This window comes from Centroberyx gerrardi, chromosome 11 (genome assembly GCF_048128805.1).
Source record: "Centroberyx gerrardi isolate f3 chromosome 11, fCenGer3.hap1.cur.20231027, whole genome shotgun sequence".
NCBI lineage: Eukaryota > Metazoa > Chordata > Actinopteri > Beryciformes > Berycidae > Centroberyx > Centroberyx gerrardi.
The window spans coordinates 9,849,505-9,984,879 of NC_136007.1; the positions used below are offsets into that span (position 1 = coordinate 9,849,505).

The window sequence follows — 135,375 nt, forward strand, 5'->3', positions numbered from 1 at the left end:
CACACACACACACACACACACACACACAGCCTCAGGACCTGAGGTCAGGCCTCATTGAGAGCCAGTGGGAGCCATTAGCCGTCTCAAGGTGCTGTGATAAACTGATCTCCAGCTGTGTGCTCACATGGAGGAGAGAGAAGACGAGATGAGAACAAAGAGGAGGAGGCGAGGGGAGAGGAAGAGAGAGAGAGAGGAAGGGAGCAAGGACGCTTCTTTTTAAAAAAAATGTTCCTGGATTCTCGTTGCATGCATGGTCATCCAAACTATTTAGATTTATAGATTTTTTGAAAGCAGCCAGCCCCTAACTCTTGTCTTCCAAGCTGACATTCTCCAGCTGACATCTCTGTCTCCTCTGTTTCCAGAATGCTGCCTGCTCCTCTCATGACTTACCAGTATCAGAGGAGCTTCATCAAGGCTGCCAGTGAGTATTTATTTATTTTTTTTTCTTTTATGGCTCATATTTCCCTTTCAAATGCGGTCCTGTGTAGTTTAGTCGGCAGAGCATTAGACCAGCTCTCCCGGGGTTTGATTCCCACCGAGGCCACCCGAATAAAAATTACAGGCACAGTTCATCTAAGGCTTCTTTGGATAAAAACATATTCCAAACACCAGATGGTTTACAGTGAGTCCACAAAATATTGAGACCAACTGCTAACCAGGGGAATCTAAAAAATATATATATATACTGTATATATATATATATTTATATATATAGTGTATATAATCCCTTATAGGACTGCAACTAACAATTATTTTCATATATATCGATTTTTCTGTTGATTATTTTTTCAATTAATCCATTAATCATTTAGTCTATAAAATGTCAAAAATAATAACAAATGCCCGTCACAAGTTACCAGAGCTCAAAGTGATTCTTAAAATTTCTTACTTATTCTGACCAGCAGCCAAAAAAACCCCCAAAGTATTCATCTTATAATGATGTGAAAAGCATTTGTGAAGCTGTAACCAGCAAATGTTTGGTATTTTTACTTGATAAAAATGGCTAAAACTATTATCAAATGATATCAAAATTATAATTGATTACTTTTCTGTCTAATCGATTAATCAACTAATCGTTTCAACACTAATCCCTTAATGATTTAAGCTATTAAATCCACTTCACTCGTGGAAATGAACAGTTCATGTATGGGAGGAGATGGGTTAAAGATAGATTTGTAATCCTTGTTCAGAAGAACGTGCAACTCAATTATAGTAAAGTGTCCTTGGTATTTTGAATATTCTTTGCAGGTTACTCCTCTTCTTTCTATTCCCACTTGAGTATGGCCTCTATATCTGTTTCAAGATATAAAGGATAATACAAGATCCGATTAAGAGATTCATTTAAAGCATTTCTCCTTTATTGGATAGTTTACGGTGGAGAATGAGAATGGCGTGTGACTAAGGACATGATTCAGTATCAAACCAGTGAAGTTGCAAATACACGGGCCACCCGCTGAGATACCAGGTGGCCCGCTGTGCCACCGGGACGCCGCTGTCTGTCCATTTGCTCTGGCAGTCCGGCCCTCCTGCTGTGCCGCTTCGTGTTACGTGTCACACACAGTATGTTGCTGACCTGGTCTGTCCAGGGCAACCAGAATATTTATACAATATTTATATGATTTTTAAAACTCCTCACAGAGATGAAAAGCCTGGTGACTCGCTCTGAGAGTGAGCACCTAATAAAAGGTTTGCATGTTGAGGTTTGCTTGAACCGTGACTCGGGTCAAATAGTTGCAAATAATTGTTAGCATTTGTTTTACCAGTACCAGATGGGTGGAGTGTATTGAATTAGGACGATTGATTTAATTTACAAAAAAGTGTACTCAGTTGAGTTTAAAGATACATTCTTGTGTTTGCCTGAAGTCACCAAACACTCACTGCATTGCTGTGTGTTTCAAATCCCACACTGGCACCTAAATAGGTAAAAACTAGGGCTGGGCGATATTGACAAAATCAAATATCACAATATTTTAGACCGAATACCTCAATATTGATAATGTGCTGATTTTTCATATCAAGCACCCCTAATTTAGTCCACCTTAGGGCCACAGACCCCCATTTGATGAGATTTTACTATCTGTATTGTAAGTAGATAACAGTGAAGCTATGATCAAAACAGTCATTCTTCTACATTCTGTAATTCTGTTAAGTTTAACAATTCATCAATTTGCTGGGGACCCCCTGGAACCCCCTCAAGGACCCCTGGTGGTCCCCAGACGCCACGTTGAGAAACGCTGGTCTATATTTGGTCTGGTCTGGCCTGGTCCAGTTTAGTCTGGTCTTATCTCGTCTGGTCTGGCTTTGTCTGGCCTAGTTTGATCTGGCCTTGTATTGTCTCGTCCAGTCTATTCTTTTCTTACCTGAACAGCCCTGTTTCCTCTCGTTACACTCTTTATGTTCAGATTTTATTGCAGCTATATTTCTGTTGTCGTCTAGTCTGATCGAGTTTAGTCTAGTCTAGTCTAGTCTGGTCCAGTCTGGCCTGGTGTCTCACAGTTTGTGTCAGTGACCTGCTTTCTGTCTATCGGTAGCTAAGCCTCCTGAAAGCTGAGCTGACAGGGGAAGGAACTCCAGGAAATGACCGTGTGTCTCTGGCAACCCCACCAGGAAATGGCTCTATAGTGAGGCCAACTGGAGAGAAAATGGGATGAAGTGTGTGTGTGTGTGTGTGTGTGTGTGTGTGTGTGTGTGTGTGTGTATGTGTGTGTGTGTGTGTGTGTGTGTATTGGGAGAGTGGAAAAGAGCGTGGCACTAACAATGCCAGGGTTACTGGTTTGATCCCCACATGGACCACCCATGCTAAAAATGCAGGTATTCAAGGCGACAGCCAATAATAAAATATAAAAGCAACCGCTAAATAGCATTTATATAAATTTGCAGATTTATATCTCTGTTCTCTCTAGTTCTTTCCTTCTTCTGCTAAACTCCTTCCATTCTCTCTCTCTTTCCGCTGCCATTCATCTCAGGTTCTCATTAGATTTGTGCGGGTGTCTGTACATCCTTGTGTCAGTGTGAGTGTGTGTCCATACATGCATGGATGTGTGTGTGTGTGTGTGTGTGTGTGTGTGTGTGTGTGTGTGTGTGTGTGTGTGTGTGTGTGTGTGTGAGTGTAGTTCTGTATTTTATCCAAAGCAGGCATTAGCAGCAGCAGTGGGGTGTTATGAGGACAGCGTCCTCAGCTGAACTCTCCTTTCACCAGCTCCTCCCTTTCTCCTCCTCTCCTCCTTCTCCTTCATGTCTCCCCTCCGACTCCTCCCACCACCCTGCCCATGATCCTCCTCTTCCTCCTCCTCCTTCTGTCGCTTCTTCTCAGCTTACTCTTCCCATCCCATGCGGCTCCTATCTGGTTTTGGCAGAAAGCGATGGGAGAGGGGAGGGGAGTAGAGAGAAGGAGGAAATGGAGGGAAAGAAAGGGAGAGAGAGGAGGAGGAGGAGAAGGAGGAGGAGGAGGAGGAGGAGGAGGGAGGGTGGAGTGCCACCTGGATTTTGGATACAGCTTGAGGCATGCACCAGCAGGAAAAAACACACACTCTCACCCTGGTTACCATCGTTTTCTTGCCCGCAATCTCTCAGTCTCTCGGTGTCATCACTCTATCCTTTTTTACCTTCGTCTCCCTAATTTTCTTCCCTCACTCCGTCTCCCCTCTTACCTTTCCCTCGTTCCCTTCATTTTCTCCTGTATGAATTGGCTGCATTCCTTCAACTCTCTTCATCTGGCTTCGTTTTTCAGCTCTGCTATGTGAACCTTTGAAAGTTGCTGAAATGCTAGGCCAAACATTATTGATTTCAGAGGTTACTTTCAAGGCATTTCTGCTTTATTAGCTAGTATATAATAGAGAGAGACGGAAAGATGATGGAAAGACAGAGAGAGAGAGAGCATGACATGTGACAAAGACCATGAGCTGGATTCAAACTGCTGACATTGAGAGTGTAACATGCGTGGCAAATGGTTTTACAGACTCAATAGTGTCTCAGTCACAGATTAAAGGTCTCCCTCGGCGGCCTCATCTCCCAGTTCAACTAACTAAGCTACCAGGGCTTCTTTTTAAAACAGTCTGTCTCAAAACGTGATGTTTGATGATCCCCATCAGTCACAGTCCCAGTCCAGATGAGATGCAGCAAGGAAGTCAGGAGAGGATGAGAGGACATCTGGGCCGGTTTTATCCAGCTTGAATCAGCTGTTACTCCCACTGTATCTTGTTAACTAAGGACAGAGGTGGGAGTCAATTCATGAATAAACTCATCAATTCCAATTCAACTGAGGAATTGGAATTGGAATTTGAAAAAACCCTACAGGAAACAGAATCGGAATTTCAGGTTTCAAGTTTAATTTAATTCAGTGGAATTCTGTGAAACCTGTGATGGGTCAAGACAACCTCATCCTGCTTTTCGTCATTCAGAAATGTTCAAATTGTTGAACTTTGAATGTTTTATATATTTATATAGGCCCAGTAGATTCGGATTCATATGCAATGTATCCTAGACTATTTAGTCTGAGTCTGAGATTATAACACAGTGAAACCTATCTGGCAGCAAGCATCACTGTGTTCTCCTAACCAAGAACCACTGGGAGCTTGAGTGAGTTTGGGAGGGAATAGAAATGCACTTATTATATTACTATTATATTTTTTATAATAATTTCACCTGTCCATTATGTCTACATCTCCACCCCTCTCTCTCCTCCCTGCAGCGCTTCTGTCTTTTCCTTTTCACCTGTCCTGAAGGGTTGAAACAGTTAAAAGTCAGGTAAAGTTGAATATACAACCTGCTGTTAGAAGTGAAGATAGAGGAGGAGGTTCCCTCTTTGAAACTTTTCCTCTTGTCTCCATCTACCTGTCCTCCTTTTTGTCCGATTTACTAAATGACAAGTGACGGTTGATGATCCATCACCGTGGCGTTATCCTGCCCTACCTGCCCTGGCCAACAGGTGGAGCTCTGCTTGTGCTGTAAGGCTTGGTGTGCTCTTGGCGGGAGAGGAGAAGTGAGAGAGTGTTAGACTCTAAATTTACCTTTACCAGCCTCAACGACACTTAACCAAATCTTCACTTCTTCCCGGAGATGTATGTGCATGTGTGTGTGTGTGTGTGTGTGTGTGTGTGTGTGTGCATGTGTGGGTGGGTGGTGGGAACTTGGTTGATGGGTGGGTGAGTGTGTGTTTTCATGTGGATAAAAGGATATATTAATAAAATGGATTCTGAGGAAGAGAGGCTCTTTGAACTACCCAGAAGGATACAGCTTATTTAAGATGTAAGCTGCAAAATATATTGAAAATCAAATTTCTAGGAGCTATCATTCAGTTGCATCATTCAAGAAATAGAAGAAGTCTGACTGGTTATCCCTGTTTCGCACCAAATTTATCAGCAAATTATCAATGGAGAATATTTCAGTGAGATATTAGTGAAAGCAATAATGATATTGGTGCATTATAGTGAGTACCGGTGGTGAAAAAGAGTATAATTTATCAGATTTAGAGCAGATCTGAGTAACAGTTCTCTATTTTGTAATGTTAGTTTACTATTGTCAGCTTTGTCTTACATTTTATCAGAAAGTCGTGTAAAATAATCTGGTGCTGTGTTCAGAATTTGCATGCATCAGCAAAATATGTTTTACTGTATGTGAAACACTTGTAGTAGTTTCCCCCTCTTTAAATGGGCTATCAATGGCTATTTGATTTGTAAAACAAGTTTACTTATGTAATAACTGCATGGTAAACAACTTCTTAATTTGCCATGGTATCCGGGCTGGTATTGGCAACAAAGTCAAAGTGTTGGTATCATTAACAACCGTAGTGTGCTCGCTCTGATGTGTGTGTGTGCATAATACATACTGAATGTGGGTGGATGTGTGGTTTTGCTAACATGACTTTGATTGCAAAAGCATGTACTGCATATAGTGAAGACACGATTAAAAAGAAATGCACGATTAAGAAATGCTGAGATGAATTTTTGATGAAGTGAGAACCCTGACTCTTTACTTTCACGTTGGTCACCGCATTATAAAGTGTTACAGCTAACTCCACAGTTTGTGTGTGTGGGTGTGTGTGTGTGTGTGTGTGTGTGCATGCAAGCAGGCATGCGTGGCAAAGGGTGAAAGGATGTTTATTTGTGCTTGGGTACATGCATGTGTGTGACTTCGTTTTCTCATGTTGAGAAATAGTGGAAAAAACAAGAATGAATAGTGAGAATAAAATTGTTTCTCTGATGAAGTGAGAAATGAAATCCAAGGTGAGAGAGGAAAAGTGACTTTTAAAGGTCGATGTGTTTCCAGTGATGGACGAGGTGGAGACTGTGATGGTAAATGACTTCAGCTTGTTGGAAGCGCTTGCTGTGTCTCGGCACCATAGCTACCGACTGCGGTGTTGCTTTAATGTACGAGCTGTGGTTTGCGTGTGTGTGTGTGTTTGTGTGCGTGTGTGTTTTGACTTAACACACGGGCTGGTGTGTGTGTCAGTGTATCTGCGGGTCCTTAAAGTCTGGAAAAATAAATTAGCTAAATTTGAGGTCATAAAAAGTATTAAAAACAGTTACTTAAATACAGTTATTAGAAGTCTTAATTTTCTCACCATGAAACAACAGGTTTATTTTTTAATTTTCATTTTGATACAAATTAGACAGAGGTTTCGCACAGAACAGGGTTAATGCAGTATGCCAAACTTTAATTTCCTCTTCCTTATACTGCCCATTTACAGTTTCAGGACTTTGATTAGCTATGTTAATTGATACAATTGATCGGAAATTGTCTATTTTGGCTTGATTTTTGTTTCTTTAGTTTGTTAAATTGGTCTTAAAGCATAACTCCATCCATAATTGACCTGGACCCTATTTTCCCATCTTTGTCCACCATATCAATTGATTCTGACCAAAATCACAACAGTTGCTTCACTATAAAACTACTTCTGTCTTGCTTGCCTGGGCATGCGGCTCTCCAATACAGTCTCCAAAACAAATTCACCCCAAAAGCATCCAAAACATGTCTTTTTCAACACATCGATCGCTCCCTGGTATGATGGAAAAAAATGGGAAAATAAGGTCCAGGTCTAAAATGGCCAGCATGCTTTAAATTCAATCCCAGGTAGCATTAAAAGGAAACCTGCAGATACCCTGATGTTTGTGTGTGTATGCATACGTGTGTGTGTGTGTGTGTGTGTGTGTGTGTGCGTATGTGTGTTCTGTCTTAACTTTTGAGTCGAGGTGCAGGTAGAGGAGTGTGTGTGCTTTAGCATAATGTGTGTGATGTGCTGGACACCAGAGAATGCATCAGTGGCAGTGATGAGTGTGATTGTTTTCATGTGCATGCATCTGCGTGGAAGGCTGCATGATCGAGTGTAACGGACGTGAACATGCATGTGGATGTGATGTGTGTGTGTGTGTGTGTGTGTGTGTGTGTGTGTGTGTGGTTGGTTGGTTGTATGTTTCTGTTCTCACAGCGTGCCATGTGTGTATCCACTAAATATGTGCAATGAGCATGTTTGTGATGGTTGTTCTGTGTGTGTGTGTGTGTGTGTGTGTGTGTGTGTGTGCGTTTCGGTGCTTTTTCTTGTGTTCACTCTGTGATTGCTGTGTGTTTTTTGCAAGTTTGTTCATGTGATTGTGTGTTTTGGAAGTAACATTCTGTATTTATGCGTGTTTTGGTGTGTGTGTGTGTGTGTGTATTCATGTATATCCTAGCTTATCAGCCTGATTGTTGATAAGAAAAAATGCATTTTTGTTTTCCTGTGTGTGTGTGTGTGTGTGTGTGTGTGTGTGTGATCTGACAGTGGGAGTGTATTCCCCGGCACTGACAGCCAGGGCCAAAGGGGTTGATCTAGAGTCTGTCTGCTGTCGTCTCTCTATCGACTGGCTCTGTGCCGCTGACTTATAGAGTCATTCATCACCAGCATGTCTCTCTGCCTGACTGACTGCCTGTCTGACTGCCTGTCTGCCTGTCTGTCTGTCTGCCTGTCTGTCTGACTGCCTGTCTGTCTGTCTGTCTGTCTGTCTGCCTGTCTACCTGTTTGTCACCAGAAAATACTGCAGTGCCACTTTGCAGTAGAGTTAAACACCCAAACTGACGAAAACCTGTCTGTCTCCTTCCTTCTCCTCTACTTTTAATTTCCTACTCTGTGTCTGACTCTCTCTCCCTCTCTCTCTCCCTCTCTCTCTCTCTCTCTCTCTCTCTCTCTCTGTCTGTCTCTCTGTCCAGAGCTAGACAACCCGGAGGCCAGGGTGACAGAGATCCATGCTATCGTGCATCGGCTGCCTGAGAAGAACAGACAGATGCTGGAGCTGCTGACCAAACACCTGGCCAAGTAGGTCGAAATATGAGGCTCACACACACACACACACACACACACACATACACGTAGGGTTCGAATCACAGTGGAGCCAGGGGCAGCTGAGCTCCTCTGAAAGCAATTCAAGTTAAAATTTTGGAAAAGGTCAATGTCCTCAGTGAGTAATATTGCAGCAAGTTGAATAAAATCTAACGGCAACAGGAACACGGCAGCCCAGTCTCCTAGCTGGGAAGATTTAATGCAAGAGAATAAAATGAGAGAAAATGCAAAAGAACAAAAACAGTTTCTTAGGAGGAAGGTATCATTGAAAAGGAGGAAATAACATTCTTATCATTCGTATCATATCGTTGGCGTTGAGTTAGAATACCTTACAAACCAATTTCAGTGTTTTTAATTCAGTATTTATAGAGGAATACCACTCAAATGGAGATTTGTCATAGACCAAGGTTAATTTTGGAGGCCAACAACACAATAGTCTCATCCAAATAAATAGCCTTTTATTTTTATTTAGAGGCTCAGGTGGATTGAATTATTGAATTATTGTACTGTGTTATTATGTAGATCCCAGGAAGAATAGCTGTTGCTATCAGCTAATAGCTAATGGGGATCCAAATCACCTTAACTTTAAACAGACAGATCTATAGTCTACAGAATTATACACAGGTATAAATACTTACTAATGCTGTATACTATGTAGCATTCTATAGCTGGTTAAATGGAATATCTGTTCTATTGATTCATCATTCAATACTGTCCACTAATAAACCCGTCCATTCAAATGTTATTGATTTAAATGCATGTAATACACTGGCTGTAATTCTGTATTCTGTGGTATTTCAGTAGTGCAGTGTTGCCCTTTGTTACTTTGCTACAACTCTTCTCTTCTCCCTGATCTATCTCTTCTCCTCCCCTCCTTACTTTTCTGCCTCTCTTCTGTCTTCTCTCCTCTCTTCTCTTTCCCTTTCCTCTCTCCTCCTCTTCTTTCCTCCTCCACTCTCCTTACCTTTCTTCATCCTCTCCTCTCCTCTCTTTCCTTTCCTCTCCTCTCCTTACCGTTCTTCCTCCTCTCTTCTCTCCATTTCCTCTGCTCTCCTCTCCTTATTTTTCTTCCTCTTTTATCCTCTCCTCTCCTTACCTTTCTTCCCCTCCGCTCCTCTCCTCACCTTCCTTCCTTTCCTTTCCTCTCCTCTCCTCTCCTTACCTTCCTCTCCTCTCCTCTCCTCTTCTCTCCTTGCCTTATCGTTCTTCCTCCTCTCTTCTCTCCTCTCCTCTCCTCTCATTTCCTCTGCTCTCCTCTCCTTATTTTTCTTCCTTGTTTATCCCCTCCTCTCCTTACCTTTCTTCCTCTCCTCTCCTCTCCTCTCATCTCCCCTCCTCTCCTTACCTTTCTTCCTCTCCTCTCCTCTCCTCTCCTCTCCTTACCTTTCTTCCTCTCCTCTCCTCTCCTCTCCTCTCCTCTCCTTACCTTTCCTCCTCTCCTCTCCTCTCCTCTCCTCTCCTTACCTTTCTTCCTCTCCTCTCCTCTCCTCTCCTCTCCTCTCCTCTCCTCTCCTCTCCTTACCTTTCTTCCTCTCCTCTCTTCTCCTCTCCTCTCTTCTTCTCTCCTCTGGTATGGAGGGAGGAACAGGTTTTGCTCTCTTTCCCCACCAGAAGGATTACAACCTCATATGTTCTGCAGGGGTTGAGTATTCCACATCTACATTGCTGGAAAACTCTTTAGCCTGATTGCTGTTGTCCTGCATCCCCCGAGGAGGATTAGCGCTCTGTGTGTAATCTCTTGACCACATGCATTAAGGCAGCGTGTAAATAGAAACCCATCCAGCCGCATTCAAGTCAAATCTATTTCCTGACTTGGCCCTTGAAGGGAAAGAGAGGATAATAGTAATAATAAATGTATTACTTTATTGATTTCATCTTGCCCCTATAGAGAGCAGCACCACTGGAGCTGGTAGGGATTCAGTGTTTTTGATGTCATAAGACTCTTTAAAGTGCAACTAATCAGTTGTAATCATTTGCAACGTTTTTTTTCTTTGCCTCGGCGTTGTGGGTGTTTGTGCACATAGACAGCAATGCATAGACAAGGCCATAGCAGGTGGCCTGGCCTGTCTGTTGCTTAGATAACCACAAGCTGCTGCAGCCTATAAGGAAAAAGCAGGGCATGACACTGTTGGCTTTTCTGTAATTATTCTTCTAATGCGGTCGAGTGGCATTGTGTTTCACTCTAAAGCCTCTTCTAAGCCCCCTGGCTTTACCAGGCTTTCTTAGGCAGCGGCGACATGATATAATGTGTGACAAATGGGATAGTAGCCAGGTTCACACTTCCGTTTCAGCCAGTCGCAGCATGTAGTTGAGGGCGTATGCAGGTATACAGAGTGCAACCTCTTTACCTGCATAGATAATACCTATCTGCTATAAAGTCTTCATCACTGGCTTAGGTGGAATGTCTGGATCACAGTCTCTCAATTCAATTCAATTCAATTCAATTCAATTCAATTCAATTCAATTCAATTCTTAACACATTATGACTAATGACAAAAAATAATACTAAGCTACAAAACATGTGACATGAAAAGACAAACAACAACAACAAAAAAAGAGCAACAACAACAAACAAAAACATAGCTAGCTAGGCTATAAGTCCCTTGTTGGAAAAGAAAGAGAGAGAGGAGGGAAAAAAAAAAAGCTAAATAATAAGAATGGATAATAATGAATTGGGAAACAATAATGGAAACAATTCAATTAAATTCAACATGCTTTATTGGCATGAATGTCATAAGAACAATACTGCCAAAGCATAAGAACAATGAAGTAAAAAAGACACAATTCATCGAACAGCAGAGTAAATAGTGAATACATTACTAATAAGACAAAATCAATTCAAGCAAGAGCATTCAGATAATACAATAAACAGATGAATATTACAAATTGGTAATTGTCTCTCATTGTCTCTCTCTCTCTCTCTCTCTCTCTCTCTCTCTCTCTCTCTCTCTCTCTCTCTCTCTCTCAGTGTGGCCAGTCACCACCAGCAGAACCTGATGACCGTGGCCAACCTGGGCGTGGTGTTCGGGCCGACGCTGCTGCGCCCGCAGGAGGAGACGGTGGCGGCCATCATGGACATCAAGTTCCAAAACATCGTGGTGGAGATCCTCATAGAGAACCATGAGAGGGTAAGCGGGGCATGTGTGTGTGTGTATCATCATGCATAAATGAACACATACACGCGCACTCACACACACACACACACAGGAGTGAAGTGGGATGGAAGAGGATTTTTGAGGAAAATATATGAAATGCCTCCCCCGGTTTTGTTTTGCATAATTGTTCATGAAAACAACAATTAACCCACCCACCATTATGAGTGAACCATGACCTGCTGAACACACACACACACACACACACACACATATACAGTATATATACACTTCAAAGCCCTCAGGCCCCTTTCCCCTTTCGATCCAAGAAGCTTATTGGCTGGTCAAGCTGCTTACAGAGGTCACTATGGCAACGGACAAATTAGCCCAACTGTTTGAGACCCCAGCATCACACACACACACACACACACAGTCTGCTTGGCCTGTCCAGGGAGCACACACACACACACACACACAGCAGCTCGCAACACACCAGGTACACACAGTGAATCCTCAGTGATCCTCAGCAGATTCTGCCCAGCAGCCTGGTAGACAGACAGTTACACACACACACACACACACACACACACATAGTAAGCACAGTCGGCTTTCTGCCTCCTCCAGACTTCCTAGAGAACTGCTGGAGTTCTTTTGATTGACGGTGTCTCCGGTGCAGGGGGCAAAACAAAGCAAATGGATTATAAAAATTTTGCTAAAGCGGCTATCTGTTCTTATAGAAAACCCATCACACTCCACATCACACTGTCTCCTGAAGATATAGAACAGTGACAGTCTGCACGTGTAATTGAGAAACACTAATCCTTTACACATCTGCCCTTTTCCTACGTACGAAAAGATGATTAGTGTCCTTTTTCAGACATTTCTTTCATTTCCTATGCTAATTTTGGCACGAAGCCTTCGGAAAGCGTTTTTTTTCCTCTTCCTCTTGAATTTGCTACCACCATTTACTACAACGAAAACATTTTAGTTTGGTGTACACGGTATTGAAGCAAACATTCATAAACACTTTACTGGAGCTTCATGATAGCTGCATGCATTCAGGAGTCTGCGGGTTTCATTTGATCCTGGTTATGACAGGTTAGCGCACTTTTCTGCAGTCGAAAGCCACAAATCCGGTGTGACAGTCGGTAAGGGATTTCCCAGATCTCCAGTTTGCTTCTGTTTCTTCTCTTTTCCTTCCTGGATGGAGCTAAGGGTGTGGAGCTGGCTGAAAAGGAGAAAGAGGCGATGACAGACGAACGGATGAGGAGATGATGACACTTGACTTTTCAGGCTGAAATAACAGGCTAATAAAAACATAAGGTTTTCAGTTGTGGGGGGAAAAAAATCTGTTCGAAAAATGGAGAGAGAATTGGTGAGGGAAAAATTACAAACATGAAACAAAATACAGAGCTGCAGAGCATGTGATTGTCACTCTCTCCTCTTCCCCGAATGCAATTACAGTACTTTAAGTTGGTGTTATGTATTTTGCTGCATCTTGCTTCAAGGAATAGCACAGAAATGAATTTTAGGGTTAGAAATTGTAAATTGTAGACTGTGGGCCGCTGTCTACCCTGCTGTCCATTTTGCTTTTCTGCATCTGTAATTATTTATACTTAAAAAAGCATTAGACGGGGCAGCAGCAAGCAGTTAGGATGCTGACTTCGGCAATAGTGAGTGAATGGTGCAATGCATTGGTGGAATATAGAAAAGAATGAAATTGATGTGTTTTGTTTATCAGCTCACAAAATGGCAAGCATTATTAACTTTGCAAACAGGCATAGAGACTGGTTGGATCACTAGTGAGTTAGCAGAAATGTTTATTTCATCATGTTGCTATTTTAATACTGTGTTTTTGCTTGTTTTTTATACTGAATCATAATGTAGGACATATTAGGACCAGCATGTATGTTTTTACATTCAAACACCACATTGGAAATAAGTCTCTGATTAAATGAGATAAGATAAACTAAACTACCCTGCATGGTAAAAATGTTGTACCTTCATGTGACTGAAAGGAATTTAGAGCATACCGTATACCTGTTAATTGTTTTTGTGAAGAAAACAAAACAAAAAAACAGTGTTTCCGTATGTTTTCTATGTTACTTCCATTTTGTTATCTCCATCTTGTAAATTTGACCTCTCGATGTAGATTGTTTTGCTGGCTGAGCTAAATCCACTCACACCTCATCTGTCTCCCTCATGTGTGCAGATATTCAAGGACATGCCGAGTTCGACCGGTTCGACCAACCTGCAGCTCAACCTGTCCAGGAGGAGGAGCACGGAGAGCAAAGCCCCGTCCTGCAGCGAGAGGCCGCTCACTCTCTTCCCCACTCCCACACATTCCCTGAAAGGTGAGTTGGACACTGGCAGTATAGCGTTTCCCTTACAGGGTTAATATTGTGGCGGCTCGCCCAGGTAAATGAACGCCCTGCCAAGCAGATTTTTTGTTTTGGATTCATTTTGGCGCAATGATGCATGAAGCTGGCAGTTCTCACTGATATAGTTTTCAAACAATCACGATTTAAGTGCCTAAAGAGTGTTAGTGAACTACAATGACCATAATTCCTTGCACCTAGTTTGAAACGTAGCCTCGATAATCAGACGGAAGTGTTGCAATGCCATTAGTTTATACTAGATTGAGAGACTTTAGTGCCTGAATAACAAGTCATCAATAACCCTCCCTAAGTCATCAATAACCCTCCCTAAGTCATCAATAACCCTCCCTAAGTCATCAATAACCCTCCCTAAGTCATCAATAACCCTCCCTAAGTCATCAATAACCCTCCCTCCCTACGCTGCTGTAGTAAACTGACAACCTGAGGAAAACACAAAAACACTCAAATATACAACAAATGCTAACAAACACTCAAAAATATGTAGACAAAGAGACAGGGAAACAACACACACACACACACACAGACGAAAACAGATGCAGATCTGCAAGTAGGCACATTCAACACACTCCACTGCCTCAAACACTCAAACACACAAGTGCACAAACACGTTCACATACACTGACAAGCGCACACAAAACATCCAAGCAATGAGACACAAAACATTCAACATGCACATGTGCGCACACAAACACAAATATACACATGCAGAAACGGACACAGCACGTGCGCAGACACAAACAGGCAGTGTCACAGTGGACAGAGTCAGAAATGAACTTTCTGGCCTCACCTACCAAGAGCTGATATTAGTTAATACATTTTTCATAGAGGTATGCCACCCTGTCTATTTTCAGTGCTATTGTGTGTACAGAATCAGGTAGTGTGTGACTATATTTCGAGTTTTTAGAGTTTCAATTAATTAAAAACTTGCCCACGGACTTACACAATGGATATTTTTTGTCTTCATTATTTTCTTTTTAGAACAACGCCACAATCCTTGACTGTCTCTATTTCTCTGAATTACTACATCAGTACAAACAAGGCTACAGTGGAATGGAAGGAATGTGTTGAGTGTCTTTCTAGACTAGATATCTGATGCAGAAATGGACGATATACCCTGTTACTAGTCCTAATCGAACCGGTCTGTCAAAGTGGCCGCCGAGTTACATCGCTTCCTACCGCAGACAAAGAGACAATTTGCTGGTCGACGACACCAAAGAGTTTCTGAATCCGTCTCGACTCCCTGCAGGTGAGAAGAGGAACAGCGTGGTGAACTCGGCCGCTGAGCTGCAGCAGCCCGTCTCCTCCAGCGCCAACTGTAACAGCAGCAGCAGCAGCAGCAACAGCAGCCAGGGACGAACCCCGAGACACAGCCTGACCAGCAACGACGGGGAGCAGGAGAGCAGGCAGAGCCGGCCCAGCTCGCTGTGAGTAGGACCGAGAACATGATCAGAACATAGAGATCGACTTTTATTCATGTAGCGGCTTTCGTAAGTAGAATGCAGCTGCGCTCGGACAGATATGAAAGTACAGACGAAACGGAGAGAAGCAGCAGGGAAGCAATGCTAAGAGTGATGACTGTCGGGAGAAATAAAAATAAATACGAGCAGCTGCTTTAGAGCGCGCGCGTGTGTGTGTGTGTGTGTGTGCGTGTGAGTGGGTGAAGGGCGAGGAATGTGAGTGGGGAAGCGAACCCCGGTAAGAGTATATACATTCAAAAATATATGTACATGTCTCTTGTATATAGAAAGAGACATGTATGCACACACACACGTACACATGCAAGAATGCACATACGCACACCTGTTCACTAAACACATGCGCATATGCACAGAAATGCACATGCACACACAAAAACACACACACATACAGATGCACACGTCAGACATACCAACAGTAATGCACAAACACATACACACACTTGAGCACACACACACACACACACAGCAACCTAGAGGCACGAGACGCAGGCGTGTGACCAGAAAGTCATCGGTTCGAATCCCCATACCTGGTTACATAAAGTCAAATACATTTTTAATACTATCAAAACCATAAAGACCGCTCCATGTATTTAATCTCGGATTGATTTTAGAGGTTTTATTTTAGGGATTTTGAGGCTTTTTTTCAGTGTCTGTCCAGATAAATCAGTCGCACCTCAAGCAGTTTACATAATTGAAACCGTAAACCATTTACAAAGATATTTTTAGCGGGTCGGAACAAGCCCCTCCCCCTGTGAGAAGTGCTGTAGATCTTAATGTAAACACCGGACACACCCATGCTGTCGACATTGACAGGTGTAAACAAACGCAGACGCTTATGGAATTCACAGAGACATACAGCTGGAACACACACACACACACACACACACACACACACACACACACACACACACACATCCCTCATCTGTCCGTCCATCATCGTGCGGTCGTCTGTTCCGTCTTGTTGTTTCCACACGCTACTTTGGTGTTGACGCACGCCTTGTTAGACTGGGAAGAGATCCAAGCTGGCAGAGCCTCCTCAGGGGAAACTAGCTACCAATCATCTCATTTACTGTCACAGGCGAGACGGGGTTTCAAACACAGCCTGTCACTGAGACGGCTGCACGTCTCCACTTATTACTTTCCTCCCGCTGTCTTCCCATTTGTACCTTCTGCCTTCCCCCTCCTCTGCTTCACTCTCCTCTTCATCTGTATTCTTTTAATCTCTCACTCACACATGGCTCTTATATCTAGCCTTGTTTATTAAGTTGCCTCTCAGTGTGAATTCAGTCTCATCGTTATTTATTACATTTCCTCTGATGCATCTCCTTGTATGTCCGCTAATTCATACATGGGATTCGATATTCTGATTGATGTGATCAATTGAAGCACCGTATTTGAACAGCCGCCATATTTGTGATCCAAATTATATGAAGTGTGAAAGTTACATATTGTGTGAAATGCACATGTACTGTTTACAGTGGGAGCATTTATCCTGCATCTATCCTGCATTAGTGCTACAAACAATTCTCCTTTTAACATTACACAACACAAAAAAATCTAATTGCGATTATTTGACAGAATACTGCAATTGAGATTTACTGCGATACTACTACTACTAATACTGCCATTGCGATTCATATCATATCATATAAGTTTTTCTTGTCATACATATTTTTAGAATTTTAGAATTGTTTAATGAAAAGTGATTTTGTTTAAAAAATATATATATATATATATCTGTCAGTGTGCAGGATTTACTGAGTTGATGAAAGGTTGTGATTCTTGGGTGAAATATTACCTGGAGCTCTAAAACACCTTGTTCAGAAATCCAGTTTGGACGCTCCTCTCTGTCTTAAGCAATTAATTGCAGCTGCGATTTGGAAATTGCAGAAGTTCATATTAGGATTTTGATTTTTTTTTTTTTCGATTAATTGTTCAGCTCTATTATACAGTAGAACCAAATTAGAATATTGCTTAAATAATACTCTCGTCATGACTGATGCATCAGTTGTTTCCTTCATTCCATCAGGTTTCCTAGAAGTAGAAGTAGAGCCTGAAGCATGGTGTTTTGTTATTCCAGTAGAGACAGGCCTATGGCTGTGATGAACAACAAGTTGTGGTAGGGAAGAATCACGGGTGTAGTTGTTTTGGTAAATATTTGATATTGGCAGGCAAGGAAACAAGTTACTTTATAGCAAAAAAACATTAAAAAAAACACCTCACAATTCTTTTTGGATAATCAAAATAAGTACATGTACTGTATGTAATGGGAATATTATGGGGAGTTGTCAGTTTATGCAATCAGAAACAGCTAAATCGGACTTGTGTCTTATTTGCAGTATTGGCAATAGTCGTGTGACAGTGTAAGCATCTCTCTCAGGGAAAGGAAGAGAGAGTAGTAGAAGTGAGACGTGGACTGCCAGCTACAGTCACTGAGGCTAACCAGTAGAGACAGAGCAACAGGGAGAAAGAAAAAGAAGTGGCAGAGAGAGGAGGAGGAAGAGTCAGTAAGGGAAATTGAGGGAGAGATCAATGGACTGAAAGAGTGATTCAGACAGATAGAGGCAGAGCAGTGTTTTCAGACCGTCTTTTCATTATGAGTCATATTAAAGAGGCATTTAATGGCAGAAATGGCCGACCCATGGGTCATAACAGTGGACCTAATGGGACATGAAATGGTATGTTCTCAGATTCTCTTCCAAATGTTCAGCCGCCCCTCCTCCTCCTCTTAGGGAGAAGGAATGTATGGAATAGAGTGCTATCAGGAGTTTTATACAAGTGTGTGTGTGTGTGTGTGTGGGGATCACATGGCGTATGTATGTACGTATACATTTGTGTCATGAAAGTGGAGAGATTCCTCTTCATTGGTTCTGTCACGGCTAATTTAGCCGTTTTCCAGCATCTCCTTGCATCTACTCACTAAACGTTTGAAATCGCTGTGAGATGGAAAGAATTATGCTCTTTGCGCTTCGCTTGCGGCTACATCTTATTTTCATGCGTGAGAAAGCGCTGTGTGGTCAAAAAACCCTACCAGCGCTCCGTGTGTATTTAGCACGCTGACACACAGTGGAGGTTTTTATTTTGGTTGAGCAAACACAGACCTGTTGAGTGATTTTCAGCTATTCAGCAAGCGACCACAAAAAGAAAGCCGGACAGCGGCGGAATGAGAAAGTGTTTATTGTATTTCCAAAGCTGCTCTTTGGCTAGAGTGTCGGTGGACTGCAGTACGGTCGGTCACAGAGGTGCAAATCGCCAGAGAGTTCCCAAGGTAATATTATTACAATACTTGGGCTACAGTGCAATTATACTGAGATTCTTAAGATCAGACCAGGTTGGCCTTGTAAGTAAGAATTTATCCTTGCATATAAAAATTAGCTCTAATGTGACTTGCTGCCTGGTTAATGAAATAATCCGCAACATTTCATACAAATAAATGTCAGTTTTGCAGCTCTGTATCACCGATTGATATAACGCAATATTTATTCAACCTATACCTAGTTTATGAAAGCTTTTACATTTGCTGTTCTAAACACCCGGTGTCAGGTAGGTGCTTCCACAACAGGATGAAAAAAATAAAATAAAATACAACAGGATAGGTGTACAGGAAGTGATGCGCTTTATGTTTCCAGAAGCAGCCACAGCAATTTGTTTGGAATAAATAGAAGAACTTGATAGCAGGAGCAGCGACAAGGAACAGAAACTCAAGCTTCATCAACTTCATCAATGATAAATGACTACATCCCATCCATCAAACCTCCTAGAGTCATAACATTGGTCAAGTGCCACGTTTTGCCTTTCAGAAAATATTTTGATCAAGATCAAAGGTAGTAGGACTTAGCTCCGATGAAACTCAAGAACTGAAATGTAATGAAAGTATAGGACTGAAACCTTATATTAGATTGAGCTGCAACACTTTATTTGGACAGTCCAGTGTTGATACTCAACTATCAGGTGACAAAATGTTGCTGTCCAACAAAATGTCATTTTCCTGTTTGCTGCATCTCTACAGAATATGTAACTCTAACCCTATCGCTGACTCCAACCCTAACATTGTGAACATCACCTGAAACTCAGTAGACTTTCCGTGACACGCTATAATCGCCTGATAGAGTATCAGCACTGGACTATCCAAATAAAGTGTGATGGATTTAAGCCTTAGGAACAAAACATCTGTTCTCTGGAATATGTAGGTAAGGAGTATTGCCTGGAGTTTTTTTCTCTTTTCTACAAATTAGCTTTTCAGATAACAGAAGGAGTGATTGAGCGAGGGGATCCCGGTCAGCAATATTTAAATCATCTAGTCTCCAAGGCTTGGGAGGTCCCAGCTAGCATTTCATATGGCCATGATCTGGTTTAATTAAGCCCATTTACAGTGTAGCAAGTATCAGTTTTGCTGATTAAATCAGTGATCAGAGTCTGTCTGGTTTCTTCGACTCTGGATGTCTGGACAGATCCCAGCCCAGACCATGTTTCTCTCTCTGTGTGTCTCTCTCTCTCTTTCTCTCTCTCTCTCTCTCTCTCTCTCTGGACATCCTGGTGAGTCATTCCATTAGTTTCTAAGAAAAGCCTGGCCTGTGCCCTCATCAGAGAGGAGAGGGGTGCAGAGGTCAGAGGTTAACAACTGAGCCTTCAAAAGTGCAGCGTCCCCCTGCAGGAGGGTTATTTTCGACCTCAACACCTTGATTCCTGCTTGGGTTTTTTTTTTTTTTTTTTTTCGTGGCATCCTGTTTTTGTCGTTCGCTTTCGGGAGGGGAATGCCTTGAGGTCTCTCCACACCTGTATGAAAATGTCTCTTTCTAGGAATGCAATAAAAAAGGCTAATAAAGTTAGTTGAATTGGAATGCGAGGCGAGACTAAAAAAGTGAGTAAAAAGTGAGTAAAAGAAAGGAAAAGGAGAGAGTGAAAGTTCACAGTCTGGTTTCTAGTAAACTTCAGTCTGTGATTGATTCGAATGTCGACCTCGCAGACTTGGCCTCGGACCTGAGGTACGGAGGCGAAAGGTCAAATGTCAAGATGTCTCTTCCTCTCCTCCTTTTGTCCCTCGGGGGAAATCCGTCGAGTCCTCTTTTCTGTTTGACAGCAAGAAGACGAGAGAGAGATAGCGAGACATAGAGAAAGACAGGGAGAGAGAGAGAGAGAGAGAGAGAGAGAGAGAGCTGTAAAACTGAATTACAGCACCAAAAATACACTCCAGGCGAGAAAAAAAAATTTCCCTGGTGACTAAAACATTTTTCTAGGAAATCTGTCATAGAAATATTTCCTCTCTCCCTCCCCCAACAGCATTACACACATGTGTACACACACACACACACACACCCATACATACACACACACACACACACACACACACACACCTCATTGACAGGCCACGTGTGTCTGCTGCTGCTGCTGCAGTTACTGAGGAACTCTAGCTTTCTCTGATATTTTTTTTTTCTCATTCCCTCTTTCATTTCTTTTTGCCTTTAACACACTACAGACATATGATAGTGCGTCTCCACCTCTCTGCCTCTTTAAGTCTCTTCTTATCTATCCACTGTGCACATTCACACTCCTTCACTCTCTCATTCCCTCTAGTTCATCCCAGTCTCCAGATATAGAGTGAGTATTGGCAATCGGTTATCAAATCTTAACAAGTCATTTAGTCTATTATTGATTCCTAAAATTGTAATTTTCTTAAAATAAGTGAAGAAATATGCCAATGGAGTTAGATAATTTCACTTCAAATCAATTTGTTTCAATAATTTTGTTGAAGTGTCATTTTCTGCCTTATTCTGACTTGTCTCAAGATACTGACACTAGACAATTCCTGAAACAAGTGAAGGTTATCTCAACTTTATGTCTATTATTACATTATTAATACAGCCGTTTTAGAGTGTCAGAGAACCGGTGCTTTCCATGCTGTACAGTACATTTCTTGTTGCTTATTTTGGTTATCGCCACAGGCAGTGAGAATAGAGAAAAATACTCAAAATACTTCTTCTCTCTGATATTCCCCCCCTTCTCTCTCCCTTTCCCTGCTCTCTGCATCGCTGTAAATACACTGCGATTTATGCTTTCCTACAGGCTGCACAGTCACGAGTGTGGCTGGGCGTTAAAGCTAGCTTTGTGTGGATGATGATGATGATGATGATGATGACGACGACAGCGACCATGCTGATGACATTAACACTCAAAGGGCACATTAGCATTCATAATGCATAATCAAACTAATGGATAACCAGGGACTGAATCGACAAGTGAATAAACTATAATTCTTATCTAATTAATATTCAGAACAACCGCTGTTACTCTGTTTATTTCAATCCAAGTGTTTGGCTTTACTGCACATAATCTGTGTTGTAAAAACATTTTGAGATGAGTGTCGGTGCTTATAATCAGGGATTAACAGGCTAAATTCATCCGACCCTTTGTGAAGCCAGAGGCGCACACAAAGGGAAGCGCAAACACGATTTAATAACCGTCATGACAAAAATATTCCTCTGGGTTAAGGAGAAACCACATCATTTTACTTCATCACAATGCAATTCAGCTCGTTTCAAGACTTTTCTTGACTCAAGGGAAAAATGGGCAGATCATTCTACTTGTTTTAAGTCGTTTTTTTTTACATGTGGGACTCACTACACCGAGTCCAACCGTAGAGTTACATGTGAGGATACGCAGCCTTCTGCAAGATGAGCTCTACAGGTGATGAATATGGAAAACAAGGCATGTCCTCCTTCACATTACGATGAACAGATTCTGATTTTGACGTATGTCCATTGGTACAGCGCTATCCCTATGCACCCATGTAAAATAAGACATTTGCATACTATCTAAATGTTAAATAGAGTTAAACTAAATCCTTCAATGAATGCTTGGAATGTGCTCTTGCGCACGGCCTGTCTCTTCTCTCGTCTTATTCCCACACTCATACACTCATACACTCATACACCACTTCATCTCACAAACAAGATTGAATTTTTAAGGAAACATCGAAACACTCGTGGCACTGCCGGGCCACACAGAGAGTGCCAAGAAATCATTTAAATGCGCCGAGTTTATCAGACCATGGACAGCTAGGGCTTGGATCAGTGGGCTGTGCTGTCTTTTGATTTGTCTTGTGATTTGCAGAGCCGGATCGCTCAGCTGCAGGTAGCATGGCCTTTCCATCCTGACAGGCGCTGCAGCAGACCGGGTGTCCAGAGATTTCATATCTCGGGTCTTTGTCTCCCACTGCCTGCAACAATGTTAATATTTAATTTTATGTACTGATATGATGCACAGCCAAGGACAGTTCCATCACGTTGTAGGCTTTCAAACAGTCACTACATACATTTAGTCCTGTTACTGTAATTGAGTAGCTTTTTTGTGTAGTTGTGATTTTTCGAGTATTTTTTTTAAAGTCATTAATTTTACTTTTACTTATGTACATTTTTGCTGAGGTACTTTGCTACATTTTAAATCACATCCATTACAGAGGACAAATTTTGTCTGGCTTTACTTTGTACATTTTATGGAATATACACTTTACTTAATGCATTTGTAATGTATACTTTTTCCTATCTCAATCCAGAAAAATAATCTAGTTTAAAGGCATACTGAGTAGGATTTTGCAACTTTCAAATTTGACCCCTCCTCCCTGCTCAACAAGACATGAAGCGCACACCCCCAGTTGACAGAATGGTACAAAATAGTAAAAAATAACAAAAATATAATAATAATACAGCGAGGCAAAATGGCTAGCAGGCGACGCTTGTTCCAAAACAAGAGTGAATCTGGGGTCGGCTTTCACATTGGTTCACATTCACATTGGTTGGCGAGTATTGAAGGAGAGGATGGGAATGAAGAGCGACGCAGAGTTTCTGTTGGGCAGGCAAGTGCCGGCTAGCTGATATAGCTAGCTAGCTAGCTATATCAGCTTTTCTACTTCAAAGCAGCTACGGTAACAACGGTAGCTTGGTAACGCTTGGTAACAGTAACGGTAACGGTGACACACACTTGCTCCAGTTACTCTGTGTTAGAGTTCAGCCCGCTACCACAGCCAACAAGGCTTTTAGATATAAAACGGTTCAGCAGTGGTTTTGGTTGCAGGATACACCTGCTGCCAAAAGGTCGACGCCCAGAAACGTCCCGAACATTCAGAAATAAGAAAATCCAGGCAGAAGGCAGAGTCTCTGCAGACACGCACTCTGTCACAGACTACCAGAAGTAGATGCTGACAGAATTAATGATTGATTAGGATAATATTTAGATGAGTTTATGCTATTTCAAGGGGGAAAATCCTGCTCAGTATGCCTTTAAACTCTGTCCTCTCGTCCTTTTAGAACTGAATGGAGAAGATCAGATGTAGCAACGTTCTCTTTCCTAAAAAGTAACTCCGTAGGGATGGAGAGTCGACTCCAAAAGAGTCGATTCTCGATTCCATCACAATTCTACTAATATACAGAATCTGAGTCGACTCCTGTTGCAATCTCGACTCCAAACTCTGGAATTGTAGAAACTCATTTAAGATGATGTGACTTGATTCATGCAAATTTACTTAAAAAACTTAAAAAACAACTTTAGCTGGATTGGAAACAAGTGAAATAATGTGACTACACTGAAGGTTTTTCACTTTACTTCACATAAAAAAACAAAACAAAACAAAACTTTTTCCATCAATAAAAGTTGTGGTTAAAAATATTTTAGAGCGTTTAAATATTATCATTATTTAATTGTTATTGATTACAAAATAAAACATTTATTGGATGTTTTGGGGATTTTTTTATGTTTACAATGCCATGCTAGCTCCACTTTATAAAAGCAACAAGCCTTCAACACCTCCTGCCTGTTCATCGCTGTAAAGCCCAGCATCTTGTAGTTTATTGCTCAAATGCAGAGATACTGGATGTTACACACTATTACACTTGATGAATGACATCAGCAGCAACATGAATGTATGAGGCTCATTATTCATGTGTTAAGCACCGCTGTTGTCTGTGAGCTTATTGCACCTTTGCATTTTTTTTAGAGCCCAAACACAATATTTGCAGGTCATGCTGGTTTATTATCGTTAGGGCCTTTGAGCGATGGATGAGACATTCCTTCTTAAAGCTGCAGTAGGTAAGTTTGAAGGAAACCAGGAAGACAGACACACTCTCTCCCCTCCCTCCACCACCCACCCAGCCAATAGCAATCGCCATGCAGCTGATTGACAACTCGGAGTGAAGCCCTCCTGCTCCATGCCCCGAACCTCAAAATTTACTTTGACATCAAATAGCAGAGCAATACTGCAGAGATTCCGACATATTATCTTACTCATTTATGTTCACCCAAGTTTTTGTCAAATTCAGACAAACTGTCAGCTAATAAAACCTGCCTGTGATGGCTTTAATTGATCGTTGCAGGGTTGTAATCCTTTACTGTATCAAATGCCACAGTAAATAGAGATTTGACAGACAGGAGGACTTCCAAACTGTCTCACTGCCAGAGGTGAAAACCGATATACAGACTGCTGTTGCAATGCAGCACCATTTAATAATTCAACTTATGCTTTGGTTCATTTGGGTCTTGCAGTAAATAGAGACATAAGTTGACATATTGGTGTGTTTCACTTTACTTTGAGCTTGTTGTTCTTGGTACCGAGGCTGTAAAAAGAGTGCTGATTAATGCCTCATATGCATAACCTGTAAATTGGGATACATGCTGTCATTGTAGTCAATTTGCAAATACCCTTCCATTTTCTTGTGATGAGATGGAAGAGATGGTGTGTGTGTGGGTGTGAGCGGGTGTGTTGTAATGGAACGATGTTGTGCAGATTGATGGTCTATCTGGCAGGGGGATGCGACGACAAGAGATCAATTTAATTAAGTCAGCTGTCAAGTGTGCTGCAAGTATGGAGGGGAGAGGCAGCAGCGACATGATGAAGAGTAAACTCACCTGAACTCACTTTACCTCAGTTTACACTTTTTCCCCCCCTGTGAAATACAGTGATCGCACTTTTTTAAACCATCACAAACCATAAAATCTCAGTTTTTAGGATACATTATGTCAGCTAATAAAAACAAATCAGTCTTTTCAAAATAAAAGAAAGATAAATGCTATTGTAAATATTGTCTTTTGTTGTATTAGTCGTTCAAAATACCTTGATTGACAACTGGAAATCATCCCACCTTTTATTTTATCACTTCATCTCCTGGATGGAGGGAGGGAGGGGTAGAAAGGGATGGAGGGAGGGAGGAAATGAGACAGAGAAAGCAGATGAGAGAGAGCGTCTTGACAAGCAGGACGCGCCAAACAGAGAGAAGGTGAAGTGTTGAGAGAATCAGTCAGACTGTCAATTTCATGAAGTAAAAGCACACAAACACAACTTATTTAGCAATTATCAGCATTTTTTGTCTTCACTCACGGGGGTAAAAGACAACAAGAAGTACAGTAAAATGTTGGGAAAGGAGGGAACTTTACTCTCCCATCACACAGTATGTCTTATCTGCACTATACAGAGATCCTGTTAGGGTTTTGTCCTGCAGCTAGTTTAACAGCATCATGTCAGCACCAAAAACCAGGTCAAATTCCTTGTGCACCAGTTATTCTTGCTGAATCAAAGCGATTTCAGTTGCTGTTCCATTTCCAGTTTATTGCAAGAATCTCCTCCAATTTAGAGCTCGATCCACCTCAAGTATCGCTTCTACATTTTTGGGTTCAATTTGTTGGTAATTTCAAAGCAAAGACTGCGCTGGGGTTGTAAAGGTTTGGATGCATTCTGATACAAAGTCAAGTGGTATACAGTTGATAATTTATTCCAGAATCGCAACATATCGTCAGGTCAAACATCCATCATTTCATCTATATTCGTTATTGGGCATTATGCGCTTCCGCCGGCAAGTTAAAAACCGTAACTTCCTGCTGGAGTGCATCGCTGGCGGACAGTAGATGGACTCCCAACAGTATGCACAGAAAGCACGCGGCTCTTATCACCTATTCCCTATCTGTTATCGGCGGAGTAACAATAATAACAGTGGTTATATGCCTCTCAAGAAAGACGGAACGTGATTATCCCATATTATCCAAAACCTTGCCATAGGAGTGACGTTGGGGATTTAACAGAGTCGCTATGGCAACCTGCGCGTCATCAGAAAAGGGAAATACATCCATGCTACAGACACACTGCAGAGCGCGTCATACTTCGAAAGCCACGCCCACCGTGGGGGGAAAACAATAACAAACCGGCAAATAGGCGATCGGGAGGAAATCTTAACAGATATGGACAGCCTGACAAGGTTTTTCCTGTTTTCGAGTAGACAAGTCTGTCAAAGAATTATTTCAGCACACTGCCTCCAACAGAGAGGAGAAGGTACACTGAAAAAATGAACTTAATTGGCCTCCATCAATGTCCTTTTTCAATAAAGCTGGATAAATGATCCCACACAAGTGGCCTGAAGTGAAATACTAAGACATTTACCACTACTTAATTTAATCACCAGGTAAGATAATAAGTTGACTTTGAATAATTTCACTTCATATTTAAAAATTGGAAATACAGCTATGCTTTTCAGACTATAAGTTTGAGCGACGCTGACATGACATTGGTTATTAAAGTGGATTGTTGTTAACTATCTTATGTTAGCTAACAAGTCAGTGAGATTTCTCATTACTTTTGCACCCTGGACTGACAGTCAATACAGAGCAAACTATCCTGAGACCCACACATGAACACAACTCATCTGTTGTATAGAGAGGAACTGGCTCAGTAATGTTAGCTTAGTAGCAGCCTAATGTTAGGACAGCATGCAGCTTTTAAACACATTTTAACATTCAGGTTATCTTACAAGAATATAACTAGATAATTACTGGTAAGTTACTGACCAGTGACAAAATACTGGCCACATTATAAGTGTACTTAGTCTCAGGGTCCCAAAGTTTCCCCCTCCTTACCATGAACCACTGCCTCTCTCCTTACGGCCTAGATCCCCATTTTTCTTCTCCCTTGTTTTACTCGGGAGCCCAAAAAACTGTAATTCACGGTTTTTAAGTTTGTTGGCTGTGAAGCCCACCACACAACAGCTTTTAGGCATGTTTAATTTGGGGAATAATGACTGATGTACATTCAGTCACACAAAGTGAATGGAAAGCGGTGCAGCGGTTTCCCCCACGATGGGCGTGGCCTATTTTATGCACCGTCTCTATAGAAATGGCTCTGCTGTGAAGGAGTTGTTAGGTGCAGTAAGGTATATAAAAACACTAACGTCCTGATTCAACAAAAGGGCCTGAGCTGCGTAAAACACACTGAGTGGGGAGTGAACTCAATGACACTGGCAGAAATACAATACAATACAGAATTGTGCCTTGCTGATCACATGTATCTCTTGTCCAATAATGATGCACTTGCAACTGGTGAGTAAAACAGAACCTCGGCTCTATTGGCCTCAGCGAATGAGGAGCAAAGATGTGCACAATTTCCCATGCAACAAAATCTTGGTGAATGGGAGTGCTAAATGGTAAGACGGCCTAGTCCCAGTTTTCCATAAAATAGAGTGTCCAGCTGAATCTATTCAAAAGCCATGATCCCTGTTGGTTTCTTCACATTAAATCCACTTTGATCATGAAGCAGAGGAGAAAGGTTAAAGAAGGCGTTTTTAAGCCTTGAGACAATGTGAATGCTTGTGTATGTCTGCCATTCAGTGGGTGAACAGGCAAATCTAAAGATAAGACTTCATGCAGAAAATTATTTGTGAAGCTGACTCCCATTAGAGCCTATTGATATGCGTATTATGCATATTGAGCGATGTCTCGTGTTAAAGAGCAGTCCAGCCTTTTAAGGTTTATCTCTCTCTTATTGTTCATGTGTTGCAGACCAATGAAGCAACAGAATATCAGATTATAAACTGAAACACATGCAGTCATGATGCACAGCAGCGTGGCTGAGTCTTGTCACAGTGCTGCAACGTGAATGCAAAGTGGTGGGCGTTTTGTTACCTAATGACTTTCTACAGTGCAAGTTTATAGCGGCCTTGTTTATGACCAAATCTTCTCTGGCGGCCATGTAATACTTTATATTAATCACTGTTACTTGAACTGCCCTCATTTTTTTTCTGTCTCAATAACATAATAAAAAAAAAGACCAGGCAGGGAAAATGATCTTGAAGATAGTTACAAAACCTGGCCTTGCCCGGCTATAATTTAATTTGCTATGGACAGTGTGTGTTCCCTTCACTCCATTCATCTTTCTCTATGTTTTTCCATTCCTCCCCTTGCCAGCATATTCTGCCTCCCTCCCTTCCTCCCTCCCTCCTTCCCTCCCTCTCTCCTTCCTTCCTCACTCCAGTCCTCCATACTTACTCTTCTGTCTTTGTCTTTTTCACCTTCCCTCCTTCTCCATCACCCATTATCCATAAGGGGAGCCAGTGATGGATAGCAGCCTGTGTGTCGCTTCTGAGTGAGAGAAACTGAGAGAGGGACTTGAATGACAAGCATGATTGAAGATTGCACTTGCGCGTGCGCGCGCGCGCGTGTGTGTGTGTGTGTGTGTGTGTGTGTGTGTGTGTGTGCATGAACCTGGCATCCTTGCAGCACCAGCTGGATTGGAAAGATAAAGAGTTTAGATGGATGGAAGGACAAATAGATTGATGAAGGGATGGGTGGAGGAACATCTTGGTTAGATGGATGGATGGATGGAGTTTTATTCTAATACAGTGCCATGTAGACTGATCATAGTTGGGTAAAGGGAAAAAAAAACAAAAAAAAATACATTAGTTGGGTACCGCTTGGAGAGACTCCCACTCCAGCTATGTGTAAGTAGATCAAAGAACCAAATGTAAACATGTATTTTTCATATTTGCAGCCTGTGACGATGTTAGCCATGTCGACTTGAACACACTCGGCTGTCTCCGCTATCAGCAGCCTGTAAATGGCAGTAACTGATTTATAACCTGATGACTGTTAGCATCACCGGTGTGTTACCGTACCTCGCCCGCACCAGGTTTGGCCCGTGTGTATCCATAGCGAAGTCTGCTGACTCCTTTGTTTGTTTTGACTTTGGCGTCACACCAGAGCGTACCATTTTCCCCGTCACGACTATTAGCCTTCATTTAAGGTTGTTATTTCGGTCGAGGCTGGAGCGCATTAAGCGACTCACATAACCCTTTGAGAGCTATTAGGGAGTCAGTCTCTCCTCACAGCTAAATGATGTGGGTTTTATTTTGGCTGGGCTTGCCAAGCAAGTTGGGAGGTCCACTCTACGGACTTGTCATTGGTTCCTGTTTGTCTGGCAAGCGAAGGCAAACATGACAAGACGTACAGTACATGGGAAGGGGGGAAACTCCTCTGTAAAATAATTTCTCCAGGCTCACGTCTAAAGTGATATTAGGTAAAAGAAGCAGTCTTTTCTCCGGGTTTAGACGTGCGAAAACAGTTTAGCGCTTTTTCTCTCTCTCAATGATTAGGATGGATTACCTCATTTTTTTGTTTTTTGTTTCATGTTCTTGTGATTTCAGGCTGAACCCAAAGAACCGCGCCAGCATCCCAGCCAGGTGAGAAAAACTTGTCTTTCACCTACTAAACACATTTACCACAGGTTACCATGACCTGAACCGATGCATGTGGTGTAACACTTAACATTTTAATCACTTCGTTATCACTATCACAATACCTAATGCTATGAATCACTCACTGTGTGTGTGTGTGTGTGTGTGTGTGTGTCAGCGCGGCCTCCCCCAGCCCCACCTCACCTCGTTCTCCCTCCTGGCCGATGTTCTCGGCCCCCTCCAGCCCCCAGCCGACCTCCTCCACCTCCAGCGACTCCTCCCCCGTCAGGTCGGTCCACACTGTTTCTGTTACGGTTTCATCTGAACTTGTAGAAAACTGTACTGGGAAACTCCCAGCTGAGGATGTGTGTAACTGTATGAACATGAGGGCAGGGCAGGGCATTGCTGAGACAAGCTTTTTTTTTTTTTTTTTGGTGAAGTCATCTTACTGCATTGGCACTAGTTTCAACAAATTTGACTGTTTTTCAGGATAATGTAACTTGTTATTTACTTGGTAAAAGTGACATTTTCTTGGAGAAAGTTTCTTATTTCAAAATGTTCTTCATTGTTTTATGATGATTTCTTTAAAGAAATCATATTGACATGCATCAAGTGAAATATATTGAAACCAGCAAGATTATCTGCCAGTGCAGTGAGATAATTTGACTAAAAATATGACAAAATAAGCTTGACAGGTCTGGAAACAAGTTAAAATCACTGGACAGCTTGTCATTTTTTGCAGTGTAAAGGTTAAAAAATAGATTTGTGATGTTTATTCACTTTATTTTCATGTAATAGTTCCACTTCTGAAGCTGTTGTACTAATACTAAGTACTAATTTGGGGAAAAAAAATAAAAATACACCCAGTTCTGCATGTTTTTCTTTGCTACACAGCTATGGCAGCTTCCTATGAAATCTTAAATTAGCTTAATAATGGTGTGCTCATGGGCATCTTGCTAATGTTTACTAAAATAGCACTTCATCATGCTATATGTCAGAGTTGCTGCCAGTAAATATGTAAAAACCATATTCCACTATTTAACTCGTACAGAAGATCCACCTCCTGAACTGAATGCATTTAAAGTGGGCTGACCTCAGCCCTGACAGACATGCAGTGACTGTCGCTCCGTTACTGTGAGCTGCAAGCCTCCTGGTGCTGCCACAGATGTCGTTAACATTTCGTCCGCTTTGCTATCCCAGCCTCCCCTCCTCCCGCTCGACACTCTGCATGGCGACTGACCGATTCTGCGGCTCACCCTGGTTTTATATACGTTGCAGGGACGCGATAAGGGACCTGGAAGAGGGAGGAAAACTGTAATTTTCTCTTCAAAATGAGTGGCAGTTGTGCATCCAAAAAAATAAATCATACAAACAAACGAAAAATAGAACCTGAAATCCATAACGGTCCTGAAATATCGCGTCTCTGAGGTTGACTTTTGCTAGACGCACAGCCTGTATCTTGCATTTTTGTAGCCACTTGGTACTTGTAAAACACTTTGTATAAAATAATAACCTTTCTGTGGTTTGAGTAACTTGGTGTTACTTGAAGTGTCTGAATGATGCATTGTTTCAAACTGTAAGCCTTCTGTGCTGTCTTTTCCTTGAATCGACCTACAACTCTCTCTCTCTCTCTCTCTCTCTCTCTCTCTCTCTCTCTCTCTCTCTCTCTGTGCATGTGTTTGTGCAAGTGTGTGTTCACGCGCATGCACTGTATCTATGGGTGTGTGAGTTTTTAAGGTGTTTCTGGTCATCTCTTCCTCTATCTTGTGAGACGTTTCACTAAAGAACATCAAAAGTCAAAGTCTCTCTCTCCCTCTTTCTCTCTCTCTCTCTCTCTCTCTCTCTCTCTCTCTCTCTCTCTCTCTCTCTCTTCTCTCTCTCCAGTATTGCGGGCAGGAAGGCTCGAGCGCTGTACGCCTGCAAGGCAGAGCATGACTCTGAGCTGTCCTTCATCGCTGGGACCGTCTTTGAGAACGGTGAGTCAGGCTCTGGACTCGCCAGCAGGGAGGGAAAAAAAATTGTGGGTTGGTGGTTGTGCAGAAACAAACAATTACTGTCAGGATGAAAAATCAGCCTCGGGGATTCGCTGGACCTCACTAGCCTCCTTGCGGGGGGATGTATTACAGCCGGAGTAGGGGTCGAAATTCTGTTCGAATTAATCAAAACAGTCATTGGATTTTGCCCTAATTTGGATAATTAATTTGAGGCTTTTGCCACCATTTTTCCTGGACTGCCCCTTCTATAATTAAATACATTGATTACGCATTCATCCCCCTCTCATTTCTCGCCTTTGGTAAGGTGTTGATCACATTGGAGGCTTTGAAAATGCAAAGTGCACTGGAGACGTCCCACAGAAATATATCCACACTCTGGATATGGCAACGTTTCTACCAACAAGGCCTTCCTCAAACACTCAGGATTGCACAATGCAGCTAATTATTAGGAGCTTGGATATATTTATTTTTTTCCATTTGTTTTCCAAGTATATTTTTATCCAACACCTGGCCTAAGAAAAAGCTTGGATGTGCACTTGCTCTTTTTGTACGCTGCTGAGGAAAATATCAGAGTGGAGTGTAATAGATGCTCCTGTAGAAAGTCCAGTTAAGTGAAAACACTCAACACCTTTGAGGTTTGATGAGATTTACTTTGACTTGTTTTGGGGGAAAAAGAAGTACACACGTTAAAATATTCCACCCACAGGATGACACACGAAGGTATTAAAAACACTTATTTCCAACTTTTCCGTTGCACATTGTTTAATGGTCTGTAACCATATATAGTAGCAGAGGAGGGCTTGTGCTTCCACTTGTTACTCAACGGTCTCTCCCCCTAGCACCAGTGTCTTGTATCTCCTTTCCTTTCCTTTCCTTTCCTTTCCTTTCCTCTCCTCCTCTCCTCTCCTCTCCTTTCCTTTCCTTTCCTTTCCTTTCCTTTCCTTTCCTTTCCTTTCCTTTCCTTTCCTTTCCTTTCCTTTCCTTTCCTCTCCTCTCCTCTCCTCTCCTCTCCTCTCCTCCTATAGACTCAGGTTCCCCACTCTGCCTTCTCTCCGTCTGTAACCTGAGCTCCCTGAACTGTAAATCACATTCATCCCTCTCATTCAGCAGCTCCCTTTCGCCCAACTCTCTTAATGAAGCCCAGATTGATACCAATTGAAAGACAATTAAGCTATTTAAGCAGTAGTTAAGCTTCTTTACTGATTATCAGGCAGAAAAGCACAATTGAATTGACCTTAGTTAATGTGATACTTTCATTAATCCACGCGGGGAAATTGGGACATATGGTCTCTCGAACCCCCCGCTCCCCTAAATGGAGCTATCCTGGGCTAAGTGACAGTACCGCAGGTTGTTTAGCGCAGAGCCGTGCCATGAGGGTGTCACCAGAGCCCCGGGGGTCAATAGGTCACTTTGGGAACATTTAATCCCCGCGGCGGCGTCTCAACACCCCAACACCGAGGCGGTGGGTGTTACTAGCGGCCCGCCAAGGACGGAGCATCCCAGCTGTCCCTCCATAGCTCTTCTCCCCTTCCACATGTCCTCCCAGCCGCATAATGCGGACCCTTTTTAGCATTCTTAAGAGTAGAGTTACAGAACAGTGTGTAAATCTGCTTTTCTTAGCCATTAAACACAGTGTTGTCATAATTTTGATTAATATGCCGTTGCAGAAATACTGAGCATCCAAAGGAAAAGCGTTTTCTCAGACGCTTAAATCAGGCGGATCGGAGAAGAAGATCGAAGGAGACAAAAACCTCACGCGTGGTCTCGTGTGTTTTCGTGCAAGTTTTTGTTTTGTCTCTTTGTTTGATGCAACTCTGCGGCAGCGTGGCCTGCGAACAGGGTTTATTTGTGAGCTGGATTCTGTCAGAGAGGACAAAATCCTCCGCTGTGGTAAAGCACACAATTTACTTCTGCCGCGACTTTGTGTTGACTTCCTGTTTTTTAAGACACATGTTGCCAGAAGGACTTTCTTGGTTTTGGATCTTTTTATCAGGACGTTACAGTGTGCAGCACGTGAGTGTTCCACAGAAACACATAATTAATCTAATTATGTTACTTCCTCCGAAGCACAGTATTGTTGCAGTTCATACATGTCGGGCTCCGCACTATTAGTCACATTATTAGAGAGTTGTTTGGACATGTTTGCCCCAAATCCAAGGCAGCCTTTCTGTTGGAGCTTTCATTAGCTGACAAGCTCAACTTCAACTTCAACTTGTTTATACTGACATTATAATATAATAATATAGTGCCTGTGTTTACAGCTTGAGGGAACGTTACATTACATGAACATACAGTGGAGCAAAATGACTGCAGTTTACAGCAGCAGAGGAATAATTGCTGTTGTTTTCCACAACCACTGTAACGCATTCAAGTCAGTGTTATCGCATAGGGATGGGTGTTTCAATATTTACATTTTTTTCTCACCACAACCACCTGATTAAATGATTCTAACGGGAATAATAATAATGATGAAGTATTTTGAGATACCTAAAAACAAAAACAACTGATTTTAATGATACTTTTAATGACGTTCTCACAGTCAGAACAATTTTATCGTCATAACACCGTCTGGCAGCAGTAGTGAACGCAGGCAAAGCAGTTTCTAACCTCTGACTGTATATGAGGCCTTCACAGTGCTGTACGTCACGCGGTTCCTTCATTTACCTGCAGTCAGTTGGTTTTCTGCTCCATCTACGGTAGACGTACGTAACGGTAGATTTGCAGGAGTCAGGTGAGGTGAGGTCATGTGATCCCAGCCTGTCTGGAGTCTGACAGCTGGTTTAATGTCAAGCATCAGGAGCTGCTGGTGTGACTTTGCTGCTCGAGACGCCTGCTCCCCTTACAAAATATCCAGAAATGAAATGAGGAACATCTGAAATCGTTAACCGTCCTGTTCTCAGTTATGTGCATCTGTCTCTTACCCCACCGCCCCCTCTCTCTGTCTCTCTCACACTCCTCTCTCTCTTTCTCTCTCTGTCTCCCCCACTCTTCTCTCTCTCTCTCTCTCTCTCTCTCCCACTCCTCTGTGTGCATGTGTGTTTGTGCAGGTGTGTGTTTACTGTATGTACGGGTGTTGGAGTTTTTAAGGTGTTTTTGGTCATCTTTTCCTGTGTTGTGAGATGTTTCAGTAAAGAACATCAAAAGTCAAAGTCTCTCTCTCTCCCTCTTTCTCTCCCTCCCTCTCTCTCTCTCTCTCCCTCTCTCTCTGTAGTTCATCCCTCCAGGGAGCCCGGCTGGCTAGAAGGGACTCTGGATGGTCGAACGGGGCTGATACCAGAGAACTACGTGGAGTTTATGTAGCCCGAACTGAACCTCACAGGACCGGAGTGGACCAAACTGGACTGCATGGGACTGGAGCGGACTAGATCTGACTGGACTGGACTGGACTGTTGTTGATTAGACCGGACTCGGCTGAACGGGACTCGACCGGACTGGGAATTGAAACTGGAGCGATGTGACGTAGCGGAGCGGAGCGGAGTGGGGCGAGACCACTGAGTTGCACTGGAAAAAAAAAAAAAAGAAAAAGACGAGACCCCCTGTGGTTCCGGCTGTTATTGGATTAGTATGGAGCTGAAAGGAAAGGCTTCCTGGTCGGGGAGAGGATGATGTGGTAATGAATCTGGAATGTGTGTGTGTGTGTGTGTGTGTGTGTGTGTGGGTGAGAGAGACCCAGACATAGAGAGAGACCAGTGGAGAGGGAGAGAGACAAAAATGACTTGTAGAAATGAGTTAATATTGCTGAGCTGTGAGGCTCAGGATTTTTCAGTCCTTGCTTTTTTTTTTTAAATGCACTGCCACTGCTTTGAGCATCTCCTCTTACTACAACTGTTAAAAAAAAAAAAAAAAAAAAAAAGATGTTCCTGTGGTTTTTGGAAGGGGATGTGAGGACAGGAAACACAAAAAAAAAAGCAAGTGGCCTTAATCTTTGGACTACGAGCTCGCCCGTTCGCCTCCCGGCTGAATGATCGTCGGTCGCATCGGGGGCCGGCCGGAGCTTTTTAACGCCGACTGGCTGTAAATGTGTTTGTGAAATACTTGCTGCTGTACTGCGGCGGCCCGGTGAGTCGCTGGGACAAGACTCAACCTGGCTAATGTTTCAGAGCTACAGTGCAGCAGCAGCAGCGGCCCCGGGGCAGATCAGCACAGAGCGAGGTCGCCTCAGAACAGTTCTCCGAAAGGTCAGCGTTGGGTTTCTCCGTTTTAAAATCCCCCCACCTCTTCAGAGACCTCTCAAATTTTTTTTTTTAAACATTTCAAACAAGCTCTGCAAGCAAATCAGCGGTTTACAACGCAACGTAGGAGGAACAGACGATTCCTGCTGGTTAAAACAGGCCCAGCTGTGATTCCCTGCCCCGCTTCCCCGGCTCAACCACATTTTGACTGGGACTGTCAGCGGTGGAAATAACCAGACATCGACTTTAGAGTCTATTTTACGCTATTTCAGTCCGGTCCTCCCTCATCCTCGCTCGTGCCCCCCTGGGGAAACCCCCATTAAGCCTGCATGCTGTATTTTCCACATCGGTCCGATCCCTAAATGTTCCACTACAGCAAGACCCTTAAAGGAACATTCCACTTATTTTCAATCTGGGTCTTATTTCCCTAGCTTTTGCCGTCATGCTGATCGATTCTGATCAGAATTGCATCATTTGCTTCCATCAGTTACTTCGCTGTAGAGATCCTTTAATCTTCAACGGGACGGAGCGAGCGATCAAGTGAAGTCATTTGAAAACCAAATATGACCCATAATTCTTTGCACTGTGTACGTCATCACCGGGAACTCAGCATCGTTATCTTGCTATCTAGCTGTTTCTTCCTGCTTGCCTCTAACCGACTCCCTCACGAAATGACTAAAAGGCCACTCAGCGATGACGCTAATAACCTAATTATCTGGACCGGAGCCACATTTACGTTTGGGTCCGGGATTCAGACCAAAACACAACAAGTCGTTTCCGGTGTTTCATAAAATAAAACCTTGAGGAGTGATTGATTACACATGTAAATTGACAGGCACTTTGATGACATGAAACGTGAAAAACGCCACCATTAAGGCAAAAGTTCACTCCAGATTTTTGTAATTACCGAGTACTGAATTTCAAAGATGGATCTGTACGCTGGTCTGCTTCGGGGCTCCGATGAATGTCCTCATTTCCTCCGAGTCAAAGCTGAATATCATTAATTTGTTTGTTTTTTTTTCCTCTGAACTACTTGGTGAACATCTATCAGCTATCCTGGAAAAAGAGTTTCCCTTGATCTTCATGCTTTCATTTAGGACAGAATATTTAATGACCATTTTAGCATTGTAACAGGTATATCAAATGGGAGAAAAAAAAAATCTTTTAAATGTGAAACTAGACTACTTTGTTCATATGTAAACCTCTTTATTTATGAGACTTTCTCAAAGGCGCAATTCTGAACTGTATTCTTTTTGGGAGTGTATTATTGACATTGTAAATAAATACACAAGCATTTGATAAGGTATAATTTTTTTTTTAAGTATGAAATTTTATATTTTGTATTTTTAGCATACTAACTTAATTCCTTAGCATCTCAGTTGCCCAAATTTTTGTATCATTTAAGTCAATCTACAGCCTTAAATATTCAGAAGTCTCTGTGAATTGAAAGGTTGTGCAGAATTAAAGATCATCGTTGAACAGCTACAGCTGGTCTCGCTGGTTTCTTCTTTGATGCAGCGCCTGGCTCAGTATTTATACTGTGGCGATATTCACACGCTACACATCGCACTGTTCGCTCTGTAATTTAATGTAGCTGTGGTGCCGGAGGGTAATTTTAGTTTTGATTCCTTGTTTTGGTCCCAGTCGTGGATCCAGTGGAGGTTACAGCGCTGAAAACATTTTTCTTTGGATACTTTATCATAATAAAAATGTAACTGTAAACATAAGGACTACGCTTCTTGTGTGCTTGAGAGGGAAATTTGGCTCAAATGTATTTAGGAGAGTTACAGACTTTTAGAGCCAAAACAACGCTGATGCAAACTTGAACTTGAAAGCTTTATGGAAGTAACGACAATAAAATGTTTTCAGCATCTGATCTCTGTTGGCTACAGATCTTGTTCCTGCCTTGTCTTCTGTATTTTTGACCTTCACTATTTTTAGTCTGTCTGGCCTTCATTTCTTTCCCTAGCACTTCTCTATTATAAACAATAATCCCAGGCCCAGATGTGTATTTCATCTCTCGTCTTGTCACTGTGGCTTTAACACTTGCACTCCTTACTAATGGTGACACATAATGTCAGCAGTCCAGGAATTCAAGCTTATTGAAGTATTAAATACTAGCAAAATGCCTGAAATGTAACTTTCCAGGTAGTTTTCAATATGTGAGAGAAAACCAAGCCGTCGGAGGCGAGTGTTGTGATTTGAAAAACAGGAAAACTTTATTGTGTGAGGTGACGGAACCGAAGAGAAATCACATCACCCAGGTTGTTACCGTGACGACCCCCGTCCAATGCCAAAGAACAACACAGACAGTTAAATTCAACATTTAATCAAATAGGTGAAAATATCGACAATGACTACAGAAGAAGGTGTAATACAGAAGTAATACAAACTATTCTTTTTTTTTTTTAAACAAATAGACATTTTATATTTTTTTGTTTGTTTTTACATCGGATTACATTTACATAACTGAAATACGAACAAAACAGACTTCAATGAAAGCCATATATACCAGTGAAACATGATCTGCCCTTAATCTTTAAAGATAATATTTGCATGTATTTTATACAAAATAGACTTTATCGACCAGTATAGGGTAGTGCAATTTGTCAGGCTCTGGTAGATTTACTTTCACGCGCAGATTCAACTTTTTTTTTTTTCTTTTCTTTTTATCCTCTTTTAAAGTGACCAGTAAATCCTCACAGCAATGTACATCGGGTCCAAAGCCTAGACCTTTACAAAAGATACCTTTCAAATAAAATAAGAAGTACTAGAAGTTGGATAATCGTAAGTGCTACTTAATATGTAACTGCTTGAATACTTCTTTTGTTTGTTAAATCTTTTTTTATTTTTTTTCTTCTTCTCTGCTTTGGTCACTCTGATATAATACAAAACATCCTCCAGTCCGTCTCTCTCTCTCCCTCCCTCCCTCCCTCTCCCCCCTGTTTTCTCATAACTTTAAAACACAGTGATTCATTCATATAGACTTTCCCATTGATTCATAGAATTTACATTTACTTTACAAGACAAACATGTTTAACACTTTCTAACGTATTCAACACATCTACCTTTATCAAACACAAACCAACAAACAGAAAAATATTTACTTTCTTTACTCGTTCAATGTACAAAAAGGATTGATTATTCATATCAAAGAGGATCAAGCTGATGTATTCAAAATCGCAGAAAATATTGTCTTTTTTTTTTTTTTTTTTACAAGAAATCAATCTTCAAAAGCATTGATAGTTGTTAAGGGTTTATCTATTTCCTGATTTGAAATCCTATTTCTATGGCTCTCTGTCTCCCTTTCGCAAGGCCTTTAGTCGAACACTTAGTTGAAAAGAAAAGAGAAAAATGTATAGGAGTATACAGGCTATGTCCATGTAAAAATATTCTGTAATAATAGACACTGTTTACACTGCACTGGATATGTTGGCGCTGTTATATACACCTATGGCCGTTCAGAAATGAGCAGGGATATGGTTACATCTGCAGGTTAAAGCTGGTTTTCTGAAGCACCGCCACCTGAAAACACCTCGCGCTGTAATACTGAATGCAAAAGTATAGACATCTGAGTCAAATCTTCCCCCAAAAAATAATCCGCATCAAACCTCCTTTACAGCACAAGGCCACAAAACCGCGTTAGCCGGCGACGCTTAAAACCCGCCGCTGTACTGTACATGATTCCTCCGGGAGGGAAACGCACGCCGCTGACAAAAATGGCTGAATAAAAACATTATGGCTCTTATTGAATAGTGGCTCCTATGCGTCCAGAGCCTGCTGTGCCGTTAGCTGTTAAGTAACACACAAATGACCGGTCGCTATGGCAACCCACTACCTGCTCTGTTAACTGCCATTCAGAGTTATGCGCTGCGGAGGGACGAGTACCGTTAAGAGTAAACAGATGAAAATCTATACGGTCGCCATCTTAGGTAGAGAGGCTCGGCAGAACAACAAAACACTGAGGAAAATAGAGTGGGGTTTTCTATTGGGGGGGGGAGGGGGGGGGGGGGTATATTGTGTTTGCCCTTCCAGCTGAAGCCTGCCCTGTCACTGTGTGTTCACTTGGCCACCACACAAGCTGGTGCGAACACCTTGGATCGCTTACAGAGAGAACCAGGAAACAACTTTTTCGCACGACTTTCACATGTGCCGGTCGCCGCCTTTCTGACAGCGATAGAAAATACCGTTCGCAAAAAAAAAAATTACCGCTTTGCAATTTCAAAAGTATAACATTTTTTTTTGTACATCTCCAAATAAAAGTGTATCTTTTTAAAAAAATATCTAGCGTGCAGAACTTGCAGAACAATCAGTACTTCTTTTTTTTTTTTTTTTTACAGGTAAGCTGGTGTAGGAGACCGAACCGAGATCCTTCTCATAAAATGAGAACCCTGAAGCAAAGTGATGACGGCCACATCGTGTCGAATCATGTGCAAACGAAGTCATAAATGAATAATCACTGTAAAAAAGAAAAAGAGCATACCTCCATGAATAAAAACAAATTGGGAACCTGCTGTTACTTTTGGCACTAGTAAAATACATCCAGGTGACGTGCAAACTCATCTGAGCTGCGATTCACGCTCAACCAAACCGCCAACGGCAGCAAAACCTTTTCCCCCGACAATATTTAACCGATTAATGACAAACTGTGGAGGTCAAATCATGAGCTTAGAACTGTGAGGTCCCATCTATGTTCAGAGCAGTTTGGAGACAACGGGTGTCTAAGTTTTCACATCCCATATACAGTAGCAAAACAAACATTACCTATTTAATTTAGCTTTTCCAAAGTCTAACTTCTGCCATGTGTGTAAAACCTGTAGAGCACAACTTCTTTTTGACCAAAATGCCAGATAAAACGTTATATTTCTAACTGTAAAAAAAAATAATAATAATAATGTTTTGGGTGAAAAATGCTTTTTTTTTTTTTTAAATAAAGATTTAACTTCAATGAATAACTCCAGGAGAGTTCAAGTTTTTGTTTTCATGTAGGATGGTATTATGAGTGAAACAGGGCTGGGCGATAATTCAATATTATCATTTATCGTCTTTCAGTGGAATCATATCGTGATGATCTGGAGATTTTGGGATATCGTGACACACAATTCTGCTGTCTAATGATGATAACAATCAAATTTTGTTTAAAAACTCTTTACCATTCACTTCAATGGAATGAACATTAATTTGATTATTTAATGTGATTTTGCATACGTGAGCCATATTGTGAGATATATATATATCGATATATAAAAAAAATCCTCATCAATATCGTCATATAGATTTCAACCATATCGCCCAGCCCTACTGAATCATAATACTTAATCTTTAATGTCACATACAGTATACTGCACTTTCTCTTTACCAGATCTTTGCAAATAATTCTTAGTGTTTGTTTTAACCGGCTGGAGCAGCAGATGGGTGGAGCTGCTCATGTCAGGACAGTTCAGATGAAGTCAGTTAAGCTGTCAATCACAAAAAAGTCAATTCACACTGACTTTCAAATACCTGGTTGTGACTGTCTAAGCTTTCTGGCTCTCATTGTACTCACTGTATTGTCTTATCAAACCCACCTATCAAGTAGTCCAGTCAGGTTAAAACAAAAGCTAGAATTATTTCCATTCTTATTTAACCCAGGTGTGATTTTTTTTCGTGGTAGAAACAGGCAGAGTTTGGCTTTGGGCCATTTTCTGTGCAGGTGGAGCTCCTTGAAACCAGATACAAAACTGGAACCTAAGACTGAATATAGCTGGTGATGAATGGACGGTTTTCACTTGAAGTCAAGTTTGCTTGAATCATTATGGCTATTTACCCACACCCAACACCCAACCCTGACATCTGACACCGTGGATGAGTTTCCCAAATGCAACGTAGTCCTCAAAACCCCCTTTGTGCAACTGCAACTGAGCGAATTGCAAAAGGTGATAAGGGCTGATTAGTGTTTCCAGGGTTCCTGCACATAGTTCACTCCAATTCAAAACACTTTTTCCAGACTTTGGATGCGTATTCAACATATTAACCGGGTGCTATGACTTTCAATATAATGTATACTTATATTTGCTGGGCGATATGTCAAATGGAGAAAATCAGTCTACAGCTGAACATTACTGTATTCCTCACAACAACAGCTGTTACAATATGTGAGAAGACAGTGGATCTACAAACACATAGTCATTATGTGTTTTGGGACTAAACAACATTTTTCTGTATTTTTCGAGATTTGTTTCTATGACTCCCAAACGTTTAAAGACCTGAAAATGATCAAATTAATTTTCCATACAGCTGCAGACGTTCCCTTCCTGCGTAGGAACCCTGTCTTGTGAGGAGCCGTCGGGATCTGGCTCTCTTACGTTCACGTCTGGGGATCAGAACACAGAAAGCTGCCCACATTAAAAAAAAAAAACACCAACACGGCGGCTTGGAAACAGAACAGAAATTGCCGGCGCGGAAAAACCAAAACAGACAAAATATGTGGAAGGGTGTCAAGGTTAGATTCCTATGCAAAATACGCAACAGTTTAGAGAGAATGGCTATGAAGAGCCTTAAAAGCTAAAAAAAGGCACAAGTTTTTGTTTTTTTTTCCCTTCTCAGATAAATCCTGTGTAAACATTTTGGTGAGTGAATGTGTGTCTGTGTATAGTTTGTGTTGCGTGTGTTGCGCGTGTGTGTGTGTGTGTGTGCATGACTTTGTGCGTATGTGTTCACAAACGCATGTATGCATAAAATCAATAGAAGCTATTCCTCTTGCTGTTTTCTTTTTTTCCTCCATTGGCCGGGTAGATAAATCGGATTCGTCTCATTTCAGGATAGATAACTGATTCACAGCTGAAACACGATTTGTCCTCAGAAGTCCTTTGTTCCAGACGAAGAAAAAGAGAAAAAAAAAAATGTTGTCATCTCAGAGTGTGTTTCTAATTTTAAAGAATTGTGTCTTTCTTTTCGGTTCCCCCCCTCCCCCCTCCTCCGCCGGCGGGAACCCTCTGAACACTCACTACATTTTTCTGTACGGTGGAGCTGGAAAGGGCAAAGCGGAGGAAGGCAGGCCGGGCGGGTGAGGAGGAGAGGAAGAGCAGCAGGCGTGATCTGAGCTTGAGGAGGAGGAGGAGGAGGAGGCTGCTGATCCGGCGAGTCGGAGAGTGTGTTAGGTGTCGGGGTGAGAAGAAGAAGAAGAAGAAGAAGAAGAAGAAGGAGGGCGGTCTAAGGTGCCGGCTGGTCAGTGAGGTCGGGCTGAGACTGAGGCGTAAAAAAAACATCGGAGGCAGGAGAGAGTGGTAGAGGCAGATGAGGCCGAAGCAAACGGCATTAGAAACTCTATATCCAAGGACGGAGCCATGGACGGAGGAGGGAGGAGGGAGGGGGGGGGGGTGGGAGGAGGGAGGGGGGGTGGGGGGGCTTGGTGTCACTGAGAGAGGCTGTGGCCGAATGGAAAAATATGGATCGCCCAACGCAGCAGCAGAGTCACCCCGCCTGAGACATTCAGAGCCAACATTTGTCCCCTGGAGGCCAAATTCTGCTTGCTTGGCCAAGAGGGGGGGCTACAGGTCGGTGGTGGTGGAGGGGGAGTTTCAGATTGAGGCCAAAAGCTGGGGGCCAGGATTAGGCTGAATGGGGCAGGGTCGGGGGCGGGTGGAGGGGAGGGGGGGTGCAGGTATTGTGCTCCTTGATGAGGTCAAATGGCTGCAGCCGAGGAACAGAATGAGACTGAGGGTAGAAACGTTTTTTGTTTTGTTTTTTCGGGGGGGGGGGGGGGCAGAGAGGCGAAGGCTTACGGCTCGGGGGGGGGGCGAAAGCTTGGGGCAGGGGGGCGGGACTTAAGGCATCGTTTCACAGTTTAAGGCAGTCATTTCTGATGAAACAGCAGAGGCTTGACGCTCCCGTCTTTGAATTTTGGTATCTGGTTGGTGATGATCTCCGCCAGCATCTCGGGGAATTCCACACTGAGGGTTTTATTCACGAAGGTGTAGAAGCAGATCTGGAGAAGACCCTCCACCATCTGGAGGAGACACCCAGGCGGGCAGAGACACAGTCAGTGACACTTATAGACCCTTTATGTTGTTTTTTTGTTGAAATTAGCTATATACTTCTTTACTTGTGCATTAAAGAGATTGGAGGGAGATGGAGGAGAAGAAAAGTGCCTAAGAAAGCTGCGATCAGAGCAAAATACATTGAATACATTACTTTTCTTGCCAGAAAGCTTTAAAAAGTTTTTTATTTGTGATTCTCAAGTTCATTTTCATACAACTAGACAAATCAATAACCTTTACCTACCAATGTATGGTACATCTCGAGGACAGTACTCGTTAAAATACCGTGGAGTCCAATTATGGAATACAAACTTGTACTTATTGACTGATTCTTTGTCTTTGTCTATATACAAAATGAGACTCAAAAGTGCTTTGATGTCAAAAAAATGTTGTATTGAATAATCTTGATTTTTGTTTTTAACCTTTTTTGCCGTTATTTATAGCAGCCTATATTATTTTAATTTTTACAATGTGATTAGGCATGTAAAAGATATGCATGTTAATTGATATTTTATTTTGTATCGTTATTTTTTTAAAATTTAATTTATATATATATATTTTCTTTCTTTTAGGTGAGGTTTTTAGATAAGCCCGTAGTGGGTTTCTACCTCAACTGCACATGTAACTTTATTTCTATTTACTTTTTCTCTGTCTGACTTTTCTTTTAAAAAAAATGTGCAAATAAACTAAACTAAACTAAACTAAACTAAACTAATAAGATCTGAGATTGTAGAGTCTTCTGGGTTTTATGTGACTCAGCTGGTCTAGGGAGCAGCTTTAATGCACCTGAACCAATAACATATGGAAAAAATAGCCTGGCTGGTACAGAAAAGCCTTAAAAAAAAAAGCCATGACGCATCTCTAAAATGCTCTTGATACTTTTCAATTCATAACGTAGAGCAAATCCCATATAGAACATACAAGAGGAAAAACAGGTGTGTGTATCTCGGTGTGTGTGTGTGTGTGTGTGTGTGTGTGTGTGTGTGTGTGTGTTTTCCTCACCTCCTGCATTGAGTCCAGTAGCTTGGTTAGCTGGTAGAAGCGTTGCCAGTTCTGGCTGGAGTTCTCCTCTCTCTTGACGATGGCCTTCCCCAGCTCCTTGATGTACGTCATCCTGATCTCGTCAAACACCGCCTGGCTCTTCAGACCGTCTTTTGGTACTGCACACACACACACACACACACACACACACACACACACAAACACAGACAAAATAATTAACGTTAGCTGTCTTACACAGTTAGATTCAACCTTGTATCTGCAATGGAAGCCCTTAAACTCATCAGCGGATCCTTGGTGATGTCAGACAAACTAGTTAAAAAACCCTTATCAGGATCATGTGCTCCTAGTTTTTCATGATAAGGACCCTCAAAATAGATTCATATTAGACCATGGATGCCAGCTTGATTTTGTCCCAGGAACCCCCCATTTACAAGGATCATTGTTATAAGATATGATTTAATCCAGAAATCTATAACAGGGAGTTAACAGTGGAGGGAGTGAAAACGCTGTTAGAGATTATTTTATTGGGCTATCTTCAAGAGAATGAAATAACAGTAAAATTAAATTGTTCTTCTACCTCCTTACAATGCACCCAATGCAACCCATTTGTGAGTTAGGACACAGTTTGCTCTCCCATCTGGACACCTCCTAATGTAAATAGCTGGTGATGCACGCTTACACATCTGTTTCAACCTGTACCTATTATAGTCTATTTATACTCTGCTGCACACACACACACACACACACACAACACACACACACACACACACACACACACACACAGGTCGTAGGTATGGCTGCAATTCTAAACATGTTTCCGGAAACATAAATCTAACTGGACACTTTCACCTGCAAAACAAGAACAAGAAGAGTGTGTACCCTGGTGTGCACACAGACACACACATAGACAGACACACACAGACACACACACACACCCTAACCAGCAAGCTGAAGCCAATGGAAAATATGCAAAACCACAGGTAACATCAATGGCTGCTGCGGAGTGTGTTTCCTGTCTGATGAGGCGTAGGAGGAGCAGAGGGGTGGACGCAGACCGCACACAAATCAGAAACTTGGCATGTATATCATAAAGCATGAGAATTTTCACTGTAGCTGTCACTGCCTTCCATGCAAACCGTCTAAAACAACACCCGTGTGCAGTTGTCATAATGCCCAAGTCGGACGCCAAGGACTCCTCCCTCTGTGTCCCTCCTCCACCTGGGCCGGGCCCAGCAGCCTGGCCTCCGGCTCCGGGCCAGACCGCGCTCGCTGGACCAGAGATTATGCAAAGCCACACGGGGCAGGAGCGGGGTGAAATACTGTCCCATTTACATAATCAGATAAACGGGCGATACCGCAGTGCGAGCGCTAACTGGCCTCTGCGCTGTGCTTTTGCTGGTTTGGCTGGGAGACAGTGATTTCTGTAAAGAGTGAAACCAGATTTCCTTTTCAATCTGCCTTCTGCCCTTGGATTATTTAGTATGAAATAACTGAGAAAGTGTTATTTTGATTTAACACAGCTTTGGGTGTTATTGGAAGAGCAAGCCCAGTTTCTTGTGTTTTTATAATTATTCAAATTTTGTAGTGCAGATGTTGAATCCATTTGAAAATATAGTCTGGTTTCTGAAGTTAAGAAGTAGCTAATAAATCAAACTGTCCCCTAGGTGACTGTAATTTGTGCGTGTGTGTGTGTGTGTGTGTGTGCACGCGTACGTGTACGTGTACACACACACTTTAACACCTTTATTAAGCCAGCTCAAACCAAAGTTGTCCTGATAGTATTCTCTTCCCCGACAGGAACCAGCTGGAAATTGCTCCCAGGCATAAAAATACAACCCACTGCTCGGTATGGAAATGCCATTTCCTCTGCGTAACAATCAAATCACCCTTAAAGTGCATCCTTTCCTCAACCAGTAATCAGTAGATCAGAAGGAATAATGCTTTTGTGAATCCAATTTTCAATCACCAAAGCTGAAATAAACAGAAATGGGCAAAAAGTTGGATTTGGTAATGGTTTTTCGTGCTGTTTAGTGTTATTCTCGGGGCTTTAATGGTGATGATTACAGAGCTGGAATAGTAGCCCGCTGCTTCTGTAACTCTTTTCTTTTACAAGAGAGCAAGTGAGGGGTTACTTTTTCCTGACCAGTTAAAACTCCGCCCTCCAACGACCTTAACTGATTTGAGACAAGTCATGCAAGAAATCACTGGTCGCAAATCACCCTGTAAGTGCATCCTTTCCTCAACAATTCATTTGGAGTAAAACAGAAAGAATAATTCTCTGCTAAATCCAATCTTCAGTCGGCAAAACTGAAATTAACAAAATTGGGCAAGACGTTTGGTTTTGTAATGGCTTTTCATGCTTTTCAGGGCAATTTAAGATGGTGATAATTATATAGCAAGCCAAATGGCAAGCTGTCTTTTATTGTCCCTGAGCCTGAGACTGACTTGTTGCTGTTGTACTTATTTAACTTTTTGTTGAACAGTTTCAAACAAGCTTTGCAAGCAAATCTTTGGTTACAAGACACAGTGGGAGTAACAACTGCTTCCTGCTGATTGGAAAAGCCCCAGCTGTCCGCCAAGATTTGTGTTGTAATTTACTTTTGTTGTACCCACTACCCCTCAACCTGCCTCGTCTACTTCTATTTCAGTTTTCCTTCATTTCCCAGGATGCCTTTCAACAACAAACCCCCAGAGAACGGGCCTGGACTTGTTGCATCCAGCTGGGTTTTACGTGAAGGTGGAGAGAGAGATAACAACAGATAGACAGCAAGAGTTTCCAGTCGAGAAAAAGTGAAAGTCGCCCCTTACTCAAACACAACATGTCTTGTGTCTGTGTTGCATTCTGGTCTATAGACGCTACTGTCAGTGGAGAATTGCCATTTCTTCTCTTCTTCTGTGTGATTGTTGAACGTAAGTGCAAAATGGTGAGTAAAAAAAGCAAGACTGACACCAAAACTTGAAGTTTACCGTTAATATTTTAGATCAATGAAAACTTTCCTCCTATTAAATTTCACTGTAGCTGTGCTAGAAATATCTAGATGTGACGTCACACCCTATGTTTGGTCAGTTATCCACAAAAATAACAGAAATACGGCAGCAAACAACAAAATGAACCCAAAGTACATCGTCAAAAGCTGTTGTTTTTCTTTTAAACAATTTTAGGGTGGATTTTTCCTTTGAGGACACACTATATGAAACTATAACTCTTCATTGATTTTCTGCAGTACTCACACAACTCAAACAGCCACCCGGCACCACACACACAAGATAAAGTAATACTAAGTTTACAAATGCTGTTCCTAACTGCAGATCTAGACTCTCTGATACATCTATTTATAAATCTCTTTTTTTCTTCCAGCATCTCAGCAGTATGTACACAGAACACAGGATATAAGCTTTTAGTTGCTTTATCATTTCCTCATAATTCAACTACAGAGAAATATAATGATAGTTTTGATTGAGTGCATGTTTGGAGCAGCAGACTCCTCAATTATAGTGTAGTGTGGTGCAGCGAAAAATTTAGTTTATTGTACGTTATTGCATTGTTATTGTACAGGGGTTTCCAAACATTTTCAAGCAAAACTTGACTTTTGGAGCCATCCAGGCTACAAAGATTGGTTTTTACACTCATAATCTACTACCCACCTGTGATGTATTTAGACTACCTTACAATGCAAGGCTGAATATACTTGCAAAGGCTTTGGCAGCATAACATACTGTAGGAAACAGCACAAAAAAGTAATTTCCGGATCCATTTTAATCCCAGAATAATTGCGAGGCATAAAAGTTTGAAAAACGCCGCTGTGATTTGTCGCAGCGGCGTGTTTTGGCGTTTTCCATTACCTGTGCTGAGCAGCAGCAGGACCTTCATACACAGGTACTCATCATAGGACACCTGCAGTCTGACGAACTCATTAGAGATCTTCAGCATCTGCTCGCACTGGTCAGTCATGAAGGGCAGCTTCATACGCTCTCTGGAGGGAGGGAGGGAGGGAAGAGGAGAGGGAGGGAGAAAAGGAATTAGGAGAGATTGGGGGGGGGCAAGGAGGGAGTGAAGGAAGGGGGAGGAAGGGAACAAATGGAGAGGAAAGGAGTAGAAAGAGAGAGAGATAGAGGGAGAGAAGGGGGCAGGAAGCGAGAAATCAAGAGAGGAGGAGCAGGAGGGAGGGGAGGAAGAAGAGAGAGAGAGATAGAGACATGCTGATTAAACTGAAAACTCATTCACTCTTCCTGTTATTCAGTTCTCAATAAACAGCCGTGGCGGTGGAGTGCTACGGCCCAGCAGGAGCAGACCGGGCTGTGAAATCAGTCCTGATGGGCTTTCACACCTCACTTCCACCGACACACAGCCCACATTACTTTCTACCGCTAAAATCAATACAGCACTTTCTCCAGACAGCCTCGGGTTTCAGAGCCGTCTGTCCATTCCGTCAAACCGCAGCGCTATTGGCAGTGACCTCTTCACCTTTCATATCTATTTTTTCCCCCACTCCGAGGTTGCGTGCCCGTTGGGAACGACTCCTCACTGCACAGGACTCGTTTTCTCCTTATTTTCAACGGAGAGGATGTTTCTGTCCTGTCAGCGCTGAGAGTTCAGCGTGGTTTTTTTTTATTTTTTATTTTTTTATACTCAAACTTGACAAAAGAGCGCCACGCTTCACACAACTTTTCAATAGTCACTTAAGAACAAGAGCAATGCCCAGCGCCTCCCCAAAGCATCTACTGGCTAAAAGGAAACGCCTGTTGTGGGACACCAAAGTATTGAGTTGGTTTGACGAGTAAAAACAGACGAAGACGGATGAGATAAAACAGCAGTATCATTTCTCTCTGATGGTGGGATGTTGGGTTGGTATTTAAAATGTGTGTTCAAATAGCTGGGAACCGCACTAATGCCTAGTTCATGACGGATGAGCCTCTGCCTCCTCCAGCTCACTCTGGGGACTCTGCTTAAAACGCCTGCGGTAAGGAGCAATGCTTTTCAGCACGATCAATTTCTACAGCCGGTGGTTCCTGGTGTAATGAGGCTTTCTAATGAAGGTGCTGGAGTCGTACCTGAGCCATCCGTCTAGTAGCGTACACGCACTGATAGCTATTTACTGCAGGTTTGGTATGTTACCGATGCATTCTGCTCTGTCTGTGTGAATAATGTCCCGTCCTGGTTGTGCTTTGTTCTGTGTATTACATCGGGATTTTTCCCCACTGTGGGCTCAATAAAGCACTACTACTACCACAGCGACTACTATTACAACTACTAATGCTCTTGTTACCGTTTATCATCCCAACACCGAAAAACAAACCACTAGTTTTAGTAGCTTATGGGACACATGGCCACAAAGTAGATAGAGCATCGGTGTACAGTTGATGAAAGGTTGCGCTCTTCTCAGTGTTTACTGTACCATGATATTTGTAATACCTTGACTCCAGATCAAGACAATTTTTTTTAAAAGTTTTTTTTACGTAAAAAAGCTAGTACTGTCGCTCATGTGTGGTTAAGTGAATTGCTGTCTTTACTTTTCAGTTTGAACATGTGTAACACCAACATTCTTCCTGATTTCGGAGTTACAGTATGTTACAGTACTATTTTTTTTTATATATTGTCAGAATCTGCTTTGTTCATGTTCGTTTATGTCCTAAAAGTGTGATTTTGAGACCTATTTTGCCATTTAATGGCAGTGAATGGAGAGAGAAAAAAACACAATTCTCCAATCGCCTCTACTGGAGCAACAGATAACAGAGAATCGCCAATTTTGGGGTTATATCATGGCCAGGAAGCTACACAACCCAAGGTACTAACAAAGGTCAACATCACTTTAACCAGGTGGAGAGGTGGAAGGTGGGTCAGGCCAGAAATCATTTTAACCCCCTTTTGAAGACAATGACACAAGTGACAAATAAAGTGAATCTCTACATCATCTTAACACACAAACTGAAGCCACATCAAAACTTGCCAAATTCATAATATCGGTGCTCTGCGTTTAGGCAGCTTATGATAAAATATATGACTTCTACTCTTCTTGTCTAGCTTAGTCATGAATAGATGGATGAGTGACTGTGCAAGCCAAGTGATGAAGTGAGACTGATATAATAAAACGAAGAAACGCTACACAAACCCATTGACTAAATGTCGGCCTAAATAGAAGAAAGAAAGAATACATATAGAGCAGCCGGTAGGCTGTGGTACGTACTCGTTGATGACGAGGTCGGGGGCGAAGCAGAGCATGCTGCCGTTACACTGCTCATAGGACCGCCAGCCCAGACTGAAGGACATCAGGAAGAGCCAGGAGCACTGCAGCAGCGTCATCTGGTCATCCAGGTGCAGGTTACGGAAGCCTGAGAAGGTCAGATTAGGTACGTTCACACACACACACACACACACACACACACACACACACACACAAAGCCAGACAGACAGGAATGGGTGAGCAGACGGACATAAAACATACATAGAAACAAGCACATAGACAGGCAGACACACACACACACACACACACACACACACACACAACTAAACGTAATTAAAATGACCAGCTAATAACATGAAACCAAAAAAACCCCTGAATTATTACATTTGAAAATATATTAGATTATTCTTAAAAGATTATTAGTCAAAGTCATAAATAGTTTCATGATTCTATGACAGCTGCACATTTTCTTTCTGTCAGAATGCTGAGATTAAGCCTTTTTATGGAGCTCGGTTGACTTATGAGGGTCACTGCATATTATGTAGCATGTGAAACTATTTCCATTCTTTAAATATTTTTAAACTGCTGAACTTAAGTTCAGAGAGATGCGTGCAGCAAGCTTGGCTGGGTAAGAGGAATGCTAATGAACAAAAGTAAAAATGAGAAAGTAATAAGCACTCAATCCATATTCCATTATTAACACATAATTATCAAGCCAGCTTACACAAAGCAGACTAACAGGACAAAAAAAAAAAAAAAAAGGATCTAGTTAAGTCGATGTTCAAATTGGACTTAAATTGCAGTTCAATCGTTTCCACTTTGCTGAGACTTCAAGAGTGGAAGTGCACATAAAACGTCCTTTCACATTATATTTGTTTTAAACCATGACTCCGTTATGTAAGACCCTCCCTAAGAGCCTCCCTTCACTATCTCCTTGGCAAGCTGCCAGCTATGAACAATGCACACACTACAAGATTTTGATCAGATTTGTCTCTCATAATACTGTCACAAGCACAAAGTTTGAAAATCAGGGTAAAAGGCTAATGTCATTGTTTTGCCGGGAGCTTTTCTCAGAGAAACCCAATCTTAAAGCGCTGGTGTGAACAACAGCAACGATTAGTGCGAGAAGTCGTGTAGTGTTGGCCCACCTCAGAGGAGAAATGAGGGCACACAGGCTCCGGGCGAATACTTGGGGCGATTACCACATCATGTGCCTCCTTTCTCATGATTAGAAACTAGTATGGGTGGTTCAAATTCCAAACTCTTTTGTTTCCATATCCGCGGAAAGGATATTAGGTAGCCTACAGACCCAGCAATTACCTTTTCACTTGGGACTTCAACACATGGATTTAAGCCATTTAACACAATTGTAAGAAACAAGTATATCCCTTATTTGAAGAAATCCTGTACTGTGAACTGTCCACTACTTTTGAAATAATGCAATTCAAATGATTTGGCTCAGAATTCACTACATCACACACAGGAAACCTATCTATTCCAGTTTTGATTTTTGCATGTAGTTCTATTCCCATGTGATTGATAACATTAGTATGTTGTGATTAGTACCAGGGATAACATGACAAGTTTTCAGGGAAACATTTTACGATTAACATAATTCCCCAGAAGCAATACTTTTCAGTATAATAGACATTTTGTGTACCTTTGAGAACAAAACCATTCTATCAAAGTAATATTTCACATAGTAGAACATTTTAATTTGGTAGCACCAATGCCCTCAAATGAGTTCATGTGCAATCTGACACCAGTACTATAACACTGCAGGTGCTGTATAATGGAATTGAGACATTATACAGACAGTAAATGAGTCACTGACTTGCTTCGATTTTGAAAACCTAGTCCAAAAAGTCGCATCTTCAACACATATGAACTATGGCAATGTGATAGTGTCGTATGCAATAATCCAAAATAGGCTCTCTCTCGCAACTATTTCTAAGTCAATGACACTGATAATAAATCCACTGACTTGATTATCTGTCAGATGAAGAAGGGCAATTGCTGCTCATTGTAAGAAAATTAGCTTGAAAAAGAAAATGCTTTTCATTAGATTAGAGGAATATCACTTCATTTGCACAGCTAAAAAGACATTAACCTTGGTCGTGACCTGACAAGATTTCAAGTACTTTGGAAAGGCTGGGTTTCTAAAGTGAATTGTTCCTGTATCAGCCGCAATTATCCTCCTCTTCAGTCTGTAACTACAGATTAAGCCATTATAGAAGTTGCGCTTTTTATTCCATGCTTGCTGAACTACTTTTGTGCATTGCCAAGAGGAATCATTTGCAAAATTAAAGTTTTGCTCTCTTTGTTGCAGTGTGAAGTTACAAAGAAGCTGGTGACTAGTTGGCTGAGAGGTAGTTTTGTTTTACAGTATACAGATTAGATTTTACTGTGTAACATTGCAGCATAAAGGCATACAGAGGGACTTCTATAATGGCCACCACTGGACAGATTAAGATAGTCCATTGACCAATTCTCCAAATGTGACTCACTTCACTTGCTACATACCAGAAAACTTCAAAGAACACACTGACATGAATTGGATTATGGTTAGTTACATTTCTTCACCAGACACTTGTCAAATATTTGACATTGTTTCGCTAGTTAACTTCTGGCTAGCAATATACTTGACTTTCAGTGAGGAATGCTACCAACGCTGACAAGCCAATGTTAGGGAAACTGAAGGGCAAAAGTAGAAACCATTTTTGCATTACGTAGCATGTGTCTGATGAAGAAAAATAAAGTAAAATTGCAAATGTTAAGGTTTTCCTTTAACCAAATTGTCCCTCATTAGCAAGCGGTGACTTAAACCTCCTTATTATGGATCTCTAAAGCAAAGAAACTGTCCCTTGTTTTACCTAAAAGTGATTTACCTTGCTTGACCAGCTGCATGCGCCAAAACTGGCAAACATGGGTGTCCTATTTACCCATCGGTGACTTGGCCCACTTCACTACATATGCTTTAGGTCTCAATTACAAACCGGACAAACCTTTTCCCTGTCCGTGATGTGCCTTGCTTGGCCAGTTGTACGCATCTAAACCAAACCAAAGATGCTGAACAAACGTTAAAGAGCGTGTCTTTACCTGGCAGCGACTTGGCCCACTTCACTGCGGAGATGACCTGCTGTCCGCCCAGCCTGTTGAGAGTGGTCATGAGTCGCGACGAGGTGTCGGGCAGCGTGCTGTCGTAGCCCGAGTAGATGATCTCCGGCTCGATGGCCTTGAGCAGAGACAGCATGGTGGGCACCAGCTGCGGCATGGACTTGGGGATGACCGGGAGAGGCATGCTGCCGCCGGGCTCCGACGGCGCGGACGACTGCTGCACTTTCATCTTGATCAGCTTCTTGTTTTTCCTCGCTGGTGGGACGGGACAGAGGGAAGGAGAGGGACGTGAAACAAGAGCCTAACCCTCCTATCCAGAGCATATTCTATGTACAGCAGCTGAAAAAGCTTAAAGACCCCATGAAATGGCATTTTGACTCCCTTGATTTGATATATTTCCTGTTGAAACAGGATGTCGGGGCGGGGCATAATACAGTGAGGGATCATTCAAAAGTCTAAACCAATGGAATATGAGTCAGGGAGAGAAAGGCAATTTTATTTGATGGGAGGGGTGCGGAGGGGCGGGACTGTTCAAAAATCTGATGGTTTTATTGGTTAGAAATTTATATTTACGTCACCATGTTTTCCAAGAAGTAAAAGTAATGGGAGTTCAATTCATGGGGACTTTAAAACAGTCAAAACAGCAGCGCCCAGACAGTGTAAGTAAAAACGATCTATTCCTTTTTACCTAAAATATTCATGTATCATCAATAACACAGGTGCAAAGTAAAAGATCCAAGTAGAAAACAGTTCACAGAGATTAGATTAATACGTGGATACACTTAGAGCAACATTTTAACGCTGGTGTGAAAATCAAAAGGGGCAGACCTGTGATTAAAACAACTGGATGAATTTATTAATCAGTGAATTACTTGATTAGTAATAAACAGGAGAAGAAAGGCAACAACAAGACTGAAATGAATGTCACGCATTTTGCACCCAGTTTGCACCCCATGAACTCAAAGCACCAGAGTATCGCCAGAACACAACAGCCTGGTTTGTATCCAGCATTAAGCAATCGAGTCTTTAGTTTTCTATGAAGCAGTATGACACCGAGCAAAGATTTCACAACATTTTTATTTTTTATTTTTTTTTGGTGCGTTCTTTAGAAAAGAACACATTTGTGTAAAAACAGCAACGACAACAGCATATATCCTGTTTTACCCTGTACGGATTCTCTGGGCATCTTTTCAACATTTTCTGTGGCTAAATGTGCAAAACATGTCAGGGGTTGAGAGGTTACCATGAAAAAACATGTTTTTTCCCTACTCTCTACCTTTTTAATTTCCTCTCCTGGCGTTTCTATGGCAACTAAGAGCCTTTCTGGTGGGAGTCTGGGGTAGTTTGTCTGCTGATGCACTGACGTCCATCAAATCACTCTCTTCCACACACACTCGCGCACACACACACACACACACACACAGAGTGCAGAAACTACTCTCGCTCACACCTCTCTCTCTCTCTCTGACACACACTCTCACACACACACACACACACACACACACACACACACACACAGCACTGTTTCTATCTCTGATCTCACTCAACACACTGATTTGTACAAACCAATCATTGCAATTTCATGGCCCAAAGGGAGCATCAGGTGAATGAACACAAGGACCTGTCCACAAAAAACACCAAGGCCTTCAGCAGCCAGAGTGCTTCACCTGTTGCAGCCTGTGTCCATTCACTTTTACCTCGACACACACTTCACTGTCGATCGTGCACTCTGTCCAGACCTTGCTGGTTTGTCTTGTTACCTGATCCAAGGCTGTGGACTTGGACTTGGCACTGGATTGTGTATGAATGTATGTGCGTGTGAGCGCGTGAGTGTATGTCTCACTCTCTCTCTCTCTCTCTCTCTCTCTCTCATTCCATCTGTCACGCATACCCATACACGTGTACAGAACACCACACACACACGCAAATGTATACACACACATACACACTCACATGCAAACACGCACGTACACACACTGATGAGTGACTGATTGCTGTTGATCTACTAATCTCGCTTAGCCAGCAGAAGAATGGTCTGGCAGAACCCATTTTTGAGCTTGGATAGTGCAAAAAAAAACAAAAAAAAACAGTTGGGGTTGATTGATTACCAAGCAACCAATCACCATCATCCTGGGCGGCGCTGAGCCCATGACACGGAGACGGTGACTTCCAATATAGTGTCAGGGAGAGAAATGCTGTTGTGGAACTAGCATGCACACCTGAGAAGAGTCCTGACCTGCACTGATGGTAGTGTGCAGGCAAGTCAGCAATGGAGATAAACTCCTGCTGAGAAAGTAGAAGTTTGTCGCCTCTGTGGCATCAGTTTTACTGACGCAGGAAACAAACACAATCTATTTCCATCATAAACCTGTTAGCGTTCTTCTGTTAATGTTCTGCTGTTAGCTGGACGGCTAGCTTTGTTGTTGTTGTTGTTGTTGTTGTTGTTGTTGTTGTTGTTGTTGCGCGTTGTAGGAGGATTTTGAAAGGGGTAACACAGCACAGAGTGGCAAGGCAGAGAATCAGCCAAAATTCGCAGGAGCCAATAGTAGGATTATTAGTAGAACTAGTTTGGAACACAAGGTTAAGGAGGAGGAAGCTTTACGTTAAGCTGATACTAACACCAACTTCAGGAGCCAGGAGGCACTGATGACTTGATCTGAGATTGGGCATGTCATCGAGCTAATCAAGTGGGAATAAGAGTTTCAATGTGATGGCTGGCAGTGTCTCACAACATTAGTTGGAATCCAGTATATAATGGCTGCAGACGTGGTTTACTATTAATTGAAGTCCTTTAATTTGTTTGAATCCCCATCAATTGCCCATCTTCCTTCAACTGCCTTGAGTGGAAGATGGGCAACTCATTTGATTCCATTACGCCAGACGAGATCAACCAATACTTCAAAAATAATTCACATCTCAAATAGTGATTTGACACCAGGTTGAATCGGTGCCACTGTTTACCTTCCAGGTTCATTCCGGCTTGAAGACATTTCCTGAAGCGGCAGGCCGGACAGTTCTTCCTGCGGATCTTATCAATGATGCAGTCGTTTCTCCCTGCACACAGGTAGTTGTGCTGTCCTGTAGGGAGGAGAGGATGAAGGAGAAGAAAAGGGAGAGTTATTAGCAAGCTAAGAAGGTTTGAGAAGGATTAGCCTGAGCAGTATGTATTGTGACCACAGTAACCACCTGTTGATTCCAAGGTAAACCTGGAAAACCTCTAACATCCTTCTAGTGTTGATACCTCCACTTCCTGAAGCCTGCACATATTTTATCATAGAGTACTTACTCTTACTGTAAAGCATACAGAATAGCTTACATGTCATTTGGGGAATAGTTTGCGTGTAATTTGGAGAAAACTGAGTTGCACTGTGGCATTGCACACAAATACTAACATGAGGATGTGTCAGTTTCTCAAAAACCAACAAACAAAAAAAAAAAAGTTGTTTCCATGTCTTAAGAGAGGGCTTGATTAGTGATCAGTCGGATAAGCAGCTAAAAATCCTTCATCTTAAAACCACTTGCAAGATCTATCACATGTCATGTAAACTGCCAGTTAAGGTGAATAACAGTGTAGCCTAGGCTGCAGTGCAACATTACAGTGTCCTGCTTTTAGTGCTGTGGCTATACTAGGCTTAATCACTGAGGAGAAAAAGGCAGCTCTTGTATGAGGGAGCCTGAGGAGAGTCATATGAATCTAATCTTTCCTGCATCAACACATCCTTTTGAGTTCAGTCTCAGACATTATCAGCCTAATAGACAGAATTAATAAGGGGAAGTCCTGTAATGTCATGCCAAGCAGGCCAGCAAACTGTCATTAAATCATCTCACACGCTCTTTTTTTGTTCTGAAAGGCTCCGAAAGGTCACCTGAAAGTTCAACTATGACAAAGCATTATTCTATGTAATAAAGTCATGCCATGATGCCATGATTAACCAGAATCTCCTCTCATGTGCCAGATGAGTCACCACCTAACCGGCCAAAGTACCTTATATCTGATGCTCTGATCATGCAATGCAGTGGAAAACAGCACAAAGGCAGCGATTGAGAAAGCGATTACCATAAATCACCATCGTCATGGCAAATTATTTCTATTGGTTTCACCACATCCTTCAGTTACTGTTACTGCTCCCATCAGGCTGATGCTACTGGCCTCGGACTGCTTTAAATTCAGTGAGTAGGTAGAACTGAAAAATCCCAATTTGATAATGCAATGCACCGCTTTGAAAATTAGTTGGGTTTTTTTGCAGACCAAAAATTATGAAATTGAATCTGTTATTAAATTAGTTTCAGCCCAAATTACAGTAGCCCTCCTCATATTACACATAATCTAGATCCATGATGCCAGTTTAGGCTACTTTGCATATACTTTCCCCATCCAACTCATAAAAACCTCAAATTTTAAACATTGCAGATGTATCACTCATTGTCTTACACCTTTGACAATAGGGTAATAATATTAATATTGTAAGTCACTCTGGATAAGAGTATGGATGCACCAATCAGGTTTTCTGGGGCCGATTCAGATTGCCGATTTTTTAACAGTGTGATCGACCGATCACCGACCCAATAGCCAATTTAAATGATACATTTTACCAAGACTTTCTACTAACAATGGCAAATCATGTAAAAGTGCACAGCAAGTATGAACAGTAAAATTCGAATATACCACTGTGTTTAACAAATTGTTCTTATGGCTGCATGACATATCATGGCCATCCATCACAGGTTAGGGTTATCCAAACATAGTGATTATTGTTATTGTGTGCTTGATGGCAGGTGCTTACTCACCTATTGCCGCTGGTGGCACATGAAAGGTTTTTCATTGCAGCAGCATAGGCTCTGCCTTCTGTCCAATATGTTAAACTGGTTCTAATCTATGATCATAGGCTATGAAATTCAAAACTCGGCAGAAATGAACTGTCATTGCCAGATGGACAACATGCCAACGCCACCAACGTTCTGCTGACTGCCTCAAATAGGCTTTTTACGTCATACGTTTGACCGCTTTCCTGATCCTGCGATTTCAACTTTTTGATCGGACAGTTGAGACAGAGATCGGCTGATCACTGATGACGTATTTAAAACATTTAGCAGCCGAGTATGATCGGTAGCCACTCGATTGGTGCACCCCTACATAAGAGCATCAGCTAAATGCTTAAAATGTGAATGTAACACAGTCTATCTCAGGAACGATCAATTTGTAGAGCTTTTCAAACTTTCGCATGATTTTTTGTGTTTTCCCATACATGTAAAGTGGAATAGACCATTGCTCTACAGCTACTAAACCCTTGATACTTCCATCAGGTCTACATCCTTCTGCCTACTGTCCAGGCCTACTGTTCTACCTCAGTTTGGAGTCACTCCCCATCTTTTTTCATAGACACAAAATACATTTCTTCAGGTCACACCATGCCCTCATCCTCTCCTAAACCTACTCCTCTACCTGCACTTACAGTACACTTGATCCAAGTTGCCACTTACTTCTAACCATTTATAGGTCTTCGCATTTTATTTTAAGTTATTTCCAATTACCGGATTCCATATAGTCACTATGAACCAGAGCACCAGCCTCTTCTGGATGACTGGATGACTAAATTATAATATACTCTTCCCACCATCAATTAGATATGAGGAGATAAAGTGGAAGGCTAGCTCATTAGCCACCTCTGGTATAATAGCACTACCCATTATAGAGCAGATCCCCATAGCTTTTACATTGCCAGGACTGGCATAAGCAGCTGATGCCATAAATGAGCATATGGATTTATAACCCTGAGACTGTTTCATGTGCAGTCTTTCCATGTAGGTTGTTCTTACAACTTGGCATCAACATTTAGAATGTAATGCTAAGAGAATCACACTAGACATAATGTTGACTTCATCTCCCTATACTCCTACATCAAACCTTAATTTAGCCTACATACACACTGAGAGGATCCTGCTTGACTGTAAAATGAAAATGACAGTGGCTGAGAAAGGCCCTCTTAACTATCACACAGTGAATAGAGCCTCCACAAAATGTCCTTTGGGACCATAAAACACTGTTATCTCTGATCTTTGAAATATCACAGGCCTGTGGGATTCACTGTGTTTGATGCAGCTTTTTGAACTAAAGGGCATTCAATTATACTGTTGGTGCCTTAAAATGCCAAAATAACACTGTGCAATATGTTTTCCTATATCACTACTGTACATCCTACAGGAGGGGTGGACAGAATAGCAGAGACACTGAACAATATATGAATATCAAGTGCCTAATAAAGACTAAGGCCAGCCTTTGCCTTTAGAGCGGCCTCAATCCTGCTGGCAATGGTGTCATACCAATCCTGAACTATGTGTTATGCGGTGTGTCGAGGGTCATTATCATCTCATGTGTTTGCACCATATCATGCATGTAGTTCTAGGCGATTATACAACCATGCAGAGCAATCATCAGACCTAATGACTCCCACGAGATTGCCCATACATTCCAGATCCACCACCATGCTTAATAGATAATAGTTAGTAGCAGGCATTGTGTGTTGAAGGCGTCTGGTGGCTTTCTCCAGACATAAAGCCGTCCAGATATACAGTAGGACACTATATTACGTTTTTCTGTTCCAGGTTGTGTGCTCCTTACACCAGGTTATGCGTCTTTGTGCATTGGCCTTGGATACGAGCGGTTTCTGAACGGCAGCCCTGACATAAATGCCAGCCACAGGTTTTGTTGAGACCGTGTCACAGGTGCTTGTTCACTTCTGTGTAATTTTAGAAGCCATAGTTTTGTGATGATAAGAAACGATTCTTGTGTCCATCTATGTCTGTCGGTGAGCTTTGACTTGCAACCGCCGTTTCCCTTTGCTGATGTAGTTTGTCCATAATTTTCAGTTTTGCAGCTTTTGTGACCGATGCACCTAAAATTTGGGCACCAACTATTTGACACTATAGTTGCCTCATGTTGCTTAGAAAACATAAAAGTGCCAATTAGTGGCTTTTAAAGCTGACATATACTGCCAATTTTCATTCAACTTAATATGTCTCGCCTATGTAGCTGCCTTTGTAATTGTGATTTAGTTGGTTCATATTTAAAGTCCTTATTGATGTGGTGTTTCTGTTATTTCTGTATGTTTTCCCACACTTTATGTACCAAAACAAGGGAGTGAATACTAACACACCCATAAAACCTATAAAAGCCACACTAAACACTGTATAGTATGGTGTAATATAATTGTAAAAAGCAATATTATTAGTTACTTAATGCTCAGATCACATGCATACACATGGGACCAGTGATTAATGAGCTTCGGGGGGTTTTGTCACATTATGCCTACCATTTAGTCTACTATTCATGATGACAGAGAAGACTGGTGTATGTACCACTTACCAACTGTTAAACAGCTGCTTTAAAAACATGAACGTTTAAGAATACTAATACTCAAGCCTGCCTTAAAGTTTCAGTACTCAGTTTTAGATTGATAGAGAGGTTTATAGTTGCACATTTAGGCAGGCAAAACAGCCAAAACATGTCTTGATTCCTATATAATTATTATTATTATTATCATTATTATTGTATTACTCTACAAATTTGCCAAAATCACAGGCAGAATCAGTTTATGCACTGGCAACTACTGTATTATTCCACATAGAGCCTGGAAATTAATCTGTGGGGCCCATTTATGGGGTGCGACAACAAGATAGCGGCCTGGGGGCTGCCAGTTGCAGCCATCACTGCTATCAAAGGAAGCCATAGCAAACAACAGCGTAAACAGCCATCTGTGGCATCAAAAGTGCCAGCTGAATCCCACTGATATCCTCTCTCTCTAATCCTGGCCTGATCTGCTAACGAGGGCCTGGCAGCGCCCGCCAGCACCGGCTGGCGAGGCTTCAGGTGTGCTGCTGCTGGGTTCCTGTCTAACACTAGCATGAGTTCTGCATTGCTCAATCCTGATTTTCTGACTTATCTGTGGTCAAAGGTCTCTACCTAGTACTATTATAGGTCCTGGAGATCACACTGTTGGCTATCACTTGCATGATTTCTGTAGTATGACAGCTGAAATGAAATAGTTAGCTATATTACAGTACTGGAATGAGCTGCTGCTGGTCATGAGCTATCAGCGGCAGGACTCCTGTAGAGTTGCTTCAGGGCAATGCTAGTATTCTCACAGTATCATATGGTCATAACAATATGACCATATGATACTGTGGCACCTCTGCCACTATTTGTTTGTGTTACAACTAGCAAGTCTAGACTTAGCCCTCCCAAGCTCTGTGTGGTGATGGGTAGCAGAGGTGAACGTATTTTCTGTAGTGTTGATTTAGCAACAGCTAACACAGCAGGTGTCATGCTCTCTGCAGCGCGGCTGCATGCAATGTTTTGGACAATCACATAGGTGAGAGGAATTTTTTTTTTTTTTTTTCTCCCACATGGTGTCCTATATACGGTTCTGACAAATCGTGTTGCTGGTCCACATCAAGCTTCAATCTGAATTGGTTAGTTATCGGTCCAAGGTCACAATAAGACTGCATTAAGAAGAACATTCTGTAGAAAATCACTTCTTGGTTTACTAGTATTAAAAAATATTTGTAAGTAATTATAAATTGAAATAAAAATGTTCAGCTCTCCATTTAGCTGTCCCTCTGGGATTTTATTTTTCTCAAACCTCACAAGTATTTCAAGGGCTTGCAACTATGACAAATCTTCAGTTTTAAACGATACAAGCCATTAAATCATTTAAATAAACAGGTCTCTTTATTGCAGACAGTCAAAGCACTTTGCCATTTTCCCCAATCCTCACATTTTTTTCTGCCAGTAATCACAGAAAAACATTGCAAATTACTTTGCAATTTTAGTTATTTATTTTTGCAGAAGAACATAAAACCAAACAGATTTTTGTTTCAATAACTTACAGAAGTCTGAAATCCTAGAGGAACTGATTTGAGCTACTTTCTGTGATATCCCGAAGCTGAGAAAAATGTTAGGTAGTTGACCTGGAAAAAACGGACCAGGATTGGTTGGAAGGCACCTGGTCATAGCCTCACTACATTTATCAGTAGAAAGAGTAACACACAGACACAAACAGTACATGAATGCATAAAGAAAACCCAGCACAAGCAAATAACGTGAAGAGGTGATTTTTAACTTTAGATCACAGCAGGTTAATGTGGATCAGGTGCAAAAGAAAAGGCCTGATTAGAAACAGGGTGTGGTTATTATTGGATTTACCGCCTGAAATGACAGGTGATGGTGAGGAGGAACATTCCAAGCAAGAATTGAAGAACACAAAATCATTGAAAGGCAATTTACATTGATTTGAATTACCAAATCAGAATCATATGCATGCATTAACAAATAGATCGCAGGAGAGGCTATATGTGTCTAGGTAGATTGGTCATATTTCAGTGCTGAAAGAATATAAGGACATGGGGTAAAGCAGAAGCGAAGGAATTACCATCATCATCATTATTATTATTATTGTTATTAAAGGTGCATTTATTTACCATCTGTGTTTTGTCGTGCTCTCCATCCTTCACCATAGAGACAACGACCGGAGAATGGAGAGGGGGAGAAAAACAAAAATAACAGATATAACTCTCAGCTCTATTCAAAATGAAACTTACTTAACACTTTAATTTGAGCGCTTATGTGGTCATTTACACCAGCACAACACAATAATAAAGTTGATACACTAGATAATAGGCCTATATGACAGAATCAGAGAACAATCATAGAACAACTCAAGTGTTAATATCTGTTATTTTTGTATTCAAATTCAGGGCCAAGTTTTATGATACTAACTAAACTAATATTATTTGCACATAATTACAATAATAGCCATAAACGCTAACCATACTGTGTACACAAGACCACAGAGTGTCTTCAGATGTCTATTCATTAAATTGATATTCTTCCATCAGACGCCAGCCATGTTTCAGCCATAAAATGTTGCACAAATCCAGGAATCCCTTAGAGAACACTTCATCACCTCACCTTGACAATAATGATTTTAATAATAATTTTAGTGACTGAGTGTAATGATTTCATTAGCTGCTCTGGGTATAGGTATAGGGGAAGGAAAGAGAGAGATAGTGAACATGAAAACAGAGAAAAGGACATCTACTGCCTGCTAACTGGGACATACATTTAAGTGACTAGTGTGGTTCAGCTCTGTTCATACAGTTCTGGCAGTTTTGGGTCAGTAACAAAATGAGAGTGGTTGATCAAATCTGCAAAATATGTTGAAGTTATAACTTAGGCATGTCAGTGATTTAATTTAATAGTAGAAAGTATAGTAATCCAATTACAGTAACATGCTTTCCAGAAAGCCTGCTAAAACTTGATAATGACATGCTTGCGTCACTTTTTATTTTCATTACTAAACTTGTTAGCTATTTAGCTTGCTAAGCTAGGCTATAGGCTATGAAGGCTATGAAGTGGGGCAGCAGGAACTCTTTTGTAGTTGGGAAAGGCAGACTTCCGATAAAATAAATATACATTAATGTTTACAATTGAAATCACTAAATTTTAGGTTCTGCTTTTTGAAAATAGCTATACTTTTTGGTTAGTCAGCTAACCTGCTAGCGATCCTGGCTAAGCTAACATGAATGTTGGTCTCCTTTTCTCTTCCAGCTGACCTGCTGGGCAAGGATAAAACTCTTGTTATAGTTTTTGTCAGGCCACCTAAAATACTGCCTGCTTCCATTTTAATGTTTTTAATAATTTCGGTATTTGGGTCAGTTGCAGCTGATCATTTTGTCTGTGTGACACCAAGCTGCATGAGTTTGCATCAGCTCTCAAAATGTGTCAGAGGGGTGTGGGTCCAAATAAAGCTGACCAGCACGTCACTAATAGTAGGTAAGACGCTAGTTAAGTTTCTAGTGACGAAAACTGGAGGGGCTTGTCAGATCTGAGGCCAGCTACCTGGCAATCTACTACTGCTCTCTGTTTCTGTTCAGGAATCTCTCACACCTTTAACACTTACTGCAGAACAGAGAGAGAGAGAGAGAGGAAAAGAGACAGAGGGGAAATAGATAGAAACAGCTAGAGGCAGGGAAGAACAGAGAGAGATGGAATGCATGGAGACCTTCAAAACTAATCACTTGTTGTTTGTCAGATGCACTCCTGCTCCTCCCATCTTTTGCTGAGGCGATTATATTCAAGCCGAGCGTCCTGATACACACTCAGCCACAGATGATACGGTAGTCAATGCTGGCCAAAGGAAGTTCACTTTTGTTGCCTTTTCAGCAAAACATATCAAATGTAAATGTGAAGCAAAGCAAACAATGGATTTCTTACCCCTACAAGCTATAGTACTATCCCTGTATAAGACAAATTAGCCATTATTGAAATAGGAACTTGGTAATAATATTTTAGGACTAGGCTATATCTTCTGCAGCTCCTTGTTGTTTATTAAAACTATTCTAAGGCATTTCTGCTTAGAGACATAGCATGCAGTGGAGAGAGACAGGAAAGGCAAGAGAAAGAGAGAGGACGGCATGCAAAAGGTCAGAACTAGGATTCAAACCCATGAAAGTGCAAGTACATGGATTGTGCCTTCTAAGCTTCCAAAACAACCCTACGGTACCTCCATAACCTTGGATTTTGAGAAATAAAAACCTTATTTTTCATAACCTAAGAAACGAGACAGAAGTAAGACATTTCACTGATGTGCAACAGGCTGAACAGCTAATCTCATGTAATTCAAATGAATAAGAATCTTTGGGACAAAATGTACAGAGCTAATGGATGCTAACCATTGCTACTAGGTGCACATGTACAATGTTGTGGCCACCTAATTAAGAATACACCGGCATGAATATGCGACTCTGATTATGGCCTGGTGTAAATACGGCCACGATCCATTACGAAATGATGGGGCGCTAACAAAAAAAAAAATCTAAAAGGAAACGCATGTCTGTTTGTTGCCTAACTTGTTCTCTAACTTTCCATAACATGTCCTCTCACACACCAAACAGTGCAAGGTGCATATTCAACCTATAGCAAAAATAAAAATTTATAGAAATACTATCAAACGTGAGTTGAGTGTCCAGTGTTTACCAGGGGCGGACTTAGTGATTTGGGGGCCCTAGGCAAAGGCAAGCATGGGGGGCCCCGAATCCCAACTCTCTCACTTTTTAATCCATCCTTTCTATATATAAACTTGGGTAGCTATGCTTATTTTATTTTTTTAACTTCTCTCTCAGATACGGATGCAGCAGCAAGGAAAATGAGCTTAAAGTCAAGTGGCAAAAATCGCACTAGAAGTAGAATAGCCCGTTATAGCCTGACTGAGTAGAGGGGGTGATCATGACTCAAGATTGAAATAATTTATTGCAAAAAGATGGGTGTTTTTCAATAATAAATTGATTAAAAATAAGTTTACATTAGTTCTATTCTTGTCTTTTGTGGGGCCCTTCGTCTGTACCGAGTGAGTGAGTGAGTGAGTGAGTGAGTGAGTGAGTGAGTGAGTGAGTGAGTGAGTGGATACAGAAAGGTCAGTAGGTGTGTGGGACCAACCTTCTACGGCCCTCTTGAAGAAGACCTTGCAGCTGCCACAGGTGACGACCCCGTAGTGGCACCCCGAAGCCTCGTCCGAACACACTAAACAGATCTTATGGGTCGGCCCGCTGGGCTTCGACTGGCCTGGCACTGCAGAACCGCTCGTCTCCCCTGTTCTGGCTGACGAGCTGGAACACAGAGAGAGAGAGAGAGAGAGAGAGAGGGAGAGGAGAGAGAAAAGGTACAGTAAGTATCAGAAGGTTGACCTAAATGTGTAAATGTTTTAGTTATTTTACAATTTCAAGACAGGCTGAATAGTGGGGGTTTAAGTTTATAGTATAAGAAAATCACCTGGGTAACTCATAACTTTCACAAAACATCTTCATAAATAAAAGAAAAAATCGCTGGGTAAAAAAATTCTCAGTGGTCTCTGGTCATCTATTTATTGCGTAACTGCTATTTAAGTCCACATATCCAGCAGGCTTTCTATCTTGGTCTAGTTTTAAGGTCTTAGCAGCTTTATCTGGGTTGCTAAGTAAACAACTAGCAACCAGCCGAACAACACAACAAGGTCATTCATCAGCAGAAACATACAATGGAATTCTGGCACTGTACATTAGATTAATATTTAATGGTTTCTATGTTACTGCTAATGTTGAATGCAGTTTGCCAACCTGCATTCCCATCTTTACATCATGAGGACCATAACGGATAAAGGTCTCTGACTTTACTGTGATATCCTTGATGATTTTATTGTTGATTTTAGTGAGTTTATTGTTCTTTTTTAATGTGTTTTTTAAGTCAACAAATAAAGCAAATCAAAGCCTATGGCTGGCACAACTCTTCCCTGCAGTAACTGACTAAGCTCTAAATCTCACTCCAAGCTTCCAACCGAGTTGTAATGCACATTAAAACCGGTTAGGATTGAAACTTATCCTCAGTTGTCATTATCCCCTCTTGTCTATAGTTAGACATAACCAAGACGCCTGAACTGTAGTATGAAGCTTAGCGAGGCACTAACATCATCTTGTCAGATCTTCTGCAGGCAAAGTACTGACATGTACACTAGAAGTAGGTCAGGTTTAAGGAGCGTGTCAAGGCAAAAAAAGGCATCTAGACTCATTTGTTAGACACTCAGACAAACATTGCTGTGTAATCCACGAGAGGAATTTCACGGCATTAGAAAGGCTTAAATCTTCCGTGCCTCGTTTGTTTTGGCAACACAATAGCTGGGGCTTATATGGGCCTTATGTAAGGGAGTTGGCTGGCTGGTTCTTTAATGTCTTTGAAGCGAAGGCCTATGGATACTTGAAGTCACCTCAACAGCTGATTCTGTAGCATCACTCTACTAATGTCTCTAGGGTTGTTTCCATTGTCCTGCAGCGGCACGGCCTTTCCATAGTTAAAGCTTCCAGGCTCGGCCGTGTGTTTGTAGGATGGGGCAAGAGAAAGGCATTTACATGAGTTAGCGTGACTCACACGGACCGTGAGCCACCTCCCACCCCCTCTCCCCTCCCCTCCTCCCCGACCCGAATGAGCATGACCTAAATTCACAGAGGCCGGTCCCTCATGGTCATTGGAAAGACGACACTTGTTTATGGAAGTCAGACAGAGGACAGGGGGGAAGAGAGGCGGTGGATGTTGGAAGATTTCCATGTAATTGACTGTGAAAGAATTTTAGGCATGATTTTAGGCAGAACTGGCCAAGCTCATAGCCCAACACAGGTTGACGGTGTCAAAATGAGTTACAAAAGGATCAAAAGTGTGACGCCACCTTAATTTTCACAAGCGCTGTTTAGTAGCTGGCATAAAGAGAGAGGGAAGGGAGAGCAGGGGGCTGACATTATCTGTACGTAAAGTACATAATTACATGAGAAATTAGGGGAGAAAATACTCTAATACTCTATTTGTGATGCCACAGCATACTAATGCACAAGAGAGGACTAACTTTGTGAACTTCTTTGTAGGTAATACAAGTTTATTCAAGCAATAAAGAAATAATTCAACCTTGCACCTGGAAAGCTACGAGACAAGCAGAGAAAACAAGTATATATGGCTCATCCTGAAACTTAAAAAAAAACACAAAAACTCATCATAACAGGTTTCTTGGTTTCCCAGCTTCCCACAAAAAATTGTCCAAACTTCTACATCCAAGTCCTATATCCTAACCAAAAAATGAACCCTTGCCCCAAGAAAATCACATCGCTACAGTCACCCTCACCATGTTTTACAATTCTATGTAAGCTATACATCACAGATTAGGTGATGCGAGACAGATTGTTCTTTAGTGAGTATTCACGAAGGCGCACAAAACTGTCCTAAGACATAATAATTACATCATTGTGACGCTGAAATGAAATAATTCAGTTCCGTCTGAACAGGACCTGCACAAACTGATTAAACTTTATCTGCAACACTGCTATCCTGCAACTTTTGGCAGGCACGTTCTAATATGTCCCAGTCCTAAACTTTGGAACGTCAGGCTGGGAGTAGTAGAGTATTTATAGGACGGCTCCTTATTTATACCTCAGTTATGATGAGTATGGCGTCCTGCTATGTGCTCACCTCTCCAGCCCTCTGATTAGTTGCCATGTGATGTCAGCTAAGGCTGGACACAAGTGAAGATGTTGTGAATGTGAACACTAATTATCAGGCAGTCTTTGGTCTATAACAGCTCTCTTGGGCCCAACAAGACAGAGTGCTGGTATGGTGGAAGGTCACGATGGGGTTAGGATAGGTATGAAACAAGTATATGTACAGTGCTGAAACGATTAGCTGATTAATCAATTAGTCAAGTCATTTGCCAAGTCAAAATGCCAAACATTTGTTGGTTACAGCTTCACAAATTATAAGATTTGCTTGCTTTCTCCATTTCATAGCATTATATAATGATTTTGGCTGCTGGTCAGACTAAGTAAGCAATTTTAAGAATCACTTTGGGCTCTGGTAACTTGTGATGGGCATTTGTCATTATTTTTGACATTTTATTGACTGAATGATTGATCAAAAAAAGAATCAATACATTAAACAATAATGAAAATAATTGTTAGTTGCAGTAGTTTTTTTCAGTACTTTCACTTTCTTCCTTTTTTTTTTTTTTTCTTCAGTATACTAAATTTAAAAGAAAATGTTGGTATTATAAATTGACCACAGGGTGGTGTTTGAATTAAAATGTATACCCCCCCACTTCTCTTGCTCTCACTCTCTTGCTCCTCCCACTTGCTTAGCAAACCAGTGTGGCTCTGAGCCACGCAGCACAGAGTCAAGCCTCATTAAGAACGCCCCCATACTGGACCACGGTGCCATAAACATGTGCACGCACTTACACACACACACACACACACACACACACACACACAGAAAAGGGCTTGAATGCACTGATAAACACAGTCACACCACAAACAAATCCACACTGTATACAGTGATCAACACACAAACTTGTATATACATAACTGGGGAAATTCATTAACATACAAACACAGACAGGCTGGCACATGGTTAGCACGCACGGTTTCAAAAACGATAACCGAATCCAGCAAACACACACACTCGCAGACCCTCACCAATACTTTCAGAAGGCACTTTAACAAAATGTATGAATAACCCAGGCTCTACAAAAAAGCTCCAAACACGGTTTGCAGTTCACTGACCATATCTGCTCTACCTCCACCCACACTGCTCTCAGTATGTGTGCACATGCATTTGTGTGTGTGTGTGTGTCTGTGTGTGTGTGTGAGAAATATTGCAGAGATGGTGGATTTAAACAGGCAAGTTTGACCAGATCTGAGCATGTTGGACTGTGTTTATGCTCTGAAGCATGCTGCCGATCGCTTACCTCGCAATTCTGTTTCTACCGACAATCATTTCTGTGTGTGTGTGTGTGTGTGTGAACTTGTGTGTCCGTGCAGGGAGACAGAGCAGAAACACTGGAGGGACCTGGCACCAGGACTTACAAACAAAGACAAATTCAGTCAGATCCTGCTGTAACAGACAGTATGTATGTGACTGAGGGATTTTGTTGAGAAAACACAATCCTCTCCAACTTTAGTGAGCTCCTTCTACAGAAATAGTTTTAATAAATAATCAGAATTTTCCTCAATAACACAGGTTCCGATACTTTGAATTCAACATTGCTTCTAAGGTACATTTTTTGTTTTTCCAATTTCCCTTGTAATTCCATTGTTGTTGAATGTAATCCCATTTCAAATGAGCAAGAGGTTGATTTTCTTTGGATCTGTTACTTGTACATGCCATCTGTTTAAATATGATTAAAATCAGAACAAAATCAAACCAGACCTCACTGATTTCATGCATATGTCTCTTTGTAACAGTCTTTGAAGCTTTTTGATATATTTATATTACTTCAAAAAGTAGTAGTAGTTATACAAAATTATGAAAACTGCAAATCAACAAAGTATATATAAATAACCATTTTTTAATGACACAACACTACATGAGATGAGGCTTTAAGAAAGAAAGAAGAACTCAGTCTGGCACTAGTGACAATCCACAGCAAACAAACCCCCTCCATACTGGTTACAGTATGGAGGAGGCTAACAGAACTGGCTGCCCTGTTGTATCACTGGGGAATCACCAGTGACTACAGTGGGAACCGATAAGAGGCTAGTCTTTACAAAGATCAATGCTTTTTTTAAACCCGTGTGTAGGAGTGTGGAAAACCATGACATGAGTGGTGGGAAAGTGAAGTTGTTTCAGCAGAGAGATACAGAATCAGGGAGCATTCACAATGCTGAGGCTTGACACAGAACATGGAAACTAATGGATATCATAGCAGAAATTTAAAGTCGAGATGAAACGGAATTTCGAGAGTATCTAACTTCCGTATCGTGACGTATTTCCGAGTGAAACAGGAAAGACAGGCGGGACATAATGTTGGGAGGAATTTGATTTGAACGTTGAAAAGTGGGCGTGTCATAACACCCGAAGACACACCGAAGTACCATGCTGTTGCTAGCTAGCTAACTAATGAATCTTAGCTCTGTGCGCTAAAAGTTGAAGATTGATTGATGGGTGGATGTCATGATGTTATTGGTTGAAATTGGTTGAGGCATGCTTACGTAAGCACACGGCATATTTTGTTTTACAGGAAGAAAACATGATTGAATTTTGATATAAGAATACAAAGAAATTGATTTTTTGTATTTTTTTTGGCATATATTGTTAAATAGGTGCACAATATGACCGGGGATGTGATCTAAAAGGGTTAAAAAGGCATTTTTAATTTCATCTCGACTTTAAGACAGCTACTGCAGCCCCGGAGTTGTTTCAAACTTGTCTTATTATTGACATATTTCTTATCGCTGTCGTGTGAAAACCTTGTGACTCCACTGAAGGATCACACTAGGGCTGAAACGATTCCTCAAGAAACTCGAGTAACTTGATTACTAAAAATCATCGATGCAAATTCTTTGCATCGAAGCTTCGTTTAATCCATATAACTATATACACGCTCAGTGTGTTTCGCACGGATGATTATTACTGTTGCACAACGCGCTGGAGAAAGAGAGAGAAAATAGCGAGGGGCGAAGAGAAGAGACAGGCCAGAGAAAACGACAGAAAGTGTCCAAAGTTTCGGATCCAGTGTTGCCAACTTGGCGACTTTGTCGCTAGACTTAGCGACTTTTCAGACCCCCCTGGCGACTTTATTTCTCAAAAGCGACTAGCGACAAATCTGCCGACTTTTTCTGACCATGGGAAGCAATGTTAATGTGTTGAATCCCAAAGCATTTGGCAATAAATTGGTTCGGCTGATGCCGGTTTTCTCTACTTGCTTGTCTAATCCAGAGAGGTCTGACGGTCACAGCGCTTCCCACACACAGCGTAGCTCCTTCCCTCCGCTGAGAGCAGGGACTGTAGGATAGGGTCCACTTGTAATTGCTACCGGCGTACGCCGAAACTGGCCCGGGTGGGCGGAGTCAGCACTTAATATTAAAACGGGATGAGATGAAGGCTAGTAAAGAATGCACGTTAATTATGGCTATATGTAATGGCTAGTTAAGAACGTAAATCAATATGGTGGCTAGTTATGATGTCCCTAAGTTAGCTAAGTTTTGCTCAAGAAAATAACCACAGAAAATAAAATGCTGCAGTCAATTTGTGAAAGCCTGAGCTTCATTCATGTTATTATTATGATAGTCACACACATACACACACACACACACCCCACACACACACACACACCTACTCCCCTCACAGTGATGCATAAAATACCCCAGAAAGCAAAATATCAGGTGGTGTAAGTAGCAATTGGAGCCTAAAATGCACCAGTCCAATACAGCAGGTATATTCAGTTTAGTTTGATTGCAGTGAGTAGGGTCAGCAGGTGTAGGGCAACCCTTCAACATAGTAAATAAATGTACATTAGCCAGTCGTATGAACTTGTATGATATTTAGGCCTAGTAATAAATATCAATAATAATTATTATTTCACCTCGTTTTCAGTAAATCACAGTGTCGTATGGACAGCTTCGTGCGGACAGCTTTTCTCTTTTGTATATTTACTATTGCTCTTTAATAAAGCAAAAGTATTTCTTATCCGATTACTCGATTAATCGATGGAATAATCGGTAGAATACTCGATTACTAAAATAATCGATAGCTGCAGCCCTAGATCACACCTCACTCTGTGTGGGTTGAGAAACTTCTACAACCTCTTGGGCTTATGAAAACCTTCCAAAAATGCATTGTCACCAAGCTAAAAACAAGGCTGTTTTTCTTAGTTGAAATTTTCATGACATTTTTGTAGTCGGTTTTCACGCGGCAGCAGCGGTATGTCTCTCCAGATAGGCTCATGTATCTATCTGAAACGAGTGCCTATAGAGGAAGCAGCGATCCAGATTCCACTTCCACTTCTGTTCACACTTCCGACAGCCAAAGTGTCACGTATTTCACCATGAACACGCTGCAAGAACGACAGGAGCGGAAGCAGGATCCAAATATTTCCGTCTTCCTCTATAGGAATTCGTTATGCATTAAATACGCCTGCCTGACATTGCATAATTTGCAATGGTAAAGAATCTAAGAACCGTACATTGAAACCTACTGTAACAATCTATCAGCACATAGTTAGCTGGGCACTTGAGGTGTAATCAGTGGTAATAACATGTTCTTGTTTCCTGTGGTGAGTTCATTTAGAGTTTATGGCCAGTGCCTGTATCTGTCTATTTTATCTGCTATGTATGCTGCAATATAATTCACAAGATCTGCCTATACAGCAGGATTCCTGGCTATTATCTCTGGCTATAGGTTACACAGCCCAGTCGGTGGCTAATGCCCAGTGGAGTAGACTGAACCAGGCAATTTCAGTCTTAACAAGCCTTGAGAGAGACTCGGTGGGTAAAAATGTTAAATGTTGATTGTTAAGTTATTCCAAGCCAGGTAACAACTATCCCTGCTGACATTATTTTCTATTCTGCGTTGAATAACTGTTACACAGGGTTAGGATGGTTCTGGGACGGCCCTCTGGAGGTGTCATGGGCCTAATTGAATGAAACATCTGACTGGAGGCGGCCACTGGATAACCTGATAACCCCAATGATAATGACATTACCGCTTCTGTATGTTTCTACATAGGGTCTGTCTCATTCCCCTATACATATACATATATATATATATATATATATATATATATATATATATACATATAGCACAAGGGATACTTGCATCAGATCCTATGAATTGGTAAAGGAAACAAATCAAAATCTAAATATCAACAAGTGTAAATCACAAGAGGCTGCATTTTCTTAATGAAATGCTGTTTCAAAACAAGGTGCTTTTCTCACAAATCAAATTCAACATCTGAGAAAATCCTTCATTATGTTAAAAAAAGAGAGGATCCTAGGCCTAAATCATGTAGAAAAAGCTGTCTCAACGTATTGCACTCACAATGAAAAAAAGCATTGCCATGAGACTTTTGGTCAATATGGCTCAGCCTTACTGCTGTACTGTACTCTTTCTCCCTTTCTGCCTTTCCCTCCTCTCACTTCCTCTCTTTCTAATCATATCCTTCTCTCTCACCAACTCTCTCTCTCGTCCTCTTTCGTTTCTCACTCCCCCTCCTCCTTCCGCTTCCCCTCCCCCTCTCAGCTGCCAAGGTTATATAATATTCATATTGCTGCTGCTGCTGCGGCTGACGCCTCCCCCGTGCAGCCTCTCAGCCAATCAGGCGTCACTACTGGCGGGGAGTATGGAGGAGGTCAGGCGAGTCATGGGATTATCCAACTCACCTACCCAGAGACAAGCATACATATACAGGGTGTGTGTGTATGTGTGTGTGTGTGTTTTTCTGTGTGCGTTTCTGTGCGTGTGCATTGTGTGTTTGATATTCATGTAGGTTTCTCTATGTGTGTTTTCTGTGTGTTTCACTCAGAAAACACAGTAAAAAACAATACAGCCTGTATATGCGTGTGTGTGTGTGTGTGTGTGTGTGTGTGTGCGTGCGCGTGTGTGTATTGAGTTGGTCTATGACTTAGTGAGCGGAGCCTTTGGTTGCTAGAGAGGATCCCACTGTTATAAAGCTACCCTTGTTTCAGAATCATCATGTGATTGTATGATCTCTCCCTCTCCCTCTCTCTCTCTCTCCCTCTCTCTCTCTCTCTCTCTCCGAGCCAAGTGTCTACATTACAACCCTCGCTCCCCTTCACTGTACTGCATTATAAACTAAGCTTCACTGTCATCGGGCTTCTGTTGCAAAAGAAACAGCACAAAAAAAAGAAAATTGTCATTTCAACCATCATTTTAAAGGCAATCTATTCTTTCATTTTTTTCCCTTTATGGCATAGTTTTAGTTTTATATCATGCTGTGTAGAACACCATTGTACACCATTTTCTCTTGTGAAGTATTTGTAAAGGCGGTAAAATTTGTTTCCATTTTGTCCACTTACATTCCATTCACACTTCGATTTCTTCAAAGATTGCCTAGAATCACTTAGAAGATTGATGTCGATTGAGTCTTATAATCTAAACTATGCCGACATGAAAAGGAACCCTTTCATTCCCGGCGATTGTATTGTCCACTGACTCTTTGTGAGCCAGTGTGTGATGGGTGAAGGCTGAAGCGATGTGAGTCAGAGAACAGGAGAAGTGAAACCTACAGAAGGAAAAACAAGTGTATAATTCAGAGTGAAGCACTTTGACTTCCTCTCATGCGGGGGGTGACAGTTGATGTCTGTGTCCTCCCTATATCCTTTTCGCTTTCTCTTTTTTTCTCTCCATTTTTTCTCTCCGTCCTTTTCTCTCTCTTGGTTTTTCTCTCAAAAGACATCCAAACACAGCCATATATAAACACACGTGCACATACATGCGCATGCATACACACAGACACAAGCACTCACTCATAAAGGGCCATTAGCAAAGCATCCATGATGCCATGATGTTTCTCATTAACGGCAATTTCCACTGTGACTGCCAGTGAACCAGGGAACTTTTCATTCAGATACTGAAATAACTCCGCTACTGCCTTCTATTCAGCGGCCTTCTTTTCATCAGGCCTAAACACAATATTTCCGTCCTAAAATAGAGCTAATGCGTAGATCTGTTGCCCGTTAAATGAAGCCTTTCTTACAGCAATGCTACAGCGCTCGCCAGGCATGCTAATGCCATGGTTAGCTTGATAGGGGTAGATGAGATCTAACTTACAACAGATACAACACGATGCAAAGCAATGCAAAGTACCTTGACGCAATGCAATCTGACATAATGCAAAGCTATGCAAATATAACATGTCACAATGAAGTAAGACACAGGGTGACAAGAACTGTGACAAAATACAGCACAAATTAAGCCATCTAAGTGTAGCTTGCAACACGGCCTCAATAAAGACTAAAGACTAAGCAAACCCATTAGCTCAGTAATACCGTGCAGCTCCCACTCTTTACAGCCACGCTGTAAATTTGCATTCATATTTGAGGCATTTAGCTAATGCTGTTATGCAGAGTGATTTACACTGAAAGTGCATGTAGAGACTCAAAGTCTTCCTCAAGAACAATTCAACAGGATGCTGCTCCCGGGATCAAACCAGTGACCAACCAGTTACGGGACAGGCTCTGTTACCGCTGTGACACCCTGCCACCCTTTGGAAGGTGGACGGAGGGCAGAGGGTGGGAGAGGAGCCGAATCTAGTGTTTCTCTCTATCCTCATTGTCCTGCTGCCTCCTCAACGCAGACAGGAAGACAGCAGCAGAGGGAACAAAGCTTCATGGCTGTGGATCAACAGTCAAACAGTCTCGACACGACTCCTGGTGCTTCAGTCACAGAGAAGCTAGACAAGGACACTTGTCTAATAGAATCAAGTAGACTAGATTAGGCTAGAATAGAACAGACCAGATGAGTCAAGAAGAGAATGAATTGTCAAGTGAGTGAAGAGGATAGACAGATAGACAGTCAGGCCTTTTGTCTATCACCTTGATGCACAACAAAATGTCTAGAAGAGAAGGGAGCAGATAAGAGCAGCACAAAGGGAGACTTGGCTTCTGCTGCTCCTCTTGGAGAAGGGTACGGGCTTGGGCTAGATGAGGTCACATGTTAAATCCCAGGAGTGCAGCTACACTGTATTGGAATGCAAAGCCTGACAGGAAGTAGGGCCACATGGTGCAGACCACAGGGAGCAGAATGAAGGGCAATGGCACAATCTGTCACGTTCATCCCTGATTTTATTGAACTCAATACGGGCTCTATTCCAAAACACTATACATCCATTTGGTGAGAAAAAGTTTATCCTGAAGTTTATCATTGGTTATCTCTAAAATATAGATGTCCTGCTCTGTGTTGCTAACCAAGGACTAAAAACCAGACATAATGTGTTTTCATTTTTGCTGTCAACTCTTTTCTAAGCGTAGGCGTCACATTTTGAGGATCTTATTTTGCAACCAGACTCTTTATGTAACCCAGGCAGGCTAGAAAAATAAATGTTGTTCCCCCTTTCAGCACTGCCTCTGCCCACCTCCCCATCCTCCACTCTCACCTGCTACCTCAACCCACTCATTTGTATAAATCATGGTTTCCCACACTCACCCACACTTACCTACCTCAATCGATCTCAGTAGCCCAAACAAGTTCCTGATTTTCTTGAGAATTCTGGTTCAGTCTAAAACGTCTAACCTTAACTTTTTAAAGGCTGGTTTCTAGTGGAGGAGAAATGTGTGCTGTGTTCCCTGGGGCCTGAAAGGGAGGCCCTCTCCAGCTCGTAGAGGTCAGAGGTCACAGAGGTCCTCTACAGCGCATTACACAAATACTGTTAGGGTTAGCGGCTCATTCCCCACTGGGGCCTCCCATGCTAAAAATCCATACACTGATGGTACAGTGAGGCGCTTTGGATAAAACCAAATGTTATGGTGGCATTTCTGCTACGTAGAAGCTTTATTGAGAGAAGATGTTCAGCTATGTCCAACACATTCCAAATAGTGGTAGCCTACAATGTAAAGAAAGAATATCTCATGCTATTCCATTATTGGCTATGTTTACTATGTTTACACATGACTCACTATGTGACTATTACCAATACTGCAAGTCAGTAGTCCAATTAAGCCGTTTACATGATTCCATAATTTGACAACTGTTTACACGGGGGAAATGCTTATTTTGATTATCCTGAAAGAACTGTGGGAATTGGAGTTTAAAGCTTAAAAAATAATTCTGTCCTGCCACTATCAAATTTTACCACAATTACAACCATGACTCTGCACTAGCACAGCTTTTTAGCTCTGTAGTACGCAGCTTTCAGTCCTTTCCAAACATATTCAGTTGTTCTGACAAATCCACCCTCATGTTTTTCTAGCACTCAAAATGTCACATTACAGTACTAAACCACGATATCCATGTCTTGCAACACATGTAACATAAACTCAGTCTCTTCGAAGCTCCAAAAGTGTTGACTCCTGACATCATCTTCGTCTAGCCCAAACAAAGTCTCAGCATTATTCTGCTTTTCGACCCAGGTCTGATTACTAGAGGGGAGGAGGCGGCTCTCCTATCCCATCCCATCTTGTGATACAGCTGTTTAAAAGCTTCATCATGATGACCCCAGATGTCCATGTGTGTGCTGGGCGAGGAACCTTATCCCCGACCTTAGAGGACGAGTAAATTACAAGATGGCCTTCCCATCGTGTTGTAATACAACCTGTGTGTGTGTGTGTGTGTGTTTTACGGCCTAACCACAGCACAAGGAGATATGTGTGAACCTTGATTTGCTCCCCGCAGATTCGATTTGCTGCTGACACATTGTGTGTCTTAAAGCAGATAGATGGCCAGGGCTCGAGGGCACACAGCACCCATTTCCCCTGGTGGCCTTATGCGATTAGCTTTCATTTAGCACCTTAATGCTTTGGCCCCTACAAATTACCCGCAAGAAAGTCTTTTCTCCCTCTCTCTCCCACTCAGTCTCTGCCTCTCGCTCTCTCTCTTTCTTTTCCTCTCTCACAAAAGCAAGTAGACAGAAAACGCCACTGGCCAGATTTCAACCTTCATTTCTCACCGGGCTGAAAGAAAACCGTGGACAATTTCTGATATGTCAGTCGGTGTTTTGCCGGTAAATAATGGCTGTCATAACACCAAAAGGACTATTGTGGTAATTTAATTGTTGGCTTGTCTTTTCCCCTTCCCTTTTTGTATCACTCTGAAGAAGCAGCAGTGACGCATCTAAGCCAACAGCGGTTACATAACAGAGAGCTTACCACAGCGACGTAAATATTTAGCAAGGCCATAAACATGCAAATTACAATGATATAAACATCCCACTGTTGGACGAAAAAAGGATTTTACATATACAGTAAAAGTTTAGCTTTAACAGCTTGGGATAATACTCAAAAGTCTTTGCAAAAGAGAAAGGAAATACACGTTAAGATGAAACATACTTTTATAAAAAAACATGTTATTTCTTGCTCCTGTGTGGCCATGTGATGCATGTTGACAGGCTTACATATGCATACATAACAGTCGAGAGAGATTTCATAAGTGTTTCTGAGAAAACACCAAACGCACAGACTCACAAGCAACAAGTGAATGCCTGAATGAAAAAAAAGACAGCACTTTATAAATACTTGGATAGCTGCCACCAAGGCTAAATAAAGAAGCAGGGAGTGGTGAGGAGCGGTGTGGCGAGAGAAAAAATCCACAACCCATTCCACTGTTTGGCCTACATTTACTGTACTAAAACACATGGCAGGTTTAAACATACAACAGAGCAGAGAAGAAGGGCCGGGCCGGTTTTAAATGTCAACTCACTCGATGAAAGAGATGAAACTATGTGGACTGAAGATCACCCCAAGGTTTGGCCTGAACACAGAAGCGTTCATGTCTGACTAAATGGAGAATGAGATGGCAACAAGCTAACATTATTGGCTGCTAGCATCGAGCGAGCGGAGCTGAATTGACACCATTGGCTGCTATCATTGAATTGGCATTATATCACTGCCCTCTAGCCACGAATGAATAGAATTTGCACTGACCTGACCCCAACAAAAGCACAGTGGGTTTTGCATCGATCGCTTTGCCTGGCACTGTATCTCTGCTGAGGTTATGCGCTTTAATATTATTACATCGCTGGGATTTCCGTTGCTGTCAGTGTGTGCGCATATGCCTATAGCCTACAGCCTTTCCAATGTTGTCACTATGGCGATAAGCCCACAACTGCTTCCATTGACACATCGACTGATCAACTTTACAGTGAGGCAGCCTACGGACTGGAACTAACCATGCTGTTGCAGACTACAAATGTGCTAAGCCTTTTCAGTAATGTGGTCTAGGCGGCCAATAGGCTGAGGAGTTGATGGTGGAAAACGGGTCACACATGCAAACAGGACGGCAGGCAGGCAGGCAGAGTGAGTGAGTGGGTGAGAAATGCTGAGAAAATGTCCACAGCAGCCGCAGCAACAGGAGCAGAGGAGAGCAGTGATGGCTTGGGCTGACTAATGGAGGGTTAAATTTACATACGCCCACCATCACAGTCTGCAATATGATTAATGAAGTTGAAGATGTGGCCTGAGTGCCACTGACAGAAAGAGAGCAACGAAACAGAGAAAGCACTGTGAAAGGCAGCAAAGTATTGTTGCACAGTGTACTGTAGTTACAAGCAGCCTGGACTTCTCAAACAAGACTCTGACCATTTTTCCCCAATGTGATTCCTCTCAAACTTTGAGGTTTATGATTTACTAGTGGTAAAAGATTGGAATTCAGACAGTGGAACCAGTGGTAACCAGTGATGTCAACAAACATGGTTTATAGGTGGTTCTGTATTGCTGCATCGGTAGAGCATGACACTAACACTGCCAGGGTTAGGGGTTCAATTCCCACTAGGGCCAGCGGTGCTACAAACATATGCACCCATGGTACTGCAAGGCCCTCTAAGGTCTTCATGTTCACAAACAGGACTTGTGACTGCTCGGTTAAATCAAATACAGATTCTGTACACTCCCACAGTGCATTCATGGCTATGACATAGAGATCTAATTACATTTATTGAATTTGTTTCAATGTGACCCGGTTGATCAGCTGCCTTCATCAGTGCTATAGAAAATACAGACTCTTCAGGCTACTCGGCTTGCTAGTTAACATTAGCAACTGAACTGTTGGCAAACACAGCTTATAGCATACTGCATATATAGAATCACTGCTTTACAACTATTTGCTTTATAAAATGTCTCGAGTATGTGTTTTCTTATGAGCATAAAAGTTCTGACTACACTACCAGTCAAAAATTTGGACACATGCAAAATTTTTATTATTTTCCACGTTTTAGAATAATAGTAAAGACATCACAACTATGAAATAACACAAATGGAATTATGCAGTGACCAAAAAAGTGTTAAACAAATCAAAACTATCTTATATTTTAGATTGTTTTAAGTAGCCACTCTTTGCCTTGATGGAAAGGCAAAGGCTTTGGAAAAAAAATCATACATAGGCATCAACTTCACTAAACAAATTTCAAGCATTTAAGCGTAAGCCTTTAGATCAAAATGGCTTTAAGATAATGAAAAACAAAGTACATTCAATCAGGTGTGTCCAAACTTTTGAATGGTAGTGTAAGTGTACATAAATGAAATAATATTATGTAATATCATAATATTATTCATATAAGAATACTGTGTTCAACAGTGGTCTTTGAAAAATTAAGTGCTTGAGCCAGTATTGGTATTGATGCCAAAATTTCAGTATCATGAAAACACAAGTGGAGAGTCATGCTGAAAGAGAACTGAAGGGACAAATGTCATGACTGAAAAACCTGAAAAAGAGTCTTTACACAATCATAGTTAAGTTTTCCTTCCTTCAGGCAGCTCTCTGGCTTTATGACTAATAGTGAATTTTTCATATACTGTGCGTTGGTGTCATCTGTGAGAGTCTGAGTCTTATAAATAGCTCACAGGGATATAGGCCAAGGTGACTAAGCAATCGAGCCATAACGAAGACAAAACACAGTAGCACTTCATAGCTTACAGGCGTAGCTGACTGTATGGAAGAAATAAAACCACCAATGAAACGGAAAAACGGGGCTAACGCCACACCTTAAACGACCACACACCTGTGGTTATTGGTTACTCATCTCTTTTGAAATAAATGGACATTCACTTACTTGTCCATGAGAAAAAGGTATGCAAATGAATCTTAAGAGGTGAGAATTACAGCAAATCAGAGCCAAAGAGAGACGCCTATTTTGATTTGATCCCGCCTTAACTGAAGGTCTACTGTAAACGGCTCTGGGCAGTAGTTAAATATCTGCCAGTTATTCGAAAAATTAAGCAATGTTTGTTTGTCTGTTTTGAGGCTGTACCTGGGAAGTAGATAAACTGCTTCTAAAGAAGCCCAGTTCAATTATTTGAAATAGTTAGTAGGCCTAGATTTTGCCCGAAAGCCAATACCTTAATACTGCAAAAAGTAATGACTGCAGAAATAAAAAATAAAAATAAAAAAAGTAAAAGTCAATGTACTCAGAAATTTGACATTTTTGTGCATGTTGTACCTACAGGCAGTCTGTCTGATTCCATCGGCCTGCACCCTGCACCAGTGAATCTTTTTCTCTTGCCATGTTGCAGTGGGTTAAGCCAAGTGGGCAAAGCAGACTTTTGCCCTGAGTCCATAAGGGCACACTGACTAAGCCAACACAACATTTATTTGGCTGTCCTGGTTTTAATGCACATTATATGCTCTGTAAGGTTGGCCTCTCACACACACACACACACACACACACACACACACACGCAGTGAAAGAGGGAAATCATTAACCCAGAAAAGCATGGTAAGTGTCTCTTTATGAAGCCTCTTATCCATTCCTCCCACAGGTTGAATCAGACAAGGGGAAAGAGGCGTGGCAAGACCGAGTGTTTCCACTGCTGCCTCTCTGCCTTCATCTGCTGGGCAGGAGACCACAGGAGGAGAAGAGGGGCTTCGAGAGAGGAGAAGACAGGAAAACTGACTGTTTGATTGACTGATTCATTGACTGAATTTATTTGATAATCATGACATAATACACAAGCAGATCTTCTAGTCAGAAGACATCTTTGAGTATGAATCAAAAATTCTGAAGGGTAACGCATTAAAGCCTGAAAGCTTTTTTTTCCAAACAGAGGAGAGGAGTGAAGAGAAAGAAAAGGAGGATGACGAAACAAGTGAAAACTAGCTTAAAGCAAGTTTTAAGCTTGTCACATTGGTTTCAATAGCCATCTGTGCAGTATGGCAAAAGCAAATTGTTTACTGCAGCTCCACTATTAATGGCTCCCTTAAAAATAGGAAGATGCTCACAACACTACAGAGCTCCAGGGTTGCCACCAGCATGACCCCAAAAAGGAGGAAAACAACACAGCAACAGCTGTAGCTAGTGTGTGTGTGTGTGTGTGTGTGTGTGTATACCATAGACTGTAAATCATACCCATACATACCAGTTTGGCTGCTGCACATGCACACACACAAAGGCCAAAACAGAAAAGAGGCGGTGTTGATAAAAGAAAGGGGATGGATAATATTTGAATCACTATGAAATCAGTTTTTCTTCATGGCAGTGAAGTGTAGGGATCTTTAACAGGATAGCTGCATCCTGATTTCTGCACATTCTGCATACCAGAATGTGCTTGCAGAAATCCTCTAACTCGGCATCCAGGGAAGAGCTGGGCAGGGCTACTGAGAACAGAGCCTGCAGGTTCTGGACTCACCTGGATCGTTCCACTTATCTATCAGAATCAATTTAATGAAACAGTTGAATTAATTGAATGTTTATGTAGTATTATATTATTGCCAATAACACTAATATTTATTGTTTCTGTTTAATTATTAATAACCATCTGTTAATGTGTATAATATTACCTGAATCAATACACTTTATGCTTTTGGCAACAAAGCTTTCTGTCCTGTCGTGCCAGTAAAGCAGATTTGAACTTTGATTTGAGAGAGAGAGAGAGAGAGAGAGAGAGAGAGAGAGAGAGAGAGAGAGAGAATGCTCGGTTCACTCCGGTCGCTGGCTATATGTTTACATCTTTTAAACCACTGGCAGCCGGCAGGCAAACACAAGTTGTGGGAGCAAGATATGAGATTCTAGAGTGACATTGTGCTGATTATGCTTTAATTCATAGATAGCAAATTTGAGAAAGAGCAAAGTAGCTATTGTTTCTTGCTGCAACACACTTGCTATGAGCTAACCCTAACCATAGGACAGCAGTTTATTGTGGCTGAAAAAAATCCACTTTATACCGTCAATACCGATACAATACAGCCACTATAAGTGACTCACTTAAATAACTGCACCGAACTACAGTCTACCAGAAACTTTAGTGTGAAGTCCCTCCCCTCTCTGAAACAGTGACAAGCCATTTGTCTACAACACGGCCAATCCCAATCGAGATTGGCCAACAGCCAATCGCCATGCATGCTGGCCGATTCCAATTGACATTGGATGATGACAGCCAAATGTGATGTGGACAACTTTGCCTCCCAAAAAACGGCATGCACCAGTTCATGGTGGTGAACAGGTCAACGAAAGGGGAGAGGGCAGATTAACACATGAGTAGAGGAAAGATAACGTGAGGAAAGGAAAGGTGTGAGTGAAGAGAGAGAAGGGTAAAGAGAAAAAGGAGGAGAGAAAAGGGACATGAGAGGAGAGGAGAGGAGAGGAGGTAAAAAAGTGGGGAGAGGAAAGTTAAAGAAGTGAGAAGAGCAGGGGAGAGGAGTGGCAGGAGTAAAGAGGGAGTGAAAAGGGAGATAAGGGCAAAGAAAAAAAAAGGTGAGGAAAGAGAGGAGGATTGCAAGCGTTTCTTCCCAGATTTCACAACTCAGATTTCATACACAGAGCGCAGCACCGAGTAACACACACTGTTACAACCTCAGTCACAGGCCGACTGAGTGACGTCGAAGAGAAACAGAGAGGAGGAGGAGAGACGGGGGAAACATAATCACGACGCAGATCTCGGCGGAGGCCCGGTCCGTCGTAACAGTCAGTGACAGGAGGCTCACTTCGCGGGAGGGACGGATTACCGCTTGTGTTCAGTTTACCATCGAACTCAACAAAAGGCAAACAGCCAGAGCCGGAGCCCTAGGCGGCGAGTCGGCACTCCATCATTTCAATTTCCTATGAGAGGGCCAATGGAGCATGAGACTGAACGCTGGCCTTTGACCCTGCCTGGGGGAGGGAGGGAGGGAGGGAGAGAGAGAGAGAGAGAGAGGGGCCTTCCAGATGCTAGTTTTCACTCAGGTGAACGCAGTGACTCCCGCGACGCGAGCGCGGCGAGGAGGAAGGATAAGGAGTTTGATAAGAGAGCTGTGGAGAGGTGATTCAGCTGGGCCTGTTCCTATTACTGTAATCCAAACAACCGCAGATACGGCGGTAACGGCGAGCCCACTGCATGTAGGGGGAAATTACCTCTGCCTCTGTCAACAGCGCTTAGAATAGAGTGTGTTTGCTAGAACAGAATAAAAACATGATTGGTTTGATATTAGATTTCAAAAGGTTGTGGTTGCGCAAAATCTAATGATAAGAGCTTTTTTGTGTTGAAATAGGCTTATTATTAGAGAGAGAAACGGCTGACGTAAGCGAGGCCAGTAGTTTCAAATCTGTAGTCGTTATGTCTGGACAGGAAGGATGTTTTGAACTGCTTCAAAAATAACTGAATAATATAAAGGGGAAAGAATTAGCCACACATGATCAACATCAAATATCCACGAATTCCATTCTGCCTGTCCAGCGGCGGCGAAAACAGCCTCCACTCTCTTGATTTAACAGAGGTAAACAAAACCATTAGCGGTGAAAGTAGCATTTTTCACCGTGGGTCAACATTAATGGAGCAACCACAATAAAGCATAGAATCCACAAAGTAGCGCATCAAAGGTGAGCCTGAGAGAGGACATGCGTTCTCATTCACCCCACATCCACACACACACACACACACACACACACACACACACACTCACACTCTCTCTCTTATAGAACGTAAGCGACTTTCCATAGCAACAGCTGCTTTAGTCAGCGTTCACTGAACCTGCAGCCTTGGAGAGGACGAGCTGCCAGGCCGAGATTCACCGTACAGACTCAAGAGATGGAAAGCTTCCTGTGATATTTTTTAGTTCACTTGGTTTAAGAAGGCCTTGTTAAAGAAAATACATGTTTACTATGTTTATAGATGTATGTGTGACCAAGGATTTTTCATGAAGATATTGTCAAAATGTGATTTTCCATGTGCCGTTAGGTGTAAAGTCACTGCATTTTCACGTCACCTCAAGAGAGCGTACGCGTTTGGATTGGAATAGAAGAAGAAGAGGAAGAAGGATTTGAGTAGAGAGAGCTGCAGACTCGCTCCCCATAGTACTACAGCAATACAAGTAAGAGAAAAATGTAACTGGTCAGACAGCAAACATGGCAACAGCATCAAGGACCTATGTTGCTTTCCAAGCCAACAAAGATGGACACCAACCGACACATCTAAACCCCTGTGCAAAAACTGATAAAGCTGTCAAAGTCAAGTATGCTGCTAACACATTTAGACTTTAGATATTAAACTTACTATTGGTATCAAAGTCAAAATTGTGACAACACAAGGAAGTTTCAGATAAGCTTCAGTTAACACATCACATCTGTGCTTGGTTTTGATTGGCACTCCTTCCTAAATGCCAACTGCTCAAATCAGGCAGGTTTGCCTCATTTGAATTGCCTCTAAAATCTCTCCACTCAGCAGGTTTGCATCATGTGACTCAAGGAAGCAAGGAGCATCGACCAATCAGGGCCCAGCATTGTGACTGCTTTGCATACGACTTAAAACCCATTAAGCACATTATTCTTATCCTTAGACTTAGTGCACTTAAAAGCAAATTCATAAAAAGTGAATATAGCTGGGACCTTCAACACATTCAGAGAGCTAGACAACCCACTATAGAAAAGAGTTGGCTTCCTGAGGACCTTACAGCATTTCAAAAAAAACTTTGCCCTGCAGGTTACAACATGCTCAAATAAAAAGAAACACTATCCTGGAGTCCTGCCACAGTGACTCTGTGCTGTGTGGGGTGCATTCCCTGGCATTTCCTCATCGCTTCTCATACCGACCTACCAGGTTGTGGTCTTATCATGTCACTGTACAGTCCACACATATCAACAGCCAGCCTACAACTTATTTGCATCTTTAATGACATAACGATGCCAGAGAAAGCACGTCAAACCATTACAGACTCACCATTTGTGAATGCCTTTATACATTAATTTGTACATAGCCTGCAAATTAGGCCTAACTAGTGACTGCATGAACTCTAAGGTGCTCTGTTCCTCTGGCAGACAGATATAGCCTAGGCTCTCTTATCTCTGATGTTATGGAGATGTTAAAATGAAACTACTGATAGAAATGGTGTCTTTGATGTGATGCACTGTCCAGTCATTGAACGGTTAGATGGTGTTTATTTTTTAGTGTACAGTACTTGAGATTTAATTCCATGTGTATATTACACATCTAAAAAGGTACTTAATAAGTTTGAATCATAGCGGTGCATTGATCGGCTTGTGTAGAACTATCCGCTATGCCGCAGTGAAATAACAACGTGGCGAGAGAGCAGAATCGATAAAAAAAACCTGATTCCTGTCTCCTCACCTCCTAATCAAAAACTTGCTTGTACAAAACACCCTTTCCACACCATTACAACTGTCCATCACAGCTCCGCAGAGCTTTAGTCTAACAGCGTCCTCACATCTCTAGGATATTAAAAAGACTGTTGAATATGGTTTAAACCTCCAGTCCAAGATGATGATTTCAAGCTACAGTAAAAATGCCATAACTAGAAACAACGGTATGTGACCAAGTATTCTGCCATGTCCTTCAATCATCACGACATTCATTTCTTGGCCACTACAGGGAACGGAGGTCAGCCAAGGCATATTTCCACTTTGCTGGCCAGAAGTGGTGTTAGCCAACAAAACTTAAAAGGCCTTTCCCTCCCATCAATTTGGGAGCTCCACTTTAGGGCTGGGCAATAATTCAATATTGTCATTTATCATCTTTCAACAAAATCATATTGTGATAACGTAATGACATCAAGTCACGATAACAATTCTGTTGTCTAAATATATGATGGAAAGCCACTACTAATCAAAATATCTCACGAAATGAGATCTGAAACAAATGAGGGAATATTAATTCAAAATCACAGTTTTATCATACTTTATACCACCATGTAGTTCAATTCCATGAACGTCAATTTGATTGCTAACGTGATTTTACCATGATATTCATTTTATTCATATCGCCCAGTCGTAAACTATACCAGGATTTTTCCTGTACGCAGAACTTTTTGGCAGCTGCCAAGGCGTAATTGCCGAGTGCTCAAGCCACCAGAATACAAAGATGATAATTTGGTCCTGCGAAACGTGATTTCGAACCATTTTCATTGACATTTTCCCGTTCTATTTTTGGAGCACTGTTGCTCATGAGTGCTGTTGTACCCACTCTCGTTATGCAGAGGCAGTCAAGTGAAGGCAACAAGCAGTGCTCAACGAGATGCACGAAACTACTGAAACTACTGAAACTACTGAAACTACTGAAACTACTGAAACTACTGAAACTACTGAAACTGCTGCTTCAACAGCTTGTTACCCAACTTTGGGCCGAAGTTAAACAGCAGACTCATTTTCCAAATAATGTTCTTACTCCAAGAGGAAACGATAGCTATCAGCTAATTAGTAGGCAAGCCAGGTGTGTTTGCTAAATATCTGCACAGAGCCAGTGTGTGTGTGTGTGTGTGTGTGTGTGCATGAGTGGAGAGGAGAGAGAGAGAGAGAGAGAGAGAGACTGGTGAGCCAACAGCCTCTAACAGTGGGGAGGCTCAGGTCTTAATTATGTGCCTGTCATTTGTATGCAGTGTTCCAACACCAAAGTTATCCAAATGTAGTATTTTTCTTAATTTTATGAAATAAATAAAGATATCCAGACCCACCTCCATTTTATATTGCCTTCACATTACTATTTTTTGGTTCCTACCAGGTTCAATTCTGCTTATCTGTCCAAGTTAAACTGTTATTAGACAATCAGAATAGAGGAAAAGCCCATTAAACCACTTTACTTTTTTTTTTTTTTGCTTATTTATTTTGTGCCAGTGTTAGCCAGCTGGCTAATTTTCAACTGCAGTCCTTTTGGCGAGATGTTTTAAAACCTATAAAGTGATCAAATTTACAGAACAAAGACGCCATAGAGACAGCAACAGCAACAAAACAAGAACTCTCAAGACAGAACACAAGCCATGCAGAGCAACAAGAAACAGCAAAACATCAGCACAACAATACAGCAACAACAAACACCATTTCAGCACATATAGCCATGCAAGCAACACGAAGCAACAACACACAGCCAAGCAATACTGACCACAACCAACTTTTGATACATGCAGACATGCAGAGCAGCAATAACCAGTAAACATAATAAAATACAGCAATCATTATGTTGAAATTCACTTGCTAACATAACCAAACAGTTAATCAACAAAAAACATTTTTTTTTGTATATTCTGTCAACTACCTACTATTGCTATTGCAATAGCCTAAATATGATCAAGCCACTTCAGCATGTACAGTAATGTGGGGCCAGGCGGTGGCCTCAAATAACTTTAAATGCTGGGAAAAATGCTGTAAACTACAGTCAATTGTGCATTTTGGATGGCCTACGCTCACTTCAGGACAAAATGAATCAGACTTCAGGATGAAAACTTGACTCTGGAGTCCGGCTCCATAGCAACCGCACAGAGAGAATAGCATGACTAAGTGCAGCGAAGTCGTCTCACTCACGTTGCTTTTACACCAGCATCAGCTAATCTGCTGCCAGTCTTAAAACCAGAGGACTAAAACAGAACATTTTCTCCCAACAATTTCTGACTCCAGCCCACCGGCTTCGGGCTCGAGTGTCCAAAAAATCACCAAGCCTTTGACCATTCCAATCAGAGTACATTTTACACCACATTTTAAACATTTATCTTATGCTTTAATGTCTTGCTCAAAGACACTCACGGCTGTTGATGGACAAACATTGGTGATTGCAAGAATGAAATCTTTCAGCTTTAGGCTACGGGATGGAAGAGACCCTAAACAGTTTGATGGTCAAACAGGGGTTAAGACTGCAGCAGGTACAATATATGACTACTAGACAAAGTCCTGTACATTTAATGATGTACTTGATGCCTAATATAGTGATTCTGATTCTTCTCAATGGAAGCACAAGTGTCATACAAGTGATCTTAAACAAGAAGGACTGAAAAAAAAACCTACAGGTACAGCAGGTTCAGAGCCAATGACTTGTACTGACAATTTGTTTTCAGAATATGAAACAGACCATTTTTACTCGATGATAACATGTTATTGGCTCAGATCGCTGAGAATAGAACAGACTGAAGCCTTAATGAGTTCTGAAAAACACCATTTACAATTTCAGTGCAAGAGGGAGGGGGAGAAAGAGAGAGAGAGGGAGAGAGAGAGAGAGGGAGAAAGAGTGAAGAAAGAGCAATGAGAGAGCAGAGATAAGAGAAAAGAGACAGCAGAGGGAGAGAGAGAGAGAGAGAGAGAGAGAGAGAGAGAGAGAGAGAGAGAGAGTGTCAGATGTAATTAGCGGATAAAAGGCCGGTCTACCAGAGAGGAGGGAAATGTGGAGAACAGGGAATGGCAGACATTAGTAAAAGGCCTCCGACTGGGCGTCACAGCAAGAGTTAAATTCATTTAATGTGCAAAGGGAGAGGTGAGCACACAGCAGCAGCAGAGCAGGCTTGACATTAATCATGTAAGATAGACACCAGCAAAGGCCAAACATCTGAGAGGAAAACACAGCTGAGGAGGTCTGATCAGCAACTCCACTGTACACTCACTTTACATATCTTTTTATTTGTGAATAAAGCTGCTTTAACTATGTAGAGTGTATAAAATGCAAGCAAATGAAGACCAGCTTATACATGAGACAATACAGAAATAATAAAACCTGTGTAATGAAACATTTTATAGGCCTGCAGTCGCTTCCCACATTATTTTAGTTCACCATTAATGTGGAAGATACTTCACATTAATGGTGACACTTGTTGAACTCCTGCTCCTGCTGTACCACTTGTGCCATCTTGTAGCTCTTCTTTCAAATGCTTTCAAAATGCTTTTTTTCCTGCAGCAGCACTCTCCAGGACTTAATACCAGAGAATGTGCAGCATAATTCCTCCGTGTTTGCAAGACCTGAGATGGAACCGGCGACCTACATGTGGCAAATGGGAAGCTTAGCAGGAATTTCGCAGAGAGAAGCCTAGGTCCGCGGCTTTAGAACAATAACAAAGTTAGAGCGGGGTTTCAAGCGACATGAAAGCACAGTACACAAACAAAGCTCAGCCTTGCACAGGCCCTGTTGGCCGGCTGTCAGCCACTGAGGGAACAGAGAAAACAAAGTCTGAGAAAAAGGTTACGGGAGTTTCAGAGAAAGCGACACTGACTGCAAACAAACTGTGCTGCGGCGAGAGAGAAACAGAAAACGTAGACTAAGATTAAGAGGGTGAGACAGTTGGAAAAACAGAGAGAGGATAAACTGGAGAACGAGAGTGAGAAAGAGATAGAGGGAGAGAATGTTAGAGAAAGAGAGATAGAGTTATAGAGAGAGAGAGAGAGCAAGATAGAGAGAGACTTTGGTCCAGCTGGATCATGGCCCATTTACAGTAGAGCTTCTTGGGCTCCTCCTCCTCTTCCTTACTGACGACGCTCACAGGAGGAACTAGAGGGAATGTGTCTTCATGGGAACCAGAAAAACAGGCTGCAAGCTGCGACAACTGCTTGGATGACTGTTAATAAAAAAAAAAGAATAATATGTTCCCCCCCCTTTTCACGATTGGCCCATTTAATTTAGCACTTCTCACGCTTTTGACTTTTACCTCCAACAAAGAAAGGCTGCCAGGCAAACGGAAAGAGGCCTGATTCAGCAGTAGGACAGCTAGTAGAGCTGGATTTAGACGTACAGACCTGAGATGACATATGGTGTTTAGCTAGAGGTGTTTAAACTGTGACTTCCACGGCCTAGAAGACTTCAGCTTTCCCTGCTACACAGCTATATCCCTTGTTCTGCTCTTTATACAGGCTGAGCAGAAGGGTCTGATGGCAGAGGTGGCAGCTCCATCAGCAGCCCTCATCACAGTCAATCACTTTTATGTGGTAACTAGTAACTTACCACATTCATTTTTCAATTCCTGTAATGCGCTATTAGTTACTTTTTAAAATTAGAATGTTATGTTTGTTGTTCTGTCACATTGTTTCATTTTTTGTTAGCACAAATTTTAAAAATAAGTAGAAAGAAAAAGAAAATCCCACAGCATCTCATGCAGACAACATGCTGCTCAGTGAAAAAACCCAATCTAAGTATGCTTAGTATAAATGAGATTGGCTTTCCGTTTTAAAAGCAGAGCAGTAGTCTTGCCTTGCATTTTAAAACAATGGTCAACAGCACACTTGGCAGCACAAGCCATATTGCTACGGCTTGGTTTGAAGCAGGGAACGCAAAAGTGCTACGAGTTACTTTAAACAAAGAGTTTATAACGCAGCAACAAGATACTTTCTAAAGGTAAATAACAAAGTAACTAATTACTTTAAAAAATAACTTTCCCACTGATCACAGTGATCAGTCAAAGCTACCCTGCAAACCAATTGACAACCACTGATGATTAGGAGGAGACTAATTTTTGCAGTTGGCTGCAGTGGCTGAAGGTTCCTGTATTCAGCCATCAATGTGAATATCTACAGTAGTCTATTCTTAAAATCAATTTGGCTGCTAATAAAACCCAACTAGCTGTTGAATTGTTTGCCTTCCTTGCTACAAGTAATGAATGGCAGAGAGAGACAGAGAGAGATGTAGCTGGACTTTCACGGTGAAGTAGCAGGAGGACTTTTATTGTGAAACAGCCATGGGACTTTTATTATGAATTCTACAAAAAGTGAAGAGTCATGGGTGCTCTTGTGTAGTGATGTACTATCGGCTGGAGCTTCTTCCTTGAAACAGAGAGCCGAGCTGCCAGGAGATTGTTCAAGGATGACAGATCACAGATTGAAAAGCAGATCACATGACAGCAACGTGGACTTCAAGAGCCAAATCCAGGTCAGCCGGGGTGAGACACGCCACTCCTCTGTACCTGAGCACTGAGATCTCAGTGGTAAAACTTATTTTCTACAAATCATTCCTGCTCTTTATTTAGCAGTGTATACCAAATTAAAGGGAAATAAAAGATGTGTTATTGTGAAAATCTAACTGTAACCACAAATCTTGACATCTTAGCTATACAATTTTTCATACAACTCCCATGATCCTCTTCTCACATTCAACTAAATTCACATGATTTCATACAATGGGAGAATGTACTTTGGGGGTTTTTTATTGATTAGTTTGGATGGACTACTGTGATGCACATACTGTGTCATTGTCCAATAATGCACTTTGTTGTATAAGCAGTGCTTCTATGTATGTATATAATATGCTAACTAGTCAGTAAAGTAGCCTAACATTGCTGTATTCACCATATAAGAGCTCAAGGCAGCTGATCAACCAGGGAGCCAGACAGCTGAGATCAAATTCAAATAAACTGATAATTAATTAGGTCTACATGTCATCGCCATGAATGCACCACGGGACCGTACAGAATCTGTACTTTTATTTTACAATACATTTCAAGCCATATTAGAGAGGAAATACACACTGCATGCTTTGAATGAGAAACTATAATTCGCAGAGCTAGCCTAGAGTCTGGAATAGTTAACTTAATTTTGACTGAATAAAAGTTTAAACCCTTATTGTGGGAGGTTTACACACAAGGAACCGACAGCCTTCGCTATAGGGGCTAGTGTAAGAGCTGAGGACAGTGTAAAGAAAGATCGGTGACTGATTAATGAAGATCATGTGACATACGGGGCTGGCTGCAATTCCCTAAATCACTTGTCTATTAAGGTAAACAAGCTAGGTATGACTCTTAAATAGGCAAACTCTAACTGCCAATCACTGACATGCATACAGCAGTTACTGTGCTTCAGGCACATAACTCACTGCAAGCCTCATTCATGCAGCATCTACATGCTGCAAAAAAGCCTATTCATGACAAGTGATGGATACTTAAAGGAATAACCCGACCACATGTTTATTCTTGATAATCTAGATACCCTTCCGTGCTAAAGGGGGCCACCCATTACTCTGAGCAGCTAAATCGCAGCTTTGTGCGGTGAGGTCTAGGTATGCATGCAAGGCCAAAGCCAGGGCTCCAAGTTAGCTGCCACAGTCAGCTCGCACACAGCTGTGAAATAAGCAAACCAAGTTGTTACATAAGATAGCTGGCCGGCTACCAGGGCTCAGCCAAAGGACATGAAAAACCAGATACGGAGGCGCCGCAAATTGCGCGTGACCAAATTCTCAGCAAACAGATCCAACCAATCAGCAAATAAGGCAGGATGCCATTTCTCTAGGTTTGGAATCAAAGGGACCATAATGCCAAGACCTTACTCTAAATGGGTTTCAGCGACTTGGCAGGTGAATAAATAAAGCCTTTTACATATCTATATGTTTGAGTGTGTTCCTAATTCCACACATATCTACTTTAGGTGCTTGCTGTCTGTTATGATTTTCCTCAAGGCAGCTCAACTAGAAGATGAGGTGAAAGCAGACATAAGCCTATAAGTTGAGGAAGCTGCTGCAACAGCAATACACTAGCTTAGGCGCTCCTATAAGCAGACCTGCCACTAGTTCTGAATTATTATCACATCAGTGCAGGGACATCAGACACATATTGACAACTTATAGATTTTCGCAGCACATGTTGACATGGTACAAGGGAAAACAAGACCTTAACCTTGTTAAGACTGTGTCTAAAACTATTTCTGCAAAGCAGAAGGTGGATCAAATTCCCAATTATACAAAATCAAATTCAATCCTAAGGACTGCTTATTACACATACAGATATAGCTACTGCCCAGGGGCTGAAATGAGATTAAAAAGTAAAATGTTTTATGCCTAAGATCCTTTGGGTGACCAGTAGGGTGGAATCAATGTAAGCAACTCTAGTCTAATAAAATTACTAAACATGTAGCCTTCAGTCTAGATGATTAAGAGGACAGCAGTCATTCTACATGGTGCCTGCTGTAGTTCTGGGAGTCTTAGGTCCTTTGGGGTGAACAGTTAACCAGGTAAGTACTAGTAGTCAAGATTGAACTGGAACTTTTGGGCCTGCTGGAAGCCTGCTTTGTGCCAAGGTTTGATAACACAAGGCAGTGCTGGGATTCAATCCAAAATAGAATACCCTACTTGAGAGAGACAAAGCAAGAAAGCAAGGAAGAAAAAGATAGAGAGTGACAGAGAGAGCAAGAGAGAAAGAGACAGAGACAGAGAGAGAGAGATACATGGGGAGAGAGAGAGAGAGTTGAAGAGCTGCTGCCCTGCTGTCATGGCAGATTTTGTATCGCTGTGCCTGAGAAACAGAGCCCATCATTCAAGGCGGAGTCTGAGTTTCGGCGCTGCTGACTGATTCAGTGAGAAGTGCGATGACGCATGCTTCTTCCTGTTGCAGTTCACCCAGCACCACTTCAAAGCAGCTGGGGGTCTATTCACTTTCACTTGAACCCATTCACAAGCCAGCCTTTATCTGATCATCACACCGTCTCTGTCTGAGCACAGGGCACCAACCAAGACACACAAGGAAATGTGAGTTTGTCATATCATCTTCAAAATAAATGAATACATATTGGTAAGGAAATTAGGAATGAACGTTATTGCATCCCAATTCACTGTCGGTATTTGACCCAAAAATCCTGTTTACGTCGTGCCCTACTTAAAAAACTTTCTCTCGCACAGGCCTGCTTCCTTTTACTTATCTTAGGAAACAAAGGAAAGAAAACAGAGAGGGCGGGGATGTAAAGTTGGCCATTGCTTACCGTTACAATAAATGTCAGGTGGCTGATTTATGGCCAGAAACCACTGAACCTGTTTAGCATGTTTGGCAGAAATAGTCTGGGTGGTTGATAAACTCGTCCCTGCTGCTCACTGTCTGCTGTACAGTGCCACATTAAAGTATATCAATGTTTAGACTGGCTTGGAAAACCTGTGGCCAACCTGGTAAAAGAGACAGCACAGTTAATAAAAACAAAAATCAATATTGACTATGGCAATTTCAAATCTGTAAGAGGCTGTGATTTTTTTTTATATCAGAAAAGGTGTTAAAGGCAGTGTACGTAAGTGCTGTGCAGAAATCCTGTCCTATAAATCAAATCATATACATCAAATAAAATGCAAACCAAGCAAATCTAAATAATTAGCCCAGCCAACATCACCAGCTAGCCCTATTCATAATCGGAAGTAGTGTCCCAACCTAAAACAAATTCAGATATGCATGACCACATTCACATCAATCACAACACAATCAACTATACAACCATGCTATTAGCCAACTTTAGGCTAATACGCCTATACTTACATAGAGGAGAGGAGAGGAGAGGAGAGGAGAGGAGAAGCAGCCTCTACAGCATTCATTGCACTGTGCTCCTCTGTCACAGGAGTTGAATTCATGCAGCACTGTCTTGACCATTCTAGTATAATAGATGATGAGAGGAGTAGATCCTCCACACAGATAAACATGATGTGTGCAGCTTATTTCACTAATTAGTCATGGTGGGATATAACTGCCAGCCACCAGCCAAACGCTGGTATTTTTCTTCTCAGTTAACCAAAAATTGTCTAGAGGTTCCTGGTTATCCGATTCAACAAACCCAATCCGGTCCTGTGTGATTGTGTATTACAAAACTATTTGCAAGTAACCACATCATAGTCTGTTAGCCTCTCAAGCATCATTTAGCCTCAACTTTCATTTTGTTAACTAACTGGGTATGCAAGAAATTTTCAAGATGTTCCTGCCAAACTATTACCTAACGGCACGATAAGGTCTTTGAAGTCAAAACAGTCCCCAAGCAAACTGCAGGAGGAACAAAGCAGTGAGAGAAATGAAAGGCTGAGGTAATGATAAAGACAGAAAGCAAAGGAGAGTAGAGCTACAGTATGTAGTATATACATCAATGCAATACAATGCCATAAGCAACAGGTGTGCTCCTCTATACAGCAAGAGGACCAGGGATGTAGTGTAGGGTAAACCCACCTAAACTCAGATTACCCACGTTTTAATTTGTGGAATATATTACCCACCTATTTTGGTCTAAGATAAATCTTTATGATGTAAATGTATAGTATGCATCATAGCTACATTTTATTCTGCCATAGTAATCACAAATCAGCTGGCTTGCCCATCACAATTTCACAAGCTCTCCATCCAAAGTATATTAATTGCACTTTGTAATGACATTTTTAAATTGTTGTTTACATTCTAGCAAGGCAGTGCCATCGCTAGAAAGATTTGTGGCTGCACAGTCAGACTTGGTTGTCACTGAACTTTAATTTATTACATCATATCATGGTTGTATCAAATTGTGAACCTCATATCGCATCGTGAGATAAGCAGATCGTCCCATCAGTATCAAACTGAAGTAAGTAATATGAAAATCATGTCTTTTAAGATGAAAAAAATATTAGTGTTTTTCTGAAAATATAATTTTTATTTGTATTGGTGGGTTTGACTTGCAGCGATCACTAACTGTTTACCGACCTTTTAATTTACCACTACATCACTGAAGAGGAGTAGACTGATATGGGCATGGACCTGGGTACTGTTCTGCACTGCTGTCTGAGAAGATTTATAATGCAACGCCTGGGCTCAGCAGAGAGAGAGAGAGAGAGAGAGAGAAGAGAGAGAGAGAGAGAGAGAGAGAGAGAGAGAGAGAGAGGCAATGAAACAGAGAGTGATAAGATAAGTAGCTAGGGAGGCATTTGAAGGAAAGGCAGCTAGAGTAGGAGAGATGGAAGGAGGGCGAGAGAGTCTGAAGGGAAAATAAGGAGGGTAGGTGTGTGGTGGGTGGTGGTTTTATAGCGCCACACTGTTGTTAATCATTCTATGTTTCCAACAGGCAGAGTACTAACCAATGATAAAAAAATAAATAAATAGATACTTTATTGGTGGGTGGGAGCGGCGGGTCCAAATCACACTTCACCTGCACCAGGAAAAAAACTGTCATCAATAAACGAAGCCTAGTATAAACATTAATAATTTGCTTGCATCTTAAAAGGAGAATACCGGTGTCATTATCACCCCTACAGTGAAATCGGGGGAGGGGCTATGGATCGGCCCTGGTCCGCCCATCTGTCCGTCACACACAATGTCTCGGATGCCGTACATCAGATTTTGACAAAACTTAAGGGAGTGATGTGTCTCATTGCTCCATGCCGGTATTTTTACAACTGTACCTACAACATTTGTTCAATTTTACCGACAGTTGGGGGAATGATGCATCTCACCACTGCTTTCTCACATTTTCAAATTTACACTGATCAGCCCAAGAGGGGGTGGAGCACTACAATATTTGTTCGCTCATGTGTCACGCACAAAATCTCAGACACCACTAATCCGATTTTGACAAAACTTGGGGAAATGATGCATCTCACCGCTGCATTCCAGCATTCAAAAATTATTCTGATTAGCACAAGGGGGAACTACAATTACAGCTCAAAACAAGATGACATATTTGTTATTAATTGGCCCAGGATTTCATCATTTGTGGGGGACGATATGTTTACTGTTGCCATGTTTAGAGTTATAGCCCATTTGCTAAGATGTTTTGGCAATACATGCCTTACATAAGAAATTGGCACACTGTAACTCACTTTTTTTTAAAAATGCAAACTTTGCGGCGTCAAACCTAGCTTGAAATTAACTGCTGTCCCCCACGTAAAGACGCCCCACATAAGAAGACATGGACAATAAAGTTTGTAAGGCGACACGTTTTTGTGGGATTATTTCCTGGTGGAGACTTCAATTTCTCCCTGTGGGTGTCAGGTGATTGACACCTACACCCATAAGCAGAGTGTAACTTAATGCACACATTGATATGAAAACACTCACTGCAGGCACAATGAAATGACAATAAAACATAAGCTTTGACAAAACCAAATTAAGGTTTCACATTTACTGTGATGGACTGTCTAGCTCAGGCAATTTCCCAGTCTGTGGAAGTTGTTATTTATACTGTACAAAAATGAATGGCAACAAATGGCCATTGATATATCCAATTACGCTGACTGTGTGCAGACACTATCAGGAATAATGTTAAGGGGAGAGGCAGTCTTGATGATGTGCACAAACTTAAAAAAAAAAAAAAAAAATACTGCCACTATACTTTAACCTATATATTGGCCAACTCATGTCAAAGACTAAGAAATAAGCAATAAATGTGATCTGGCTGACGCTGGCTAACTTACTTCTTTTTCTGTCTGTAGGCTATACCACATAGGCCTATTTTAAATGTTGTTTTTTGGCAGGCAAGACAGAAATTGGCACACTGTAACTCACAGCGACGTATTGTCATCACAAGCTAAAGCGCCTTTAAAAATAGCAGTCTGGCCTTAGCAGTAGCCGTGCTGGAAATAGACAAGCTGGAATCACAGAGTGGCTTCTATTTTCAAGAGTGACAGCACGACGGCTAAGAGGTGGGTCAATATTCCCAGACGAACGAAGAACATCGGTGGCAAGAAGAGTTGGGGTCAATTCACTTTCAATTCAGTCAATTCAAGACTGGGAATCTTTTTGCAGGACAAAGGTTATTACAGCCAATCTAGAAAGAAATTGCCCAGAATGAGCACTCTACTACCATTATTATGTGAACTGCAGTTTCTATTTATTTTTTGAAGTGACTGAGCTGAAAGTGAATTGATCCCAACCTTAGTGGCAACAAAGAGTGAAGGAGAGAGAAAAATGGGAGTGGAGAGACGGAGACAGAGAGAGAGAGAGAGAGAGAGAGAGAGAGAGAGAGAGAGAGAGAGAGAGAGAGAGAGAGGGAGAGGGGAGAAAAAGAGGGAGCCATCATACTATCGCATGATGAGGGGTGGGGTTTGGGTCGAGAGAAGGAGAGAGAGAGAGAGAGAGAGAGAGAGAGAGAGAGAGAGAGAGAGAGAGGAGGGCAGTGAGCCAAACTGATAGTCGAGCAGCCAGCCCTTGAACAAACAGGTAAAGACAGGCAGATATATCACCCCATGCACCAGCACCGCTACCCCCATGCGTACTGCATAGACACCAGCCAGTGATAAACACAGCCGCTGGCCAGTCAGCCGGCCGGTTGCTTAGTCAGCCCGATAAACATAGTCTACCGCTGTTCTATCTCAGGCCAGCGTTGATACCGATCCATGTTGGACCAGTCACTCATGACAAGTACAACACCGGTCGACCGGACAAACGCAGCATTTTCCCAGCGCCGTGCCCTCGCTGCCACCGCTGCTACCCTATATGCTCCCCAATAGCTGCTGCAAGCATTTCTGTGCTGATAGAAACCATTTTGGAGAATAATAAATCATTACCTGAAGTTCCATCTTTTAATATCTCTTAAATATAGAGGATCCAATCTGTTAAAGTGTTATCACTTTGTCAGCCAAGGACTGAAGATACTGCAGCTACTTTCCTTTTAAAAAGTTCCACAATTTGTTTTTTTTTATGTAGGTGTAGGTGTCAAATTTCTCAAATGGTGGATATCTCAAGTTGGAATAAAACCCATTAGTTTTACTCAACTTTAAGCCTTCTTGATTTTTGTGCCTTTTTGCATGTTTTCCACTATAAAGAGTCTTGAGTATCCCAAAAAAGTGCTTTACAAAAATATATACTTTTTGGTTTTTTGTTGTGATTCACATATCTCCATGTTCAAGTGGGCACTGTACTGTAACTAGAGGAGCATGATAGCCTAAGACCTGGAGATGATTTGAAAGGGAATTAACATCATAAAATCAAATGCTTCCAATTGCTGACTCTGCAATCAAACAGTAAGTGAGGGAAAGACAAAATTTACACGACTGTGTTACATGTTAAAGGAACAGCTGAGTAGGACTATTCCAACTACTGCATGACCAGGATAACCTGCAACAGGTATGGACTTTGACACTAGCTTGAAATAAACCCCCCAATGGAATCCTCATAGTTCTAATGCTGTATGATATATTTAATAAATTGATTGAATCTTTAGGGATGATCATCTAGGCTAAATCTAGACAAATTGTCATAGGATTTGGTTGAATAATTGAATATAATCCTTGTGACTGACAAGCTGCTTTTCCTATACTACGGTTCTCCTGCAAATTAATGCAGATGTGCACAATAACCTGTAACAGAAACATGTATATATTTGTGAATACTGTTGCAATACCAGAGAAAAAGAAAAAAAATGAACTGACTCACTTTGGTGGAGCCAAAGTGCAGCAGTAGCTCAGCAATCATGCAATAAAAAATGGGATATCTAAGGCTACATCTATACTGAAACTTTATTACTATTTATTACTACTGTTTTGTAGGCTTGACCTATCTCAAAATGAGGGCATTATCAAGGTTGGCCTTAAACCAATGGGCATATATCAGCTAGCATTGCAGGAGGTATATAGGCTTACCAGCAGCTTCAGTGGGTGAATCTTTGCCTCCACATGTACAGTAACCTTGGTCAGGTAAATCATTGATCAGCCTACAGCACAAGGTCCTTTGGGTTGTCTAGTGACAGCATATGACATAACCAGGTGTACGCAAGCCCAGGCTAACAGCAATCATGCCTACAAACAGGCTACATGCTGGGGGGTGTCTGTCTGTCTGTCTGTCTGTCTGTCTGTCTTTCTGTCTGTCTTTCTGTCTGTCTGTGTGTCTGTGTATCTTCACATCCACAAGTAAAGAAAAATGTGTATCAGACAGAAACGCATACCCGGATAAATCAGAAAAGGGGCTGTCTGTAGCTCTGATGCAAAAACTCTCATTTCTGTGTGGCATAAAAACAAATCAAACATATTACACTACAATTTGCCCTGAGCATGTTAATTTAGCTTGGTTTCTCAGTGTGACAATCCAGTCATGAACAGCCGCAACTGAAAAAGACGTTCGTCTTCGCTGCAGAAAGCATCCATTACCTTGAGACGTAGAGGACAACTGTCATTTCACACCACCAGTCAAACGCAGATGTCTTAAAAGCAGCACAGTAAACAAAATAAAATAAATGAGAACTCCTAGCTGCCTCTAATGCACACCTTGAGGCTTTACCTCATGAAACGTGTGCTTACAGTCATAAAATAAGGTCGTCTTGCACAGACCCTGAGACCAAAAGCTCAGCAATCGTTCCTTAATATCCTCAAGAAATAATTTGAGTAAGTAAATAAAAAAGATTCTTACAGGCCGATTATAACAGCAGTACGAAGAAACGGCAATGGGCATGTTTTTTTTTTTTTTTTAAACACAGCGCTGGAATTTTTACTTTAGGAAATTACAGACATTGCTGATTTACACAGGATTAAAATCACCAGTGATCTTCGCTTCACGTCCCCAGGTAATATTACTCCTGTCCAAATAGGGCTTAAGAATGACAAGCGGACCACTAGAAAAGTGAAGAACTCCCTTCACACTGCCATACTTCTGTCGGAGGACGATACACAGATCAAAGGACGAACTTCTCCTCGGTCCAATCAGAAGCATCTCGAGGGGTGAAGGGCCAATAGCATTAAGACAGGGGGTTGATGGACAGGAGGGACGGGTGCATTCCCTCTAGAGATTAAGGGCATCTCCCTCCTTGCTGACCCGGGAACGAGGGATTAAAGACGATCGCATCTGTGTCAGATGAGGGCCAGACAGACAGATCGCTCCATTGAGAGAGACAGAGTGAGGAAGACTCAAAGTCAGACAGAGCAACAAAAATATCTCACAGTTCAGCAAAAGCACAGACTCAGAAAAACAGATAGACAGCACAGAGGAAAACATGACATGGTATCGTGCACTACTGCTCTTTTGGTTTTATTGTGACAGACTATTAACACTGGGAGGCAGAGGAAGCAGGAAATTCCACCAAACTGATTCATAGATCAGAAAACAAGCTGTGACACAGCAGAGGATTTACAGGAGTAAAAGTGAAACTATGAGAGAGTACCTGAACGGCTCTGTTATAATGTTTAAGTTGCTTTCTGAGTCGTCTATGTCTCTGTCTGCACCAACGCCACCAAGACAAATTCACAGACATTTATTGTACTTCTGATTCTGCTTTAGCAAGGCAGGTAATGAAAGGTGTCAATCATGCAACACTAGGAATGCAGAAATACAGGCTAACAGATGGTGGAGTAAAAAAAATATGTACGTACAGCACCATGAATGTCTGTGACATTAAAAGATGAAATGAATAGGCAATGTGTTTGTTTCTGCTAAATAAACCCAAAGCAGCACAATGCCATTCATCATTCATTCAAGAATTCAATGACCAGCGTGACCCAGTTCCTGATAGAGTTGATGCCCAACAGCACAAGCCTATTCCTATGCGCACAATGAGACGGTTCAGTCGGGGCTATATATAGGCTAGAGGCCTGTGAGCCTGTCGCTACTGACATATTCAAGTATGATAAAGACGCTACTAGTAGAATATTTTCCGCGAATACAGCAGAGATGACACTAGCGAGAGAAATTGACATCACAAACAATCGGCCCAATTATCTGCTTCGAGGAGTCGCTTTCTGGTCCAATTGTGGAAAGCTTGAGCTGAGAAAACACTTCCGGTAGGCTGGTAAGTTAGCCATCAAACGCAGCGGGAGAGGAATTAATGGCATACCAACAGAAAGGCACTCACAGGGGCTTTAGAGCGTAGTGCCGATGGTCATCACCCACAATTCATTAGACAAGGATGGATTTAGAGAGAATCCTGCTGGTGTTATCTAACAGGAATCTCTTACTGTATTCTGGGTATTGGCAGGCTATAACAGAGTCTATAACAAGAATTGCCTCCTAGCTAGCTCTGCTGACCATCCACTGCCATCACATGATGTGGGCTGACGCATTTGTGAGTATGTGTATTCATTATGTGTGTGTGTGTATGTAATGTGTAGGCTACAGTATGTGTGCCTGTGCAGAAACAAGACAGAATAAAAAAATGTTTAAAAAACTATCCTAAACTGCCATCCCTGCTGCCTTACGAAAGGGAAACAGCAAAAATTGACACTTACAAACACGACTATATATAGGATTTACATTCCACTTTGTACCAAAAATACTTTTGGTCGGACAAGAGTCACTTCTCATGCAGCTACTGCTCTTTTGCTTTTTTAAGGCAGCCTGTTCTGAGGGAAGAACAATGTGGTACAATATAAGTTAAGCCAATTGTAAACATGGCTCTTCAAATCTACATTTCTAACAGTTCAAACACAACTTACAGATTTGACGGATACATTTTTTTTTTCATCTTTTGCCATGGAATCGACAACAAAAAGATTTGCCTTGCCCTGCAGAAAGAGGTTAAGCCCATCATGTGGTTTGCTCCATTACATAGGCCTGGAATATGTTCACGACACCCAACACCAGCGTAAACAAGCCACCGGCCACCAAGCGGCCTTAAAAAAGAAACAGCTTGGCCGCTAAGAGGCCTAGGCCTCCTTTCTTACCCTGCACTGCTGTAACCCCAGCCAAAGCCTACTTCAAAGACCCAGTACAGTAGGCTCCAAAGAGGAGGGAGGAAACAAGAAAGAAAGAGACTGAGGGAAAGACACAAGACGGAGTGAATGAAAGAGCGTCTTGTTGGATAACACACAGTCTAGGCCGATGGCTGTCAGCGCTGGCGTGTCCAGGAGTGAGCTCAGGGCGCGAACGTATAAAGCCTCTTTCAGCAAGAGTGCCGATACGGAATCAGCTTCATGTTTCAGATCAGGAGTAAGGCCAAAGTGATCTCAAATCAGACACTGTAGGAGCCTTATCACAAGCCTTGAAGGTCCAACTAAATATCAGATTCATTTTGTAAAAATGTATCTGATGTAAATGTAAAAAAATGTTTTACTCCTCCACACAGAATGATTGTATCATTCTGGCATGATAGAGTTGGGCAATATATCAATATAATATTGATATTGTGTATCAGACTAGAGATCCTGTGGGATTTTGGTCATTGTAATATCGTGATATAGCTTAAATGTTGTTTTTCCTCATCTTAAAGTCTGTGTTAGTTATTTTTTACAGTTATACAATTTCCTGAACTTATTTGACTGTTGTAGCCATCATATCCACATTAGCCTACTAATGCTTGTTTCTCAAAATTTTCTCATGTCTAATATCTTCTGAAAGCACCAATAGTCATCCTCAAAATATCGTCACATTATCGATATCGAGGTATTGGGTCAAAAATATTGTGATATTTGATTCTGTCAATATCGCCCAGCCCTAGATGTAGCCTAACATTTCCACACACTCAACAATTTGATGCATCATGGGTGTTTGTGTCCCAATTTAACATGCAATGGCTCTGAAAAAGCAAAGAGCCACTCTCCTGGACCTGGGTGGCTACATCTTGAGAAGAAACCCTTGACTGGGTGGCTGGGACTGATACAGGAAGGAGGGGAAAAAAACTAGAAAGAAAAGACATAATTAAGAGGAGAGACAAGGTGCAGTGAAAAACAAAGAGCAAAAATAGTCCTGCATACAGCATAAGTTATCAATAAGCCTATTAGGCAGCAGGAACTCAAATAAACAATGTGGATTGAGGTTGGCATAATCTGAGATTACACATCCAGGACATTGAGTAAACAGACATGAGTCTGACCCAGTTTGTGTTTAGTTAGTTTTATCTGCTTCTTGCTTAACTACCTGTTGTGAAATGACCATCAGGGGCAGCTAGAATTTGTAATTCCCTGTACACAGCGTAAGCATGCAAGTCAGGTTAAAAACACACTATACAAATTGGCAACATCATCAGTGTCATTCCAATGATGTTGTAAAACTCGACGTAGAATTGTGACCTTGCAGAAAGCCAAAAACAAGACAGCCAAGATAGTCCTGATGAAGTCACTAAACCCCTGGAGCTGCTATAGTGACAGAGAGTTTGATACAGTGGCAGCACCTGGGGTGGTGTTACACAGATACAGGCACATTTTGACAATGAAATGAAGCTAAGTAGCACCTTGGTTCTCTGGGTTCTGGGTTTGTAAATTATTCATGTCACAAATTCTGAGTGAACTGACTGATATGAGAATTCCATTTGCAAATTTTCTTTTAAGGTAGATTTTCTCTTTAATACCGTTGTAACTGTAACTTTGTAACTCCGGTGTCACAAACAACAATCAAATAAACCACAAACCACAAAATGTGTGAAATGTAATTTTGATGATGCAATTACTAGCACAATAGCTCACCAGGCGGATGACACATGATGATAGGAGTCTCCAAAATGTATGTCTAATAAAATTTTGAATACAAATAATAATAACAACAATAATAATAACTTTTAACAAACACAGTTACAAAGCACTTTACAAAGGTGTAAATTTTTTTTTTGGATTCATTTCGGTGCCATGATGCTGGAGGTTCTCATCGATGTCGTTTTCAAACAATCAAGATTTAATGCTGCCAAGCACCAAAAGTGTGTTAGTAAACTACCATCACCATTATTCAGTGCATCTATGACACAGCGGATCTGTGCTCCTTGGAGTCGCAGTGTGTCTGAGTCGACATGTCGGAGAGACAGTTTGAAATGTAGCCTCAATAATCAGATGGAAGTATAACAGTCAGCTAATGTTGCAATGTCGTTAGCTTATACTAGACTGAGAGACTTTACTGCCTGAAAAAATATGAGTCACTGAGCTCGCTAAATGAACATCAACAACAAGTCATCAATAACCCTCCCTCCTGACACCGTCAACTGAGTACCTGTGGAAAACACTGGCTCTGTTATTTAGGCCTATTCTTGACTGTGTGCAACATCAATCAATATTTATCAAATCAACTGTTAGAAAACTAAAACATTCATTTTGGTGTGTTGCATAATTTTTTTCTGGGTATCTTGGTGGAAAAATGCTATCTTTTAAAACTGACCATGTCAAATAGCATAATGTAAACATTTTATGCTTGCCAGTTTCAGTAAAACTGTTCAAAACTATGAATCATTTGCCAACCCTGGGGTTAGACCTGCACATCCCAGCTAAAGCAACAGTGTGGCTGCCTGAGAAACTTAGGGAAAAATGTGAAATTTCGGATAACAGTGACTTATACTGGCTGCTGGTCACACCTAAAAATGATAATAATTTAGCCATGTTCCTGAGGCAGGGTGTCCTAGGAAGAATAAGTTGCCTATTATCTAGCACCAGATTTCTTTTTTTTTTTTATTAAATCATTTTGTAAGAGTGGGTGTCACTTTTTTCCAAATGGTATCCCATTTTGCAACAAAACTCTCAACTCTGCATAAACGTCTTCAGAATTTGTTGTACTCTAGTCTGCTGTAGACTAGCAAACCTAAATGCAGAGGCCAAATATGCACTACAGAAGTCATTGCTGCAGAACCTGTTGTGCCTCCATGAACTGCTATAAATCCTAAGCTAGGTCATGTGCTAAGATGCTACCATCAGTGTTAGGCTAGGCCCTGCTAGACTAAATCAAGAATATTGTGAGAAACAATAGCTCCTTTGAAGCCTGACAAGAAATCCATTGCACCTAAAGAACTTCAAATATTTGAATAGATTTCACACAATAGACGGGCCTACAGGCTATGTAAATGACTGACCAGTTTGCATGTGTTGGACAACTAACAAAGCTTAGAAAAATATGTGGTCTATTTTGAGCATCGCAACATTACCATAAAGACTGAGCCAACCAAAGCAAAGTAGGACACAAAAATCAAATGCATGATGAGGCATTAGCCTAATGTCTTCAAATTGTATCTATATGCAAAAAAAATCATGCACAATTGCATTTTAAAAAGGTGTGTGTGTGTGAGCATTTGCATGTGAGTGAGGTCATGTGCGTTAAGTGCCTCTCTGTATGTGAGTAGCTGCTTTGACGTCTAGTCTCTGCGCAGCACACTTGTATACATTTCTACTATAAGTGTGTGTGTGTGCGTGTGTGTGTGTGTGTGTGTGTGACAGCTTAGTGTGTGCAGCCTGTGCGCGCCTCTGTGGAATGATGGAGAGTTGTGAGGGGCCCATCAGAGCTGAGAGGGGGAGAGGAGAAAAGTGATTGAGTGACGGACTGAGGAGAGGGAGGCAGCAGCGCACCACAGCAGATCTGTACACGTGGCCTCCCAGCCTCCCTTGCCTCCGTGTGCGCGCACACATACACACACACACACACACACACACACACACACACACACACACACACACACACACACACACACACACACTGACATTCTCTGTCTTGCCATCCAGCACTCCGCTCCAGCACACACTGACACACCAGAGCACAGCAACAGAAAAGAGTTGGGACCAGCTTTTTAACCGTTACTTTACCCGTCTGGTTGACTCACAGCACATTTTATGATGACTCACGGCACATTTTATGATGACTCACGGCACATTTTATGATGAGAAGATATATAATCAGCTCAGAGAGAAATCCACACATTATAGAGCATCAGAAGATAAAAAAAAAACAACAACACTAACACCAACAGACAGCATTTAACACCTCAAAAACACAGGGAGCAGCGTATAAATGGTAGCTATCTCAAGGTAAAGATATAAAAAGAGTTGCTATACTGATGGCTGCATGGACAAATAAGAAAAGATTCTTGTGTTTGGTGTGTGTGTGTGTGTGTGTGTGTGTATAGATCTGCATATGGGAAATATACAGTTTGCCTCTGGTTACTGATATAGGCCCAACATTACGTTTCCCACTCTATCGTCTAAAATAGCTGCTGACTCTAAGTTCCCTATTCTGTTTCCTGATAAGGAAACTCCACTCACTGAATTGCCTAAACTAATATGGCACTTTTCTAAATACCTTGCCCACCTCAATAAAGTCTTCTACGTTCTGCCAGACCAGAACTGTCAACAGGAATGTGGTCTTATCTGGAAAGCATGATGAAATAATGGGTAAGTAAATAACTAAATATTTACTTAATAGAGGGAGTGTCATAGCTCTTCAAGGCTGTCGTTTTGAGTATCACTTCACAGAGATCTATGAAGTAGGTTATTAATTAGGAATGATCAGACCCAGTGAAGGGCATTCCAAGAAAATCTGGAGCCAGGACCTCATTACATCTCGGGCATGAAGCAACATTTGTCTATTTGATTATCTGTTATACAAAGGACCGCTTCAACCAAGCAATCTGATTGGGTCAAGTCGTGTTCCAACTGTCCTGAAAATCCCCATAGAGCACGGCTAGCTGGGCTTCATGAAATAAATGAATTTGGTTGCTATGCTAACTCTTGTGGTAACCAGGGAGCAAGACATTGACCTTTGTTGCATTCTCCTGTTTTCATCCTTAGGTATACAGACTACAATGAAGTACACCTACATTCAGAACCACTGTGTAAAATGCATATGGAGGGTGTTGGATGCACCTTGCCGCATCGACATTGTTCCCAATTTCCCATAATCACAGTGAAGCACAATTATAGCCTAATTAATGTTAACTACTACAACTGCATGGTAAAGTGAAAGTATAATAAAAATGTAATTTTCAAATAATATTCCCTAATTTGTTTCAGATTACTCAATATCATTATTTCTATGTGATAAAATTCTACTGAAAAACAGTAAACTGTAATATTGAATTATTGCCCAGCCCTACTCTATGGTGCGTGATCGTTGGTTTTTTAGTTTCTACAAAGGTTTGTAAGGTTTCCCACAAGTTCTCATACATTTGTGGTGGCAACAGGGTAAAGTGGGTAAAACGGGTGGGAAAAGCTGCGTACATGGACAGTTATTAACATGTTATTGTGTCAATTTAGGAAATTGCTGTAGTGGGCCTGTCTGATATTGCGGTAGGCTGCTGCAAACAAGTCTGTATGGGAAAGACTGTTCGGCTTCCAGGAAGAAACAGTGAGTGGAGGAGATTGGGGGTTTCACAGTTTGCTATGTGACTTTTTCACAGTTTAAACTGGTTGACATGAAAACAACCCAGAAGCATAGTAATCTGAAAGCGGGGAATTGCACTGTGTGAGATAACGGTTGCCGACTTCTTTGACATGTTTACAAAGCAGACTGAGCCAAACACCTCGACGCCTGTTTCAGAGGGAGAGTACTGATGATGCATTGCGTCAATGGCCGTTCCACTTCACAGAATTAACCCCTCATTAATCAAACGTCATCTTGTGATCTACCCACACGATCACATCCTCAAAAACCTATTCAAGCCGCATTCACATGGACCGATAAGATCATGAAACATATTTGCAAGTAATCTCACTGTAAAGAATCGCTCACAGTCGACTTTTCACTGATGGCTGGTTCAGGTATCAAACAGTATTTCTGGGTATTTCATGAGCGAGGCGTGTCTGCCAGACATTTCTCATTCTCACCGATGGACTCATGGACTTATTTCACTCACATACCGTAAAGATGGATTTAAAAATGTCCACATCACATCCTCTGCAATGCAAATATTGCATTCTTCCATGTTCTTCCAACACAAATTCACCGAATCACTTTCTGTACAATGAATCATTTAAGTCTGTAATAGGTTTGTAACAAATACCTCAGCAAGACTTTGGTAATAGGAGACATACCAGAGGGTTAAGCATGACAAAACCATGACCACTGTTGTACGCTACAGTTACTTTGTATGGCAAACATTGAACACAATCCAACAATTTTGCAACAAGCACACCAGTTTTAAATCTCACCTGAATCAGTTAAGTCAACGTAACAAAAAGCCCTACAGCCAATTCTACAGTATGCAATTACCAAAACTGTATGGTTGTTATAAAATGCCTCGCTGTCTATTTAAGGTGATTTTTACTGTCTCAACTCAAGGCGTCCTGTGGAGCCTCAAACTGCCTTGGCGCGCCGCTCCGAACTTAGTTCAACTTTGGGAGCGTCAACAGAGGACCGCACGGCTGTTTTGCATGGTTTCAGGAGCCGCAGTGCAAAAGGGAAAAGGTAAAATAACCTTTTTCCAGGAGGCAATATTCTTGACTTTATTATTATCTAAATAGGCATGTCTGTGTATTTTCTTTTATTAATTTCTCATGCTGTCATATAACCTATTACAGAGCATTTTTGGATTTCATTACTTAGTACCATTTGACAGCTTGTCAAATTGGCTAATTTGTTAAATTTTATAGATTAGAGAGACTACATACGAGGTGCGTCAAATGACAAGTGGCAAAAGTCGCATCTAGTGCGATTGGCCTGGACTTTGGTCAGTAATGCTAGTCTCAGATGTAATGCTACTCTCAGAAACTTGTCTCTGCTCAGACTGAAGTATGAATCAATTTAATTTCCTCCTTTCTGTTCTGCAACATTTTTCTTCTCGTTCTGCTCTACCTGACTGGCCCGCTCTCTCTGCTTTAACCTTGACATAAAAACAAGGTGAATGCCCTCTGTACAGGCAAATACATCAAAGACAAGCATACCACTAATGAAAGCAAATACATGAAAGGAGAGCCAATTTTCCCCACTCTTCCACCACAAAGAGAAAAGTCAACAGCCGGAGCGGGATAGCTTAGCTCCGTAACACCTACCTGGGGAAGCTGACAGGAAAAGTTGCCAAGGAGGAGGCGGAGGGCCGCCCATCGCTGCCCCTCTGTATCCCGGACGATTCCCCGTACCCGTTCCCCCTGACCCAGCCTTCCCCCAGCGCAGTCAGGTTTGAGTACATGCCAAAAGGCTTCTGGTCTGGCAGACCCACAGCAGAGGACGCATTGGCTCTGTAGTGGTAGCCCGGCCCTCCGCCTACGCCCATAGAGGAGGACAGAGGGCCTCCTCCATGGAGGGAGCTCAGGCCGCTCTGGAGGCAGGACGCCTGGCAGAAGCCGGCGTTGTCCTGCTTCTCCTGTTTGACCACACCAGGAGTGCGGATGTGGACGAAAGAGTCGTCCGCATCCTTCTCTTCCTTGATCATAACGCTGGAGAGGAGGGGCGGAGGTGGCTGCTGCTGCTGCTGCTGCTGCTGCTGCTGATGAAGCTGATGTTGCTGGTGGTGTAGAAGGTGGTGCTGCTGCTGGTGATGATGGTGTATCGGGTGCTGCTGCTGGTCCGTGCCGTTCACATTGGTACAGTTTCCTCCATTACCGCTGAAAGACTTGGTTTCCTTTAGCATGCCGCTGATGGTGCCGTCACCACCGCTGCTCGCGTGCAGGACGTTACCCAAGTGCGCCACCTCGGTATCCAATTCAAAATCGCTGATGTCCGGCAGCGAGCCGGGAAGTTCCAGGTCACGCCATATCTCGCTCTCCTCGATTAGGCGGCTGTTGCTGCCATCCAAGTCGCACGGTCCGTGGCCCGTGTGACCGCCGTAAGTGCCCAAGTCCTTATCCAGAGAAAAATCCACCTCCTGCTTGACGTCCTGGGGGAAAAGGTCGGGCAGAGGGAGGTTGCACAAGACGGAGGATTCCGAGGTGCTGATGACAGACGTGGACGTCCGCTCTAGGTCGGAAATGCTCTGCTCCAAGAAGGACAAGTTGTCCTCCATGTTGAATAAACCGATATCCTGCTGTTGTTGTGGTTGTTGTTTCTGCATTCTGATGATTTTACCCTCCTTCATGCTTGAGCCCTCACCCATGATATGATGAGGGGGCTCAATGAGGCCTCCAAGCTCCCCCTGGGTTTTGGTACCACCCAGTCCGTTGGGGGCCTCTCTGGGCTGGGGCTGGGACCCGGGGCCCGGCAGGTGCATGGCAGAAGGGAGCAGTGAACCAGCTGTGTCACCTGTCTCTCCTCCCACTCGCTCTCCTGTCTCCCCGAATGTCAGGCTGTCGTCTCGATTACCGCTACGCTTCAGTCCACCCTGATCCATTTCTTGATCCTGACAGTGACAGAGCGAGGGCGAGAGCGAGAGAGAGAGAGAGAGAGAGAGAGAGAGAGAGAGAGGAGGAGGGAGGGAGGGAGAGACAGAGAGAATAGAAAAGGTTAGGCTAGAAAAAGTGAGTTGATGCTGTTATCTCATGTGCAATTTATTTGCTAAATCACCAACAGGCAGACACACAACACAGATACGTGATAGGCTAGGCCAAAAGAGAAATTAGAAATACATTATTTAGCTTTCACAGTGGGAGTGGTCTTGAAACATCTGCGTCAAAAAATGTGTTAAGGTGCAGTTTAAATGCATTGCCAGTGACAGGCAAGGCAAAGCTACAGCCTACTAAGCCTATGCTGTTTTTTTTATTTATTTTATTTTAAGGAATGACAGCAACCCAAATCAAACAGGCCATCTCATCTTCTCACACCCACACTGGAACAATGTGGCAGAAGAACAAACGGCATACACCAGACTGAAATAAATCAATACAAAAGAAAACCAAGAAACACAGCTTTTAAGTAACACATTACCATAATGTTGACGTTATTTCTTCTAACTGGCAAACACAATGTAACTCTGGGTCTCGACTGCGTGGAATATGGAGCAGAGCCAAGAGGTGCAAGACGTCAGACAGAGTTACTGTAGGCATGCCCGGACTTAACTTGTCTTTCAGGCAATTCCCCTTACAATCCCCCGTACCGTCATATTGCATTGAATGCTGAAGATAAACAAAGATTGCAGCAATGTTGCAACAACATGCATTTGTCAAATCTTTGGTAATCATGTCGGGATTATCCCAGGAGGGCCCCCCCCCCTGGGCATTTCCGCCAAGTCACCTATCCAGCCAGAGCCTGTACATTTTGCACCGGCCCAGCCAAGAAACTATGCAAGTTGGCATGAGAGTGCAAATTCATGATTAAATTACAACTTTATCTACAAAATTGGAGCTTTCAGGGCCCTTGGTGGTCCGGGGCCTCAGGATATCTGCTGGGCTGGTAATCAAAGCATGTTGGTGATGGATCAGAGTATACAGGTTAGGCAAAAAAGCATCTGACATCAGCCCCTGTAATGGACACTTTTGAAGCATGTTATGTTCTGCACTTCACTTATTAAACTGTTGATTATTAACCATGATATCTAGGTTGTCATATGAAGCAGGGCTGAAATAAATTACCTTGGCAAGCTGTTACTTGCAGTAATTTTGCCCTTTCAAAGTCACTGACATTGGTTGAATATTAAAAATATACACAGTACATAAAACCCTTAATTATCACTCAACACATTTTGAACTGTCTGCCATTTGATTTATTGTAAATGCCAAATCTGAAAAACGGTTACCTTGAAGTAACGCATCATCGAGCAGTTCATGATGCCAGCATAATTTCCTGTCATTTAGCGATCAATGCAAGTCGCCGATCCGATATCAATTGTTCGTTCAAGCATGGGACGTGACATCCCGCACAGACATTACTCCATATAGCATATAGTACATAAATGGTGCTATGGACAGCTTTTCATTTCGCAGTCAGTGGGTATACAGTACCTCCTCTGCCTATATGCCCTATACTACTGCACTGTTGACTAATGCAGTGGTTCCCAAAGTGCGGTCCAGGGACCCTCGGGGGTCCTTGAGGGGTTTCCAAGGGGTCTATACAAAACTGAGGAATACTTTAATGTCACTTTTATTTCACTCACTAGAGCAGAATATATGTAATAATGGTTGTTTTGATCATAGGTTTCAGTGCCTGCTCTCCACCTACAGCATTATAGCCTACAGTATAGGCAGCTATGTAATTCTATACTAATCTATAATTAACTATGAGATCGGGGTCAATGGGACACAATCTTTACAAATTGAGGTCCGTGGTGAAATGCATATCTATTTGGGAAGGGGAGGGGGGGTCCTTGACATGAAAAAGTTAAAAAAGTTTGAGGATCCCTGGCTTACTGTACTGTACTTTTCCTATCTGACAGCGCTGTACAACATCACAGCATTAGTGCAACCTGTTGGCTGCGATGGGAAACTGCACTGACCACACGACTACAACGGGAGAGGCAATAATCAGCTGCTCCATCAAAGTTTGTGCAATATTTCCTTTTGCTCGCGTGAAAATCAAACGGTTCCCCCTGATACTGCTGGTGATATTTACAGTGTCATACAGTGCGGTGCTGTCAGTGCGCCAAGCAGCTACAACGCAACGATATGGACGGTCAACGTCGGCCTACCCGGGCAGACCTATACCAGTTAGCTTATAGCATATCTACAGGGACTAAATTAAATGACAAATCATGAAATCGCTATGTAGGTCGTACCTCTAGTCAAAAAAGGCGGTGCTCCAGTGGTTAGGTCATCTCCCGTCCGTCCAAGTTTGATAAAATCGGGAGAAATAACGCAGATGTCCAAACGGTCAATCTTGTGAGTCTCAAATACCGTTCCTCCTCGTTATAAGGTTACGTGGTGAAATGTCAGCTGGTTTCACTGGTACCTCTCTCCCCGTATAACAGGAAAACATCCTCCGGAATAATAATAACAAAGTCAACAACGTCGACCTAGCTGGCAAGATCGACTGTGTGTGCCATTTTACCGATCTGTCGACAACTTTTAACGCACGTCGCCGGTGGAGAAAAAAAAAGTGATCGATCGGTCACTTGCGATTTCAAAATAAATCCAAAATAAATCGACAGAACTAGGGCGTAATATTCTGCTCTTGCGCCATGAGTACATTAAAGTTACATAATATAGCCTTGCTGGCTGGTGCACACAACTGCAAACTCAGGCAGGGCAGGGCGGCTAGTTAGTTCCACCAACGTCAAGCTAGACGGAATAAAAGATACCGTTTCCGGTTGGAACATTCAAAATAAAACGTTAACTGACGAACACGGTGCAACGTTTCATGGTTAATACAAACTCTTAAAGTGGAAGTAAATAATTAATTTATGGATAAATGTATAGCCAAAGCCAATGCAATTGTTATTTTTTGCCAAAATGGACTGTACACCCCAATTGTTACATTTTTTTTCAAAAGTGACACATTTTGGTGCTTTTATTTTGAAGGCAGAATCACTTGATTTCCGGTTGTGATCTTGCTATCTCTGGCAGGCTTGACGCAGCTCTTAGTTTGACACTTGCCGGTGAACGCCCCTTTCCCCACTAAAACTATCTTCTCGGGAATCTGTCAAAAAGTGTCTTCGTCGGCCACGGCTCGTCTTTCCGCATGGCGGGATTGAGGCGTCAGGTTTAGCCGTCCAACTATCAAACAAAAACAACAAACTGGATTAATTAAAATGTTATTATTAATTATCTAGCACAGTGTTCCCAAACTGGGGTACCGGGTCCATAGGGGGTCCTTCAAAGGGTCAAAGGGGGCCCTGAGCAAAGTGCAAGTCTGCAAGAGTTTATTGTCACTATTAGTTGGCCCAGTGATGCATGTAGTATAAGAATGACTATTTTGATCACAGGTTTCACTCTCTCTACTGTTATCTCTACAACTATAAAATAAACTCTTAACAATATAAATCTCCTCACAAATGGAGTACCAAAGAGGAAATCTTATCAAATATGGATCCCCAGGGCAGAAAGTATCTTTTTGTGGTTCCTTGACATGAGGTGTTGCAAACGGTGCCAAAGCCCTGAAGCGCTCACAGCAGACCGCCTAAGCATAAGCAAACTAAGGTAGCAACTGTTAGCTAGCGGCCTAAGTTTGTTTTGACAAATTGTAATAACATTGTAATAATGTGTATCCACAGTGTTTGCTCACAGCCACAAGCCCTACAAAAGGACCGAACAGTTAGTTTAAATCCAGCAACTAAAAAACCAGACTGAGAGAGGCAAGAAACCACAAAGAGGCCAGTTGGAGAAAGAGAGGAAGGACTGAGAGAGAGGAATCGAAACGCAGCAAGTCCAAAGTTAACTGGGTCTCATTATCCAAACTTGGAGATTAGAGCAAACTCCAAGCAAAATTGCCTGCAGCACTTCCAAATTAAGGACATTAATCGTTTCTCAGGCCAGCACAATTTTCTAAAAGTATGAGCAAGCATACTGAATTGTGATGCAGCAGCTCAAATAAGGCACAGCACTGTTAGCTGCAGTAGAGAGAGAGGGGGCAAAGGGCAGGTTGACAGCCAGCAGCGATCTGGAAATAAACAGGACTTGAATTCCCAATCTTTTACAGGCCCACCAAATAGATACACATTAGGCCAAGGAGCACAGATTTTGTCTGAGGGAGCCCCATCTGAGAAGATTTAGTTGTTGGATATGATTTGGTAAAGAAATGGTCAACTGTTTAAATCCTGTAGGTGGAGAGATAACAGTGGGAAAGTGAAACTTCCAATCAAAATAGGCATTTTTATATCATTCTCACACTTTCCTAACATTCACTGAAATAACTGTGGAATTAAACTATTCCACATTTTGCTGGGGGTCTCCTCAAGACCCCTGAGGGTCCCCTGACCCCACTTGGGTAACCACTGGCCTAAACCAGACAACTGGATTTGTAATAATTGTAGTAGCTCAGTTTCTTATTGAAGGGACCAAGTTGGCATCCTGAACCTTTTCTCCTATTGCTAGTAGCTCAGTTTCCCTCAACTGTGGTCAAAATCACAGTTCAGCTCTGACTCAAGGGAAGCCTGTCCAATTTCAAATTCTCAAAAACACAATAACAGTGGCAACTTTGAACTGCCTAGTCTCTAGGAGTTGACTACTAGGAGGTGACATGCATACTGTAGATATAGGCTGGTTGCCAACTCATCAATAATAATAACTGATAGCACTGACAAGTAAACAGGCTTTATGTGATTTGATTCATGTAAAGCGGCAACAACGCTGCACTATAAAGAAAACTGGAACACATTAGGTCTATGTCTAATTTACCTTTGGCTATACAACAACACTGAACTAAATTATGCAACAAACACTATGTCTGCTAAGCTTGCTGCCACAGGAGAACAGTTTACTGTTGGTGTAACGTAGGCTACAGATACATCACTGTCACTCAAATATACCTGATTGTCAGCGGCACAGACTCCTGTATCTCTTAATAAGCAGGCTTGTAGGCTGGGCTAGCGTAACAGTTTCATTTCTTTAAATCAACACTGCCATTTCTATGATTGTTTAGAATGGTTCAAGGAGGAGAGGAGAGAAATCCCCATCCTCAATGCATTTAATGGGCCTACTTAAGTGTTAAAAACTGGTGAGTGACCTCTCAATGACTAACACTCTTACACAATTATCTTGGTCACTTCCCCAAAACCGGGTCATTAGTTGGATTTCATCTTCCTGATGGCAATTCAGGCAGAACAGAGCAAGGTCTATTATGTGTTATCTTCGTTCTGATAGAAGTGGTTCAGCATAGAGGCTGGCTCCGGGTGGAGAGGAAGAGAGGAAAGGGAAGAAGGGAAGGAAAGGGAAGTGGATAGGCTATAGGCAGCAGAGACATCAACGCTTTTCTATCCGCAACAAAAAAAGAAAGGAGGATAGACAGACGCAAACCTGCAGCAAAAAAGGAGAGGGGAGAGGGGGGTGGGGGGTGGGGGGGTGGGGGGGGTTGAGGGAGACGGGGCGGGCAGGTGCGGCCCTCCATGCGAGCCGTTCGATTAGGAGGAGCAGAGTGTGTCCTGTGCATGCGGATGTCTCATTAAGGGCTAGCATGGCTGGAGAGAGGCAGGAGCTCCCCAGGGCCTGAGAAAACCACACTGTTCTCAAAACATCATAGGGAACACTGTGAGTTTTTAATGTTGGGTAACAATGGGTGATCCTATTTACCAATAAATAATAAAACGGTGGCGTTTAGGACATACGGTGCTCCATGTGCATGTATGTTAGGACATATGCTCCATGTGCATGTATGTTAGGACATATGCTCCATGTGCATGTATGTGTAATTGGGATTTCATGGTATGTTACTGTGGTTGTATAATACACCGATTGCATGCTAGGTTTTACTTCTCAGTAATTACGTTGCTGTATAGACAACTTGATGTGAATGCGAAGGCACTGAGTAATGCACACTCACATGTGCCAGCTGCTAATAGTGGATGGTGTCTTCCAAAGCCCTCGGTTTGGACGTGCTGAAACGGGTTTGGGATGCAAATGATCCTGCCCATTGGAAAGACTTGGCCCCCCGGAATCAACCCGCCTCATGAATCATTGGACTGACACACACACACACACACACACACACACTTTGCCCATTCTCTTCTGTTTAAATCTGACTGAATGACAAGGAAAATACAAGGTTAGCTAAGGGTGTGTTCACGCAGCAGTTTATTCAGACTCTGGAGCGTTTACGCCTTCAGTTCATTTCGTTTGAGCTGGTGAGAACAATGCCAGTCAAACTCGGGTGTGTACCAAATAACCGCACCAAGACAGTCTGAAAATGCGGATCTCAGTCCTCTTCCATGCAAACTGCAGTGTGGTTCTGTAAGAGTGAGCACGTAATCCAAACCAACTATAGGAAACGACCCCAAAAACACAAGGCTTTAGTGCAAACTTCAAGATGAGGTGAAATGCTCCTCAACATTTTGGCCAAGGGACACATTTCCCAACTCCTTCAAAGTTCTTAACTGGTATGAACACTAGTGAAGGTCAATTATGTCAAAGCGTGTATACAAGTCCATCATGTTTAGCTAAAGTTACAGGGACTGGAATCTGACTTGTTTTCACTCCCCCCCGCTGCCAAAATCTCTAACCTCGCGGGATGACAGGTTGCCAAAACTTTGTCCAATGAACAAGCTACTTGTGAGTTCATGAGACTTTTGTTCACAAGCCCTGGTTTGTTTGTAACTGGCCACAAACCAAATACAAAAATGCAAGTAAGTAAACTTTTCCACTATGGTTCAGACCAAAGAAAACAAACTGTAGGTGTGATCACACCCTAAATGAATGACTGTCATGGCAATTGACTGACTGGAAAAATACCAATAGCATCTGTGAATCCTCTCAGCTAAAATTTTAGAAGGGCATTCTTCTCATCCCCCTCCCTTTCCTTATTACTGTGACACACATCTCCGCCAAAATGATTAGTGGCGTGCACATAGTAGGAGTTACCTAACACTGTTGAGTCACGTTACATCTTACAGTATTCTAAAGGAGGAAGCACAGAATCGATGTAGGAAGGAAGGATTTCTTTGTGAAAGGAGAGCAGGCAGTCCAACCCCCCTTGGTATGTTTTCTTTGAGACAGAGGCAAAGCTGAATGGGACAAAGAGTAGGGAAGACCTAAAGGAGGAGGGATGGAAAGGATGTAGCAAGGAAGGATTTGTAAAAAAAAAGAATCCAAACAAGGCCTCTGCAGATCCTGCTCTGCACGAACTGTTAACTGTTAAACATATGGGCGCCTGTGAGCATGTGTTTGTGCGTGTAATCGCCCAAACAGACGAGCAGCAGAAGCAGCGGTAGTGAAGGGACCGTCCGCTGAGAGGGTGCTCCCCCTTGACTCAAAACGTCAGGAACTCCACTGACCCAAATAATCACAGGCCACAAGAATTGCGAAAATTGATCCGTGTACTAAGCTGCTATTGATACTTCTTTCCCTTTGCTTCTGATTAAAGACTAACACTGCAACGTGAATGGAGAAATCTACCAAGGCATTTTAGACACCAAAATAGGGTCTTTCTGAGGAAGTCCAAATAAGGTTTCACTTCAGACGTCCAGGGAGATTGATGTCAGGAGGACTGCACATATAAATAGCCGTGTACTTCCTTTTCGCCGTCGCTTGGGTTTGCACACAGATGTGCCAGCGCATGTTCTTCCAAAAAGTGATTTGCAGCCCCGAGACTGTTATTTATTTACATGAGTGAATCATGTCAGCGTCATTCTTTTGATTTGCTGGTGCATTAGCTCTCAGCAGATGCAGTCATCGTGACATTAGAGCACATGGGTCCAGTGTGGCCACATACAGCAGCACCGCTCCTATCAGAGAGGAAGTCTAATTCAGACCTGCCTGCCTGGATGACATAACGTACCATTCCTGGATGACATTTGGCATGCTTCCATCTCTCTGCGTTACCATATACTGTATATAGACAGTGTTTATGTTGCTTGCATTTGGGTTTACCGGTATTTTCTGTGGAGGTTTACCACCCAGCCTGGGTCAAGTAGTATTTGCAAATAGTTTTTAATCTTTTGCTAAACCAGCATAGATGCCAGATGGGTGGAGCATGCCACATAGGGCAACACAATGAATGGCAGAAAGTTTGGACAATCACAGGAAATTTATTTAAAAGTAAAATTTATGATACTTTTATGTAATTCACGGCTTCCCGGACACTATCTGAATTGTCCTGTTGTGATAAACCCTATCTATCTGCTACTCCATGCATGTTAGATCAAATTATTTGCAACTACTGTTCTGCCATTTTCTTTGACTTAAAATTTTTGATTTGTTCTTTAAACAACCCAGCTGCTACGCTTTATCGCTCAAAATAATTCTAATCTAGTTTGCTCTCCTCAGAGTGACCAATGACGTTCTTCTGGTGGCCGGGGAATGTTCCATAGTAATTTGTTTTATAACTCAGTGCGGCCTACGATAACATTGACAATACCATTTTAATAGATTGCTTGAGAAACTGGGTTGGTCTCAGGGACAAAGCTCTGCAATAGTTCACCTCCTATCTTTTCAACAGAACATTTTCAGTCACCATAGGCAACTCATCTTCACCCTCAACAGATATTACATGTGAGGTCGTGCAGGGTTACATCTGGGGCCCTGCCTTATTCTCAATTTACATGCTTCCACATGGACATATCAGCAAACACAACATATATTTTCACTGTTATAGCAATAACCCACAGTTCTATGCCTATAAAAACTAGCAAATACAGTATATAGATATAAGATGGAAAGATACAGTAAGATATAGAAAGTTATAAGTGCTAGATGTTGTAGAATTTTCTACAATTTAATGAAACCAAATTAGAATAATGCTTTTCTGCCCATCTAACATCACTAAGTTGCAGTTTATATCCTTTGGCAATCTTTAAAAAGTCATCCATGTTTGCTTCTATCTCTTCTCACTTAAACTACTGCAGCTTTCTGTATTTCTGGCTCAGATTTAAGATGTTTACTGATCACTTTTATGGCACGGATGGGTCTGGCACCAAGCTACAGCATATCACAAACCGTTTAACGCCATATGAACTGAATTTCCCAAAGTCCTTGGTTTGTTCCCCAGCGCCTGTTCCAAAATGTGGATGAAAAACAAAAGGCGATTGGGCGATTTTCCATCAGGGCTCCAAGACTTTGGAACGACCTGCCTGAGGAGCTTAGGCCGGCTAAATCTGTATCATCCTTTAAATCACTTCTTAAAACCTATTTTATAGACTTGTTTTGATGCAGTGATCTTTTATTCAACCTTTTTGACTTCCCTGTCATGATTTACTTTTATGGTTCTTGCCTTGCTTTTATACTTCTTACCTTGCATGCATTGCTTTTGCAATCAATTTGATGCTTTTTTGTTTTAAAGTGCTTTTTGACTGTGTTACGTGCTACATGAATAAAGATTTACTATTATTATTGATATTAGACAAATCTTATTTTATTTTCTTATTGTCGCCTTCCTCACTGGGAAGTAGTGGGGTGGAAGAGAGGAGAGGTTGCTTTTTCTTGTGGGTTGCATGTTGACAAACTTTCCTCACTTCTTATAACTCTTCTGTTTCTATGGAGGAATCTTGACAATGCAACTCATCAACTTGCATTTTAAAACACTATGTCATCGCTGGGCATCAGGAACTACTATACTGTGCCTTTTGACTGCTCCACCACCTCTGAGCAGCCGCACCTCACCTAAATCACACACTTAAAAAGGGATATTATATCTTCATGTATACATAAGTCAAATTCTATGCTACATGTGTAATTGGGGAATGTTGATCCTAAAGTCTTTCTCTGGTTCAGGAGCTTTTCAGTAGGTAGGAAGGTGAGTGTTTTTATGGCCAGGGTGACATTTCCCCCTGACACTGACAAAGCCTAAATTGTTCAGACTGTGGGTGGCGTCACATCTGTAGCAAGTTACAGCACGGCATTTGGTCCTGATTCTGAGTTTAAACAAGGTGGAAATCCTCCCAATCCTTCCCTTATTCACACACGGTATACTGTAACTGTAGGAATAAAGTATATGATTATATTTTCCACTTAAAAGGGGAAAAGAGATGCTATTTCCATGACATATGACACTTAATCTCTCTCCCAATAGCATAATCTACACAAGAGCAGAGCTTAATCTGTGTTTGTCACCATTGGCAATGTATTAGTGGCTTACTGTGTGGACACATGGAATATTGTCTTGAGATTTTACACCCAAATGAGCTTAATTTCTTAGTAGTGCTGACACCTCTGAACCAGAAAATGTGCTCATATCCCTGGAAAATCCCCCTGGATACTGTTACAGTGTGCACATTACCATCGAGGCAGGGAATAACACTGTTGAATTCTGTTTTTAGGGTGGATTGTGGGCTTAAATTCTTTTTAGCCAAGCGAGTGAATTAAAAAGAAAAAAGAAAAATGATGGCTAGACAATAAACACTGTTATTTTGGCAGAAAAAAACGTAAGCATTCCCAGTATGCCAGCCATACTGTGGGTAATGAGACCTGAGAGAAATACAAGTCGACCCCAGGAGGGCTCGCACTTCTCTCAACGTCTCTCAACAAGCACCAAACAACAAGCCATGCTCGCTGCAGTATGGACCAAGCGCTCCTATAAAACATGTCTGAATGGCTGCATACAGAGAGGCACATCCACTACAGTGGTAAAACTGCATTTACTGTATTGATTTCCACATCTTGCTTTCAGTTCTTGTCTGTCATTCCAGTGATACAATTTTCTTTCATCATTCATTCTTTCTTTTTTTTTTTTTCCCTGTTTTCAAGAAGAAAACAACGCTGCACACCCTGTTCATTGCTGGTGTGATTGGGCCGAAAGCAGATGCTTTTAAATGCCAACCATCAGGCAGTCAGTTGCACAGAGTACTATTTTAAAGATTATATTTATAGTCAGGGCCATGTTAGTGACACATTTCAGTCTAGTACAGTAGTGCTGGACTTACTGTACTGGAAGCAAACTGCTATTGTAAAAACTAGCTGACATGAACTGGGGTTTATAAGACAGAAGACCTTGAGCTTCATAACAGCTACATGGCACATTCTACTGATTCAATTCTTGTGTCAGCCTTGATTGAGTGTCGCTGTGACGCAATACAGCAGTGGAACAGTGAGTCAGTGAATATTTCATTCATCAAATTCATCCTGAAAATGGTTACGAAGCTGTATTCCATACATTATATGCTGGTTATTTACAGAACGACCCTTTATGTTTCCCATGTACTTCTCATTCTCTTCTCTGGACTTGCTAACACTTGCTATCAGAGAAGCGGCAACTTCTCTCTCTTCATTCTCTCCCACACTAATCATATAATATAGTATATAGGCATGACGGCTTGCTTTATAAATGATTACATTACATTAAGTGGCATTGGAGGAAAAACATATGATGCTGTAAAATCACTGACGAAATTGACGAAAGCAAAAATATTGTTTCATGCAAGGACGTGGAGTGAGGCAGAGTTGCAATCCGAGTCCAACTTTGTTCAGTATCTACAGTATGTAAATGAGGTTGCAGTGATGTTGGAACAGTCTGCAGCCTCTGGCCTCATCCTACATGATACAGAGATCAAATCATTGCTGTATGCTGATGACTTAGTCATTTTATCAACCGCACCAGAAGGACTACAGCACAATACTGTCAGAGATGGGCGCTGACAGTGAATTTGGATAAAACCTCTGTGCTGATTTTACAGAAAAAGGCCAGATCCCAGCAAAATAAATTCCAGTAAAAAATATGGAAGAATCACATTAAAACACAGTGCAAGTTACAATGATCTTGGACTGGAAATCAGTTCATCTGGGAGCTTGGGCTTGGCTACAAAGGCTCTAGCTGATAAGACAAGATGGGCTTTAAATGCCATTATATCAAAATTTGGGAAAACCTCCATACCTATAAAAATTTGGCGTAGAATCTATCAGAGCGTTTGGGCTCTATATCTGTAATCCACAGTCTGACAAATGGGACAAAAGCCCAGCTGAAATCTTTCATCTTGAATTTTGCAAATTAATTCTGGGAGTCAGTAGAAATGCTTCCAGCTATGCCTGTCAAGCAGAATTGGGTTTATTTCCCCTACATCTGGAAATCCAGAAAAGTGCCATAAAATTCTGGCAGCATCTTAACAGAGCTGACCAGAATTCAGTCAAATACAAAGTTCAGTTGAAAAACACCACTGGCCCCATGCACCATTGTAGTGGTAAAGAGCAAGCAAAACTGAAGCAATGTGAGACCAAAATAAAAGAAAATGATTCTGAATTTTGGGAAAATGAAATCAAATTACCAAATAAACTGCAATGTTATTCTCAATTTAATCACAAAATTAAACAGGCACAATATTTAAACATTCAAAATACAACCCACAGAAAAATGCTTACAAAAATAAGAATTAGTGACCATAATCTTGAAATTGAAAGAGGGAAACACAAAAAAACATGGCTGCCTAAAGACAAAAGGCTCATTGTGAACTACAGTAGGTAGAAACCGAACTGCACTTTCTATTTGAATGTCCAAAATACGTTAAAATTAGAGAAATATACTAGCCCAAAATTTGAAATTGTAATTTCAAATTTCTCCAAACTCCCAGACTACCCCACACTATTCATAACATATTATTATTTTTAATTATGAATTTATGTCTTGTGCATTTTTGTATTCAGTGTGTTTCTGTAACTATTGCCTTCATTACTGCTGATATTGTAACATTGTTATGGATTTTAACATTGTATTTATTCATTTTGTGTTTATTTTGTGTTTATAACACAATATGCTTTGTTTCTATAAGATTCGTGCCAATAAAGCTAATTTTGAATTGAACTGAATTATCTACATGGTGATTAATTTGTCTGTCATGTTAATGAGCCCCCACCCCGCCCCCACTATCTCTCCTACAGTAGTAGAAATGTCACAGCACAAACCACCTACATGCAGATACAGATCTACTTGATCTGTGTGCTTGACTCTCAGCACCAAAAGCAAGGCCAACAGATATAGATCTTCAGTATCAGTATCTGCTTTGCATAGCGAGCAAGGCATGAAACTAACCTTCCACTCAACCGGCTGCAGTGACCTTTGGATTCAGAAGTTCACAGGGCAATATGATATATTAGCAGCAAAAGGGGGTTTTAGGATGGAATCGCCTGACAAACACCCGTTGGCTAACCGCAAAGTGGCTGTAGAGCTGACAGATTTTCCATCCACGGCCTAATTTACCTGCGTTTGGCTTGCAGCGAGCATAAAACCAAGCCCTAATGATGAAGAATCGTCATCTGCTTTTCATGGTTCCTCACCAGGGGCCTCGTTTTGTTAAATGTTCTTACTCACCAACTTTGTGCTTATGACGGAATCCAAGCCAAAGCTGTGTTAATGAACCAGTACAGATTCTGTATACGGTCCCACAGCGCATCCGTGGATATGACATATAGTCCTTTCTGCATGTACAAAGGGGATTGTGGGAGTTGGGTGAAAATTTGCATGGTAAAAATAGATCCTGATGCCAAAATTAGAATTACAAAGATGTACTCTATCTGTGATATAGCAAAAGCTTATTAAACTGATTTACACACAGCAAAATCAACAGTGATAATTCAACTCTGAGAGTGTAAAAATCTATTAACACTGCACAAGTGTTTATGTCCATAAGTGTCATTTAAAAAGTGTTGATTTTTCAGGTGTTTATATATGTCCATAAGTGTAATTTAGTGTTAATAAGTGTTTTTTGTGTTAATTGGAGTGTTGTTTGCTCACTCATAGAGCTAATATGGCTCTGAGGCAGCTGTTCAGAAGTGTTACATTAACTCTGATGGGTGTGGATTTATATAAACACCGGCATAGCGTTCATTTCTCCGCTGTCACAGTTGAACTAACACTGACGAGTCTGTTGTTTACGACGGAGTCTGGCGGCAAGACAGAGAGCGCACGGCACGATGAGTGGCGAGCTCGCTCTTCTTCCGGAGTTATCTCAGGACAGCCGGTGCACTGCGACCGGGGAACGAGGTCAGCAGAGCCAGAGGTGCTGTTTACATTCCCCAGGAGCGACGCTGTGAATCCACCAGGAGCGTAACTGTGAATCAGATACACAGACAGAGAGGCGGAGAAGAAAGGGCAGAAGCAGAGAGAGTTTGAAAGAGATACAGAGAGGCAGAGATAGGAGTAGAAAGAAATATCCTGTATTTCAAGACTGCCGATGTTACTGATGGCGGTAACAGTTACTAAGGAAGAGGGGAAGCCTGTCTTTGCTGGCACATGAGTGTTTCCTCAGCCACAGGATGTCAGTGAAATATTTTAAGGCTCATTTATGAAAACAAAAGATTTGATGTAACTGTCCCTTGTGCTGATAAATCAGTGAACCTAATTTGGATATCTGGCTTAGATGGTAGAACAGAAGTGGCATGAGTTGTATGTGTATGCGTGTGTGCGTGTGTGTGTGTGTTTCAGGGGTCTGAATGGGTATCAACAGTGCATTCTGGCATCCTAAAACCACCCGCCCCCCTTTATACTTGCACTCAGCACCTGTTCTCACCTACATCTAACCCTGTAATTTACACAGTGAGCATCAATCTGAACAACAGGCACACACAGTCACACACACGCACACACGCACACACACACATACACGCACACACACACAAAGAGAGAGAGAGAGAGAGAGAGAGAGAGAGAGACACAAAGGCCTTGCTGATCAGATATAAAGGCTGAATGAGACAGAACAGTAAATGTGTGTGGCAGGTAAACACATAAAAGATAAAAATGCGTCTGGCATGCTTTACTGTGCTATTACAAACATCCGGAGGGGAAACAGAGACAACTGCTACTGCTGCTCCACAGTAAAAACAACCATCTTGTTGAGGAAGGGACTGCCCCACGGACAGAGGCTCGGTTCCCCACAAGATCTTATAGCATGGAAATAAGAGCAACAGTCAATGGATTCAATTCAGAATGATTTTATCGTCACAACTTAGGCTGGATTTACATATTATGTTCTTGAAGAGTTAAACTTGTTAATGAAAAATACATTTTGGGACGTTTTTTTCACAAGTCAAAATAATTATCTGTATATTGTATAATATACTATATATAATATAACTGTATACAATGACAAAAGTAAAAAAAAAAAAAAAAGTCTTTACAACCATAGAAACTCACTCATTAAGCAGTGGTAGGTGTTAAGATGTTGCTCAGTAATGCATTACACTGATAACAAATTATTATTCTCGTTTTAGTAGTTACCAATCAGAAATATATCTTATCTTACTACTTTTGTTATCACTGAGTTTAATAGTCCATCCCCTGATTAGTTTTCCTCAAAATGATGTTGGCACAAACTCAGCAAGCTTAGAGAAGAAGTGGCAGTAAAGTTTACTCTCTCTGGGTGTTAGTTCTCCCACCACTTTGATTTTACTGTGCGAAAAGATGATAAAAATATTGGACCTCGACCTTATTTGCTTACCGTGAAGGTGAGATAGGATGCAATCGCCATATTTACAAGTGTAACGGAAAAGTAATATAACGAGTAGTGCAATTACTGCTCTAAGGGAGTAATAAGTAATGTTATTACTTCTGAACTGAGTAACAAGTAATGAGTAATATGTTACTTATAATGAGTAACAAGCCTGACACTGGTGATAAGCAGGCAATGCTGTGTTTTGACAGATGATTCCTCTGATGGTCTTTTGCACCTGAGTGTCAGAAAGCTTTACCACTGAAGCCACTTGAAGTACATGAGTGATATTAATGGTAAAACCCTCTGATTAAGCCCCGCCCCTCCCCTCACCTCCTCAGCTCCCTGCGGCTCCTCAATAATGCAGACATTTAACCACTACTACACAAGGTGTCATTTACCGAGACACAGGATCTAATGTAATTGTCTCTTGTGCTATTAGACTAGGTCAAACACTTGCGTAGACAATGATAGCACAGACCCTGACAGGGGCAAAAATCTCTAAAAGGGCAACTTCTGTCTGCCCTGCTGGCTCAGCTGGCTAAGACACATAACATGTAAATGCAGCATCTCGAGTTTGAAATCGGCCTGTTATATCCTCTTTCTCTCTTTTCTGTCTCTTTTCACTGTCATCTTTAAAAGGTTACTTCCCCAGAGATGCTATGTGGGTCTGAGGACATGATGCTTCCCCAGGGAGAAACTTTCCAAAATCTGCTTTTCAAAACTCATTTCTGGTGAGTATTGTACAGTGGCATGTACAGTATAAAAATGCAATATACTTGCTTTTCTAACGTCTCTTCGTGTCATTGGTGTAGTCTCTCGTTGACTACATCAACTTGTGTGTCATTTATTTTACTACCAACAGAGCAAGACAATTTACATCCTGCCGCCCAAAAACATAACAACACTACGTAGAGCTGACGTCACTCAGAATACCAGACATTCTTAAAGGGACCGTGTCTCCTTAACCCTGAGAAGCATACAATATAACTGCGTGTGTTAAACATACCCAAACCACAGATTATAGTGAATAATGTCTATAGAGTCCGCCACATACGTCCCCCCAGAATTCACCATAACAGAGAAAGTCAACGTGGAGAGCGATGGATGACCCGGCCACAACGGCTCCGCAGAACGGGAGCGGGGGCGCCCGCAGGAGGAGCCTTGGGGACCCTGCGGCGGCGTGGGGGCAGGGTGGGAGGTGGAGGCAGGGCAGGGGCGCGCCCCTGCCGCGGGGGTTGGGCCAGGCCAATGGGTCGGTCCAAGTCCAGGTGAGCTGGTTTGAGGCGGTCCACGGAAACGTGCTCCGGCTTACCACCGACATCCACCATAAAGTGCTTGTCCCCGGTCTCCAGGACGCGGAACGGGCTGTCGTAGGGAGGTTGCAGGGCTTGGACGTAAACTGCGGGCCTCGGTCAGAGGAGAGGTCAGATGGGGTGCCGAACCGGGCTACCCAGGACCCGATGAACGCCCGGGCCACCTCGGTGGATGTCGTCGACGACAGTGGGACGGCTTCCGGCCATCGAGTGGTCCTGTCCACCATGGTGAGGAGGTAAGTGAAACCGTGGGAGGGGGGAAGGGGGCCCACCAGGTCCACGTTGACGTGGTCGAACCTCCTTTCGGGCACCGGGAACTGTGCCAGGGGGGCTTTGGTGTGGCGGTGCACTTTAGAGCGCTGGCACTCCACGCAGGTGCCAGCCCAGTCTCTCACGTCTTTTTTGAGCCCGTGCTAGACGAACCTGGCCACCAGCTTTATAGATGGCTTTTTGCCCGGGTGGGAGAGGCCATGGACGGCGAACACACGCCGTCGCCACCCAGAGGGAACGACGGGCCGGGGCTGACCCAAGGAGACGTCGCACAGGAGGTGTCGTCGAAAACCACGTCCTCCAGCTGCAGCCCTGTGACAGCCGTCCTGTAAGCCTGCACGTCCGGGTCGGCGGCCTGATCAGCTGCCATGCGAGCGTAGTCAAGTCCCAAGTGAACGGCCCCCACGATGGCCCGGGAGAGGCAGCCGGCGACGAGGTTGGTATGTCCGTGGTGAACTCCAAAATGTAGGAGAGCTGCCGCTGTTGGTGGGCGGACCACGGTTTGGCCACCTTAGCCATGGTGAACGTCAGCGGTTTGTGGTCCACAAACGCCGGGAACTGGCGACCCTCCAGCAGGAAGCGGAAATGTCGAATGGCGAGGAAGAGGCCGAGGAGCTCCCGATCGAAGGTGCTGTACTTCTGTTCACTGGAGCGTAACTTGTGGCTGAAGAAAGCGAGTGGTTGCCAGGCACTGCCCACCCACTGCTCGTAATCCGAAGCGTCCGTGGTGATGGCGATCGGGGCCGTGGGTGATGGGTGCGCCAGCATTGCGGCGTTGGCCAGAGCAGTCTTAGCGTCTGTAAATGCCTTGTCCCTCTCTGCGGACCAGTCCACCGCGTGTTTGGGGGCCTTGCCTTTCAGAGCCTCGTACAGGGGTCGCATGAGTCGAGCAGCTTGGGGGATAAAGCGGTGGTAAAAGTTCACCATGCCGAGGAACTCCTGCAGGGACTTGATCGTGAGCGGGCGCGAGAAGTTCGTGACGGTGTCCACCTTGACGGGAGGGGGACTGCCCCGTCTTTGGTGATGCGGTGACCAAGGAAGTCGATGGTGGTCAGCCCGAACTGGCACTTGGCTGGGTTGACGATCAGCCCGTGCTGGCTGAGCCGCTTGAAGAGAGTCCGAAGGTGGGACAGGTGTTCCGCTTTGGAGGTGCTGGCGACGAGGATGTCGTCCAGATAGATGAAAAGGAAGGTCCTGTAGCACCGAGTAATGTCCATAGAGTCCACCACAATATAATCCAATCTAAACAGTTACAGGTATAAAATAAAATGCAACATGAAATTGAACAACTTTGAGTTGTAAAAAGTTTATTTGCTCAGCAGGATAGTTTCCATTTCCATTCAACCATGTTTCCAAGAAAAAATATGTTCCCGTACAAGATAAGAAAGCACTCAACCAGTATTTCTAGATTGTGTCACTCAGTCTATACACAATAGTTTTGGTATTCAGTAATTGAAATGATATTTTCATCCACATGTTGCACTATTCTATAAGTATGAGTCAATGCTCAACTATTTTTGAGTCCGCAGGCCCTTAAGAACTCCAGGTGAATCACTTAAGTGAGAGTTTGGCATGCTATTTTAAAAATATGGCCCATATTCAGACCAAAAGTAATCATGGTTTAAAATATCAGATGAGATAAACAGATTCAAGATTTAAAATTGTGTTTACAGACCAGCCCTAACAGTTGCTTCTCAATGCATTTTGGTTTGTTCGTCGGAAGGAGCTGCAGACATTTTTTCTGCACGGATCGGATAAGAGAAGGAGGCAAGTGTCTTATGATCTGATGGAGAGGATGAAAACATTCATTTGCTCACTGCTGACCAATGCAAGTTGCTGAGGAGAGGTAAAGCATGTGCGGCAGGTTTGAATAGCCATATAATTTCCTCTTCAGACTGGTTATCTGCCCCTTTTAGCTTATAGCTCCTCAGGTGATTAGTGTTAATAATGCCTGTTTAAAAACAGGAAGCTCGGTGAATAGCATGAGGAAGTAATAGTGTGTGTGTGTGTGTGTGTGTGTGTGTGAGATTTAGAACAGTCACCTCAACAGAAAAGGTGTACGTCACATTGGAAGAGCGTCAACTAAATGCGTAAAATATAAAAATGTAAACGTTCCCTTCAAGTCATCAGTGATGACGATGATTGCTGTGCTTTCATTCTTCATATTGCATGTAGGGACGGTGAGTCACGATGGCTGTCACTCAGTGAGTTCAGAGAGAGGAGAATTGTCTGAAACTTAGGGGAAGACCAGACCAAGGGCTATAAATTGCGAAGATGAGTCACGATTGGCGCAAGTCAAAAACTCCTGGGCGGAAGTTCTCCTGGGACCAAAGCTGTACAGGAGCTGTTTACTCCAAAAAGAAATCTGGTTCAAGTGCCGGTTCTTCAGTATCCAAATTCTTCCTTATTGTCAAGCTACTGTCACTTGATACTTTTGTTGTTTTCTCAACCTGGTAATCTGCAGAATTTGGACCAGACCCAAGTGTCTGAGGGGAAAATGAGGTCAGACTAGTTTTCTTACAGACTTAAAAAAAAGTTCCATTTTACGGATCCCCTAATAGTTCAGAGGGACAAAAATAAATATTAAATTCTTTTGCGTTTTGGGGGCTTCTATTATGCATTTCTTCACTTGATGAGGTTGATTCTGATGGGTTTTGAAGCTGCAGTGAAAAAAATTAAAAAAATCGCTAGCCATACTTAGTTTAGCATTCCAGCATTTCATAGCTTTGTGAAGCGAGGATAACACACACCGTATGGAGGATAATGCAACATCTGCACCATGTTCGTTAGCAAAATATTTTTTAAAAATTCTGTAAAATATGTAATAAGTTAAACATATGTAATTTCTACATCTTACATTGTTTCACCCATTTTAAGAACAGAATGATTGGCAAACAGGATAAAAAAATCCTGTTTATTTCCGTGCAAAGGCGAAAAAACATTGGATCCTGATATAATCTGAAAGCCCTGAAACGACGACTACACTTGAAAGGAGTTTACCGTTCTTGTGAAATCAACAGGTCTAGTGAGGCACCGGCTTATCTGTCAGTCTGTGGCAGTAAATTTCCTCCCTCAGTGAGAAGAAGAGGAGCTGTGGTGTTTTAGGAAAAAGTCAAAGTCTACAGAGAGAATCTGATTGCTGTAGAGGCAGACATCAATACTTCTCACACTGAGGAGCCAAGATGGTAAGCATTAGTCCATGCAGGTCAAATGCTGGGTCCTGCAAACACACACACACACACACACACACGCACACACACACACACACACACACACACACCCACACATACACAAGTTCAAACACGCACAGAGCCAAGCATTATGTAAACAAAGAACCCCAAAATAAGTACGAATATAAAAGGATATATAATTGAACACTCTCCATTGGTAATTTCCCCGGTCTGTCTCATTTGAGCAGCCCTAATTATTCCTTTTCTTTCTTTGTTTTTAGGGTTTAGCCAGTTGTTGTTTGCACAGCTGATATGTGGCACACAGATGTTCTATTTAACAGGGTGACTCATTCATTTACCTGGTGGTCTCTCTCTCTCTGTCTCTCTCTCTCTCTCTCCCTCCCTCTCTCTTTTATGTAAGAGTGAGAAAGAGAGAGAGAGAGAGAGAGAGCCAGGATCAGGTAACAAATCCTCAGTTAGCTGTACAGGGATTATAGAGATTTCAACGCCACTGCATCCAGAAAAAAAAAGGATCTATTCAACACAGTGCAATGATGATGAAGTAGAGATGAATTTATTAGAATGCGTCCCTTTTAGATGCACCATTTTACATATTTTGTTGGTTCTGATGGGGCGGGAGAGCTTGTGTGGTTGAAAACAAATTGTTATAATAATGCAGTCTCACACCTAGTGGTTGTCTAATGAACTCTATTATTTTAAAAGTACACAACAACTCCAGCTGGTAATGGTGCATCTGTCTACACTGTAGCCTCGCTTTCAGTATTCTGCAATTCTGTAAATGTTTTACCTTTGTGGGAGGACGATTTAGTGCTTCTTGTCAGTTTGTGTATTGATGCAACACGCTGTCAGTTTCACTGATACGACGTAAACAGAGTAGATCTCATCCAAGGGAATTTGAAGGGATAGAAGGGATTGTGATCCAGATTCACTGAAGAGAATGAGGCCTTGTTTCAAAAGGGGTGCTAATAACTAGCTAGCTGCAAAAAAACCCAAAACCCAAAGTTTTTCTAGAATGAGGAAAACAGAGCTTATTTTCATGTATGTCTATGTAATTTTGAAATCATACAGTGGGGTTGTAACGGGTTTGAGGGGCCCAAGGCTGATGGAACTTAACAAATAACAATAAAAAATAACTTAGATGCATTTTAACTTAAATTAAAAACAAGAAAAACACCAAACATGCTGTTATGTGGCTTTTACCCAACGGAAGCCATATGTCATATATTGAGATTTCAATAGTTTTGGTGAGGAATAGCTAGCAGTTACATGTTAGTTCTGTTGTTGGACCAGACAAAAACATAATGGTTCCAGTTAAGACAATTACCCGCAACCCCACTGCAAATTTGGTCTGCATTCAAAAATGGTTTCCCCCCATGTCTCGGCATAATAAATTATATTCCATATACTTGTGATTGGCTGAGTCTGGCTCAAACCTCTCCCTCTCGTCTTTCGTGTCTCTCTACGCTGAACCTGGTTCCTCTAGATCGGGACCGGGATTTGCAATTAATCCAAACATGATCATTTCCCAAATCTTTCACAGTTCCACGCCTTGGTTTCCCATGGCGGGGCGAGCCTTTTATTTATGTTTGGATTAAGGATCAGGACCTTAAAAGCCAAACAGTTAATTGAAGCCATGACAACACAAAGCACATTCACCGCAAAAGCAAGCCTGAAAAAATAAAAGCATCTCTCTCTCTCTCTCTCTTTCTCTCTCTTTCTCTCTCTCTCTCTCTCTCTCTCTCTCTCTCTCTCTCTCTCTCTTTATCTCTCTTTCTCTCTCTCTCTCTCTCCCTTTCTCTCTCCCTCCCTCTGTCTTAACAACCCTACTTCATCAGTTTGATGGCTAAGCCCACCACTCACCGAGATCAGAAAGAGGAACAGTAAAATCATGCTGAAATAAAAAAAAATCGTCTGAGTGTTTTGGGGAACAGCTGACATGTCTTTTCAATTACCAGTGTCTATAAAAACCATCTGTATCTGAAGCGACCGCTGCTCTCCGCTCTGTGCAGCTCAGCGACAAGGAAAGTGAAGAAATATGTCTGAACACATGAACCAGCACCTTTCCCTCCTCCTCCATCTTCCTCCATCT

General features: G+C 42.0%; 2 protein-coding genes across 3 annotated transcripts in view; one reads left to right on the forward strand and one right to left on the reverse strand.

Annotated features, from left to right (window-relative positions):
• Positions 1-37,411, forward strand: part of LOC139917384 (rho GTPase-activating protein 26-like) — a 112,166-nt gene extending 74,755 nt beyond the window's left edge. For both annotated transcript variants that reach the window (XM_078286590.1, XM_078286591.1), the window contains 9 exons: positions 363-421; positions 8,182-8,287; positions 11,280-11,439; positions 13,616-13,757; positions 15,049-15,226; positions 29,731-29,766; positions 29,939-30,049; positions 31,645-31,736; positions 34,966-37,411. In XM_078286590.1, coding sequence (XP_078142716.1) covers positions 363-421; positions 8,182-8,287; positions 11,280-11,439; positions 13,616-13,757; positions 15,049-15,226; positions 29,731-29,766; positions 29,939-30,049; positions 31,645-31,736; positions 34,966-35,054 — 973 coding nt within the window. In that variant the 3' untranslated portion in view covers positions 35,055-37,411. The remainder of the gene's footprint in view (positions 1-362; positions 422-8,181; positions 8,288-11,279; positions 11,440-13,615; positions 13,758-15,048; positions 15,227-29,730; positions 29,767-29,938; positions 30,050-31,644; positions 31,737-34,965) is intronic.
• A 6,315-nt stretch (positions 37,412-43,726) lies between these two features.
• On the reverse strand, positions 43,727-115,691 carry LOC139920029 (glucocorticoid receptor). Its single transcript, XM_078286463.1, has 10 exons — positions 115,292-115,691; positions 111,702-112,984; positions 66,739-66,908; positions 63,723-63,749; positions 57,207-57,323; positions 54,228-54,500; positions 51,132-51,276; positions 48,790-48,920; positions 44,947-45,104; positions 43,727-43,913 (listed from the first exon to the last, which is right to left on the reverse strand). The coding sequence occupies exons 2-10, from the start codon at positions 112,973-112,975 to the stop codon at positions 43,761-43,763; spliced, it is 2,448 nt and encodes an 815-aa protein (XP_078142589.1). The 5' UTR covers positions 112,976-112,984; positions 115,292-115,691; the 3' UTR covers positions 43,727-43,760.
• Between the last annotated feature and the right edge of the window lie 19,684 nt (positions 115,692-135,375).

Excerpts from the sequence above, each read along its gene's own strand:
- LOC139920029 (XM_078286463.1), bottom strand. The coding sequence starts at position 112,975 with ATGGATCAGGGTGGACTGAAGCGTAGCGGTAATCGAGACGACAGCCTG. Across the intron at positions 45,105-48,789 it reads CCTGCTGCTGCTCAGCACAG|TACCAAAAGACGGTCTGAAG; the intron begins GTAATGGAAAAC and ends GTGTGTGTGCAG. Across the intron at positions 43,914-44,946 it reads TACTGGACTCAATGCAGGAG|ATGGTGGAGGGTCTTCTCCA; the intron begins GTGAGGAAAACA and ends TGTCTCCTCCAG.